The sequence below is a fragment of the Haliotis rufescens genome, unplaced genomic scaffold (assembly GCF_023055435.1).
Source record: "Haliotis rufescens isolate VD_foot unplaced genomic scaffold, xgHalRufe1.0.p SCAF_11, whole genome shotgun sequence".
NCBI classification, from domain to species: domain Eukaryota; kingdom Metazoa; phylum Mollusca; class Gastropoda; order Lepetellida; family Haliotidae; genus Haliotis; species Haliotis rufescens.
The window spans coordinates 39848509-39959724 of record NW_025963791.1 but is presented as its reverse complement, the minus strand read 5'-3'; the positions used below and the strand labels follow the sequence as shown (position 1 = coordinate 39959724).

Genomic DNA, 111216 nt, shown 5'->3' with positions numbered 1-111216 from the left:
CAGCAGTGGGATAAAGTGGTGGTGCTCATACTACCCAAGTTACGAGGACGCAGTTAACATGTAATCATGAACAAAATGAGGGGTCCTCTTGATCTGCCAGTGGTCCGAGCACTGGGGAGGCCATATGTATTCACAGGTGATGAAGGAATGAAGTGTATATGAACCCATGAAGTATTGGCGATGGCTTGGCATTGTTTCACATTGTTACACGTTGTTTTGAGGCAGTTTCTGTTTGCCCCAGCAATGTACTCGCACTTATCCTCTATCTATTGTGTCGTGTCACCTGTTTTTCTTCATGCTTCATCATGGGATGGATATGTATCGTGGAGTGACTGACCAATCAAAAGTGTTGTTGTGTTTTGCGTTATTCGGAAGGGCAGTGATGGGCCTACTTCAGTTGTTCTAGTTTAGCAAACCCTACCTGTTTGTGTGCTGGTTAGATGGGATAGGCTTATGGTAAGAATGGTGAAGTCATGAGACGTAATCTATGGCCCCTCACAAAAAGTATTATGGTTCTGGTCATTTAGTTTGGCCTGAAATGAAGATTTTTCTTCTTTTTTTTTTCTAGAAAAGCTCAATTGCATGACATTACCAATCTCCATGTTTAGTAGGAAATACGTACTTGCCCTTTTCACTGCGATTCATAAAAGTTCAGTAAAGTGATGTCTGAACTGAACTCGACAAGCCTAAGAGGACTTACAATCTTTCACACACACACAACCTGCACAGAAACAACACACACACAACCTGCACAGAAACAACACACATCGTGCTTCAAGTACTGTTTGTAGGTTCCTTTTTGGGAAAGCAGGTTAGAGTTACCTGCCCTTGGTAAAAAATCAGGACACGGGCGGGGACCAGAAACATAATACTCTTTGGTGGTGTTGTGTGTGTGTGTAGTGTGTGTGTGTGTGTGTGTGTGTGTGTGTGTGTGTGTGTGTGTGTGTGTGTGTGTGTGTGTGTGTGTGTGTGTGTGTGTGTGTGTGTGTGTGTGTGTGTGTGTGTGTGTGTGTGTGTGTGGCTTATGACTATGGTACTATCAAGTCCAACATATCTGGATGTAATTTTTGTTGTTGTGTAATAGAGAGAAGATTCTGTGTTTCAACAACTATTTGAATGTATTATCATTTTTTTTAATAAAGTATTTCTGTGATAATGCAATGTGACGTCTTGTGTGTTAATATTCATTTATTACAAGATTTTTTAAATAAGGTTAATTCTACATAGACTTGAGGAATGTAGTTCTAAGGGTTCTACGGTCACTGTTAATTGTTATTAGTTGTGAGGACATTAGCTTACTTATGTTTCCTTCAACTTTTGAAATCTATAGAAGTGGGCGTTTGTCTAGTAAAGTCCCTGTTATCAACTGATCAAAGTGTTTGCTCATGCACTTATCCACTGGGTGCCTTCAACTTGACTGGTGCTGGGAGAATCTGTGTCATGTACATTTTGTACCTTCCCATAGTATACCAGTGGAAAAAAGTAACGGTGCTTCATATAAAGTGGTAGAAATATTATGATTTGGTCCTTTGTTGTCAAATTCATTAACAAAACCCATATTGCTATTACAGGAGACAGATGCACATGCCCTAAACGAGGGGTTGTTTTACAGCTTAATAGACAGTGTCAGTACTGGGTGTGACCACCATATGCGTTGATACAGGTGACGCAGTGGCGGCCCATTGAAGACACAGAACTTGTTGTTTAAAAACAGCCTCCTGGGGATGTTCCAAATGTCAACCAAAGATTGGCCCAACTGAGCTTGTGTTACTGGCTGGTTCTGGTCCTGTCGTAGGCTTTGTTTCATCACATCCCAGACATGTTCTGTGATGGAGAGATCAAAAGAAACAGACGGCTATGGCAGTACAGCAATGTTATGCTGCCATTAAAAGTCTGTTGCAACACGTGCAACATGTGGATGGACATTATCCTGTTGCAATGTGATGTTGCGTTCTCCCATGACATCACACATGGATGACCAGCCTGTGGCAAGTCATGAGTGAGTGAGTGAGTGAGTGAGTTTGGTTTAACGACGCTTTTAACAGTATTCCAGTTATATCACGGCGTGTCAGCTTAACGTGGGAGGAAAGCCCAAAGTGATGCAGGTCTCAGACGTTTACCACTTCGGTGAAACCCACGAGCACGGGTATGGTGCTGACAAACCTAGAAACATAATCGGGGCGAACCGGGATTCGAACCAAAAATCATAGGTTTCTGGCGTGCCCAAGGGATGCAACTCTGCATAGCGAATTGAGGCGCCTTAGACGACTGGGCCACCCTTGCCCCCGTGGTAAGTCATGAGAGTTGCCCTGCTGTAGATAATGTCTTCAAAAATATGATACATGAATTACATTTGAACATTAAAATGTCTGGCACTCTTGTTTAGGGCCATTCCTGTTTGCACAATACCCATGTGCAAGTTGTGAATCAAGATGTCTTGATGTTTATGTATTGAAAGATGCATCACTTTCATTTCAGAATAAATTAATATTTATTGAACTTTATATGAAGCACATTTACTTTTTTTCTGTTTTATACATGTTTAGAAATCATCTAATTTCCCACTTATGGTAACGGGTGATCAGATGGACACAATGGCTGTCTAGTGTGGCTGGCTGTGTTTTACTATGAAGCCCACCAGCAGTTTTTACCTGCAGGAAAGACTGCTAAACCAAATGATTAGGAATTCTGGCCAGAGTGGTTGAGGACCGAGACGAGTCCACATGAAAATGTGAACTACATTTATTTTAAACTCTGATGTTGGAACGCATTCTGGTGATCAAGCGAGTGAGTGATCTTGTTTTGTGCCCCAGGCCTACAACACAGCAGTCTATGGTAAAGTGAGTGAGTGAGTGAGTTTGGTTTTATGCCGCTTTTAGCAATATTCCAGCAATATCACGGCGGGGGACACCAGAAATGGGCTTCACACATTGTACCCATGTCGGGAATCGAACCCGGGTCTTCGGCGTGACGAGCGAACGCTTTAACCACTAGGCTAGGCCCTATGGTAAAGTGAGCTAATGTTGTTTTCTGACACAGGTGTCAATATTACTGTGTCATCATATCATACTGTGGCCCCTGTTAGAATAGGTCTTCAGCAACCCATGCCTGCCGTAAGAGGCGACTAATGGGATCAGGTTGTCAGACTCGCCGAGTTGGTTGATGCATGTCATCATATCCCAATTGCGTGGATTGATGCTCATGATGTCAATCACAGGGTGGTTTGGTCCAGACTTGATTTTTTAAAGACCGCCATCATAAAGCTGAAATCATGCGGCGTTCAAACAACAAACAAACAAACAAACAAACAAACAAACACATGCTCACAGGTTTCTGCTCCGGCCCAACTTAGCAGCTGTGATGTTGCAAAGATATTGCCAACTACAACATTGTTACACACAGTACTCTTGACAATCACAGAGTGACCTGTGTGCTCCCTGTTTAAGAACACAATCAACATGTGTTGCCCATGTCAATAAATTGTCCCTTCAGACATGAATAAAATATGATAAACAGAATCTAAAAATGATCACAGTTTAATTATCTTTTGGTAAACATGGTAAAAGGCAGTCCATAAATACATGAAAAGAATGTACTCTCACTTGGGGCAATCTCATTAAAATCAGAGACGCCTGGGGCGACCATTATCATGTACAACGAAACCTTGTCCCCCAAACCTTGTAAGTCCAGAAACCTTGCCTTCATGGTTACTGTCCAAACATCTGTTCAATATCAAAAGGATAAAACTGTATTCAGGATTTGTCAATATGGAAATTTGGGAATTTCTCAAAAAGGGAATTCCATTGTAACTTATGATGTCATATGTTACTTGATGGCTTCCAGTCTTTAGGAATCCATTGATGGCTTCCTTTAATCCAGGCAATTCGAAAAGGAACAGGACCTTGAGGATTAACAGGGTTTTGCTGCATACAATACTGATAGAAGGGACTGTAAAATCTCAATAAATGACTCAACAAATCACGGAGGTATAGGCAATGTCTTGTGTATGGATAGATATTAAATATCATTTTGATGATAAAACATTAGAAAGAGGAAACAGACTTTGACTGGAATGCCATATATGTTTAGCTTACTTTGTAATTTTGCTTTGTTTTACCACTAATCAATTGTCAGTGAGAACTCTAAACTGAGGTGGGGATACATGGCTACACGACTATTGACATACCGTATAGGTGGCAGCACCTCTAACAAACATGCAAGCAGTCAGAAATATTTGGTAACAGACAAGGAAATTCATCCACCATGGCAGCCATATTGGAAATGTTTTTTCTGCCACTACTCAACCATTTCTGAAAATATGTATCATGACATAGACACACAGTGTGTGGTATGGATAACGACATATAATATGGTTCTTTCTTGCATATTTTGATTTTCTTTACCAAGCTATGACCCTTTACCAGCATTTGGCCACACGTTTATCAATTTTGTCTGCAGAAGACATAATCTAATTTTGTTTTATCCCACAAGTCAACCATTGCCATAGTCATCCCTGTGAAACTTGATGTGCAGGAAGTATTGGGTCTACTCAATAGCATTTCTGGTGAGGTATGAAACTTGACAAAACATTGGCCTTTTACCCTGTTGTATCACTGAGGCTGTTGGACCTGAGCCTCTTGTTCAGTTCTGTTATAATATATATATACTCAGCATCATTATTGAAGGGTATGTAGGCTGTCAAACATGAGTGAGTGTGAGTGAGTTTTGGTTTGACACAGCTTTTAACAGTATTCCAGTTATATCACGGCCTATTATGTGGAAGGATACGTTTTCCACTTTGGTGAAATTCACGAGCACGGATATGGTGCTGACAAACCTTGAAACATAATAGGGGCAAACCAGGATTTAAATACACAAATCATAGATTTCTGGCATGCCCAAGGGATACATCTCTGCACAGTGAATAGACTCTGCACAAATGGCCTTAGACGACTGGGCCAGTCAAACATGAACATATACCAACAAGCCTCAATACATCTGAGTATGTTGACAATGTGATTACCATGTTGTTCATGCATACGCCACACTGACTGGATGCTTTCATGAAACTGGAAAAATGGACAATGACCTTTAAAAACAATGAAAAGTACAAGATTGAAGGTGATGGAAAAAGCTACCCAAAACACAGGCCAGAACACAACCAGTGATTTAGCCCATGCAGTGCAATGCATGACAAGTAACAGTCAATGTGGGTATAAAATGGTTCATTCCAGAACTGAACTGCTCTCTTGGAAGTTGAAAATGTAATATATTTTTTTAAACATTTATCGCTCATTATTTATGTGCCCCATCAATAATGAGCCTGAGTATACAATGTATTAATGCTGCCACCTCAGAACCTAGTTTTGTTCTGAAACCCAAACCATTATTCATTAAATTCTGGATAACATATTCTTGGTTGTCCTTCACCGCCCGATTCTTCAACCAATGACTGTACATCTCACAGTCATTGGTTTGTCTCACTGGTCACTGTCAGTTGGCCAGGATGCCGCCATCGATAGGAAGCAGACTCCCGTTTATCATGGCAGCCTTGTCACTGAGCAGGAACAGCACGGCATTGACGACATCCTCAATTTCTGCAACAACAAGACCGAGGAACATTGTGACCATTGCTGGGAGAAGGGAAACAACTGATCGTATAACTATTGTTGAGGCGAAACAAACTTAAGAAATTGTGTGAATATCATGTATTGGGAAAGTCGGCATTTTGCATACAATTCAAAAATCCATTTCCACTGATGCAGAACAAACTGGCGGAGAGCCAGAGGAGCGGAGTGCGGATCTCATGAAGTAGATCTCGCGCAGTAGATTTCCCTGTGGATTTATTTGTCACACTAAACTGCAATTGTTTAAATGAGGGTCTGAAGAGTTTAGTCAGGGCCTGCAGATTCTAAACTCTGATGGCACTTTGGTGATAGATTTCATTTCAAACACGGTGTGGTGGTGGAGCAGGGGTGCACACACCTCTAATGGACACCTTACATGTTAATTGCGCATTTGGCCAAGTCACTTTGTGACTTCGGTATAATGCGGACATACACTTTGTCAAATTCGTACAGGTATAAAACCCTCCTTCCTGCTTTTGTTGTGGAGTCCACGAGTTCATTTGTCAGGTCGTGACTTTTCTTAACTCTCTTTAGACCCGTGAGGATCCGGGGTAGAACAGATCTTCAGCAACCCATGCTTGCCGTAAAAGGCGACTATGCTTGTCGTAAAAGGCGACTAACGGGATCGGGTGGTCAGGCTCATTTACTTGGTTGATGCATGTCATCGTATCCCAATTGCGTGGATCGATGCTCATGATGTCAATCACTGGATTGTCTGGTCCAGACTCGATTATTTACAGACCGCCGTCATATAGCTGGAATATTGCTGAGTGTGGCGTTAAACAACAAACAAACAAACAAACAAACAAACAAACAAACAAACAAACAAACAAACAAACAAATTAACTCTTTAGCTGAGGAAACACTAACAGTTCAGGGCCCAGCCATGTGTCATGGAGTAAGTCTAGGAGAATCAGGGAACAGAACCAAAATACAGACTGAGGGTGAAGGTCGTGTGAAAAGAGCTCACTCAAATCTAGAAGTTCCTGGTTAATGTTTGTGTTTCTCTAATGATAACATGAGTTGCATGTTTCTGTAGCACGGGGTAAAGGAATTAATGGGCTGAATGGGTGAGTACACCACACGAACCAAGGTGGAAGGTGTACAAGAAAACTAGTCACATACGGAACACATTAAATAAGGAGTTCACAAGCTGCACATTCATTATTTCAGAGAAACTTTTGTGCGTGTGACAATTAGATCTTGTAATTACCATAGTATGGTAACTCCTTCTAAGTGTGATTAGGTGAGGTGAAAAGTTGTGTAATGTTGTACGTGTTCACGATCATTGCACTTCTATATATATAGTGTGTGCGCATGTGCATGTGGGTGTGCATGTGGGTGTGAGTGTGGGTGTGAATGTGGGTGTGAGTGTGGGTGTGGCTGCTTGTACTAGTCCGGACTAAAGCTGGTTTTATAGTGGAAGCCCATAGAGATACCATGTCACAGTTTAACATTGATACCGTATACACGTATACGGATTCCGAGCCGACCAGTTCTTTCATCCCTTTAATACCCAACGACAGGGCAACAAGTAATGTAACGTCTTTTGGCATGATGTGGCTGGGGATTGAACCACCAGCCTTCTGCTCTCAGGGCAGCAACCCTATCCACTCAACCACAGAGGCAGTCCAAAGTATGACCAGGGTCAAATGTCATAAGTAAGTCATGTAACATTAAGCACGATGATGTCATGAATTCACTCCGTGTCTGGGAACTGATTTGATAATACAAGATTGCAACTAGTCAATCACATGAATATCTCAAATATGATGACTCAGGTAAATTCTGCATGAGAAAGAATCAAAATACCTTAAAATAGATCCATTACATGTAAAGAATAAAAAGCCATCCCCATTTTCAATCACATCAGTCCATGAAAAAGACACATGAAGACACACATCAATTTGATTTTTGTTTGTTTATTTGTTTGTGTGTTGTTTAACGCCACACTCAGCAATATTTCAGAGCTATATGACAGCAGTCTGTAAATAATTGAGTCTGGACCAGACAATCCAGTGATTGACATAATGAGCATCGATCCATGCAATTGGGATACGATGATATGCATAAACCAAGTCAGCGAGCCTGACCACCCAATCCTGTTAGTCGCCTCTTACGGCAAGCATTCAGGTAGTCATCTTTTACAGCAAGCATGGGTTGCTGAAGACCTATTCTAACCCGGATCTTCACAGGTCCACATCACTTTGATCTTAACAATCTCAGGTTTAATCCCCAAGATCAAATAGCTGATGTCATCAAGATATTTCACTCACCAGGTTCATAGGATGACATTTCTAGATGGCTTTTCGGTAAAAGAGTAAAATCTGTACCCTTAAAAATCTATACTTCCAAATACTAGGGTTTAAGCTTGGCAATGTCATTTGGTTCGTACTGACAGCATTACAACCATTGATGACCTAAACAAGGCTTCTACAAACTACAGCACTAAAGTGAATAATTCTCCATGGTATAGAGGAGATACTAGTAAACTATACATCAGATCATTATATTGTCCCGTGATCTTTGGATCTCTCCTGTGCTGCCTGACTAAAGTTGGGAATCCATTTATCTTCTTTTGGACGCACTTTTTTTTACCTTCTTTTCAGAATTTTTCCAGTAAAATAACTTTTGGTAGGTGAAAAAAAAGAACGCCTCATGTGTCTACCTATCACCTGTGTTTGTTCACTTTGTGACTTGGATGTGAACACCCACCTTTCCTCAGACACCTCTACCCATCACCTGTATTTTCTTCAGCCTCTGTGCGTGCGTGGGTGCGTGCATGTTATCCCTGTTCACCCCCATTATGTTTCTAGGTCTGTCAGCACCATACCCATACTCATGGGTTGCACCAAAGTGAAACGTCTCAGACCTGCATCTCTTCGGGCTTTCCTCCCACATAAAGTTGACACACTGGTATAACATGAGGACTGTTTGTTGTTAAACCCACCTCACTCACTCTACCTATCCCATGTTAGTGTTCTCGTTGTTACATGTATATAGTGTGTCTCCTGGCTCCGCCTTCACTCGTTCACCATCACAACCATAAGTCCGTGTCAAGCAGCCACTCAAGGAGAAAATGCCATGTTCCTCACAACCACTGACAGTGAATCTTATGACACTGAAGATTAGCCTGAGGCGTTCTGTCAGATTACAAAACAGGGACAAGTTTTGCCATGTTGTGGAAGCAAGAGAGGATTACAGCTTGTGGAGGCTAGAAGCTGGGAATCAATAGGGAACAACGATGTCACAACACTGATGTCACAAAACCGATGTTCAACACCGATATTAACCCCAAATAAGGAAATGAGGGGCACGCAGATGATCCTGTCTAACAGTGATTGCATGCAAATTGCTGTCACTACTTTCTATTGATGTTTGTAATTCTTCATGCTCTGCTGCTCTGCGCAATCAGGTCCCCGCGAAACATGCTTATTACAGACAGACTGACTGCTGGACAAGGTGATCACATTACCAGGCTTTAGAGAAGCACTTAGTTTCTACTGACTGACGATTTTCATACATTCAGGTCTTCATATTTCTGTTTTGTGAAAACATAGATCATTTATTAGAAAATCGGATGGAATACATGTAGAGGAAAACCCCTGAGGACGAAATAAAATGTATGAAGTAGTTTTGTTTGAATTATGAAACTTGGCAATTTACTCAAACAATTTTATTTGTTAATACCAGTTATGAAATACGATGAAATAGTGTATAACCTAGGAAGGAAATATGACAAGGGCAGAACCCATTGTTTTCCTGTTTAGTCAAGCCACCCAAAATAAACCAAAACAGAAATCCTTTTTTGTTTCGATAAAGCAATTACATCAATACTTCAAGAGTTTTTTTGCTCTATATTTCTTATTTTACATGATACCACTTGACATTTTGACCAAGAAAACCCACTAAACAAGAAATTAATTTGACCTAATTCGTAAAAAAATACCTGTAAAAAAAATATAAAAAATATATAAACCTGCTACAGCAACCAACAGTTGAATCAGTACTACATGTACATAGTGGGTACAATGTGTGAAGCCCATTTCTGGTGTTCCCTGCGTTAATATTGCAGGAATATTGCTAAAAACAGTGTTAAAAACATACTCACTCACTCTCTAAAATATGCATTGTACATGCATAACTTCATAAACATATTATGTTGTATGTTCAGAGCAACAGTAAATAACAACAGCATGTTCAAAATGTAATTGACAGATATAGAACATAAACATTACACAAAATACACTCTCCCTTTGTTGGAAACAGATTAACAGTACACATTGTAGCCAGTGTTGTTTGTTAAGATTCAGTTTGCAAAAAAATCCCGGAATGCAGATAACAAGCATCCGCAGTCATGAGTCACAAGACCAGACTGTTGTGACGCTGTCAGTGTGGCGCCATCGACTACAGAATACCTATCTGCCATGTTTGTTTGATGCTGTGAACACAGCCGCATACGACAGTGTGACTATTTTTACCATAAGGCGATGAAGCTCAAAATAAGCAGAACAAATGACTCCGCTTCAATTTGTACGATGTAATATTATTAAACCTCAAAATTATATATCAAAGCAATTCATAAACATGAAAAACTGGACATCAACATGGAACTATTCCTCGAAAATAGAAGTTCCATAACTGCGTGCGGCAACCTCATCAGTGACATCCTTCAGAGCCACATGTTGTATTTTGTATTAAATTTGGAGACTACTAGAACTACTTATGATAGCATCTGTTTCATGTTGTTGTGTGTGGGGAAAGCCCCTAGACCCCTTTTTCTTTTACAAGGCACTAAAAATGGCAGCAAAAAAAACTTAGAAACCGTTACCAAGGAACTCATAGCTAGATAATAAATATATTATACTACTTTATCATACAAATATGATGGAAAATATCCAGTATTGCTGTATTCTAGTTGAAACATATATGGTTCAAACTAGCTATTCTTTTTCATTTTAAAAATGGAAAACCCATCTTTGTTGAAAAACTGAAACCCCATAACGCTCGAAGACACGGAGATCATGGACAACATTGGGTGTACATTGTTTGAGACAGCATACCGTTGGAGTCAATGGTGGCGATGAGGATGCTTCTGGTACAATCAGCTAATATGGTTACTAGTTAGACAGTACAGTCTGACCTTGCTACACATGATGGATCACATTCCCTAAATAGTTAGATGAATTTATTTCTGACTTAAAAATCACCAAGTAACATAGTGCGAAGTTAAGTGTCTGTAAACAGCTTTCCAGGGCATGGAGCTCTGGACTGAAAGGGCTCCGCAATATTTACAACAAGATCAAACTACTTTATCTGTGAGTGGGTGGATGTACTGTCAACACATGAAAACAGTTTTGTACCATGATTTGCATGAAACTCCACACAGACCAACTGGGACTAATGACTTGGGGGATCACTGGCTTAATGTGATAAGGAAATGGTGCTGAATTACTCCCAAGTTAGCTATAGACAAGCACAAATATTTCCAAAAGTGTTCATCAGTCGTTTACACCAGTAAAGACTTTAGAACCATTCCAATACAGGACAGACATGTGAAAGACGACGTGTTTGTTACGATGGTAAATGTTCTCTAGGCAGGAAGGTGACCCAGTGAAATTACTGGCGTGCTGTGATTCCTAGGAGGGAGAGGGATGCAGTGTTAGGTATACAGTAACAATCAAGTGGCCCCTATTGGCAGACGACTAGAGCCGATGTGGAATCTGGGTACAGTGACACCAGTAGATGGCAAGAGCCGATGTGGAATCTGGGTACAGTGACACCAGTAGATGGCAAGAGCCGATGTGGAATCTGGGTACAGTGACACCAGTAGATGGCAAGAGCCGATGTGGAATCTGGGTACAGTGACACCAGTAGATGGCAAGAGCCGATGTGGAATCTGGGTACAGTGACACCAGTAGATGGCAAGAGCCGATGTGGAATCTGGGTACAGTGACACCAGTAGATGGCAAGAGCCGATGTGGAATCTGGGTACAGTGACACCAGTAGATGGCAAGAGCCGATGTGGAATCTGGGTACAGTGACACCAGTAGATGGCAAGAACAGATGTGTATCATGGTAGACACATCAGTAGACAGAAAGGGGAATCTTGGAACAAAGACACCATCAAACAGAAAAAACAGACATGAAAGCTGGGTACAGAGACACCATCAAACAGAAAAAACAGACATGAAAGCTGGGTACAGAGACACCAGCAGATGAAAAGAGCATATGTAGACACCAGCAGATGGAAAGAACAGATGTAGACACCAGCAGATGGAAAGAGCAGACATAGACACCAGCAGATGGTATACAGACACCAGCAGATGGAACAGAGACACCAGCAGATGGAAAGAGCAGATGTAGACACCAGAAGATGGTACAGAGATGCCAGCAGACGGAAAGAGCAGACATAGACACCAGCAGATGGTCTACAGACACCAGCAGATGGAACAGAGACACCAGTAGATGGAAAGAGCAGATGTAGACACCAGCAGATGGTACAGAGACACCAGCAGATGGAAAGAGCAGACATAGACACCAGCAGATGGTATACAGACACCAGCAGATGGAAAGTGCAGATGTAGACACCAGCAGATGATACAGAGACACCAGCAGATGGAAAGAGCAGATGGTATACAGACACCAGCAGATGGAACAGAGACACCAGCAGATGGAAAGAGCAGACATAGACACCGACAGACACAAGCGGACACCAGATAGGCAGAATATTTACAGCAGTATCCCACTTGCCTTTAATTGGCAGTGTATTGTAAAATGTAATGATACAAGTCACCACGCCTGACTAAATGATCTGATTCAGTTGCATCTTTGCATGAGTAATACAGTGCCGGGGACCTGTTCTAACACTAGTCCTCAACAGGTTTGACCTAGTCAGCATGGTCCTAATCTTACAATACATAACTTTGTTGAAGTTTGTTGTAGAGGTATTTTGTTAACTTACTCTTTTACTTTTCTTTACAGAACAGCCCTCGATGTAAGTTCTGATTATCCGTACTGACAGAACATTATGTAATCCATAACAAGGATACATCTCTTCCTTCAGAGAATTTTTCTCGTTATCTTAGGTTTGACCTAATCTACTGTGAAAGGCTGTTTTTTCTCTATAGTGTTGCAGCTAAATCCAGCAATATTGCATGTATGGCACATCTGCAAAGTGCCATGCCCCAGGGGCCTGTTCCACAAAATGCTTTCAGCCCTGTCATAACATCCATAAGAAAACGTACAACTTTGTGGATAAGTTCTGCTTTATTGCATATAGCGATGTTTTGATGTAGATTCTTCCACCTTTATCAAGCTGGAGTGACAACAACCAAGTGAAGTCCTTACTTCAACACAGACTTATGACACTTCTAGCACTTGTGAAACATGGCCCTGGTCTAACATGCACCACTGCAACAGTTGGACAAAAATAGATTTGCCCTAGTCATATTTCCACATTAAACTGACGGAATGTGACGGAAAGCCACCAGAGCCTGACTCTTCCAATCATTTGTTCTTCATTGTTTTATGGATAATAACTTCTTTATTGTTTGGAACAACCCTTCAGGGCCCACTTGCACAAAGCGATCTTAGCGCTAAGACTATTGTAAGCCTATGTTAAAGTATGGGAGTTACGATCATCTTAGCACTAAGATCGCTTTGTGCAAGTGGGCCCAGGGCTATTTCTTGTGCCTTCATCACAAACAAAAAAGAAGTTGTTGTCCATAAAATTGTCTTGTCTTAATGTTCTTCCAACTTCTAATTGCCTATAAAAGATATCAATGCGATAAATCGCAAAGAGCGTATATTGTACAACATTATTTTTGTGAGGGAAGTGTCTAGTGAGTTGCTCCCCATGGATGCAGCTGGACAGCACAGATGAACACAACAATCACATCCAAAAGTGGGAAAGATATGACAATTGGGAGAAAAGGTACAGATAATCAACGTGAGGATTGTGAGAATATGTGGGAAATACCAAGCTTAACCCACCTTTCGAAAAATGGACTTGTCCGACATTGCTGAGATAGAATTCTATTCAGGGAGTCATCATTATTTAGATTAAGGTAACTATTTTTAAATCTTGCACATTTTACTAACAACCTTAAAGAGGCTTATCATAATGTTGATCTCTCATATAAGAAATAAACAACTCATGGTCATTGTTTATCTCACATTAAGACACTGCAGGGAGAATAAACCACAAGGGGCAGTTTATTCTCCCTGCAGCGTTTTATTGTACGATAAACAACATCCACAAGTCGTTTATTCCTTAAATCAAAGACTATTCATTGTTATTGTCTCTGTGTTCAGCCATAGCTAATAATTACTGAATATGTAAACAATGATCGATCATTATTTGCCATTTGAAGTCATTATCATTTCAGCACTATGGTTTTTACTGTTACATACACATGTTCGAAAAATCTTCTAATCCTGATAAACAAACTGCATCCAAGCTACATCACACTTGTTTGCTCCTTCACACCAAATCATAACTTTGCATCAGTCTCACATAAATCTAATCAATGTAGATTTCTTAATAGTAAAAAAATACTTGTATTTTATTCTCAAAGTGTTAAATCTACTTTCAGGGCATCTACAACCCCAGTTTTACCAGATGTCATAAGATGTTTTTTTTTTTTTTTTTGTTGTTTAATGCCAAACTCAGCAATATTCCAGCTATATGAAAGCAGTCTGTAAATAATCAAGTCTGGACCAGACAATCCAGTGATTGACATCATAAGCATCAATCTACAGGTTTCGGATACAATGACATGCATCAACCAAGTCAGCGAGCCTGACCACCCGATCCCATTAGTCACCTCTTACGAGCATAGTCGCCTGTTATAACAAAGCTGAAGACCTATTCTATCCCGGATCTTCACGGGTGTCACATAATGCATCCTTTAGGCACACAAATCGTGATAGGACACAAATAATTTAAACTGTGAGACACAAGAAAGTATGACTATTTGAATCATTAAACTTATCAAAGTTGTATGTCACATATAACTGACATGTGTTTTTTCTGGTAAAAAATATATTCTGACTTACTTCAAGTTAATATTAGAATCCCCATCTATAACAGGCTTAAGGTTCCTGAGCATGAGCAATGACACCACACAAACAGAACCTTGGAAATTAAGGGAAGAACTATCAGTGCCGCACATCGCAGCCTTGGACCCTCATATTTAGGCCTGGCACCCCCAAATTTATTTTTGAATGTCCTTTACACTTGAAATGGACAGACCCAGGTTAACCCCTGGGGGTCATTATATCTGGTTTAGTACACAGTTACACAGACAAGGGCAGGTAACTCTGAAATGCACAGAATTACGTCATTAAAGATAATCTAAATGACTGCTGGTATAAAGCAGTAAAAGAAATGGGCTGAACACACACATATACAAGACACGTCAAGCTCATTAAAGACACTGACTTCAAGTTTCCTGTTACTGGGCTGTACTCCGTTTACCTTAATTAAACAAGGTGAGAGGTGTGCCGGCTCCACTCCTTCGTCTATCCAGTTACCAACCCAACTTGGCATGTTCTCTGTGTTATTTTGAGAGCTTTAATATCTGCTTCTAGCATCAATTCAACATGAAGCTTTGTTAAGCATTAGAAGAACAGGAATAATTTTCTCATTTGCTGATTAAATGTACGAACTTCATGGCAGTAGTGCCAAAGACAAAGCTAATCTTTAGATGTGGATAAAATGTTAATTGCATGTGTGTCAGCCATTGGAGATTGTGTTTTGGGTTGTATATGTTTGTGAAGGAAATGGGGTTAAGAGGGATGGGGTTTTAATGGAGTTGGGTGAGAGGGGTTGTAGAGGACATGGAATACAGGAGAATGTCAGAGCTATAGATAAGCTTTTGGTTATTTGGGTATTTTACCCTGGGGTTTAATTTTGATTGGGTATCCACAAGTTTTAGAGGGTATTCAGATTGTATTTACGCACATGTTACTTTAAACCTATCGGCATCTATCAGTATGTTTGTTGCAGAAGCTTTTCCGAATGTAACTGTCGGTAAGTGAATTTGGCGATCGTCTGAAACACCATCATTTTATCTAATAGTTTTAATATACTCATTAATTTTATTTCAATAATGTATTTATAGTTTTTTGTTGCGTGATTGATACACTAGGATTTGACGTCTGCACATTTCAGTTTATTTAATGCATATATTACGCAAATACGCAGCTTATCTCGAGCTCTGGAATGTTAAACAGTCCTGAAGGCATTTCCCCTCTCTTAAGGTTCGTCTTTGATTTAAAGCTGTCATTTTCACCAGGAAATAAAAGTATTACCTTCATTCCAGCTGAAATATAATTCCTATGATCCATTTAATAATAAGTTTGGGGATAGGGTGTTTTTTTTTAGAGACAGATGATTTGTTTAGTCAGGCCTTCAGGACATCATGTATATTTCTGAAAGGAAGAGGCAAATACCCTAAGTTTTTTTAACCAAAATACATTTTCTCAGGACATTTAGTGAACAAATTATTTGATTTCCTAAAAAATTGAGACCATTATTTTATGGAACAAATTTTTTTTGGAAACATTAAGGATGTAAAGGTTCACGACCAATAATAAAGTGTTGGTTGGCTTACATAAGACCTGAGGGTGGGAGGGGGGGGATACGTGAAAAAGTACGACGGAGGACTGACAGGCCTGACTCAGGTCCGCCTGAGGTGTTACTTTTCTGCCTATCCCCCAAGGATTTACTGCTTTCACAAGAACTCCTTCCAGGTTGTAAACCGACTAATAAACTGACATCTTCTTACACTGATGCTCACATTGAAGCACTTGTATTTGATACCTATACCCTTGTTGAAAATGGGATCATCGAACACTTATTAATACGCCAGCACTTGCAGCATCGGCACTGCACGTGCACCAAATGTTGGGCAGGACACGCTGTCAGGAACCATGTGCTCAGCAACTGCAAGCTCATCACCTGCCCCGTTGGCTCTGTTGGAAAACACTGGTTGCAGGTTTGATTTACGACATGGAATGTCTATGTGAAAAAATCGTGACCATTAACGAATCCAAAATTAATTCACAAGGCACTGGTCTTATTCATGATTCAAGGTATAACCATAGGTCCTCCTTGAAAGAAGTAAAACTGCAGGGGTAGTCACTGTAGCTATTTTGTAGCTATATCACTGCAGGGGTTGTCACTGTAGCTATTTTGTAGCTATATCACTGCAGGGGTAGTCACTGTAGCTATTTTGTAGCTATATCACTGCAGGGGTAGTCACTGTAGCTATTTTGTAGCTATATCACTGCAGGGGTAGTCACTGTAGCTATTTTGTAGCTATATCACTGCAGGGGTAGTCACTGTAGCTATTTTGTAGCTATATCACTGCAGGGGTTGTCACTGTAGCTACATTGTAGCTATATCACTGCAGGGGTTTTCACTGTAGCTACATTGTAGCTATAGCATTGCAGGGGTTGTCACTGTAGCTACATTGTAGCTATAGCACTGCAGGGCTTGTCACTGTAGCTACATTGTAGCTATAGCACTGCAGGGATTGTCACTGTAGCTATAGCACTGCAGGGGTTGTCAATGTAGGTATTTTGTAGCTATATCACTGCAGGGGTTGTCACTGTAGCTACACTGTAGCTATAGCACTGCAGGGCTTGTCACTGTAGCTATATCACTGCAGGGGTTGTCAATGTAGCTATTTTGTAGCTATATCACTGCAGGGGTTGTCACTGTAGCTACATTGTAGCTATAGCATTGCAGGGCTTGTCACTGTAACTACATTGTAGATATAGCATTGCAGGGGTTGTCACTGTAGCTACATTGTAGCTATAGCATTGCAGGGCTTGTCACTGTAACTACATTGTAGATATAGCATTGCAGGGGTTGTCACTGTAGCTACATTGTGGCTATAGCACTGCAGGGGTTGTTACTGTAGCTACATTGTAGCTATATCACTGCAGGGATTGTCACTGTAACAACATTGTAGATATAGCATTGCAGGGGTTGTCACTGTAGCTATTTTGTAGCTATATCATTGCAAGGGTTGTCACTGTAGCTACATTGTAGCTATAGCATTGCAGGGCTTGTCACTGTAGCTACACTGTAGCCATATCCCTGCAGGGGTTGTCACTGTAGATACATTGTAGCTATATCACTGCAGGGATTGTCACTGTAGATACATTGTATCTATAGCATTGCAGGGGTTGTCACTGTAGCTAATTGTAGCTATAGCATTGCAGGGTTGTCACTGTAGCTACACTGTAGCTATATCACTGCAGGGATTGTAACTGTAACTACATTGTAGCTATAGCATTGCAGGGGTTGTCACTGTAGCTACATTGTAGATATAGCATTGCAGGGGTTGTTACTGTAGCTATTTTGTAGCTATATCATTGCAAGGGTTGTCACTGTAGCTACATTGTAGCTATAGCATTGCAGGGGTTGTCACTGTAGCTAATTGTAGCCATATCCCTGCAGGGGTTGTCACTGTAGCTACACTGTAGCTATATCACTGCAGGGGTTGTCACTGTAGCTACACTGTAGCTTTATCACTGCAGGGATTGTAAATATAGCATTGCAAGGGTTGTCACTGTAGCTATTTTGTAGCTATATCATTGCAAGGGTTGTCACTGTAGCTACATTGTAGCTATTGCATTGCAGGGGTTGTCACTGTAGCTATTTTGTAGCTATAGCATTGCAGGGATTGTCAATGTTGCGACATTGTAGATATATCACTGCAGGGGTTGTCACTGTAGCTACACTGTAGCTTTATCACTGCAGGGATTGTAAATATAGCATTGCAGGGGTTGTCACTGTAGTTATTCTTTAGCTATATCATTGCAAGGGTTGTCACTGTAGCTACATTGTAGCTATATCATTGCAGGGGTTGTCACTGTAGCTATTTTGTAGCTATAGTATTGCAGGGTTGTCACTGTAGCTACATTGCAGCTATATCACAGCAGGGGTTGTCAGTGTAGATACACTGTAGCTATATCACTGCAGGGATTGTAACTGTAACTACATTGTAGCTATAGCATTGCAGGGGTTGTCACTGTAGCTACATTGTAGCTATATCACTGTAGGGGTTGCCACAGTAGCTACATTGTAGCTATAGCATTGCAGGGGTTGTCACTGTAGCTAATTGTAGCTATAGCATTGCAGGGATTGTCACTGTAGCTATAGCATTGCAGGGGTTGTCACTGTAGCTACACTGTAGCTATAGCACTGCAGGGGTTTTCACTGTAGCTACATTGTAGCTATAGCATTGCAGGGGTTGTCACTGTAGCTAATTGTAGCTATAGCATTGCAGGGTTGTCACTGTAGCTACACTGTAGCTATATCACTGCATGGATTGTAACTGTAGCTACATTGTAGCTATATCACTGCAGGGATTGTAACTGTAACTACATTGTAGCTATAGCATTGCAGGGGTTGTCACTGTAGCTATTTTGTAGCTATAGCATTGCAAGGGTTGTCACTGTAGCTAATTGTAGCTATAGCATTGTAGGGTTGTCACTGTAGCTACACTGTAGCTATATCACTGCATGGATTGTAACTGTAGCTACATTGTAGCTATATCACTGCAGGGATTGTAACTGTAACTACATTGTAGCTATAGCATTGCAGGGGTTGTCACTGTAGCTACATTGTAGCTATAGCATTGCAGGGGTTGTCACTGTAGCTAATTGTAGCTATAGCATTGCAGGGTTGTCACTAGCTACACTGTAGCTATATCACTGCAGGGATTGTAACTGTTACTACCGCCTTGCTGGCATGACTGTTGTAAAATTGATTCACTGAACACTCGGGTACCGAACATGTGCTAGCATGGATAGTGTTGTTGAATTCTGAAACATTACCATTTCTTACCTACAAATTTGCCAAGTGGTATCCTTGCCAACATGGGCCCGGACTTTTGGGGGTCACTCCAGGCGTACTTGCCCATGTCTGTCATGACGACAGTTGGGTTCACTGCATTCACACGGACCTGAAATATCAGGAGAAGAAAAAATAATTTCATGAACAATTCAGCAATTATTTTCTTTCACTAATTCCAGATCAGACTTGTGCTGCTCAAAACTTTACAGCTGAAATTCATAATGCCTTAGCGAAGGATTAAGCTTCCATTCTATGGCAGTTCACAGACTAATACCTTCAGTGCAGCAGGTTTTTCACTTTCATATAATATGACAGAAACTCAATACGTTGATGCTCAAAACATGTGAAGGTGTAATTAAAAAACATGAGTATTTTCTTTCCCCAACCATGTAATTTGTGTCTTGGTGCTGTGACATCATGTTTCATGGTGTCTATCGGCTGAGAGGACAAAATCAATATAAAATTTCCCTGTAACCTCTGTCATCCCATTTTCCATAGAGATTGCGTTTAAAAAAGATAGCTGTGGTTTTAGCTTCATAAATATTCTTGCGTATTAAATTACTTCAACGCAGAATTTTGTGTGACTATTTCTTCACTACAAGATTAATATCACGTTGATTCAGTGCATGGATACACACAATGTTAAGGATAAAACACGACTCCAAGGTTTTGCTTAAACATGTAAAAACGCATTGAAGGGAAACCCCAATGGATGTCGGCCTGAGCACTTTTCCCAAGCTCAAGGTTTTACATTTTCAACCATAAGTCTGCAAGAGAAAGGACAATGTGCAGCACGCACACAACTGTAGTCATTACATGTAAGAGCGAACAACATGTTATCACCTGCTCCGGGGACTCGTCGGAAAAACAGTGGGTTACAAAACTTAACATGTGAGGTTGCAGGTACGATTCACGTCATCGAATTTCAATGTAAAAAAATAATTGTGACTTTTAACCAATCAAAATTCAACATTATATTCATATCAAAAGGCCAGTTTATTAAACTTCAATTGTAAAATCAAATCAAACATAAAATGTAAAACCTCTCACAAGGTTACAATGAGATAGGACGACACCTCCAATACAATAGGCAATAGTGGCAGTAGGCTTATAACAACACATCTCAGTGAGTGGCTACACCTGTATTGGTGGCTCATGGTTAAATACATACTTTTACACATAATGCCTGATCACTTTCAGTCATAATTAATGAAATTCCTAGGGCATCGGGCCCAGATTTATGGCCAATGTCAGTTACTAACCCCAAATTTCATAATTCATGGCCATGTTTTAGTTTTCTAAATGTGACATAATACATAGTGTTACACCTATTGCATTGAATGCAATGCTAAAATACCTATGAAATTTAGAACAAAGTTTGAAACAAATATTTTTTCCTCAATGTGCCTGCCATGGGAACTTAACTGAAAATACTAGACACATCGTCGCACTCTGTCTGGCCATATGCCACAATGCAAGAGGCCCGAATACAGTCATTAGAATTGTCTCCTGTGACAAGGCAAAGTAACCTACGATAACATGATTGTGACTTTTTTGTTAATTACATGGCTACTTGTTTCATCTTCCTAGAGCCATCTCCCGGACATGATGTTAAAACAAACGGCTAACGTTTCAGAATTTGAAATAAGCACACATTAAGTCAAACACAGTATTTATTCTTTCTGTTATGACATTAAGTGACCCCTAATATGTGCATCTCTCTGAAATAAATTTCATACAATTTCCGAATTATCAATCATCTCTGTGATGGACTCAACTGCTAATTCAAATCAATTTGGAAGACTTCTTGGACCAAACCATACCGAAACTCACATCTTCACGACCAAACAACAAAGATCACAGCAAACGTAAAAAATCCTTTATCAAATTTATCTAATTACTAATATTGTAACATTCCACTCAAAGTTTCTCTTATGTTGACCCTGTTCTCTGCTACCCATCAATACAGCCGCGATCTATGATTGAAAATATCTTCCAAACCTACTTCCATGTACTGCAGCCTAACAAAACATGGCTGCGACGCTCGCGATAGCACGCAACCACGAGCTTCCACTCTCAAAGATAATAGCCATAATCACAAGTTCTTACACACAGACTTTGTCTACATCACAGAGTTGCCTCCAACACATACCCATGCCTGTCTGTAGATGGGTTTCAAATATTACCAGGGTTTTTTAATATATCTTGCAATGTTATGTGGACTGTTCTTCATAAGTCTCATTTAGTGAGCTTGATCTTTTATGGTGAAATGTGATGAAATATTGACCACTGGCTTGTTCATAGACGATGACTAGGAAGAAGAAAAAATACACCCAATTAATCAACTCCAGAATTTGAATCAATATATGTTCCACTCAAACAATTCGCAGAGATAACATCAAAGTTTTCATTTGTTAGCGAATCACTTCGTTTGCTCTTGTCTAATGCAAGAAATTATTAAAAATGTTACATCTTAGCCTACTTTTTTGGTATGCTCTTCAACTTTCATTAACTATCTCTATAATTTCATAAATGCGTTGAAGCAAACAAATATATTTATTGAGTTGTAAATCCAACCGAAACAGTAACATTGACTGCCAAAATCATTTACAACACAGCAAGACTGACAGCCACAATCATTTCCAACACATCAAGATTAACAGCCACAATCAAGTCCAAAACAGCAAGATTGACAGCCACAATCATTTCCAACACATCAAGATTGACAGCCACAATCAAGTCCAAAACAGCAAGACTGACAGCCACAATCATTTCCAATACAGCAAGATTGACAGCCACAATCAGGCCCAAAACAGCAAGACTGACAGCCACAATCATTTCGAAAACAGCAAGATTGACAGCCAAAAGCATTTCGAAAACAGCAAGATTGACAGGCACAATCATTTCGAAAACAGCATGATTGACAGCCACAATCATTTTGAAAACAGCAAGATTGACAACCACAATCATTTCGAAAACAGCAAGATTGACGACCACAATCATTTCGAAAACAGCAAGATTGACAACAACAATCATTTCGAAAACAGCAAGATTGACAACAACAATCAAGTCCAGCACAGCAAGATTGACAGCCTCACAAAATTAAACACAATGATGAAGTCCAGTTAGCTTGCAATACGTCCAAACAGCAATGATCAAAATAAAAGTGAAGAATGAGTCAAAACAGCCAGATGGAGAACAGTAAATACATTTCTAGCAGCAACAGAAAACAGCAATACTCAAGTCATGTTGGCAGTAAGATCAAAGTTCCAGTTTGACAGCGACCAATCCGAATGAACAAAGAAGCTTTGAATGAGTGATACAAACAAAAAGATTGAGAGCATCATCCAGTCTAAACAATGAGTGAGTGGGTTCTGTTCATGTCGGTCACTTCATGCCATGTCAAATTACTGTGGGAGAAGGCTCATGAAGCATGACGTCAAGATGTCCATACCCACCAGTCACCATACTAGTGAGGGTTTTTAGTAACTTTTTACAAGACTGTAACTGGTCAGCAACAATGCTAGAACAACAACAACAACAACAATGGGTTTCACTTGGCAGTGCTTCCTGGGAGAAGTCCCATTCGCTGTCTGGGCTACGTGTAGAGGGGGCAAAAGGCCCTGAGGTGATGATGACTGTGACAGGATCACAATAAAACCTCTTCGCTGCATTTTTTATTTTAATCTAAATAATAATAATAATAATAATAATAATCCAGGTAAGCTACAGGTGAGGTCCAGGTAAGCTACAGGTATGGTCCAGGTAAGCTACAGGTGTGGTCTAGGTAAGCTGCTGGTGAGGTATAGGTAAGCTTCAGGTGTCGTCCCAGTAAGCTACAGGTGAGGTATGTGTAAGCTACATGTGTGGTCCAGGTAAGCTGCAGGTGTGGTACAGGTAAGCTAGAGGTGTCTTCCCAGTAAGCTACAGGTGAGGTATGTGTAAGCTACAGGTGTGGTCCAGGTAAGCTACAGGTGTGGTCCATGTAAGCTACAGTACTGGTACAGGTAAGCTACAGATGTGGTACAGGTAAGCTACAGGTGTGGTCCAGGTAAGCTACAGGTGTGGCCCAGGTAAGCTACAGGTGTGGTCCAGGTGTGGTACAGGTAAGCTACAGCTGTGGTACAGGTAAGCTACAGGTGTGGCCCTGCCAGGTAAGCTACAGGAACGGTAAGGTAAGCTACAGGTGTGGTACAGGTAAGCTACAGGTGTGGTCCTGCCAGGTAAGCTACAGGTGAGCTACAGGTGTGGTACAGGTAAGCTACAGGTGTGGTACAGGTAAGCTACATGTGTGGTCCAGCCAGGTAAGCTACAGGTAAGCTACAGGTGTGGTCCAGCCAGGTAAGCTACAGGTGAGCTACAGGTGTGGTCCAGGTAAGCTACAGGTGTGGTACAGGTAAGCTACATGTGTGGTCCAGCCAGGTAAGCTACAGGTAAGCTACAGGTGTGGTCCAGCCAGGTAAGCTACAGGTGAGCTACAGGTGTGGTCCAGGTAAGCTACAGGTGTGGTACAGGTAAGCTACAGGTGTGGTACAGGTAAGCTACAGATGAGCTACAGGTGTGTTCCAGCCAGGTAAGCTACAGGTGTGGTACAGGTAAGCTACAGGTGTGGTACAGGTAAGCTACAGGTGTGGTCCAGCCAGGTAAGCTACAGGTAAGCTACAGGTGTGGTCCAGGTAAGCTACAGGTGTGGTACAGGTAAGCTACAGTCATGGTCCCACTGAGATATGAATGGAATCCATCACAGCAGTATGTTCTAGCTGTACCAGCTTTCACCATAAGCTACTGGCAATCAGTGCAGATGAGGGAACTCTGTGGGTCTACTGACCCAACAACATTCCGACAGAGCTCCCTCTCCCCATCAATTAACATCTGAGCATTTCTAATCCAATAAATTCTTTTTCATTGATAAACCATGAACTGTATAGAAAGCGCTGAATGAGATGTAATCATGGCGAGGAGCTGTGATCGCAGCCACTCGGAGTCTGACAGAAGAGAGGTCACAATCACGGATCAAATCACAGCCCAGATTCAGATGAATTTGACAAGGGCCTGATTGAAGTCATTAATAAACCCTATCCCTAAATCAGCCCCCTATAGCAACTGCAGCTCAAATTTCGCAACATTGGCCAAAATTAGTTAAATAATTTGTGGCATTCAAATTGCACTTCGGTCCACAGGCAAATGTAGTTCCAATGAAAAATGATTTAACCATTTTGATGTTTTTGAAAGTGTAATCTAATTGCCCAGTTGATCTGGCCTTCTGTTGATCAATAGTTCAAATGGACGACACAGACATTCTTCAGACATGATGGTCATCTCAAGTAAGGGTCATCTTTGTAACTTCTGCCATGACAAACAGTCTAGGGTTGGGTTTATTTATAGAGAATTAAACCAAAACTACTTTTTAGGGTGGGCCAGTACAAGAAATACAAACCAAGTAAAAAGTAATTACCAAGATATTGTTAATCTGTTTGCACTAAAAACTTTCAATTTAAAAATACAAACATTTCACAAGTTCATCTTACAGCCTCTTTACATTGGTACAATGTTGAGAGCCTGACTGACAGAGTGTGATGGTTTTAATGCTGCTTTAAACAGAATTTCAGTTATATTCAGCGTGTCAGCTTAATGTGGAGGGAAGCACACAGTGATGCAGACCTCTGCCACCTTAAACAAACCCATGAGCACATGGTGTTTTGTTTGTTTGTGTGTTGCTTAACACAGCACTCAGCAATATTCCAGCATTATATGACCTCTGTAAATAATCGGGTCTAGGCCAGACAATCCAGTGACTGACATCATGAGCATTGATCTACAGAATTGGGATACAATGCCATGCATCAAGCAAGTCAGCGAGCCTGACCACCCGATCCCATTAGTCGCCTTTTATGGCAAGCATGGGTTGCCGAAGACCTATTTTACCCCGGATCTCACGGGTACGTAAGGTAATGCATGAGGTAATGTGTAAGGTAATGCATAAGGTAATGCGTAAGGTAATGTGTAAGGTAATGCGTAAGGTAATGTGTAAGGTAATGCGTAAGGTACGGTAATGTGTAAGGTAATGCGTAAGGTAAGGTAATGTGTAAGGTAATGCGTAAGGTAAGGTAATGTGTAAGGTAATGTGTAAGGTAATGCGTAAGGTACTGTAATGCGTAAGGTAATGTGTAAGGTAATGCGTAAGGTAATGCGTAAGGTAATGTGTTAGGTAATGCGTAAGGTAATGCGTAAGGTAATGTGTAAGGTAACGCGTAAGGTAATGTGTAAGGTAATGCGTAAGGTAATGCGTAAGGTAATATGTAAGGTAATGTGTAAGGTAATGTGTAAGGTAATAGATGATAGACCAAGGTTCATAATGGAGCCAAATCTGGGATTAAAACCTATGATATGCAGATCCTGACATTGCCAAGGGATGTAACTCTGCACAATAATGTTACCTTAACCGTCTGGGCCCCCTGAATAGATCCTCAACTATCTTGTATAATCATCTCACAGAGTGAGTGAGGGAGTTGGGTTTTACTCAGCTTGTAGCAATACTCCAGGAATGGCATGGTGGAGGACACCAGAAATGGGCTTGTATTCACTTGGGGAATCAAATTCGGGCCTTCAGTGCTATGAGCGAACACTTTAACCACTTGGCTATCCTCCCACATCACACAGACATCTCACAACTCGTGGCAAACTTTGCATGATCCCAGAAGTGAAGAGAAACTGTAAACAGCCTCCATTAAAATATTTTAAAAATACATCTCTCTTTACCTTCATGAATACCTTGCAAACTACAAAACAACACCCTGAATCTATCAAACCAATGTCTATTTGATCATTTGGAAAAATTCAAAACGGGCAAATGAGCCAAACGGACTGGGACATCCTCAAACACACAATTTAATTATGCTCATGTGGTATGGAAAGTTTATGTTTTGCACTGACATTTACACACAGTGTGACACATGACAGCTCATGACTGGCATCTATCAATGAATATTCCACTGAGATTTATGCAACGGCTGCCATGCTTATAGGCATGCTGCCAAGGGTTTACCTAATTAGATTAGGTACGCATCTCTCAAGGCAATGAAATGGACAGCCTACGACAAAAATATATATTTTTAACGTTACCCATAATTAAATATTTTGGTTGAGTGAGATTCCCCATTGGCAGACTGCACTTCATCTTGACGAGTGTGTGAGGCCAGTGACGCGTTGTACAGAAGACAGGACCTTTGAAACTCAAATACAAAAAACTTGAAGCTGTTCTGATACGATCTCAGACAAGAAGAACATGTGCCATTTCCCCCCTATTCGTGGCACTGCCTATATATATAATGTCTGCTGTACAAACAGGGATCATGGCCGGCACTAGCATAAGTGCTTACATCACACTATTTATCTCTGAGCCCTGTAACCGATCTGTTTTTTCTTGACGTACCTGTTATTTTGGTGAAGCAATAATAAATTGTCTACATGTATGATATATAAGATACATAAGGGATAAAGCATGTCAGCATCATATATGGAGATGATTGAGTTCTAAGTGTACACTAGTGAAATCTTATGTGGACATCACATGCATACGGGATTACTTTTGGTATCCGATGGTCATTCAGCTGGGGCGTCGGTAACACTCTGCATCTGTACTCTACTCCTGATAGACACTAGCAATGCATCTCAAAACTGTATTATCAACACGTTTTACTTGATTATGTGAAGGCAGTGTGTTTTTGCAGTTGCCTTTGATCTAGCACCTAACTGGTGAACAAATCCGTTTGATAAAGAGTGTGCAGGCTCTCACTGTTGTATTGTATCTGTGCCAGCATTGTGGCATTATAAAGGTTCAGAGCATCACTAAGAAACAAAGGATTTGGTCAAAATCATCATAGCATTCATCACTATGTCTACTTATGACCTTGTGAATAATTGAGACAGGACCAGACGATCCAGTGATTGATATTAAGATGCCATTGGGGTATGATGACGCACAATCATCCAAGTCACCCAATCACCAGACCACCCAATGTATTGAGTCGCCTCTTACGGCCGGCGCAGGTTACTGGGGAACTGTAACGAACATTGGGATGAATATTGAAGTGAAAGCACAACCAGATTACCCCAATCAACTTTAGAAAACAAAAATCATCATGTAGTATTCAGTGCTCTCTATCAACCCTTCTAGGTGTTCAGGCGGTGGGTTAGCCTAGTGGTAAAACTGGGGTGAAGACCAATCAACCAAATCACTGAGCCTTACCACCCACGGGTAGCTGGGGACCGATTCTAACCCGGAGTTTGCCTGTGTCGACATCAAGCTGGAACAATGAGTCACTTCACGAACTTAAATAACAGTTAATTACCGCCTTGCTAAAATCGGTCAAGAAAATATGTGGGATCTATGAAAACAGTAAAAGACAAAAAGTCAATTTTAAAAAACATTTTCATTAGACCGCAATCAGAATAGAAAGCAGGAACCTTTTGCCATCTGCTTTTCTTCATTGAGCAAAGCGGACGGGACTGAGATAAATCATATGAAATCTTTCATGTCATAATATGGATTTCTGAAGTCTTGAATGTTGAACAGATAAAAGCCATCGGATGCCACTATGAAAAAAGTCTGTGATCACATGACACAATCTCTTCCCATGATGCATGTGGCACTCATTCTGATTACATCGTAACATCCACATTGGAAATCAATAAGAGGGAAGCTACATCACCTAGCGTGTTCCCATGTCTAAATCACTGCTACCTTCACTCTTTATGGCTCAACTCTGCAATAACATGTCAATATACTCCTTTATCACACACTGGATTAAAATCTTTCTTCTTATTTACATTTTTCTTGAGTAATTACATATTAGCTGTAAAATGGAATAAATCTTCCATTTAAATTCCCCTGAATTCCACCTTTCATTTGACCACATCTCTTATATAACACTCTTTATTTGACCACATCTCTTATATTCCACCTTTCATTGGACCACATCGCCTATATAACACTCTTTATTTGACCACATCTCTTATATTCCACCTTTCATTGGACCGCATCGCCTATATAACACTCTTTATTTGACCACATTGCTTATATTCCACCTTTCACTGGACCACATCTCATATATAACACTCTTTATTTGACCACATTGCTTATATTCCACCTTTCACTAGACCACATCTCCTATATTTCACCTTTTATTGGACCTCATCTCCTATATTCCACCTTTCATTGGACCACATCTCCTATATTCCACCTTTCATTGGACCTCATCTCCTATATTCCACCTTTTATTGGACCTCATCTCCTATATTCCACCTTTCATTGGACCACATCTTCTATATTCCACCTTTTATTGGACCTCATCTCCTATATTCCACCTTTTATTGGACCTCATCTCCTATATTTCACCTTTCATTGGACCTCATCTCCTATACTCCTGCTTTCATTAGACCATATCTACACTCAACCTTTCATTGGACCACATCTCCAATATTCCACCTTTTGTTGGATCACATCTCCTATACTTCACCTTTCATTAGACCATATCTACACTCAACCTTTCATTGGACCACATCTATATTTCCCCTTTCATTAGACAACATATCCTATATTCCACCATTCATTGGACCTCATCTCCTATACTCCATCTTTCATTGGACCACATCTCCAACATTCCACCTTTCGTTGGACCACATCTCATATACAGTTACTCCACCTTTCATTGGACCACATCTATACTCCACCTTTCATGACACCACATCTACACTCCACCTTTCATTGGACCACATCTATACTCCACCTTTCATGACACCACATCTACACTCCACCTTTCATTGGACCACATCTATACTCAACCTTTCATGACACCACATCTACACTCCACCTTTCATTGGACCACATCTATACTCCACCTTTCATGACACCACATCTCCTATAAGCCACCTTTCATTGGATCACATCTATACTCCATCTTTTATTGGACCACATCCCCTATACTCTGCCTTTCATGACACCACATCTACACTCCACCTTTCATTGGATCACATCTATACTCCATCTTTCATTGGACCACATCTCCTATACTCCACCTTTCATTGGATCACATCTACACTCCACCTTTCATTGGACCACATCTCCTATACTCCACCTTTCATGACACCACATCTACACTCCACCTTTCATTGGACCTCATCTCCTATACTCCACCTTTCATGACACCACATCTACACTCCACCTTTCATTGGACCACATCTATACTCCACCTTTCATGACACCACATCTACACTCCACCTTTCATTGGACCACATCTCCTATACTCCACCTTTCATGACACCACATCTACACTCCACCTTTCATTGGACCTCATCTCCTATACTCCACCTTTCATGACACCACATCTACACTCCACCTTTCATTGGATCACATCTACACTCCACCTTTCATTGGACCTCATCTCCTATACTCCACCTTTCATGACACCACATCTACACTCCACCTTTCATTGGACCTCATCTCCTATACTCCACCTTTCATGACACCACATCTACACTCCACCTTTCATTGGATCACATCTACACTCCACCTTTCATTGGACATCATCTCCTATACTCCACCTTTCATGACACCACATCTACACTCCACCTTTCATTGGACCTCATCTCCTATACTCCACCTTTCATGACACCACATCTACACTCCACCTTTCATTGGACCTCATCTCCTATACTCCACCTTTCATGACACCACATCTACACTCCACCTTTCATTGGACCACATCTCCTATACTCCACCTTTCATGACACCACATCTACACTCCACCTTTCATTGGACCACATCTCCTATACTCCACCTTTCATGACACCACATCTACACTCCACCTTTCATTGGACCTCATCTCCTATACTCCACCTTTCATTGGACCACATCTCCTATACTCCACCTTTCATGACACCACATCTACACTCCACCTTTCATTGGACCACATCTCCTATACTCCACCTTTCATGACACCACATCTACACTCCACCTTTCATTGGACCTCATCTCCTATACTCCACCTTTCATTGGACCTCATCTTCTATACTCCACCTTTCATGACACCACATCTACACTCCACCTTTCATTGGACCTCATCTCCTATACTCCACCTTTCATGACACCACATCTACACTCCACCTTTCATTGGACCACATCTCCTATACTCCACCTTTCATGACACCACATCTACACTCCACCTTTCATTGGACCACATCTCCTATACTCCACCTTTCATGACACCACATCTACACTCCACCTTTCATTGGATCACATCTACACTCCACCTTTCATGACACCACATCTCCTATAAGCCACCTTTCATTGGATCACATCTATACTCCATCTTTTATTGGACCACATCCCCTATACTCTGCCTTTCACTGGACCAGATTTCCTTTATTCCACCTTTCATTAGACCATATCTATACTCCATCTTTTATTTGACCACATCCCCTATACTCTGCCTTTCACTGGACCAGATTTCCTTTATTCCACCTATCATTGGTTACTCCACCTTTCATTAGACCATATCTATACCACTACTTTAATGTGTACATTCCATCTCGTCAAAGTCTGGCTGTCCCAACATCACTCGACAGAGCCCAGTGTTGGCAATCAATGTGTCTGAATTGTCTAGATTTGGCTATTTCAGTGACTGTTTTTCACACATGTTGAAAAATGACAGGCAAACCTTTGACCCAACCCCTATTGGTTTTAAGAAATATTGCCTCGTTCAAATACTAGATATAAACAATTCCTCTTTGAACTGGCTGTATTGGGTTTGTTTTCCAACATTGCCTAGAGCAATACAAACACAACAGCTGGTGTTACACACCCCTACAGCATTTCATGGAGGGAATCAGCAGACTCAAACCACAGGGAGGCCGGCAATCGTAGGTAATCTACTGATAATTCTAACTTTGTAATGCTAACAAAAAAATCTTTACAGCATCAAGCGTTTACACCTATGTAAAAATTCTCAGTCCGATCATAGCGGCGAGGGTAATGGAGAGACTTTGATGTTAGAACTCTATTACAGGATTATTTCGAAAATGAGTTTTTCCGGGTCCCAATGTTGCTGATGGCAACTGCAGCTGCCGTAACACGAGGATGATGTGTGTAATCTCCGACTTCAACACGCAGGGGACATCGTCAACTCTATAGTTGTCAAGATGTGCTGTACGACCCTGGTATGGATTACCTGATTTGTACAGCAGGGATATAAGACATTGGCTCGACTCCCCATTGCCTAACCAGCAGTTGCTTAATATCAATGGAATTGATCATACAAGTTTTTAACATTAACTTTTTACCATCTTGAGGTGAATGAACAGACGCAATTTCGAACTATTCATCTGCACCAACCTATTCCCCCCACTACACATAATCGGCTGTTCCATGTAGTAAGGGTGAGTCTATGTTCGAGGAGAAGAAGGGGTGTTGTTGTGTGTCTCAGTCAGGCAGTAGTGTGCGGACCGGCAGTATGGTGGAATGCCATGCTGTTGCATAGGCCCTCACTGTATCTGCGTGCAGGTAAGATAATCCTTATTGGTCAGTTTAACACTAACAGCATACAGGCTAAAGATTATATAATGGGACTGGGGAGGCATTATATTGCTATACACCAAAACTGACCAGTTGACGTTTACACAATGTTTACTGTGAGATTGTGAGTTCATATTTCTGTGCATATTGGAACTGAGGTATTATTTTTCTCACAACTGCCTTTGTGATTTCATGTATGGCATCTCCAGCTGTGTGGTCATATCAGTACATTCTTACGAACTTTGATCCACATAGGTAAATGGAAGTTGTATTTTCAACAAATCTCTAACAGAACAAAATTTTCCTTATTAATTTTGAAACTATAACATTTGTGATTTCTTTCACCATTTGAGAAACTTTAGAACTTGCTTATCACCAGAATTATTTGACCACAGTGAATTGTTTGTACATCAACTGGTTGGCTACACTTAGTTTCAGGTTACTTGAGTAGGGCTCAGAGAATTTCACCTTTAATTTGCAATCACAGATTTCTTTTACAGGCAATGTGGGTGTGGCAAACTATTGACTAGGAAGTCGTCAGAATCTAGACATGGTGCTTTCACTTTCTGTTAGCGATTCCAACATTAATGATCAAACAATTTACCCGTCATCATTTTCCCGGACACAATGCTTAAGGATGTGGATTACGAACGGAAACTCTTTAAATAAATTGGATAATTTTTAACAAAATATTTTGAGTGAGTGAGTCAAAGAAAAATCTTTTTTCTTAAATATCACTTTGATATTTTTTAGTTATTTCCAAAAAATTAGATTTTAAGATTTAAAAGATTCAACAGTTCAAATGTTTTAACACGCTTTTATCATTTCTATCCTATTCAATAGCCGCATGGAGGAGAGTCGCCCTGTTATCCTAATATGGGTTATATAACAAATATATTGATAGATTCTAGCAGGTAGGCAGCCTGAAGGTCTCAGCTTGACAACAAGCAGATTCAATATATACCACCACCAAGCAGACAAAGACTGTCAGTTAATATAAAACTTTCAAATCCTTTAGTCAATAATTCAATGCACTTGGTGTGGTTTATGCATTGTGTGCTTATGAAATAATCTTTCAAGCCATTAGCATTTCATCGGTGTTAGTTCAAACTGCCTATATGTTGTGCTCCTGGATCAATTCCTAAGACGTGTCATTTTATTTTCCTTAAACCATAAGGTTTAATTACAAAAAAGATTGTGGCATAAGTTTCAATTTGAGATCAACTATGTCGTGTCCCTGGATCAATTCGTAAATGTGCCATCTTATTTCCCTCAAATCGTTAGGGTTTAATTACTGAAATATTTGCGGCATGTATTACAGTTTGGACCACCAACAAAAACTGATTCTATCAAGGGAATACATCTCCTATAGTTCCATACAGGTCTGCATAGCTGGCATGTGTTTTGACAGACACTAATTCCTCCCTATTATTCAATATAATTACGTTCCCTACCCCTACTCTCACATCCTGCCATGCAGTGCATGTTAAACAGGGGAAGAATGTTTACCAGATATCTCGGAGCACTTGTCTGTGCCTGCAGGAAACTAGGCCCACAAACACTCCTGTTTCACGCAGCACGCTCTGACTGATGATGGGTGGTTTGAAACTAAGAAGGTAGATAGAAATAAAGGATCTTCTCTTTTGAAAGTTTAATTGGTTTTCTTGACAACAATTTGCAGGTGTCCAAAATCAAAAAAGCTCGACAAAATGAAGGCATTATGAGGTTACTGGAATCAAATATATATATATATAAACTCCAGTTTAGTGTCCCTATGGTCTCACTCAAAGCATTCGGCAACAGAACATTTGCTCACACTGCATCTGTGCTCTGGAATTCCCTTCCAGTGGAAATTAGGCAATCTCCAACTCTGGACACTCTCAAGACAAAACTAAAGACTTATCTCTTTAGATGTGTCTATGACCCTGTGTGAGGCGCTATGAGCGACTACGTAGACAGACTTTATTATTATAATTAAACAAATACATAATATATACACCTATATATATAGATAGACATATTGTTTGATTGTTTGTCAAGAATAATCAGTTCCACAAGGAACAAATATTGCCTGTGTTAAAGTAGCATGGAAATATATTCACAGCAAGAAATGTGCCCTGGGAATAATTCCCCAAGATAAAAATACTACAAAGCAACAATTTGACTACAGGAACAGATACTCTTTGACCACAGGAACAGATACTCTTTGACCACAGGAACAGATACTCTTTGACCACAGGAACAGATACTCTTTGACTACAGGACGGATACTCTTTGACTACAGGAACAGATATTCTTTGACAACAGGAACAGATACTCTTTGACTACAGGAACAGATATTCTTTGACTACAGGAACAGATACTCTTTGACCACAGGAACAGATACTCTTTGACCACAGGAACAGATACTCTTTGACTACAGGAACAGATACTCTTTGACTACAGGACAGATACCCTTTGACTACAGGACAGATACCCTTTGACAACAGGAACAGATACTCTTTGACTACAGGACGGATACCCTTTGACAACAGGAACAGATACTCTTTGACCACAGGAACAGATACTCTTTGACTACAGGACAGATACCCTTTGACAACAGGAACAGATACTCTTTGACAACAGGAACAGATACTCTTTGACAACAGGAACAGATACTCTTTGACAACAGGAACAGATACTCTTTGACTACAGGAACAGATACTCTTTGACTACAGGACAGATACCCTTTGACAACAGGAACAGATACTCTTTGACAACAGGAACAGATACTCTTTGACTACAGGACGGATACTCTTTGACAACAGGAACAGATACTCTTTGACCACAGGAACAGATATTCTTTGACTACAGGACGGATACTCTTTGACAACAGGAACAGATACTCTTTGACAACAGGAACAGATACTCTTTGACAACAGGAACAGATACTCTTTGACAACAGGAATAAATGCTATTTGACCACAGGAACAGATACTCTTTGACCACAGGAACAGATACTCTTTGACCACAGGAACAGATACTCTTTGACTACAGGAACAGATACTCTTTGACGACAGGATCAGATACTCTTCGACAACAGGAATAAATGCTATTTGACCACAGGAACAGATACTCTTTGACCACAGGAACAGATACTCTTTGACCACAGGAACAGATACTCTTTGACAACAGGAACAGATACTCTTTGACAACAGGAACAGTTACGCTTTAGCTGTATCATGTAAACCATTCTGACTCCCATGACATATGTATAAAACATAGTGTATGCGGAATATGGTGTACAAGCAAGAATCATACAGTTGTGGATGTGACCCCAGTACTCCTAGAAGACTGCCCTGTGGGGATTCTGGGTTGGAATCGGTCCCCAGCAACCTATGCTGGTCATAACAGGCAACTTAATGAATCAGATGGTCATGCTTGGTGACTTGATTGTGTGTTATTGTACCCTGACGGCTTGGATCGTTGTTCATAATATCAATCACTGGATTATATGGTCCAGATTTGATTACAGTAAACTATGGTTCTAACAAACTCAAAGGGGCTACTAATTTTAGATCGTTGTAACCGCAGTTCGTTCAAGCATTTCGACAGTCAGATTATCGGAATTGTTTGCCCTGTACATTGTTTTATTATTGTTAATTGAGGGTGCAATTGAAGACAAGGTGTTAGTACTTAATCAAGTTAATCACTTGCCTTCAATTGTTATTGCCACTTGGAACAGCTGTCATGTGACCGTGGATGTTTTGATAGGCTGGTTGGCGATATGTGAGCAGCTCAGAGACTAACGGTTTATCATAAACATTGTCCTTGACGGGGTACACACTGGACCACAAAGTGACTTCGCTATAGCCATTATTCTGTTACAAACATGTTCGTTATATCCATCAATTCTACATGATAAAAATAAGGTAAATGGCCGAGATAAAAACATCAGTTTGTTGTATCCGGCAGTTCGTTGTAAGCGTGTTCATTATAAGTGTAGTTTACGGTATTCACAAGCCAAAGTAATAATCTTACAATATTGCTGTGTTATTTATTTAACCAACAACCCAAACATGATAGCCGTGTCTGACTTCAGGAACAGGTTGGAAGCACGGAATGTGTTTCGGTATGGTAAGGCTTAAAGCTCAGTTTAAAATCATCCATATATTAAATTAACACTAAAACCTACTGAAAAATATGCCAAAAGTTTTGCGAGTAGTCATAGACAAGTGGGACAAGGAGCTGACTTCTGACACAAGGTGCCATGTGTAGCCAGATGTCTGCTGGAAGTGGAAATGTCTACCCTCATACAGGAAGCCAGGAAACCATGTGACCCACCACTTCAGGGTTAGTCCAAGACATTTTTCAACTTTACTGTAGCATTAACCTTATTTAAACAATGACACATAAAATATTACCTACAGAACCAGCTTCATTTCAGACATATAGTTGCAGAAAATGTTTTCACTGGAATATATTGGGAAATGGATGCGAAATGCACAGGGTATTGTTGTCATACAGGAATGATTTGCCAAGATCCATACACGAGGATGAGACTTATTTTTGCATCTCTAATGGATTTTCATATCAAGTCTATAGCTTTGCTTCAAATGAAGCTGACATTAATGGAATACAAAGAAATCAAATTGTCGGTATTTGGAAAGTCAGGAATATCAGATGACAATGTTATTGTCTTGAAGAATTACTGGACAATCTTGTTCCATTGTAAGGCTTACAGATGTGATAATGCTTGGCATACACCAATACCGCAAGTCTGTCAAACAAATACACGTATATACAATACAGCCCACACAATTCTATAAAATACTCTGCTAAAAAGGAAATGCAAAAGTGATTTAGATGTATATTTTACATATCAGATGGCAATCGATTGTTCAAAATTGGCACACATCATTGTCATTGACCCAGGATCCATATGGCACACATGAAAGAGTAGATTTTCAAGGTGAAGGTCATCTGTTCTCCATATCTTGTAGAGCCACCATTAGAGTCTAAAATTGACTCGCATTGTTGTTCTATGGAAGCAATCATATCCTGAATTGTGGCCTTGGGAATGTTCACCCATTCTGCCTGTCGGAGGTTCTGTGGTTGTTGCTGACTTGCTCGCAGTCATTGATCCAGTGCATCCTATAAATGTTCGACTGTGTATAAATCTGGAGACCTAGAGGGCCATGGCAGGACCTGGATGTTGTTATTCCTGAAAAATGTTGTTGTTAGTTCTACCATTTGAGATCGGGTGTTGTCTGGTTGGAAAATGATGTTCGCTTGTTGTATAATGGGAAGGACATGTGGCTGAAGAATCTTATCAGTTAAATTCCCCAGAACTTGCACCAAGTCTGTTCTACCAGCGTAGGAGATGGCTGCCCACATCATCACACTACCACCACCAAATCACTCCACTTCCTGTATGCTGTTTTGCGCATAATGTTCCCCGTGACACCTGTAAACACAATGTCTACCATCCACACGGCGAAGCATAAAACGTGACTCCTCACTAGACCCAACTTGTCTCCATCGCCGTTGTGGCCATACTCTGTGACCTTGGTGTAATACAATTCTGCCAAAATGACACCTCGAACTGGTCGTCTAGCGCAAATACCCACAGCATGTAATAGGTTCCTCATTCTCTGGGCTGGTATCCTGATATTGCTGTAGTTGTAGAGATGGCTGTCGAGGTACTTTTATGTAAGTGAGGTAGCCATGACTCTGTGCTGTGCTCTGGTAGTGATATCTGGTCGACCGTATCTGGGAAGGTCATGTGTTGTACCATGTGCCATAATGGTTTCAGTCTTGTATTTTTGGTGCTTGGTGCTACGTGGAAAAACCCAGTGTTGGGCTTCCGTCAGTAACATCATGTTTTCGCTGTTCACTTGCTTTAAGCTTGTGGTGGCATGCAAATGAAAACTCAACGCTTATATAGCCCAAAAACTGATGCTGCACATGCATGTCATGTTGTTGTGTTTTGGCACCAGGCTCTCACGTGGTTGTGTTTTTGTGAGTTTTCCATCTTTTCACTAAATTTCTGCAGAACCTCATTCTTTCCACACAAATCAATCCCAATCCATGCAGAAATGACCCATTCATTTTTGGCAACACTCTGTCAGATATTTACGATTTTGCTACATTTGCGTTTCTTTTTTTGCAGAGTCTAGATTATTGCTTTTTTATGAAAATGAAGAAAGTCTCTGGGCTCCTTTTTATTACATTTTATGAAGATAACTTAAAGACTGTTTTCTTCTGTAAATATTATGTCAGTCTAACTCACTCCTACAGAACCACTGGGCTTATATGGAATTTTTCTCTAAAGGCCAGATGTGCATGTCCGCTGGTTGGTAATTTTGTATAATTATTATTTCGACTGAACTTGTTGGAATGGTAAAAGAAAACCACTTCATATTAAACATGTACCTAAAATGATACCAAAGTAAGTTGAAATGATTTTCATCTAAAATACCTCCGGTCAACATTAATCACTTTTTCTCACTCCTGTGTCTTCCTGTATTGATCTCAAATGCAAAAGATAAAACTTAATTGATCAGTCATGGAGAAAACAAAAATATTATCAGACAAAAAGCTTCTAAACAAAACCAACATCCCTGTATGTCATGTAACCAGAAACAATATCCACCAAAGTCTTTGATAGGCATTTAGAAGTTGGGGGAACATGAATACATGACACTTTTTATGAGCCTCGTACTTCTTGCTCCTTCATCAGGAGAATGATAAGTAAGTTTATAAAGTTAATATACATATGAATCATGATCTGTTTACACAAGGTGAGATGAATGTTCAAAGATGACAATATGACAAAGGCCAATGAGGAAAATTATATGTTTTTCTATTTCCATTTCCAATCAGAAAAAAACATAAATGAAAATAACCCGATAATATTGTGTCTTTAATCAATATGACTGTGTGTGACTACTACACACCCCTGTAGCCGAGCTACATGCCAATATGACTGTATGTGACTGTGAAACACCCTTGTAGCCAAGCTACATGCCAATATGACTGTGTGTGAATGCGACACACTCTTGTAGCCGAGCTACATGCCAATATGACTGTGTGACTACTACACACACCTGTAGTCAAGCTACATGCCAATATGACTGTGTGTGACTGCGAAACACCTTTGTAGCCGAGCTACATGCCAATATGACTGTGTGTGAATGCGACACACCCTTGTAGCCGAGCTACATGCCAATATGACTGTGTGTGACTGCTACACACCCTTGTAGCCGAGCTACATGCCAATATGACTGTGTGTGACTGCTACACACCCCTGTAGTCAAGCTACATGCCAATATGACTGTGTGTGACTGCGACACACCCTTGTAGCCAAGCTACATGCCAATATGACTGTATGTGACTACTACACACCCATGTAGCCAAGCTACATGCCAACATGACTGTATGTGACTACTTCACACCCCTGTAGTTGAGCTACATGCCAATATGACTGTGTGTGACTACTACACACCCCTGTAGTCAAGCTACATGCCAATATGACTGTGTGTGACTGCGACACACCCTTGTAGCCAAGCTACATGCCAATATGACTGTATGTGACTACTACACACCCATGTAGTCAAGCTACATGCCAATATGACTGTATGTGACTACTTCACACCCCTGTAGTTGAGCTACATGCCAATATGACTGTGTGTGACTACTACACACCCCTGTAGTCAAGCTACATGCCAATATGACTGTGTGTGACTACAACACACCCCTGTAGCCAAGCTACATGCCAATATGACTGTGTGTGACTGCTACACACCCCTGTAGTCAAGCAACATGCCAATATGACTGTGTGTGACTACTACACACCCCTGTAGTCGAGCTACATGCCAATATGACTGTGTGTGACTGCTACACACCCCTGTAGCTAAGCTACATACCAATATGACTGTGTGTGACTACTACACACCCCTGTAGCCAAGCTACATGCCAATATGACTGTGTGTGACTGCTACACACCCCTGTAGCCAAGCTACATACCAATATGACTGTGTGTGACTACTACACACCCCTGTAGCCAAGCTACATGCCAATATGACTGTATGTGACTGCTACACACCCATGTAGTCAAGCTACATGCCAATATGACTGTGTGTGACTGCGACACACCCTTGTAGCCAAGCTACATGCCAATATGACTGTATGTGACTACTACACACCCATGTAGCCAAGCTACATGCCAACATGACTGTATGTGACTACTTCACACCCCTGTAGTTGAGCTACATGCCAATATGACTGTGTGTGACTACTACACACCCCTGTAGTCAAGCTACATGCCAATATGACTGTGTGTGACTGCGACACACCCTTGTAGCCGAGCTACATGCCAATATGACTGTATGTGACTACTACACACCCATGTAGCTAAGCTACATGCCAACATGACTGTATGTGACTACTTCACACCCCTGTAGTTGAGCTACATGCCAATATGACTGTGTGTGACTACTACACACCCCTGTAGTCAAGCTACATGCCAATATGACTGTGTGTGACTACAACACACCCCTGTAGCCAAGCTACATGCCAATATGACTGTGTGTGACTGCTACACACCCCTGTAGTCAAGCAACATGCCAATATGACTGTGTGTGACTACTACACACCCCTGTAGTCGAGCTACATGCCAATATGACTGTGTGTGACTGCTACACACCCCTGTAGTTGAGCTACATGCCAATATGACTGTGTGTGACTACTACACACCCCTGTAGTCGAGCTACATGCCAATATGACTGTGTGTGACTACTACACACCCCTGTAGTCGAGCTACATGCCAATATGACTGTGTGTGACTACTACACACCCCTGTAGTTGAGCTACATGCCAATATGACTGTGTGTGACTACTACACACCCCTGTAGTCAAGCTACATGCCAATATGACTGTGTGTGACTACAACACACCCCTGTAGCCAAGCTACATGCCAATATGACTGTGTGTGACTGCTACACACCCCTGTAGTCAAGCAACATGCCAATATGACTGTGTGTGACTACTACACACCCCTGTAGTCGAGCTACATGCCAATATGACTGTGTGTGACTGCTACACACCCCTGTAGCTAAGCTACATACCAATATGACTGTGTGACTACTACACACCCCTGTAGCCAAGCTACATGACAATATGACTGTGTGTGACTGCTACACACCCCTGTAGCCAAGCTACATACCAATATGACTGTGTGTGACTACTACACACCCCTGTAGCCAAGCTACATGCCAATATGACTGTGTGTGACTGCTACACACCCCTGTAGCCAAGCTACATGCTTGTTCAGCGACCACCTGATTCCCACACGGAGGTTCATTACAGAAGCCGATGCTGCCAATCTCGGGGAGATCTAAGCCTCCAGACACACAGTGATTATTCTCCCTCCACTCAGATACAGTCAATTGTCGTACAATACTAGCAGGGATTTCTGGGTGTCAGCTGGCCTTCAAAAACTACACACGGAACCTGGTGAATGTTCGTAGTTAAGATCCTAGATTCAAAGATACCAGATATAATATACTTTCAGTACAGCAGATTCATAAGGTGCCTCCAAGAACAACTTCAGTACTAGGAATGGTTCTTGTTTATTGGATTGTGTGGTTAGGGAGAAGTCCCATCCAATTCTTATTAAATGATATATAATGTATATATTTATTTTTCTAACGAGAATACAAACAGTTCTTTTGTATTCTTAAGGCAAACAGTGTAAAGGATTGAATATTTAAAACACAAAGTCTACATCTAAGAGAATACTATTTCTGTGTGTTTGCAGTTCTGTTCCACTAAAACAAACACAGGAATTAATTTAACTACAGCTTTTGGATTGGTTATTTTATATCTTCCAACTGCAAAGTTCCTAGTTATTAACAGTAGATGAGTTGAAATGTCCAGTGAGTGAGTGAGTGAGTGGTTTTATGCTGCTTTTAGCAATATTCCAGCAATATCACTGCGGGGGACACCAGAAATGGGCTTCACACATTGTACCCATGTCGGGAATCAACCCGGGTGTTAGGCGTGACAAGCGAACGCTTTAACCACTAGGCTACTTGACTGACCCTGAAAAGTCTAATTCACTGGTGCAACACAATGTGTATAAAATATAATATTTTGAAAACTTAATATCAAATAAGTGAACGTAAACCATATGCCAATCAAACTGACAAAGACTAATCTCGGTCATCTCTAAATACAGTACAAATCTCAGTAATAAAACTAAATCAATGACAATATATTTCCTAACATTATTGATAACATACTTGAAACTTAAGTTACCAATTATGCCATGACAGGCACACTGCTTCATATTGATTTGGATGTATGTGGGTCAAGTGATCTATTGTCTGTGGACCAGGGCACCCATACTGGATCCCGGTGCTGATTTTAGACCACATGATGATCATAGTGCCAATATAGGACCATAGTGCTGATATAAGACCATTGTGCCGATATAAGACCATAGTGCCGATATAAGACCATAGTGCCAATATAAGACCATAGTGCCGATATAAGACCATCGTGCCGATATAAGACCATAGTGCCGATATAAGACCATAGTGCCAATATAAGACCATAGTGCTTATATAAGACCATTGTGCCGATATAAGACCATAGTGCCGATATAAGACCATAGTGCCAATATAAGACCATAGTGCCGATATAAGACCATAGTGCCAATATAAGACTATAGTGCCGATATAAGATCATAGTGCCAATATAAGACCATAGTGCCAATATAAGACCATAGTGCCAATATAAGAGTATAATGCTGAAATAAGACCACAGTGCCAATATAAGACCATAGTGCCGATATAAGACCACAGTGCCGATATAAGACCATAGTGCCAATATAAGGCCATAGTGAGTGAGTTAAAGTTTAACGACACATCAGCAATATTTATATAAGACCATAGTGCTAATATAAGACCATAGTGCTAATATAAGACCATAGTGCTAATATAAGACCATAGTACCGATATAAGACCACAGTGCTAATATAAGACCATAGTGCTAACATAAGACCATAGTGCTAATATACGACCATAGTGCTTATATAAGACTATAGTGAGTGAGTTAAAGTTTAACGTCACCTCAACAAGTTTATATAAGACCATAGTGCTAATATAAGACCAGAGTGCTAGTATAAGACCAGAGTGCTAATATAAGACCATAGTGCTAATATAAGACCATAATGCTGATATAAGCCCATAGTGCTAATATAAGACCATAGTGCTAATATAAGACCATAGTGCTTATATAAGACCATAGTGCTAATATAAGACCATAGTGCTAATATAAGACCATAGTGCTGATATAAGAGCATAGTGCTAATATAAGACCAAAGTGCTAATATAAGACCATAGTGCTTATATAAGACCATAGTGCTAATATAAGACCATAGTGCTAATATTAGACCATAGTGCTTATATAAGACCATAGTGCTAATATAAGACCATAGTGCTAATATAAGTGCTAATATAAGACCATAGTGCTAATATAAGACCATAGTGCTAATATAAGACCATAGTGCTGATATTAGACCATATATTTCTGATCAGGATTCTACTGGGTTGATAAGGCTGCATAAAAATCAATCAAGTTTTGAAGAGTTCTAAAGAGGAAAGTGTAACTCAAAACCAGCCTCCACAATATTTCCTCTCCCTGCATTTCACTGCACCAGGTAGCCGACCTCACCCTTCCAGGAATGTGAGGAACCAGCTCCCTCCTACCTCTCATCAGTAACAGGAATACAGGACGTTTTTATATCTCCCTTTATTTAGCTGCCCTGCATCCTGGGATGCTGACTAGTGTGTCCGGGAGAAAGCTGCAGCCAACTGCTGTTGCCAACAGAGAACAAGGATTCATTACAATACTTGCTGTGCTGGTGATGACTGGCGGTATTCTAGGGCAGAATTATAGGGGTCCCTAACAATACTTGCTGTGCTGGTGATGACTGGCGGTATTCTAGGGCAGAATTATAGGGGTCCCTAACAATACTTGCTGTCTTGGTGATCACTTGGGGTACTTTGGGGCAGAATTATAGGTCCTTAACAATACTTGCTGTCTTGGTGATCACTTGGGGTACTTTGGGGCAGAATTATAGGTCCTTAACAATACTTGGTCTGTTGGTGATCACTTAGGGTACTTTGGGGCAGAATTATAGGGCCCTAACAATACTTGCTGTCTTGGTGATCACTTAGGGTACTTTGGGGCAGAATTATAGGGCCCTAACAATACTTGCTGTGCTGGTGATCACTTGGGGTACTTTGGGGCAGAATTATAGGGCCCTAACAATACTTGCTGTCTTGGTGATCACTTGGGATATTTTGGGGCAGAATTATAGGTCCTTAACAATACTTGGTCTGTTGGTGATCACTTGGGGTATTTTGGGGCAGAATTATAGGTCCTTAACAATACTTGGTCTGTTGGTGATCACTTGGGGTATTTTGGGGCAGAATTATAGGTCCTTAACAATACTTGGTCTGTTGGTGATCACTTGGGGTATTTTGGGGCAGAATTATAGGTCCTTAACAATACTTGGTCTGTTGGTGATCACTTGGGGTATTTTGGGGCAGAATTATAGGTCCTTAACAATACTAGTTCCTGATCACTGGGGATATTCTGGGGCACAATATGTCCCCAATACTTATGACAGACCAAAACAGCTCATAATAAACTTAATTCTGAGATTCAAACCCAGATTCTAAAGAAGATATATATATATTTACATATGAATATGATCCTAACCTCAGTATTGTTCACTTCTCACAGTTTAAGCTCATGTCAACATTTGGCACAGATGGCCCAAGAGTGCTTTTATAGGTGACATTATTGCAATTGACATATCCTGTTTATAATTTCACTACCTTAGCACCTTCTGAATGCTCATTCTGAGTTAAGTCAAATCACAAAATATTTTCACCCAAATGTTGACAGACTCAAAGGAAATGATTAATCAATCATGTATTGATATTATTTTAATCCCAGTTAGAACTACAGAAAAAATATAGGTTTCAGTCAGGTTGGCGAGAATGTCCATATTAAAGTTTATCACTGGGAAGAGATTCTTGTATGTCACCGGTCATGAGACTGGAGTTACAACCAGAGGGTATGTGTGTGGCTTCCTCTTCCACACAAATGCTCCCGAAATCTCATGGCACAAAACAGGAGAAGGGAGAGAGCCCCGAGGCTCATTCCGACTGTGACAGTGAATGTTTCAACCCGGTCTCCCACATGCTTTAGGCTAGTCGGTAATCATAGTGATTGCGTGAAACCCTGCATTTATACTGCCACCACTGCCGTCACGATTAGAGTACAAGGTTATTTCCATGCCATTTAATGCTGCTGCCTGTCAGGGTTGTCGGTGTGTTTGGGTCCTGATGTTGCAAACTCCAGGCGCTGAAACACCACATAGTGTCACTTCGAGTGTCAGCAGGTGACGTGGAGGAATGGGATGATGATGGAGTAACTGCAGGAGGCTGTCACAGGGACGCTAACCTTCATACCAACATCATTTCAAGCAACACAAACTCAAAACAGGCATGGCATATTTCCTGGAAATCTAGTATTATGTTTGACAGAACCATTTTAAAAACTATTTAATGAAAGTTGAAACTAAATAATATTGATGGCAGCAAAGTAACTGTAAATTATGACATCAGTGTCACTGTCAAGGTCATCCAGAAACCGCAGAAACTTGTCAAAAATGGAATAAAGTATTTGATATATTACTCATTATTTTCCAGCATCCAGTCTCCTCCTATACCAAATTTGGCCTATACATAATGTCTATCAAATTTGACCTTGACTTTCATGACAGACAGTCTACAAACCAAATTTGATACAATGCATTATATTTGACTAGATAATCGGGATTTCATTGCCTGTCTGCAAAGAAGAACTTAAACAGCTTATGAACAAATGGCTAAGGTGACTTAGAAAATTATGGATGAAAAAATCTTTCATTTCCTGCATTGGAACCTTCAAATATTCAGCCATTAGACCTGGGACCTTTACAAAGTCAGCCATCATGCCCAGGACCTTCACATAGTCAGCCATTAGTCCGGAACCTTCAAATAGCCATCAGGCCCAGAACCTTCACACAGTCAGCCATCAGGCTTGGGACCTTCACACAGTCAGCCATCAGGCTTGGAACCTTCACATAGTTAGCCATCAGGCTTGGGACCTTCACACAGTCAGCCATCAGGCTTGGGACCTTCAAATAGTCAGCGTTCTTGCCCAGAACCTTCAAATAGCCATCAGGCTTGGGACCTTCACACAGTCAGCCATCAGGCTTGGGACCTTCACATAGTCAGCCATCAGGCCGGGACCTTCACACAGTCAGCCATCAGGCTTGGGACCTTCACATAGTCAGCCATCAGGCTTGGGACCTTCACATAGTCAGCCATCAGGCTTGGGACCTTCACACAGTCAGCCATCAGGCTTGGGACCTTCAAATAGTCAGCGTTCTTGCCCAGAACCTTCAAATAGCCATCAGGCTTCGGACCTTCACACAGTCAGCCATCAGGCCGGGACCTTCACACAGTCAGCCATCAGGCTTGGGACCTTCACACAGTAAGCCATCAGGCTCCGGACCTTCACATAGTCAGCCATCAGGCTCCGGACCTTCACATAGTCAGCCATCAGGCTTGGGACCTTCACACAGTAAGCCATCAGGCTTGGGACCTTCAAATAGTCAGCCTTCTTGCCCAGAACCTTCAAATAGCCATCAGGCTTGGGACCTTCACATAGTCAGCCAACAGGCCCAGAACCTTCACATAGTCAGCCATCAGGCTCCGGACCTTCACATAGTCAGCCATCAGGCTTGGGACCTTCACATTGTAAACCATCAGGCCTGGTATCTACAAATAGTCAACCAACAGGGTTGGTATCTACAAATAGTCAACCAACAGGCCTGTTATCCACAAATAGTCAACCAACAGGCCCAGAACCTTCACACGGTCAGCCATCAGGCCTGGGACCTTCAAATTGTCAACCAACAGGCTTGGTATCTACAAATAGTCAACCAACAGGCTTGGTATCTACAAATAGTCAACCAACAGGCCCAGAACCTTCAAACAGTCAGCATCAGGCCTGGTATCTTTAAATAGTCAACCAACAGGTCTGGTATCTACAAATAGTCAATCTATAGGCCTGGAACCTTCAAATAGTCAACTACCAGACCTGGAACCTTCACACAGTCAGCCATCAGGCAATCTGGCCATCTTTATTGTCTTTGATGGGATGAGATGAAAAACATTTGCATTTTGGAATTGAGACTTTAATCAGTTTCAAACTTGATTGAAAATGAGAGCCAGTAATATACCTAAAACAGACATAGTATAGATTGCAAAAACAATCACTCTTATTAAAATAGGCTGTCATCATTTTCTTGCTGATGTCCGATTGCATAACAATTTAACGTCTGCAATTGAAATGAAGGGTTGTTTGAACATAATTGTATTGTTTGAGCGAATAATGCTCTAATATTGTAAGATATATATAGCGTTTCAGGATATTATAACCTGTGTTTGTCTCTCAGCTGATCACATAAGTTTGTTTTAGGTGTTTCACCCAGATTTCAAGTCTCACTGGTCCATGGTTCCTTAAAAATATCCACAGAGTTAGAAAACAATGAGTAACCAATGAATGTATTATTGGTTATTCCTTTGAACTACCGTATTCGACCCAATAAGCGCCCATGTCCCCCCCCCCCGGTTCCGGAAATTTATATACCATATTCGACGTAATAAGTGCCCCACTCTAATAAGCGCCCACGGCGATAATTGCTCATATATTGGCTAGTGAACAATTCCAATTAGCACCCCTTCCGATTGATCAATGTACACAAGACTTATTTATTCGCTTATAATACGCATTTCGTGTGTTATATGCACCCTTAATTATGGGCAATTAAATTCTGAAAAAACATATCTGTCGTATATAAACATTTCAGGCTGTCAGCATAAACCACGAAATTAATCTTTCAACTCTGTTTTTTCCACCAAAATAATATTCTAATAAGAGCCCCCTATTTCTAATTTTGAGAGCGCCCTGGGCACTTATTATGTCGAATACGGTAGTTATTATTTCGTTTTAAATGAAAATTGTCCGTGAACCGAGGTTTCCGGATATTTGAAGTCCGTATAAGGGGGGCATGACTGTATTCTGTTTATTTTAGATATTTGTGACTTAAGGCTTACTGATGAATTTACGCCAATTTGACTCTGAATTGGTCCCAATAAGCGCCCACCCCTTCTTTCTTTATTTTAAGCGCCCTGGGTGCTTATTGGGTCGAATATGGTAAGTATGTTGTTTTCACATCGGCACTCCAAGCCCAGATATGGCTGTATTCTATCTGCTTTAGTAAACTTATATATATATAAAAACATACTTTTGACAAATCCACTGTGCAAGATAACAGTGATTAATCAATCAACATATTATCAGTTAATCCTTTGATTGATGTTTTTTGCAACTCTCTATATGCCGGGGGGGATAAAAATTGATAAATGTGACCCTGACAGATCAGGATAATTGTTTACTTGTTGAAAACTTCAAATGTATAAGACAAATCACATACCAATAGGCATGCTTCAATTTACAAACATTTCCAAACTGAGACTATCCAGTAACAGCCTGAAGACAAGAACTGTTGCTGCAATGCAACCTGACTCAGCTGTTTGCGATGAGCCCGCGAAGATGCTGTCAGGCATAGAGTCTGGTGAAATGGGCAGAAGAAACCCCAGTTAACATTAGGGAAAAGGCAATTATTAAACATCTCTCCAAAACCTTCTTCACCAGGTCACCGTGCCACAGAGACAGAGAGATGTATAGAACTACCGCACTGACAAATGGGTAGCAGACACGAATAGTCCCTTTGCAGTTTTCTTCATGACTTAAACATTTTATACTCTGCTGCTCCCAATAAAATCTAGCGATGAACTCACACACAAGTCTGTCATTATTGACTGTGACCAATGTGACTGTCCCCAGCATCTGCAGCACATCCAATATCACCTGAATATCTTTTCAGTAACATTTTAAGAGGATAGGTTCCTCATTGATTATAATTCATAAGGTTTTGAGTTCACTAAATATCGGGAATTGAAAATAAAAGTTAGACACTCCTGATTAATTGGAAAGGAAAGAAGAAATTGTGTCCCAAGTTGGTTATTAACACATTTACGTCATATTGAAATCTTGAAGAAGCTGGTAGCAATGAATAAATATCTGGGCAGAGAAACATAAAGATTCACAGTATTATCGTACACACAATTTAAGTATGGTAAGGCCCCTGCAAGCAATGCATATATATGTGATCTGATGAGCTACAACAATATATTTAGTGCTCAAGATTAAAGGTCAATTATTAGTTGTAGGGAAGGTAGATTTAAATTTTTTTACAATTACAAAGATAAATGACTTTCATTCACAAAAATATAATGCAATTTTCTTGAAAATCTAGTGCATGCAGGGATTGTAAGATTGCACCAAAATCACAAGATTATAAAAAATAATAAATTATTTATTATTGCAAACATAAGATACATGTTTCTTGCAAACTTACCATTACGTGATTTTCTGATTCAATGACTTTAAATCCTTTGAATTAGTTGTAAGGGTATAGCATTACAAACAAATTTCCTGCTTACGTTAAGAAAGGTGAGATATAACCAACACTGCCTTAAGGTCTTGAACTCAATCTTCCCACCTAAACATGCATAGTGTTAGATAAGAAGGAACAGCAGAAGTCGGCTGGTCATTGATTTGGGGGAAACTGCAGTCGCAGGGAGGGCTACAGGGAATGTTCCATTACATTTAAATAATGCATTTCATGGTAATCTCTTGATGCCGTGATGGCCTAGTGCTTGACAGAACAGGATTGAAGTCACTGCCAGACTTTAGATACACAGCCTTGTTGAGAAGGTTGAATGTGGATGGCCTAGTGCTTGAAAGAACAGGATTGAAGTCACTGCCAGACTTTAGATACACAGCCTTGTTGAGAAGGTTGAGTGTGGATGGCCTAGTGCTTGACAGAACAGGATTGAAGTCACTGCCAGACTTTAGATACACAGCCTTGTTGAGAAGGTTGAGTGTGGATGGCCTAGTGCTTGACAGAACAGGATTGAAGTCACCTAGAGACTTCAGATACACAGCCTTGTTGAGAAGGTTGAGTGTTGATGGCCTAGTGCTTGACAGAACAGGATTGAAGTCACCGCGAGACTTTCGATACACAGCCTTATTGAGAAGGTTGAGTGTTGATGGCCTAGTGCTTGACAGAACAGGATTGAAGTCACCGCCAAACTTTAGATACACAGCCTTATTGAGAAGGTTGAGTGTTGATGGCCTAGTGCTTGACAGAACAGGATTGAAGTCACCTAGAGACTTTAGATACACAGCCTTATTGAGAAGGTTGAGTGTTGATGGCCTAGTGCTTGACAGAACAGGATTGAAGTCACCGCCAGACTCCAGATACACAGCCTTGTTGAGAAGGTTGAGTGTTGATGGCCTAGTACTTGACAGAACAGGATTGAAGTCACCACAAGACTTCAGATACACAGCCTTGTTGAGAAGGTTGAGTGTTGATGGCCTAGTGCTTGACAGAACAGGATTGAAGTCACCGCGAGACTTCAGATACACAGCCTTGTTGAGAAGGTTGAGTGTTGATGGCCTAGTGCTTGACAGAACAGGATTGAAGTCACCTAGAGACTTCAGATACACAGCCTTATTGAGAAGGTTGAGTGTTGATGGCCTAGTGCTTGACAGAACAGGATTGAAGTCACCACGAGACTTTAGATTCACAGCCTTATTGAGAAGGGTAAGTGTTGATGGCCTAGTACTTGACAGTACAGGATTGAAGTCACCTAGAGACTTCAGATACACAGCCTTGTTGAGAAGGTTGAGTGTTGATGGCCTAGTGCTTGACAGAACAGGATTGAAGTCACCGCGAGACTTTAGATACACAGCCTTGTTGAGAAGGTTGAGTGTTGATGGCCTAGTGCTTGACAGAACAGGATTGAAGTCACCTCCAGACTTTAGATACACAGCCTTGTTGAGAAGGTTGAGTGTTGATGGCCTAGTGCTTGACAGAACAGGATTGAAGTCACCACAAGACTTCAGATACACAGCCTTGTTGAGAAGGTTGAGTGTTGATGGCCTAGTGCTTGACAGAACAGGATTGAAGTCACCTAGAGACTTTAGATACACAGCCTTATTGAGAAGGTTGAGTGTTGATGGCCTAGTGCTTGACAGAACAGGATTGAAGTCACCGCGAGACTTCAGATACCCAGCCTTGTGGAGAAGGTTGAGTGTTGATGGCCTAGTGCTTGACAGAACAGGATTGAAGTCACCTAGAGACTTTAGATACACAGCCTTATTGAGAAGGTTGAGTGTTGATGGCCTAGTGCTTGACAGAACAGGATTGAAGTCACCGCCAGACTCCAGATACACAGCCTTGTGGAGAAGGTTGAGTGTTGATGGCCTAGTACTTGACAGAACAGGATTGAAGTCACCACAAGACTTCAGATACACAGCCTTGTTGAGAAGGTTGAGTGTTGATGGCCCAGTGCTTGACAGAACAGGATTGGAGTCACCTAGAGACTTCAGATACACAGCCTTGTTGAGAAGGTTGAGTGTTGATGGCCTAGTGCTTGACAGAACAGGATTGAAGTCACCACAAGACTTTAGATTCACAGCCTTATTGAGAAGGGTAAGTGTTGATGGCCTAGTACTTGACAGTACAGGATTGAAGTCACCTAGAGACTTCAGATACACAGCCTTATTGAGAAGGTTGAGTGTTGATGGCCTAGTGCTTGACAGAACAGGATTGAAGTCACCGCCAGACTTTAGATACACAGCCTTATTGAGAAGGTTGAGTGTTGATGGCCTAGTGCTTGACAGAACAGGATTGAAGTCACCTAGAGACTTCAGATACACAGCCTTGTGGAGAAGGTTGAGTGTTGATGGCCTAGTGCTTGACAGAACAGGATTGAAGTCACCTCCAGACTTTAGATACACAGCCTTGTTGAGAAGGTTGAGTGTTGATGGCCTAGTGCTTGACAGAACAGGATTGAAGTCACCACAAGACTTCAGATACACAGCCTTGTTGAGAAAGTTGAGTGTTGATGGCCTAGTGCTTGACAGAACAGGATTGAAGTCACCGCGAGACTTCAGATACACAGCCTTGTGGAGAAGGTTGAGTGTTGATGGCCTAGTGCTTGACAGAACAGGATTGAAGTCACCTAGAGACTTTAGATACACAGCCTTATTGAGAAGGTTGAGTGTTGATGGCCTAGTGCTTGACAGAACAGGATTGAAGTCACCGCCAGACTCCAGATACACAGCCTTGTGGAGAAGGTTGAGTGTTGATGGCCTAGTACTTGACAGAACAGGATTGAAGTCACCACAAGACTTCAGATACACAGCCTTGTTGAGAAGGTTGAGTGTTGATGGCCCAGTGCTTGACAGAACAGGATTGGAGTCACCTAGAGACTTCAGATACACAGCCTTGTTGAGAAGGTTGAGTGTTGATGGCCTAGTGCTTGACAGAACAGGATTGAAGTCACCACAAGACTTTAGATTCACAGCCTTATTGAGAAGGGTAAGTGTTGATGGCCTAGTACTTGACAGTACAGGATTGAAGTCACCTAGAGACTTCAGATACACAGCCTTGTTGAGAAGGTTGAGTGTTGATGGCCTAGTGCTTGACAGAACAGGATTGAAGTCACCGCCAGACTTTAGATACACAGCCTTATTGAGAAGGGTGAGTGTTGATGGCCTAGTGCTTGACAGATCAGGATTGAAGTCACTGCGAGACTTTAGATACAGAAGGTTGAGAGTTAAATATGAAAATAATACTTTTTTGATCAATGCCACTATTATGAGTATTTTAGTCATATCACGGCACATCCGCTTAATGTGGGAAGGATACATGCTTCTGGTTATATTGTGTCCCTGGTTGGTGAGAGACAAGACCACCAACCTAGCATCATTATCAGGCTAAAATCTTGGATTTGAACCAACAGAACCTGGCATAGCAAAGGGGCTAAACTGTTAGCAACTGCTTAGGTCACTGGACCACCTCATGTTGACTTTGGAGACATGAAGGTGGAGAGAGTGAGTGAGTGAGTGTGAAGGGTTTGAACCTGTGTTGATCAACACTGCAGCATTAGTGAGTGAGTGAGTGAGTATGGTGTAACGCCGCTTTTAGCAATATTTCACCAATATCACGGCGGGGGACACCAGAAATGGGCTTCACACATTGTACCCATGTCGGGAATCGAACCCAGGTCTTCGGCGTGACGAGCGAACGCTTTAACCACTAGGCTACCCGACCGCCCCCACTGCAGCATTATCAGCATCAGGCACAAACAACTGGCGTCACCAGTTGCAGTTGTAGCAGGGCCTGGAGTCATTCAACAATTTACATCCTTACCATGTCAGCTTGCTGACGAGTTTAATGTATAATGGTCCGAATCCATCATGGGATATTTCTGTTGTATTTTTCTGTTAGAACAGTATTTCTAAGTGTTCACTTCAGACACTGTGACACATCATAACTTATCCATGCTACTGCACTCAAGTACAAGGAACTTCAAACAGGATTGAAGTCACCACAAGACTTCAGATACACAGCCTTATTGAGAAGGGTAAGTGTTGATGGCCCAGTGCTTGACAGAACAGGATTGAAGTCACCTAGAGACTTTAGATACACAGCCTTATTGAGAAGGTTGAGTGTTGATGGCCTAGTGCTTGACAGAACAGGATTGAAGTCACCGCGAGACTTCAGATACACAGCCTTGTGGAGAAGGTTGAGTGTTGATGGCCTAGTGCTTGACAGAACAGGATTGAAGTCACCTAGAGACTTTAGATACACAGCCTTATTGAGAAGGTTGAGTGTTGATGGCCTAGTGCTTGACAGAACAGGATTGAAGTCACCTAGAGACTTCAGATACACAGCCTTGTGGAGAAGGTTGAGTGTTGATGGCCTAGTGCTTGACAGAACAGGATTGAAGTCACCGCCAGACTTTAGATACACAGCCTTATTGAGAAGGTTGAGTGTTGATGGCCTAGTGCTTGACAGAACAGGATTGAAGTCACCTAGAGACTTCAGATACACAGCCTTGTGGAGAAGGTTGAGTGTTGATGGCCTAGTGCTTGACAGAACAGGATTGAAGTCACGGCCAGACTTTAGATACACAGCCTTATTGAGAAGGTTGAGTGTTGATGGCCTAGTGCTTGACAGAACAGGATTGAAGTCACCACAAGACTTCAGATACACAGCCTTATTGAGAAGGGTAAGTGTTGATGGCCTAGTGCTTGACAGAACAGGATTAAAGTCACCTAGAGACTTTAGATACACAGCCTTGTTGAGAAGGTTGAGTGTTGATGGCCTAGTGCTTGACAGAACAGGATTGAAGTCACCGCCAGACTTTAGATACACAGCCTTATTGAGAAGGGTGAGTGTTGATGGCCTAGTGCTTGACAGATCAGGATTGAAGTCACTGCGAGACTTTAGATACAGAAGGTTGAGAGTTAAATATGAAAATAATACTTTTTTGATCAATGCCACTATTATGAGTATTTTAGTCATATCACGGCACATCCGCTTAATGTGGGAAGGATACATGCTTCTGGTTATATTGTGTCCCTGGTTGGTGAGAGACAAGACCACCAACCTAGCATCATTATCAGGCTAAAATCTTGGATTTGAACCAACAGAACCTGGCATAGCAAAGGGGCTAAACTGTTAGCAACTGCTTAGGTCACTGGACCACCTCATGTTGACTTTGGAGACATGAAGGTGGAGAGAGTGAGTGAGTGAGTGTGAAGGGTTTGAACCTGTGTTGATCAACACTGCAGCATTAGTGAGTGAGTGAGTGAGTATGGTGTAACGCCGCTTTTAGCAATATTTCACCAATATCACGGCGGGGGACACCAGAAATGGGCTTCACACATTGTACCCATGTCGGGAATCGAACCCAGGTCTTCGGCGTGACGAGCGAACGCTTTAACCACTAGGCTACCCGACCGCCCCCACTGCAGCATTATCAGCATCAGGCACAAACAACTGGCGTCACCAGTTGCAGTTGTAGCAGGGCCTGGAGTCATTCAACAATTTACATCCTTACCATGTCAGCTTGCTGACGAGTTTAATGTATAATGGTCCGAATCCATCATGGGATATTTCTGTTGTATTTTTCTGTTAGAACAGTATTTCTAAGTGTTCACTTCAGACACTGTGACACATCATAACTTATCCATGCTACTGCACTCAAGTACAAGGAACTTCAAACCGTCCATTTTTACACTTATTTTAAGCAAACTGCAGGGACTAAGGATAGTATACACTTGAAAAATGGATTTGAAATTGCGACCCCAATGCCATGTCCCATCATTTGCACATCAACTGTTGTGAGATACTGACATAATGTATGTAATATCACCTATGATACCTAGATCAAATACATCACCATCAAATAACCATTTCTGGTGCGTTTCATTTGTAGCCACCATCATCCATGAGTGTATACTTTCTTTTGCCTGGCAGTATATATTTGATGAGTTATTAGATCTTTGATTAAAGGCCAAAATTCATCTCAAAGGGTGAAGAAAAATATTATTCATATAAATTTTCTCAAATCCAATCTTAGATCCAATAACTTTTTTTAAAAGTCTGTCTGCAGCCAGAATGTTCTCAAATTAAAACATTACTTAAAATAGCATGCTAAAGGCGCTGCTCTTTACTTGTTGAAAAAAATCAGAAGCATTCTAAATAACGTATGAACCAAATCCTGCATTGGTGAAATCTCCACATGCAGTCGAGATATTAACTGATGCCCGGAGGATGTTACCTTGACCTTGGCCCACAGAGCCTCATTTCCATATCATGCAGTGGTTCACCATAAAAATCTCATAACATACTGCCAACGTTTTAGTATTTCTATTTCTGGTCAACATTTTCCCTCATGTTCTCTTTGTTGTGCTTGTCAAAAATCCATTTGTGCACTTAATTAATGTCTCAGAAAAACCATTCATCATAAACCAGTCCAATAATTCAATACTAAACGTACTTCATACGTCACACGGGGCATTAATGGCAGAGCAGTAGATCAGAGGTTTCCAAAACAATTCTGTCAGATATCAACTATTAATTTATCATATTTACTTTGCTTGTCAGATCCTTGCAACTGCTGTCATAAGTAATGAATTATTTCCTTATTCTTATTTCTTCAGAGAGTTTTAGTTTGAATCTGCATTTAAGTAAAAACAAGATATATTTCTGTTACAAAATGACAAGACAACTTACCAAGCTTGACAATGTATTGATTGTATTTTCTTTGAGTAGATCTTAAGCATCTCATCAATTGACATGAGGAAGTAAACTGTTAAAATGTTGTAAACATGGATCAGAAGCTAAAAGAAATATTACAAGGTAGATGAAACCTCTGCATGGATATTCGGGAAGAGGCAACGATGAACATATGATTGCAGTGATTCAATATTTATGTTTAAACTACTGTAACTGCAGTAAACTACGGGATTACAGAGTTTAATTTGTTATAACCGTAGTTCAATACAAGCATATATGCAGGATATTTGCAGCAAATGCCCAGGACCAAAAATCAGTATGTATATCCATCCATCCATCAGTTTATAAGCGTGTTCGTTATAAACATAGTTTACTGTATCTTCAAATACTTATGATAGGTAATACAATAATACAATCTATTCCCTTAATCAACACAGTTGGTTTTCAGGCCCCCATTTATTTGAAACTATTTGGCCATGTCACCATCCATGTCCTGCACCATGACTGGAATATATTTATTTCATGAGAAAAAATAATAATCTATAAACGCATACAAAAGCAAGTCTAGCCAGCTCTAACTAGCTCTATTCCAAAAATCAGCATAGGGAAGATTATTTTTTTTATTTTTGAGTCAAGAAGGGTATTGTGTAATATAAGATTTCATAGACAAGATGTTAGTCTAGCATCCATAGCACACCCAGTTATACAGCCTGAAGCAACAACTGTAGCAATGAAAGTAACAGTGGACATACTGACCCCTTTAACATGGACGGCATGAAGAAAAGATACGGGAGTAGATGAACTGGTGTCTAGTGTGTGCCCCTGAACAAACTTGGACAGCTTTTTAATCAGTATTGAGACGCTTTACTGTGAAACTCAGTAACAGTTTTTTTCCAAACACATTTCAGGCAAGGCTGGCAACGTATGCAGGTGAATAAGTTTGAGGGTGTTGCAAAACTGAAATTCCCCAGAACTTCTGCTTGGGGATTAATGCCAGTTAATTAAAAACAAACACATACAAAGTCCAGGAAATTAGGAAACTTCAGTGCATACATACTCCAAACAAACTGCACGAGAAGATCCTGCATACCAAGCTTTTCATGGTTATATGTTTATATTTTCAGCAAGAACCTAGGTTTTTTTTAAACAAAAATGGCATATGTTTGGGTACTTAGTTTAAAAAAATATAATATAATCTATTTAAACACGTTAATTAGTGCCGAGTTGCAGGTAGGCTTAGCTCATGGGTGCTATTACATTATCATTGCCCCCATCAATGGATCAGTACATGTGTACTCTAGTTTCATTATCACCTGGGGACCATACAACCAGGGTGAGGTGAAATTGGGTTTTATCGTCGTGTCCAAGATTATTGCACTTATATAGTGACGTGCGAGCACGTGCGTGTGTGTGTGGCTGCTTGTACAAGTCCGGACTGATGCTGATTTATAGTCCTAGCTCACTGAGATACCATTCCGCAGTTTAACATGAATACCCCACTCAGACACAGTATACTGACTCTGAGCTGACCAGTCCTTGTTTTAGCCCCTTAAATGCCGAGCATCAGACAGGGTAACAACAAGTACCATCTTTTAACGTCTTTTGGTATGACGCGGCCGGGGATTGACCATACAATCAAAGCTGCCTGTTGGGTGCTAGAAGGTTACCAGCCACATTACCACCTCATCCTACCGGGTACCCATTTACTACTAGGTGAACAGACACACATTTCCAATGAAGTCACTTGCCTAAGTAGACATGTGCTACATGTGCTTCAGTGTGGGGCAGGACCAAACCCTAGAAACTCTCAGGAGCCAAGCTGCCGAACACAGTCACCGATCCAACAACTCTCCGCAATCAATGTTGTTAAATTTACCTAATTTGTGACCTGTTCGAACATGCTTGATTTTACAAATATGACAAACATATTTACATTGTTTGACACAATGCTAACTACGAAGAATATCCAGGAGTTGATTCTTTTTGTTTGTTTGTTGTTTAACGGGCTGACTAAGCAATATTCCAGCTACATGATGGCGGACTGTAAATAATCGAGTATGTACCAGACAATCCAGTGATTGACATCATGAGCATCGATCTACACAATTGGGATACGATGACATGCATCATCAACCAAGTCAGCGAGCCTGACCACCCAATCCTGTTAGTCCCCTCTTACGACAAGCATAGTCGCCTTTTTATGGCAAGCATGGGTTGCTGAACACCTATTCTACCCCGGATCTTGATGGGTCAGGTAGGCATAAGAACGATCATGTTTCGATTTCACCAATAATATGACTGACATACTACCAAAAAAAGTAAGAGAACACCCCAATTCTTTCACATTACTATAGTTAATATTAAAGAATCGGGTGTTCCTTAACTTCTTTTGAGTGGTGAGTCTTACATTACTCAGATCATGGACCTTTAGCGACACTTTAAGTGTTTAATATGAAGAAAGTAATATGCCCTACTCATCAGTGTTGTCAGTATTAGCACTGACACAGATCTTATGTAATAACTCTATGGAATCCTAGGATATAGAGTATCAGTGTTGTCAGTATTAGCACTGACACAGCTCTTATGTAATAACTCTATGGAATCCTAGGATATAGTGTATCTGTGTTGTTAATATTAGCATTGACACAGATCTTATATAATAACTCTATGGAATCCTAGGATATAGAGTATCAGTGTTGTCAGTATTAGCACTGACACAGATCTTATGTAATAACTCTATGGAATCCTAGGATATAGTGTATCTGTGTTGTTAATATTAGCACTGACACAGATCTTATGTAATAACTCTATGGAATCCTAGGATATAGTGTATCTGTGTTGTTAATATTAGCATTGACACAGCTCTTATGTAATAACTCTATGGAATCCTAGGATATAGAGTATCTGTGTTGTCAATATTAGCATTGACACAGATCTTATGTAATAACTCTATGGAATCCTAGGATATAGAGTATCAGTGTTGTCAGTATTAGCACTGACACAGCTCTTATGTAATAACTCTATGGAATCCTAGGATATAGTGTATCTGTGTTGTTAATATTAGCATTGACACAGATCTTTTTAATAACTCTTTGGAATCCTAGGATATAGAGTATCAGTGTTGTCAGTATTAGCACTGACACAGATCTCATGTAATAACTCTATGGAATCCTAGGATATAGAGTATCAGTGTTGTCAGTATTAGCACTGACACAGATCTCATGTAATAACTCTATGGAATCCTAGGATATAGAGTATCAGTGTTGTCAGTATTAGCACTGACACAGATCTTATGTAATAACTCTATGGAATCCTAGGATATAGAGTATCTGTGTTGTCAATATTAGCACAGACACATATCTTATGTAATAACTCTATGGAATCCTAGGATATAGAGTATCAGTGTTGTCAGTATTAGCACTGACACAGATCTTATGTAATAACTCTTTGGAATCCTAGGATATAGAGTATCAGTGTTGTCAGTATTAGCACTGACACAGATCTTATGTAATAACTCTATGGAATCCTAGGATATAGAGTATCAGTGTTGTCAGTATTAGCATTGACACAGATCTTATGTAATAACTCTATGGAATCCTAGGATATAGAGTATCAGTGTTGTCAGTATTAGCATTGACACAGATCTTATGTAATAACTCTGTGGAATCCTAGGATATAGAGTATCAGTGTTGTCAGTATTAGCACTGACACAGATCTTATGTAATAACTCTGTGGAATCCTAGGATATAGAGTATCAGTGTTGTCAGTATTAGCACTGACACAGATCTTATGTAATAACTCTATGGAATCCTAGGATATAGAGTATCAGTGTTGTCAGTATTAGCACTGACACAGATCTTATGTAATAACTCTGTGGAATCCTAGGATATAGAGTATCAGTGTTGTCAGTATTAGCACTGACACAGATCTTATGTAATAACTCTATGGAATCCTAGGATATAGAGTATCAGTGTTGTCAGTATTAGCACTGACACAGCTCTTATGTAATAACTCTATGGAATCCTAGGATATAGTGTATCTGTGTTGTTAATATTAGCATTGACACAGATCTTTTTAATAACTCTTTGGAATCCTAGGATATAGAGTATCAGTGTTGTCAGTATTAGCACTGACACAGATCTTATGTAATAACTCTATGGAATCCTAGGATATAGAGTATCAGTGTTATCAGTATTAGCACTGACACAGATCTTAGGTAACAACTCTATGGAATCCTATGATATAGAGTATCTGTGTTGTCAATATTAGCACTGACACAGATCTTATATAATAACTCTATGGAATCCTAGGATACAGATATCAGTGTTGTCAGTATTAGCACTGACACAGATCTTATGTAATAACTCTATGGAATCCTATGATATAGAGTATCTGTGTTGTCAATATTAGCACTGACACAGATCTCATGTAATAACTCTATGGAATCCTAGGATACAGAGTATCAGTGTTGTCAGTATTAGCACTGACACAGATCTTATGTAATAACTCTATGGAATCCTAGGATATAGAGTATCTGTGTTGTCAATATTAGCACTGACACAGATCTTATGTAATAACTCTATGGAATCCTAGGATATAGAGTATCAGTGTTGTCGGTACAGTCACTCCTGCAGGTATAGATATAAATACTCACAGACCAAAGAAATGCAAATACCATACATGTTGGTTAATATATGAAGAATTACTCATATTCAAGAGATTTTAGATTGGTCAAGCAACAATGAACATACTGGTATGTTGTGTGAACTGACACTTATGAACGCATCACATGTGACGTCAGAGATCCATGACTTGAGATGCAACATTTGTCTCAAGCAGGATTAGCATGTAAAGTTTGGAAATCACGTGCATCATATCGTGAGAATAGAGACACTCTGTAGCAACACTTTACTGTTTGGAAACATCTCTTCTTAACGTACATACTTCTCTATATGAATCGAAGGTTCGCGTTTCTTTTGATGGTGAGTATATATTTTTCAAGTGAGCAACATGATGCCAAACAGATGTGTCGGTGTGTCCACTGGAATTTGAGTGTGCCAATCAGACAAAAATACCTTTTATCCACCTCCGTACTTGGTGAATGTAATTTCACTGTGAGCTATACTGTAAACAGCTGCAATTTAGAAAATTTGACCTATTTCTTTTAATTTCTGTTGATAATACACTTTTCATTTCTGAATCCTCAGATTTTCATATTGATCATATTTTGCATGAAGTGTGTTCCTGTGCCCAGTTCAATGGGTTTGGCAACGACACCTGGACGGATGCATATTTATCACTGGCTTCATATTATAAACATCATCAGGCGGTATATTTGTAAAAAGAAATATGATTCCTAAGAGTGCTCTTCAGGCACTGGGACTTATTTTAACTATGCCATTATGTTTTAATCTGTGTCATTATGGTTTTAACTGTATCATTCGCACTCCATTATGAGGAATTTTCCTGTTTTGTATCTGAGTCCTGAGGTGAGGATAACAGTCATAGAAAACATGCTTCATTTTTGTTTGGTAAGTGAGGGTTCTCAGTTGAACTGACAGTAACTTTCGCATTTACATCTCATTTGAACATGCTAACTAACTTCATCAACAGTATCTCATTTGCGCAGTTCTCAGTCAGTGATGTGAGTTCTCTGAACGAGCTTGCAATCTTTCCTTTCACTAAATGTATTTTTAAACTTCATGGTATGGACATAGAAAGACACCAAATGTTATATTAAGAGAAGATATTATAGTGTACATAACATTCAAATTTTGTCCACATTATTAATCATGAAAATCCAAAAACATCATTGAAAATGGTAAAAAAAGTCTTTAAAAAATAACATGTTGATGAAAGAGTTCAGCTGACAAAACAAGGGATTATGATGTCAGAAAAAAAATATGCAAAACAAATATGACAACATGTAAAGAAAATGTTCAATCTGCTCATCCCATCACAGACAGCCATGTCCAGACAACACACGTCCATGGCGATATGGCCGTACCTATCCGGTACATTCACACAGCTTAGTGCATAACTTGTTTTGAAACCTTCTAAGCTCATAAAATGATCATAAATCAAGCAGTAATGCCACTGGAGAAAGGGTGAGACTCGGTCGGGGTCTTAGACATCAAAGAATCTGGGTCAGTGTGTCTATGTACATTCTGAGGGAAAACAACACTATTTAATATTTTTCTAGTGGCACCTACCTTCCTGAAAGTCTGGCATTACCATCAGATCAGGGGTTGTCTCAACAGTTTTTATGTGGTGGAGGAAGTGTAAGATCCTGTTTGTTTTCCTGAATTATTTATTTTATGAGAGATGTTTTTTTCGTTATCCTCTAGGGTTCTTTCAATGTGATTTGATAAGTAGAAACAAAACAGAGGGTGTGAGCAAGTCCCTGGTTTTGTTGCTGAACATTTTGCTCTGATAGCCAATAATTACGTATCAGCCACTGAATCGCTTACTTTGTGAGGTTTATGCTGCATTGAACAGAACAGAGTTTTAGTACTGAGTTGTGTTCTACACTGCACTGAACAGAACAGAGTTTAAGTACTGAGTTGTGTTCTACTCTGCATTGAACAGAACAGAGTTTAAGTACTGAGTTGTGTTCTACACTGCATTGAACAGAACAGAGTTTAAGTACTGAGTTGTGTTTTACACTGCATTGAACAGAACAGAGTTTAAGTACTGAGTTGTGTTCTACACTGCATTGAACAGAACAGAGTTTAAGTACTGAGTTGTGTTCTACACTGCATTGAACAGAACAGAGTTTAAGTACTGAGTTGTGTTCTACGCTGCATTGAACAGAACAGAGTTTAAGTACTAAGTTGTGTTCTACACTGCACTGAACAGAACAGAGTTTAAGTACTGAGTTGTGTTCTACACTGCATTGAACAGAACAGAGTTTAAGTATTGAGTTGTGTTCTACACTGCATTGAACAGAACAGAGTTTAAGTATTGAGTTGTGTTCTACGCTGCATTGAACAGAACAGAGTTTAAGTACTGAGTTGTGTTCTACACTGCATTGAACAGAACAGAGTTTAAGTACTGAGTTGTGTTCTACACTGCATTGAACAGAACAGAGTTTAAGTACTGAGTTGTGTTCTACACTGCATTGAACAGAACAGAGTTTTAGTACTGAGTTGTGTTCTACGCTGCATTGAACAGAACAGAGTTTAAGTACTGAGTTGTGTTCTACTCTGCATTGAACAGAACAGTTGTATTCTAAGCTGTGTGCGTGAGTGTGTGCGTGCACACGAGTGCGTGCATGTGTACCAGTACTTGTTTTAGCCCCTTAATGCCGCGCCAGACAGGGTAACAACAAGTACCATCTTCACATCTTTTGGTATGACGTGACACCTTGGGATTGAACCCCAGACCTCCCAATCTCCAGGTGGATGCTCTACCACAGAGGCGGTCAGAATACTTGAGGATGATACAGTATTTATCCTTACTAATTAGCAGGCATAATGTTAAGAACATTGTTACAACAACTAGACTTGAAAAAGGTGTTCTGTCCAATGTTTTATAAACAGAAAGCATATATTTGTAAGTACTTCAGTTCTATCAGACTTTCAATTCTTGCTCCACAGATATAGGAAGGTATACAATGGATTAAAATAGTCACATGCTATTTATGGCTAGGCTCCTTTTTTGTATAAAATAATGTAATCCATATAACCAAATATCAAGATAACTATCAAGGGCTTGAGTTAGTGAGGGAGTTTTGTCTTATACTGCTTTGGCTTAATGTGGGAGGAAAGCCGATGAGGTACATGCACAGCCATCAAGTGCAAGGATGACCGTAACTACCAACCTCTAACATAGAATTACAATAGTCGCAGGGCTAAGATAGTTTTATGCTAGTGGCCCTGGTCACAAATACTGCTGTTGTGCCAATGTAAAACCTTGAAAGTAAATTCTCCTCATCTAACACACAGGGACGGTTCACCACCCCTTGTACTTGTGACTTAAAAAGTAGTTTCGTGTTTGCAAAACCTTAAGAAATATAAACAAAAGTATAAAAAAATATTTAGGGTCATGAAAATTCTTCATCATACCTTTAGATATGGTTACATACAAAATTAACTTTATTAAAAAATATTCTTGAAAACTACTAGATAGCTGTTGGAAGCGAAAGATTCACGATCGTCAAGTAACAAAAATGTCTCTTTGTGAAATGAACAGTCTCCATTGACGAGTTAAATGAGAGAATTTACAGTTTATAACGAAACATTTTTGACAGCATAACAAACGGCAAGACGTGATAGTAACTCCATAAATGACCATTTGTGATCATTTTGCCTTGCCAATGTGGAACTAATGTAAAAGAGACGTCAACAGTTTGTGTACGGGTTAGACACTTATGATAAAGGGAGACAGTTTGAGGGGAGGTATGACAATACCCCATGCAGTTCCATCAAAGTGTTATTTTCACTGCAGTGAAATCTCAAGTATTATGTTCACTGCAGTGAAATATCAAGCGTTATGTTCACTGCAGTGAAACATCAAGTGTTATGTTTATTGCAATGAAAATATAACTTCAGAAAACTCAGTCTTTTTTTATGCTGATGTATATATTCGTTTATGACTGATATGACTTCTCCCTGAAGATAGAGCTGAAACATATCACATAGCCTTCCAAGTCATCAAACCAGACTTCCAGGTAATAAACAATATCAGTAACAGCAAGGTTTCTAGATATCTGAAGTCTGGATATGTAGGTTCTGTGATAGGAACTCTAAGAGAAACATGCCACCGCACATTGCACAATGTAATCCTGAACGCTTCCCCTGACAACTACTGCTGTCTATGAGGAGGTTTGAGCTGTCCCTGAAGACAGATGGAGCAAGAGCTCACGCCATCTGTTGAACCAGGAACTACAAACTCCTCACAGCACACTTCCTGTAAGCTCCATTCACTCAACACCACTTCAAGACAGTACTCGACATACCAACGAACTGTTTGGTTTGCTCAACATTTCTGATTGTTTGTGTGTTTGTTGTTTAATGCCACACTCAGTAATATTCCAGTTTTATAACGGCGGTCTGTAAATAATTGAGTCTGGACCAGACAATCCAGTGACTGATGATATCAGGAGCATTGATCCACGCAACTGGGATACGATGACATTCATCCACCAAGTCAGCTAGCCTGACCACCCGATCCCATTAGTCGCCTCTTACGACAACCATAGTCACCTTTTACGGCAAGCATGGGTTGCTGAATAGGTATTCTACCCCGGATCTTCACGGGTCTCAACATTTCTGAACTGGATTAGTATCATACTACATAGATATCATAAAGATATTTCCACACCAATACATCTGTAATCTGTTTATAGTTGAAGTTTTTACAAAACTATGTTCAATCAATATCTTGAGGAAATAGGATGCATCTTGTTAGGTCAAATACAGTTTCACATGTTGTGTCTACCAGGTTTGTTCAATTCTGAATTTTAAGATGTCAAGGGTGATAGTGCTTTTATACTCCATACTACCCTTGACTTCAGAAATACCAAAGGTTGTGTGGAGTAAATGAGTTGGATAATGTCGGAATCAGTATATTGGTAACAAGGGGCACCAGTGAATCAGGTGGATGGGTTCTGTCGTAAATTGTAAATTACTGAATTTGGAATGACCCCCTAAAAGTGGAGAAATAAAGTAAGTAGGCTTAAGAGAAACCCAATGAAAACATGTGCTGAGACAAAATAAAAGAAATGTAAGACAACCCTTTGGTGGCGAGTGGGAATGGTGGAGAGAAAACATCAAAGAAACATTTGCCGATTTCCTGCCATTTTGAGACTATTTCAGGAATGGCTTGTGGCATTCTTTGTAAATAGGTACTCAAGTCCTTAACCAATGACAAGGGTCATAGGAGTCACATGACCACACCGTAACACTTTACAACCAATAGGGGTGATTTGTGTTACCACTCGTTGTTTGTAATAAGGAAGGACTAACATACAGTCTAGCACTCTGTATAAAAGGTTTGCATATGCCATAAAGTTGCATGTCTGGTTCGGCAACAACCACAAAAAGATAAATAAGTTTATCTACTTAATACTTCTTTGTAAGTAGATTATTAAAACCTGCAGCTAGTATATGCTCATGTCCTGTCTGTGATTTCATAAAGACCAGATAGCCTGAATCTATGACTATGTCATTTCTATGACTTCACGAAGATCACATTATCAAAAACTCCAAGTAGTAACCATGTCCTTTCTAAGATTTCACCATGATCACATTATCAAAAACTCCAAGTAGTAACCATGTCCTTTCTAAGATTTCACCAAGATCACATTATCAAAAACTCCAACTTGTAACCATGTCCTTTCTAAGATTTCACCATGATCACATTATCAAAAACTCCAAGTAGTAACCATGTCCTTTCTAAGATTTCACCAAGATCACATTATCAAAAACTCCAACTTGTAACCATGTCCTTTCTAAGATTTCACCAAGATCACATTATCAAAAACTCCAAACAGTAACCATGTCCTTTCTAAGATTTCACCATGATCACATTATCAAAAACTCCAAGTAGTAACCATGTCCTTTCTAAGATTTCACCAAGATCATAGAACAAAAACTCCAACTTGTAACCATGTCCTTTCTAAGATTTCACCAAGATCACATCATCAAAAACTCCAAGCAGTAACCATGTCCTTTCTAAGATTTCACCAAGATCATATTATCAAAAACTCCAACTTGTAACCATGTCCTTTCTAAGATTTCACCATGATCACATTATCAAAAACTCCAAGTAGTAACCATGTCCTTTCTAAGATTTCACCAAGATCATGTTATCAAAAACTTCAACTAGTAAGATTGTAGGCAAACTTTTGATAATATCATCATGGTGAAATCTAAGAAAAGATTTCACCATGATAATATTTTCAAAACTTTCAACTAGTAACCATGTCCTTACTAAGATTTCACCATGACCACATTGCCCGTATCTCAAACCATGTCCCCCAAGACTGGTCCAGCAAGATGAACCCTGATTATTCCATCTCGTCACATCAATGTCTTTATCAAGCTGATGAGATTCAGTTTAGGAGTACTGCCACTGGCTCCTCGATCGGTGCAGGGGATCCTTCAGCCTGGCTAAACCAATGGATCAATGATAATTACAGGAATTAAATACGTGTTTCGGGTGATCATTTCATTACAGGGTCGGGGAAGAATCTGTCTATTACCCTCTCCCAGCTTGTCTTCACAGACTCTATACGCACGTATTTACCACATTTACCGGTCAATATAAGCACGTATTTACCAAGAACATATTCCTGTGATTGCTTAGGGAGAATCAATTATGGGATGGAACTGCCGGGAATACAACAATCACCTATGGTGCCGATCGACCAGGGATTGTTTATGTGGACTTGAACTGCAAGAACCTTTTGAACTCTGGAGTCTTTATCCGTAACATCGGTAACAAGCTACAGTTCCTGAATTAAATGGGCTAAACATTTACACTCAGCTGAGAGAAAACTTAGTTAAATACAAATCCTGACACCTTTGGATATCCTCACAGTAAAGAGAAGGAAAGGCCTCACATCACTCCCAGACTTCTTCTACAATTAGGCTTAATGCTGCGTAGCCACCCGGCTCTGTTCCACAAAGTGATCTTCCACAGTATTAAGTCACATGTCAATTGTTTTAGCACTAAAATCATGTTGTGGAAAGAGGACCTGGATTGGACTTTGTTGTTAATGATATAGTTAGAATCATTATGTGACAATGGAGTCAGCTTTTAGCAGAGATTTGTTTCGATTATGGAAAGTGTTTTGCCGCTTTTATTTACAGGAAGTATTGCAGTGCTCATCTAATTTAGATGCTTGGGTTATAGTCACCTGGCTACTGGATTGGCCAAACCCAAGTTTGACAAAAATGGGACATAATAATAGCAATTAAAAAAAATAAATAAGAAATAAAAATATAAAAAATAATGAAAACTACTACTACTACTACTACTACTACTACTACTACTACTACTACTACTACTACTACTACATTCATGCATTTATACCGAACAATTCATCAAATAAATATGCTCTGTGTGCTCTAGCAACTGTAAGATTGTTTAAACGGAAATGTCTTAAGCTGGGGTTTGAGAGAGGGAATAGTGAGAGCAGATCTCACACTTTTCAGCGGATTGTTCCACAGCCTCTGCAGCATATGAGGGGCCTTGTGTCAATGAAAAGCTAGTACAATGGTTTGATAAACAAACATGTTCATGGGTTCGAATCGCGGTTTGCCCCGATTAGGTTTCCAGGGTTGTCAGCACCATACACACGCTCGTGGGTTTCACCAAACAGGAAACAATCTAAGATTTACATCACTTATTATTCCTAAGGAACAATATGAAGAGAACTATATACTAAACATGCCACAGCTATTGGAGGAATTGATCCATGTACGTGTCCCACGTAGGAGACATTAAGACCATCAGGTATCAGCAGACCTTGTCAATATGACCTCGCATTCAGAGACATTAATATTGTGATGCTATTATTTCAAGTCAACTTGCTGGGTAGGTCATGACTGACCAGAATATATATTGTCATTTCATATCAAACTAACCATTTTCATTAACAACACAGCCACTTGCAGAGAAGGATGCTGCGTCCCTACTTCATGTCCAAGACTGACACAAGAACTACTTAAATTGACAAAATCACCAAAACCTCTCAGCTCTATAGACCTTGAATTCTTTTTTTTTCTAAATCAAATGGCGGTCTTCTAGCACCAGTCTCCTATCTACAATTTCTGATGGCTTGAACAAACTTGAAGCATGTGATGGCTAGGAACACCCAGGACAAGTTTCAGATGAATTCATCAAGCGGTTCTGACACTGACAGATGACCTCACACGCCAAAAGCTCCAGTGGGTCTTCGTAAAGAACTAACAAATTTATCTCGACCCTTAATGAGTTCTAATTTCTGACAGCTATGATCTGAACCAATGCTAACTCTACATAATTAGTTTAGGGGAAATGGGGTTGAACTGTGCAAACGTTCCGTTCAAACTTAATTTTCTGTCCAGTGAGTTATAATTTATAAACATTCCTCCTCCATCTAAAACAGAAAATAAAATATACCGGGTAAGACAAATTTCGCAACACAGTAATATCTCTTTTCTTCAGCTGTCACAGAAACCTGTTCGATATTGTTCATGCAGATTGTAGTTGGAACTTTGTTGAAACTTGAAATAATATTTCCTCTCTGCTACCAAACTTCTCTTTGTATTTGGTTGGTAGGGTAATAAAACTGGCTCCTTAAAAAACTGATATTGGCTAATAAAAAAAAGATCTCAGTGGCTCAGCTAACTCTACACAATCAAGTACGACTGCTCCCCCTGACACTCCTAACGCAACTTAATACCCACGAGGCAGGTGCTGCGTCCGTCTCTATTCCAGCATCTACAGCAATGTCAAAACAAACAAGTTGGCTAAATAGAACATATGGTCTTAAAACCAACTTTTCTCACAAATTTTTGTTGTAAGTTTCAAATACAAACATAATACAATGAGTAGTGCATTTTTTACGATACAGTAAACTATGATTATAACGAACACACTTATAATGAACTGGCAGATTAACAAAGTGTTTGTTTTTTGTCCAGGCCATTTGCTGTGTATATGCTCTGTATATGCTTATAACGAACAACGGTTATAACAAACTAAAAATAGAGGTCCCTTTGAGTTCGTTATAACCGTAGATTACTGTATTGTTTTCAACCAAAATAGTTTTTCTTGCTTAAAAGAAAAAAGTATGATAAACAATAGAATCATTATCTGGTACGTAGATCTCACCATCCTGAGGGAGACTGACTCTTAGTCATTGTATAAAATTAATCTTATAACCAGAGTTAGATTCACATCTAGTCTCTGAAATGAACATATTATACAGAAAAAACATCTTTAAAAATATCATATAAGGGAGCCAAGAGACTTTCTTCATTTCCTGAATCTTTTAGTAATCTAGACTTGCCAAATATTATAGACTTGCATGAGCTGTATTGGATATATTTGTTTCAGGGTCTGTATGACAGACTAAACCAGAGCAGTTCAAAAGTAAAGAGAGACAGAGTATACTTAAGTGAACAGGTTGTTTGCAACTGTGAACCTCCAGATGGGTTTGCACATATTTATTAAATGTTTTTCCTTTACTTATAAGCAGCAGAATCTCTGCACTTGTACACAGCAGACATAATTCAAAATCATCATATCGTTTTTTGGTTTGATCAAAATCAGTAAATGCTCTATCATGTGACTGGATGTCTGTTGATCATTTGATTGGCTGGTTTGTTTGTATGCCCCTGTCACATGGCAGGAGTACTGCTTTGATCTACTGTGGTGTCAGGCAACAAATGCATACCATATATTTTGAGGACCAGAAAAAAAGATTCTGTAGAAAGACAGTCTGCTTATGTATGGCTTACACTTTCAAAAAACTCTTTTTCTGTTGGTTAAAATAACTACATCTTATTGCTTCATTTGAATGAACAACCCTATAACAAACTGTGGCATTGAAAATGTAATATTTGCAATTAAACATCACTTAATACACAATAATTTACCATTTTGATTGTATTTCTTGTTATGCTAGGCATTGTTTTATATGCAGGGATAAAGATTACCTTGTGTATTGTCTCGTGAACTAAGCTGGAAACAGCAATCAGATGTACTTGTTTAGGCAAGTTGTGTGAGTGGCAGGTGCTATTGCAAACACCTGGTGTCATCACTTATTTTCAGTGAACCATTTATACAATTTTCTCCGCTATTTTGCTTATAACACCCAATGGAATCTGTTTTGGTGTTGACAGCGTATATTTTCATAATTTGTAAGGAATGTTCTATCGTTGTGTTCACCCATTCCACCTATATCACAGATGTGCCAGTAAATAAATAAGTCTTGGCCAGATAAACAAATATCAACCATTATTGTGATACGATATGCAATCAACAAGTCACATCCAGTCATGTAGCCTCTTATGGACATGAAAAAGAGTGCCAAGGGTATATTTATAGCTGGGTCGACAAGGCGATGACAATTTGTTCCAGCATGGGAATCAAACTGGGGTCTTCAATAAGATCAGCAAACACTGGACCACAGGGCTAAAATATTTCCTGAATTGACTTTATGAAGGTCCTACGATTATATTTGCCAGTTGTACATAAATTTATGAATCATGGGAGTGTAACAGTTGAGTTAAACCAGGCAAACAATATTCTGAAAATGAATCATCACAATCCAGTTGTTTATCTCCCGTGCACCGTCTACATGTTTTGCTGTGTGTTCCGTCTGCGTCTCCTCAATCACAGGACCCCCTGCAGACTCCTGCATTCCGAACATAAACACCAAACTTCGCTCACACCTTGACAAATATCACACCTTTTTCCAACCATTTATAATCAGGAGCAGCATGTGCTCAATCATCGCTGTCTCATACATTACTTACTTTTTACCTCAAAAATTCAAGAAACAAAAAAACAGAACTATCCGCCAGACAGCATAAATGAATCACGGGATTGACTAATGTAGCATCACGGCGCACGATCTGATGGAGATGCGGAGCTGGATGAGGAAGTGGCTTCATCTGCCACTTGCTCGAAGCAGCGTCTGCACTTCCGCCAGATGCAGAGAACTACAAGTCAGGGTCCCACAAACACTGGTTGTTTACTGTAAACAAGCAGACGCACTGCAGGTGCATAATATGTCAGAAAGCACAACACAGACGTGGATGAATATAGCTGGGACAAGTAGTCTCACTGTGAGCATCAGTGACTGCCATTCCATTGAAACTGGCCAGACAGAGGAAGGATTAGCCATGAAATCACTGAATATCGGTATAATTATACAGATTTATTCATGTCATTATATAGAAAAGACAGTTTCTGATTGGTTGAAATTCAAGATTGGCTCAATAAATGTCATGGAGGATTGGCATGATTTGTTTGTGAAGTCTTTTAGGCTGTCTGGTAGACTAACATTTAGCGCCAGAAAAACAGTTATCTTATTTAAAGATATACAGCTACAAAACAAAGAAATAATACCCAAATGGAGCCCAGAACAATGCCTAATTTTATTACCTAGAAATGAGGCACTCTAGACTTGCCAAATCATTCTGGTCTTTTCATTTATAATTTATTCTCTATGGACTAGCTGGGTTTTCGGTTATTATTGCTTTTCTGTGAGTGAGGTGATGATACTTCACTTTGATATTGTAAAAAAATACAGTTGGCGTATCTTATCCTGACAGACTTTTCAAATGTTGGGCCTTGTTCCATGCACAGCTGTTTGTTTATTTGTTGTTTAACGCGTCTGTCAGCAATAATCCAGCTATATGACTGTATTCTGTAAATAATCGAGTCTGGAACAGACAATCCAGTGACTGATATCATGAGCATCAATCCGAGCAACTGGGATAAGATGACATGCATCAACCAAGTCAGTGAGCCTTACCACCCAATCCAATTTGTCGCCTCTTAAGACAAGCATAGTCGCCTCTTGCGGCAAGCATGGGTTCCTGAAGACCTATTCTACCCCGGATCTTCTCGGGTCCTACACACAACTGTAACATGGGGGTATGACAGTAGTTGCACTGAGCTGTTTTTGTGGGGCAGGGGCCTGAAGTATCCATACATTGCTGATGCCATCATCAGTGATTACTCCTGGGGCCTGTGGTCATCAGAACATGAAGTAAAGTAAATCCTGGTTACTTATCTTGACTCAAGCTACACCAGAAACACAGCATGCGCTTGTTTCATCACCTCATCTTATCCTTTCCTGAGAATCCTTTTAAAAACATGTTAGACCCGTGAAGATTCCGGGGTAGAATAGGTCTTCAGCAACCCATACTTGCCGTAAAAGGCGACTATGCTTGTCATAAAAGGCGACTAATGGGATCAAGTGGTCAGGCTCACTGACTTGGTTGATGCATGTCATCGATCCCAACTGCGGGGGTCGATGCTCATGACATCAATCACTGGATTGTCTGGTCCAGACTCGATTAAATTACAGACCGCTGTCAAATAGCTCGAATATTGCTGAGTGCGGCGTTAACAAACAAACAAACAAACAAACAAACAAACAAACAAACAAAAACATGTTAATCCGGACAGAGCAGTTTAAGGTGAAAACATCCGGATTCACACATCTTCAGGTTGATGAATTATCGTTATGTTCATTCTTAGATGTTTGTAGATTATTTGTATATGTTAGTTGTCGAGAAAGTAGTGTTTCTCAGACAAGCAAGGCTTATGGGAGTTCAGTGTATTGTGTCTCCATCTGGTGACTGTCCACGAGATGGACCAGACGTTATGGCTAATATTGAATCAATGATCTATGGGTAATATCATTCAATATACTGGTAAGCACCAAATGTTTCACGCAACTGACATTGATCTATAGAAAGAACGACAGGGCTCTATTACCACAAAACAAACATCGTCTCACTTCAAATGGGATGTCTGTGCAGTTTTAGGACCTAGTTCATTATGTTCTGTAACGCCACTGTGTTCATCCATTCTCATACTCGGCAAGGCTTCATTCCTGTGGACAAAATCAAAGTGTCGTGAAATTACCGTGGCACTCCCCAGATATTATCACATCTGTGCTGGCAGCGCGAGGGTCAGTTTAGACATCACGCCAGACAAAGGGCAGTGAAAGTGATAATGGTTTGGCAAGTATCTAATGTTGCTTCAGACTGAGTTGTCGAGATACTCGTTCCATTTAAAGGTTTTCTTCAATTACTACCAGGACAACTTCTGCAGGTTATTTATTTTTGGAACCCTCCTATTAAATATTAGGATTGATGGCTCAGAAACAGTTGGAAATGAGTCAGAAGTAGAAATGTTGTTATATTTCTGTTCACATTGCTGTGCAACTGATTTTTTCACTCCATAAACTGCAAGCTTTAACATACAGCTCTTTCAACCAAGTCAGTGAGCCTTACCACCCAATCCAATTTGTCGCCTCTTAAGACAAGCATAGTCGCCTCTTGCGGCAAGCATGGGTTCCTGAAGACCTATTCTACCCCGGATCTTCTCGGGTCCTACACACAACTGTAACATGGGGGTATGACAGTAGTTGCACTGAGCTGTTTTTGTGGGGCAGGGGCCTGAAGTATCCATACATTGCTGATGCCATCATCAGTGATTACTCCTGGGGCCTGTGGTCATCAGAACATGAAGTAAAGTAAATCCTGGTTACTTATCTTGACTCAAGCTACACCAGAAACACAGCATGCGCTTGTTTCATCACCTCATCTTATCCTTTCCTGAGAATCCTTTTAAAAACATGTTAGACCCGTGAAGATTCCGGGGTAGAATAGGTCTTCAGCAACCCATACTTGCCGTAAAAGGCGACTATGCTTGTCATAAAAGGCGACTAACAGGATCCAGTGGTCAGGCTCACTGACTTGGTTGATGCATGTCATCGATCCCAACTGCGGGGGTCGATGCTCATGACATCAATCACTGGATTGTCTGGTCCAGACTCGATTAAATTACAGACCGCTGTCAAATAGCTCGAATATTGCTGAGTGCGGCGTTAACAAACAAACAAACAAACAAACACATGTTAATCCGGACAGAGCAGTTTAAGGTGAAAACATCCGGATTCACACATCTTCAGGTTGATGAATTATCGTTATGTTCATTCTTAGATGTTTGTAGATTATTTGTATATGTTAGTTGTCGAGAAAGTAGTGTTTCTCAGACAAGCAAGGCTTATGGGAGTTCAGTGTATTGTGTCTCCATCTGGTGACTGTCCACGAGATGGACCAGACGTTATGGCTAATATTGAATCAATGATCTATGGGTAATATCATTCAATATACTGGTAAGCACCAAATGTTTCACGCAACTGACATTGATCTATAGAAAGAACGACAGGGCTCTATTACCACAAAACAAACATCGTCTCACTTCAAATGGGATGTCTGTGCAGTTTTAGGACCTAGTTCATTATGTTCTGTAACGCCACTGTGTTCATCCATTCTCATACTCGGCAAGGCTTCATTCCTGTGGACAAAATCAAAGTGTCGTGAAATTACCGTGGCACTCCCCAGATATTATCACATCTGTGCTGGCAGCGCGAGGGTCAGTTTAGACATCACGCCAGACAAAGGGCAGTGAAAGTGATAATGGTTTGGCAAGTATCTAATGTTGCTTCAGACTGAGTTGTCGAGATACTCGTTCCATTTAAAGGTTTTCTTCAATTACTACCAGGACAACTTCTGCAGGTTATTTATTTTTGGAACCCTCCTATTAAATATTAGGATTGATGGCTCAGAAACAGTTGGAAATGAGTCAGAAGTAGAAATGTTGTTATATTTCTGTTCACATTGCTGTGCAACTGATTTTTTCACTCCATAAACTGCAAGCTTTAACATACAGCTCTTTCAACCAAGTCAGTGAGCCTTACCACCCAATCCAATTTGTCGCCTCTTAAGACAAGCATAGTCGCCTCTTGCGGCAAGCATGGGTTCCTGAAGACCTATTCTACCCCGGATCTTCTCGGGTCCTACACACAACTGTAACATGGGGGTATGACAGTAGTTGCACTGAGCTGTTTTTGTGGGGCAGGGGCCTGAAGTATCCATACATTGCTGATGCCATCATCAGTGATTACTCCTGGGGCCTGTGGTCATCAGAACATGAAGTAAAGTAAATCCTGGTTACTTATCTTGACTCAAGCTACACCAGAAACACAGCATGCGCTTGTTTCATCACCTCATCTTATCCTTTCCTGAGAATCCTTTTAAAAACATGTTAGACCCGTGAAGATTCCGGGGTAGAATAGGTCTTCAGCAACCCATACTTGCCGTAAAAGGCGACTATGCTTGTCATAAAAGGCGACTAACAGGATCCAGTGGTCAGGCTCACTGACTTGGTTGATGCATGTCATCGATCCCAACTGCGGGGGTCGATGCTCATGACATCAATCACTGGATTGTCTGGTCCAGACTCGATTAAATTACAGACCGCTGTCAAATAGCTCGAATATTGCTGAGTGCGGCGTTAACAAACAAACAAACAAACAAACACATGTTAATCCGGACAGAGCAGTTTAAGGTGAAAACATCCGGATTCACACATCTTCAGGTTGATGAATTATCGTTATGTTCATTCTTAGATGTTTGTAGATTATTTGTATATGTTAGTTGTCGAGAAAGTAGTGTTTCTCAGACAAGCAAGGCTTATGGGAGTTCAGTGTATTGTGTCTCCATCTGGTGACTGTCCACGAGATGGACCAGACGTTATGGCTAATATTGAATCAATGATCTATGGGTAATATCATTCAATATACTGGTAAGCACCAAATGTTTCACGCAACTGACATTGATCTATAGAAAGAACGACAGGGCTCTATTACCACAAAACAAACATCGTCTCACTTCAAATGGGATGTCTGTGCAGTTTTAGGACCTAGTTCATTATGTTCTGTAACGCCACTGTGTTCATCCATTCTCATACTCGGCAAGGCTTCATTCCTGTGGACAAAATCAAAGTGTCGTGAAATTACCGTGGCACTCCCCAGATATTATCACATCTGTGCTGGCAGCGCGAGGGTCAGTTTAGACATCACGCCAGACAAAGGGCAGTGAAAGTGATAATGGTTTGGCAAGTATCTAATGTTGCTTCAGACTGAGTTGTCGAGATACTCGTTCCATTTAAAGGTTTTCTTCAATTACTACCAGGACAACTTCTGCAGGTTATTTATTTTTGGAACCCTCCTATTAAATATTAGGATTGATGGCTCAGAAACAGTTGGAAATGAGTCAGAAGTAGAAATGTTGTTATATTTCTGTTCACATTGCTGTGCAACTGATTTTTTCACTCCATAAACTGCAAGCTTTAACATACAGCTCTTTCTTCTTTGGCACAGCTTCATTAAATTTTGTGTCAAGTTTAGGTTAACCAAAGTGAAGCTGTCTCGGTACAATCTTCAATGAAGACTTGTTCACAACAATTTTATCCAAAGCCAATATATGACATTTTGGAGCAGCCCAAAGATACGTACTGATTCACCAGTTTACTTCTTCATTTATAGTGGCAGCTGTGTGCAGGAGCAGACGTCATCATTCAAAGGGCTGTAACTCTTAGTTCCTTGTTTTTGTCTTAATCTGTACTTTTCGAATATTTCCAGTATAATTTCTTTTGGGAAGATAAAATTAAACAAACTATATATACAAAGGTATTTTCATAGGTTCAGATGATAAGATCACGTCGTCTCTAAAATCTGACATGACAAAATACATGGCACTATTTTTCAACATTATTAAATTGTATCATGATTTATCAGTAGTGATAAAATCACATCTTTTATCTGATACATTACCTTTCTGTGTGAAAACCTGCTGTCTCCATAGAAGCAACACCATGTGAACCCTGATCAAGCTTGGAGTCAGTTTTGTAAAATGATTTGGCTGAATGTCTTTACAACCATGATTGTGAAATTTGATTATAACAAAACTAACCAAACACACAGAACACACCTTCTGGGAGTAGCTGCCATGGCACTCAGAAATGACAGGATGTATAATAACCCCACAACAATATAAAGGTGCCACCTTTATCATTTCCATTCGGAACAGGCCGATAAACTTTGTTTTTGAGATACAGAAATGAGATATTCTGGTCTGAATGTTTCACTCCATGTACCCAGAATTAAAACCCTTGAGACTGATTTGGAAGTTCCTCTAACACAACCTCCTTTTGAGGTGTTGTCAGAACTTCATGCAGAAAGGTAAAGTCTGATTTTATAAAAGACTTGTCACATAAAACATAGTTGTGATTCTTGAAAGCAAAATGAGAAATTTACATTGGTTACTGTAAATCTTGAAATTAACGTGCGCATGAATTAAATGTGAAAAATGTGAGTGGTCTTTGTTCGCATTAATGAAACATCGCATTTGTCTCCAAAATGACTATATCAATAAATTCTCTTCCATATGTGTATCACTTCTAAATGCCATTCAAAGATTTATATCGATAACAACCACATAAGAAGTTCAATTAAAGAATAGGAATTACACGATAGGCATCTGGTGAGTTATCACTGCTTGGGTCAAGACTTTTACCCACTCGTGTTAAACTTGGCATCATTGACCACTCCAATCAGTGAACTGTTGTTGGTTCAATCATTTTATTGCCTTTGAACTTCCTTAATGCCAGTCAGCAGAATAAACGTATTAACTGTGTGTTGTTTTTAGGAAAACACTGTTTATTGTTATTACAGAAGTGTTTTACTCTGTGCTAATAAGTTGTTCTATTTGTTGTCTGATTGGATTAAGGTAAGGATAGGTATCATTCCACTGGGGATGGGGTGGGAGGAGTAGCATTGATACTGAGTCACATTTTTGGCTAGGGGTCAGCAGTCGTATTAATTTGGAGACGCATTAATTTCAAGATTTACAGCATTGGTTTGATGGCTTGGTAACAAGATCCATAAAGAATGCTTTCACACTTTCTTAAAAAGACACTCACATTTGTGAGAAGCATGAAATGCTCCAAGTAACAGGAAAAAACGTCTTTTGTGCGCTTTTATTTAAAAATAACATGGCCAATTAAACTTGGCATACTAATTAAATCAGGAGAGCTGAAATAGTTTGTCTACTTGAAAGTGCCTATCAGACACTTGTCACTGAGTCATGTGACTGAACCTTCAAAATTAATAGAGAACACCAGGCTACTCATATGGTCCAAAGGCCAGAACAACTTCACTGTGAGGCCAGTCATCCATAAACCTTTCACATTTCCTACATTTTCTTTGAAACCATGAGCCCAATCAAGCTGGAAGTCTTCACTGGTGGGAAGAAGTTTGTTCACTTCCTCTCCAACTTTAGAAAAGTTGGATCTCCATGGCAACCACATTGATAAGGCTAATTGGGACTATTGGTTCTCCATTTGTGCAGATAATTTCATGAAATTTGACATGTTCCTCATATGTGGCAGGTTTCTAAAAGAAAGTTTTTCCCCGGAATGATTGTACCAGATTGTATTTATTGTGAAAAGAACAAAAGTCCATGGGACTATTTCTTTAAATCACAGCGCTGAGGTTATGCATAATTCACAGCGGTATATTTAATACTTTGTTGAAATGAAAACTACACAATAAGGATAAAAATTCTTCCTAGCATTAAATAATCTACATATCTTAGTTCCCAACAATGAGAATAAGGTTGACCAATAGGCATAGGGACTAATATGGACAGTTGTGGTTTGAAAGTACAACATTGTCGTGAAGGCATCAGGCCATGAATTACACATACCTATGATACTGAATGAATACTGGATTCTTGTTGTTGACATGCCATGACTTTCTCTTTCTGAGTTATCCCCCTTATCTTCCTGCACTTCTTTTAGCTACATGCAACTATGAGAGCTATCCCCCCTGGTCTTTCTACCCTTATGTTGGATAGATGTCATTTTCAGAGTTATCTCTCAAGTCTTTCTGCCCTCCTGTTGCCTGTCAGAGATATCCCCTTGTCTTCCAGCCATCCTGTTGACCATGTCTCTATCAGAGTAATCCCCCTTGTCTTCCAGCCATCCTGTTGGCCATATGTCTCTCTCAGAGTAATCCCCCTTGTGTTCCTGCCGCAGTGTTGGCCATGTCTTTATCAGAGTAATCCCCCTTGTCTTCCAGCCATCCTGTTGGCCATATGTCTCTCTCAGAGTAATCCCCCTTGTGTTCCTGCCGCAGTGTTGGCCATGTCTTTATCAGAGTTATCCCCCTTGTGTTCAAGCCGTCCTGTTGGCCATATGCTTCTCTCAGAGTTATCCCCCTTGTGTTCCAGCCGTCCTGTTGGCCATATGTGTGGTGGTGCTGTTCAACTTCCACATCCTCAGCTCATCCAGCAACGCCACCTCAGAATCCAATGACCCTCTGAACTCTGGCCTGGTCCCGATCATCAACCAGCTGAACGGCGTCCCGCTCCAGCGCCGCCTGACTAATGTGCAGGAGAACCTGGCCTTCATTCCCAGGAACATCCACCTCCTGGACCTGAAGCAGAGCCTGGTGGTGCCAGACTTCAAATGTGTGTTGTCTCAGACTGATCCCAGCTTCCCAATCTGTGTGTATCCCCCTGAGCAGGACAAGTTCATCTCCGGGGCGCTGCTGCACAGTGGTGTGTGGGAGCCCTACATCACCAAGGTCTTCAAGAAGGCTCTGCAGAAACACCCCAATGCTGTGGTACTGGACGTGGGGGCAAACATAGGTGAGTGAGTGAGTGAGTGAGTGAGTGAGTGAGTGAGTGAGTGAGTGAGTGAGTGAGTGATGAACGTATATGAGATATGATTAACTTTGACATATATTTCATAAAGTATATTGCTGAAAAATCACACAGCTTTTAATTAAGCAACTATGAACAAAAATTGAACTTGGGATATACATTTGTATATAAGTTAAATATCAACACATTTAGAAAGTGGTCAAATTCAACAAGTGTTATATCTGGGTAAAACTTTCTCAGTAAAGTACAGATTATAGTACTTTTTGGGGTTGAGTCACATCTGGGATTCAAACCCACACTATCACTACTAAATATAGTAAGTTTATTACAAGATACCTACATATATATATTCTCAAACACATATCCCCCATTACTATTATTACATCCTCTATGGGAGAAAGGTCTAATTACAATAATTCTGTAAAACAAACTATTTGTCATATTACAATATCATGATAATGTAGCAGGGCGTGGAGTCATCCCACAGATGACATCCTTACCTTGTCAGCTTGCTTAACGGGGTTAACCTCTTTGGTCATGTGGACAAGGCGTCCGACCTCTGATCAGAAGGTCTGTGGTTCGAATCCCATCCCAGGACTCAGAAATTTTATGGGCGCTACAATAAGGTGAACTGAAATCGTTCTAGGGCCTAGACGGCGGCTTGGGTTGTATATTCCCCAGGAGCTGATAGTCTAATTCAAGTTCAAATTGCTGTAAGCCGAGAGCTGCGGTGGGGTCCTACAGTCAAGAGATGACCCTACAGGGCGGCTCTCGGCTCGACTGATCCGTGAATCCCAGGATCCACTCATCCATAGTAAATACTATGTTGTGTGCTTCTATTAATATTTGTCATATAAGTCAGTGATGCTTTGTTCCTCCCAGGTTACTACAGTTTCCTGGCTGCGAAGATGGGCCACATGGTTGTTGCGATTGAACCAGCTGAGGAGAACGTGTGGCGGTTTCACAAAGGCGCCCAACTTGGTCGCCTCACTGATGTCATATACCTGCTTCAGAACGCCATGTCTGACAAACATCAAAACATCACACTGATCACCAACAAGGACAATCAGGGCGGAATCCGAGTCACTGAGGGCGCTGATCAAGGGGAGACAATTGGCACAGTTACCATGGACGACCTCCTGTATTTAATGAGACCGGCGGAAGTTATCATAAAAATTGACATAGGTAATCTCTCTGAATTATGCTCGCTTTGCCTTGTTTTAATTATATTGATGTTTGTCTTTTTGATTTACAAAATCAAAAAACATTTTTTACCTGCCAAGTAATCATCTAGCTCGCACCTGGTGTAACAACTAATCTTCTGATTCATTACTCAGTCACCTATCCTCAAGTGCCTACTCTTTCTGACCTAAACCTAAGTGGTGACATAGAGGGGTTGGAGTACGTCCCCAGCAACCTATGCTGGCTGTATAAGGTGACCAAATGGATCGGGTGCTCAGACTTGGTGGCTTGACTGACCAGTGTCATCCCACCCCGAAGGTGCACAAAATTACCCTATTTTTAGCATTTTGCAGGCCAGGGCAGAGAAAACAAAGAATAGAATATGATAATAGTTCTTGCTGTGATTAGTTTAGATCTGATAAGATCTGAGGGCAAGAGACCAATTTGAGCCAGATCCATCACTTGGGTCTTACAAAAATAGAAAACATAACAAGTTACCTCCTTTTAAACTTTTCATAAAAAAACAGGTTTTCTTATACTTTCAGAGGGCTATGAGTGCAAAGCGATGGCCAAGTCTGCCCAATTGTTCCAGCAGGTTCATGTGCCTTACATCTTCATGGAATGGCAGCAGATGTTCAAACGGCGCATGTCCGACACTGCCTGCCCACCATACGCCATGCAACAGCTCACGGACATGCTTACACAGCGAGGCTACAGTGCACATGAAGTTCGGACAGGCATCACGATGAGTCCAGAGGAGAGCACAATCAGATGGAGAGTTGGAGACATCTACTGGAGACATCAGACACAACCACTGTTGTTCCCGCCACTTTGAGGAGCAGCCATATTGGAGCGTCTGCTCCTGCCTGATTCTCGATGGTCACCAAGGGGCACTGTTGGTGTTTTGAGGTTTAGAGCTGGGTCCTTGGATGTCAAGTCCACTGATTTGTATTCAGAGGTTATTGCTGGACCTATGGTTCTTTGATTTGAGAACAAGATCAAACAGAACGAAAGTTGTATTGACCTCCCACAGGTGGCTATAATAGCCTGTGCTGACGGCTTCATAACAGCTATTTGCATAAATGAGGAAACGTAATGTTCAAATTTCTAAGCTTGAACAGGTGCACAGAACAATTGTATGGAGGCCTTTCATTTAGCAATCTGATTTACAGATTATTTACACCCAAATCACTAAGCACCGTTATGTTGTCGGACAAAATAAGATTAACATGAAATATTGAAAACATAAAAAAATATTCTTGATCAGCATGATCATGGGAAATCTTTTTTTTTAAAACCCCAACATTTTGGGTAAATACCATTTCCTTTTAACTCACTTTGAACATGCTAAATTTTTAATCGTTACTGAAATATGTTAATTTACTGAAATAAGTTAATTTACTCCTCAAAATTTGGATTTTATTCCTGGATTATTTACCATGTTACCAAACTGGCAAGAGTAATACTTCAACATAGAGCAATATTTCACTATACAGTACATATATATAGACATGCATGTAATATGTGTAACACCCATATACATGAAATACCACTTGAGAAGAAGCATCTCTTTGAACATATGCTTGCATACTTTGTCTCATGTGAGATTGAGAATTCCATTTGACAAAACAAATTATATGCCTTCATCAATTTAGTCAGCACAAAGTGTATTTTTGACTCATAAACACTGCTCCAGCTTCAGTTGTCGGAGATGCTCATGATGCTGATCGTGGTAGACGTGTACTTCTGGATTTCCTAGGGTAGTTTGTTTTCAAGTGATCATATATACTTGACAATATTTATTTTTTAAATCATCAGCATACTGGATAAGATTGTTACGGCTTCATGGGATCTTTAACTGATATAACTGAATGTGACAACTTTTTAATTAAGATTGGTTTAGTACCATTTTTATATTGTTGTTAATATAATTATATTTTGTGCAACCTATAAATCATTTTACATTATGGTTTAAAATATAAAATAGTAAGGGGCTCAGAGAATGTCTTAATTTTCAAACTGATATTGATGAAATATAGATTTGCCAATGCATTGTTTACTTGCTTGGGTATTTTTTTACTTTTTGGATATCACAAACTCATGCAGTGAAGGCACTGCTAAAACAGCATGCATTTGTGCTCATGCTCTCAACCGTTGGTTTGTCTGAGCCAGATTTGATCATCTATACCGTCTGCTGGGATAAGTATGAAATATTTCTGGATAATAAAAAAAATAAAAAATCATTCACTCATCCACTTGAAATAATTGTCTTTTTAACAACATGAAAATAAAGTTTTAATAAAGTTTTTAAGAGGATATTTTCAGTTTGACCATGTTGATATACCTATCCTGTTTCTTGTACAGATGGCATTAGTTTCCAGGAATAGCTTCTTGTGAGATCTGTACGACGTATTGCTGTCACCTGACCACACAAAATGATTATCATGTTTATGGATCTGCAAACTCCGAAGTTTGTGAAAGTTTGAAAAAAATATTTTTCCTATTTATTTCTTATTTCATTATTTAGCTTCTTGGCATGTCAGAAAATCCATAAACTGATCTGTTTTTTTAGTTTCATGAAGACATGTCAAGCACTGGAATTCTTCTCCTTAGTTAATGTCACAACTTTTCCCAATATTTTATCAATTTGTGTAACTGACACATTTAAGATGTATGGACTGGTGATATGAAGAGAGACATTATCACTCATGAATGAAGCCATATATTTCATGTTCTTTATACTGCATGTTGGACCTTGTGTCCAATGATAAATAATACTACATATATTCCCAGTCACAAGCAATGACAAGAAGGACTGATTGAACGTAAAAATGAAAAGGTAAATTCTAATTTGCAGATAAAAGATTCCATTTTTCTTTCACCTTCTAAAACCTCTGGGGAAAACACAAATTTGAGTACCGGTACTTTGGATTTCTTTCTTTGATGATTATGCCAACTTGTGTTGAGAGATTTCACTAAAGGTATTTCATGAACAAACATTTGTCACTGCAAATACTATTATTCAGAAATGACTCCTTGGAACAAAAGTGTTAGTTTTACTTTACACTCAATACCTTGAGCCCGTAAGCCTGACAAAGGTTTCTTCCACATCCCAGAAAACAAGCTTCAACAGGACATTATAACCAACAAAATAATTTTTTTTTTTTTCAAATGACTCCTCCTTTAGCATGTTTAGGTCACAAGATATTTTTCTTAGGATTCTTTTCCCAATATTTTATCAATTTGTGTAACTGACACATTTAAGATGTATGGACTGGTGATATGGAGAGAGACATTATCACTCATGAATGAAGCAATATATTTCATGTTCTTTATTCTGCATGTTGGCCCTTGAGTCCAATGATAAATAATACTTCATATATCCCCAAGAAGGACTGATTGAACGTAAAACAGCGAGAACACAAATTATCCTGTATTGACAAAGGGAATTCTTTTCCTGTATGAACCTGATTAGGGCTGGGACGAGTCAAAATTTACTACCCGGGTACCCACCCCACTATTACCCGACCCTACCCAGGTACCCAGGGCTCAAGAGATTGGGAATAGTTTGACCTTGTCCTTGGGAAAATGTATTCAGATACTCGTAGAAAACGATCTGGTCATGCATTCACATAAGTTGACTGAAGTTTTATCTCTATTCAAACATATAAAGTCAGAAGGAATGCGAGCACAGTCAGAAAGAAATGTGAACATTAGTCACTTATAGTGTAACCGTGGAAGTTCTAGATAATTTTTGTCATTAAACAATATATCACGTGACTAACCACGGGTCCGGGTAGTCCTGTGGGTATCCAGGTCCTACTCAGGAACCGCCCGACCCGAGTACCCGAGTTACCCGTGCCAGCCATACTTATGATAGCAGCTACCTTGTAAACAAGAAGCAAATCTAACGTGTGTTATAAATAGACAATGCCTTTCAGAAAGTGGTCAAATGTAACATATATTGGGATTACACTTGGTTAGTGAAACTGGTACACATTCCCGCAATGTCCCACGAGGGCCACAAAGTCAGCAACCTTTACTAAGAAAGTGTAATGACAAATAACATGTTACATTTGACCACCTACCACGACTGTCTTTTCAAGCTTTTGGCCATGGGAGCAGTGCCAATTTACACATATCCGAGGGGTACACAAAGTACGTGATCTAGACTACCAGTTGTTGGTCTTCCATGTTGTGACTGCTGAGTCTGTGTGTTGGCAATTAGGTGCCTCACTCTGAAAGTGTGGGGTCAAATCACGGATATATAAACTCTGACCACTTTCTAAAAGGTATTGTCTATTCAAAGAATGAAATCATTCTCATTTTACAACATCTACAAATATCAAATATTAACCAGCTTCATACTTAATTGTTATATCTTAGCCTTTTCAATATTCAGATTATTTGAAGAACATCAAAATTTACACACAACTCCGGTGACATGATGCACCACATTTACCTCCCTTACCCATGACAGGATAAGTTTGTCATTCTGTCCCAGATTTGCCCCATTATGACCCATGGTCTGTCAATAATATTACTGAAGCGATAATGAATATTTATTTGTTGTTTCCCTATTATATGTCTGTTTAAACTCCCAATTGGTAAGGGTATATTCTGCCCTGCAATATTATCAACAGAGAGCTCTATGTTAAACGCACAATGTGGTTAAATGCATATCTTGAGCTGATATCATATTCTACATGACAGTTGTCCTGGCTCAGTAATCCTTGGCAGACAATTCCTCATAAAATGAGGAAGGTCAAAGATTTACTTTTTCTTTCACCTTCTAAAATCTCTGAGGAAAACAAAAATTCATATACTTTGGATTTCTTTCTTTGACGATTATGACAAGCAGCGTTGTGAAATTTCACGTAAGGTACTTCATGAACAAACATTTGTCACTGCAAATACTATTATTCAGAAATGACACCTGGAACAAAGTGTTAGTTTTACTTTACACTTAATACCTTGAGCCCGTAAGCCTGACAATGGTTTCTTCCACTTCCCAGAAACAAGCTTCAACAGGACATTATAACCAACAAAATAATTTATTTTTTCTCTAACGACTCCTCCTTTATGTCACAAGATATATTTCTTGGGATTCTTATGAACCTTACTTAAGTTTTGCAAACTTCCAAACCTAAGTGACGTCTTTGATTGAAAATATGCTTATGCTGAACACATGATGAACACGTGATGAACAAATATTTGTTTGTATTCTGGCTTAAGCTTTTTAATTCAAGGTTATTCAGAAAATATTTTTTTATTTTGGCATCATCTTGCATACTGACTAAAAAAATCTGTACAACAAGACGTGGACTGATCTGGTTTTAGTGATAAAACACAAAAGTAATAAAAACATTCATGCCAACACATTCAGTTGTAGAAAATCTACCCTCGCTACCCTCCAGGGTACAGCCAACAATGTAGAATAAGTTGTCATCTCACAGTACCAGTTGTACACAAGCAGTATATTGCCTGCATGTGTGCAATAGTTAAGTGCCTTAGTAATCCAGCTTTCTTTTTTTGCAGTTTGTCGTTTATGTGTTACCTCTTTGTTTCCCAGTTTATAACTATGTGTTGTTTAAGTTGGTTAGAATTCAGTTTGCATTGTGAAATTTTTGTTTTCTTGTCCAGTTCTATATACTGACTAGTTTGTTACGATTTGTAAATTAGATCCAAAATGTGTACAGTTTATCAGTAAATTCATGATTAGAAAATCTAAATTTGTCATTGTTGTCATTTGACGATTGTGTCAGGATCGTCCGACTCTGAAGCAATATATCACCTCGTTCATCTGGTTCTTCTTCAAATATATATAGGGAGAAGAGACGTCATATCAGTCATATATAGAGGATATTATATGAGTGTTCATGTCATACTACGTTTACCACACTCGTGCCTAAATTCCAGTATTTCCCCGAGTGAGAGGCACAAGTGTTGTAAACATAGTATGACATGAACACGAATTTAATGTTCTATTTATTACCAAAGATGTCTACAGACAGAGACAAATTTTAGTGTAAGCCTATAAGGACAGCAAGTCACAGCGAAACCACAATTTGTCGAATGACGTCAGCTATAACGTCTTTTCTTGTGTGACATCATTCCAACATCACGTCACAATAAGATTCGAATGACATCAACAATGCCATCCGGATAACGGAAACAATACACTGTTGTCTCGTGACGTGATCTGACCCTAGGGCACATATGACTTTTATGAACCCCAAAATGTTTGCCCTCGTAAGTAATAAACAATAATTATTAGGACTGCACAGTATCACCAGTATACTGCAATACGTTTTTCAAACGATATGCATTGCAATATTATTTCTGTGTTCCGGAATATTGGGGAAAACGAATTCAACAACTTTCATTAATATTTGTATTGATCATAAGATCAACATAACATATGTAATGTATCCCTTGGTTATTTATCAAATATGTTCGTATAGTCTTGAACACAATATACAAACATCATATCCTAACAGCATGTATTGACACAAAACCGTATGTCAAACCTACACTGGCTTGATTATGCCTGTAGATACCATCAGAAAAAAGTGTTTTGAAGTAATCTTCATTTACTGTAAAATGCCTTTTTAATAATTGTTTGTTTGTTGTTTAACACCGCATTCAGCAATATTCCAGCAGCCTGTAAATAATAGAAACTAGACCAGACAATACAGTGATTGATATCATGAGCATTTATCCCTTAATGCCGAGCGCGAGACAGGGTAACAACAAGTACTATCTTTTAACTTCTTTTGGTATGACGCAGCCGGGGATCGAATCCGTACCTTCTGCCCAAGCAACTGGAATACAATGACGTGCATCAACCAAGTCAGTGAGCCTGACCACCTGAGCCCATTAGTCGCCTCTTACGACAAGCATATAATAGTCGCCTTTTACGGCAAGAATGGGTTGTTGAAGTCCTATTCTACCCTGGAACTTCAAGGGTCCCGTACTTAATGGTATGTACAGTACTTAACTATAGTTGACTTACATCTTCTAATTGAATTCCGTTCACCAAACACATCCCTTAGGAGGATTCCAGGTTACAACAGGTTCCCAGCAACCTCTGCTGATTAAGAGGCTAGTAAATGGATAGCGGAGGCAGGTCCAGTGACTGCTCATAATATCAATCACATGTCTGTCTGGTTCAAACTTGATTATTTACAGGCCGATGTCATACAGCAGGACTATTGCTGAATGTGGCATGTTAAACAAACCATGTTTTGACTGGGCATCAATTCCATTGCCCTCATTTGGAATCATCAGTCATACTCCACACATGAAGGTAGTCATTGAGGGTATACTATTGGCTGGAAGACCTAAGGTAACACATGGCCTGAATATGTCAGCATGGAATTATCTCTCTGTAAAGCTTCTGCATTACAACATTTCAACATATCTAGAACAAAAATCAATTTATTCTGGTAAACAGTCAGTCATGCCTTGTGTTTTGTTACACAAAGCATAGATCCATGTCGTTTATGAAATGGACACTTGATGACGATGAGAGACCAACTGAATCTTGGACAAAAGAGGCAGGCAGAGAAGACACTCCCTGACCAGACCAACAGCACCAACTGCGAATCTCCTGACTAAACATAATTTTCATCATGTGCACAGCTGACTGAAATTAAAAAGCTATTTCCAGTCCACTGAAACGAAAGTCCACTCGATCTTGTAAACAACTGCCTCAACTCAATGAGAGCAAACAAGAATGATAAGTAGTGTGCCTTTGAGTTGAGGTTAAATGTGGTGTAAAGTTGCTATCAAGATTATTGCACTTATATAGTCACATGCTTGCACATGTGTGTGAGTTTGTGTTCGGCTGCAAGTATTAGTCCCAACTCAAGACCATTGAGATAACACGAGTGAGTGAGTGAGTGAATTGGGTTTAACGCTGCTTTTAACAGTATTCCAGTTATATCACGGCGTGTCAGCTTAATGTGGGAGGAAAGCCCGAAGTGATGCAGGTCTCAGACGTTTACCACTTCGGTGAAACCCACGAGCATTGGTATGGTGCTGACAAACCTAGAAACATAATCGGGTCGAACCGGGATTCGAACCCACTATCATAGTTTTCTGCACTCTGCACAGCGAATCGCGGCGCCTTAGACGACTAAGCCACCTGTTCTCCCTGATAACACAAATATCTCACTCAGACACAGAATATGGAATCCTGGTTTTATCCCCTTAATGAGTAGCACCAGGCAGGGTAACAACAAGTATCATCTTTCAGGGCCTCAGTGTGTTTGAGAGAGTGTAAGATGCAACTACAAAAGAACTTGGTCTCCAAACATTCCAAATCTCTTTGGCATACTACGTACAAATCACTTGAATGTTAAAAGTGTGTTTTGATTGTGTCATGAAGAGCAAATGGCAAGCAGATCACCAAACAGAGGATCGAAAACCTATTGGGCAAAATCAGTACATATATACAGTACAGCTATACAAATCATAACTCATGCACTCATTAGTATGTTTAAACTTTTCCTTAGCTGGCATGTAGATACTAGGGAGTATTGCAATAACTACAGAGTTCGGGATGGTGGAGATTCATTGGATAGGCACACTCTATGAACATAAGTCACCACTCGCTCCTATGAGAAGCCTGCACGAAGACTCGTCCCCCTACTGGTGAATGTTATGAGCGAAAAAACAACAAACCAATCAGAATACATGTATCATATTCAATGTAATAAGCGCCCAGGGCGCTCTCAAAATTAGAAATAGGGGTCTCTTTTTAGAATATAATTTTGATGAAAGAGTTGAAAGATCGTTAATTTTGTGGTTTATGCTGACAGCCTGAAATGATACAAAAGAAAAGTCTGAGCGTATTATACACGACAGATAAATTTTTCCAGAATTTAATTGCCCGTAATTAAGGGTGCATATAACACACGATTGCTTATTATACACGAATAAATAAGTCTTGTGTACATTGATCAATCAGAAGGGTGCTAATTGGGATTGTTCACTAACCAATATATTAGCAAATATCGCTGTGGGCCCTTCTTAGAGCTGGGCGCTTATTACATCGAATATGGTATTACGTAAAGTTTGGTCAAAGAAGTCCTAATTTTTGTTTTGTACATGTCTTGAATCCAATAATATATCAAAGATACAGTCATGTGTGTTCAATTATACTGAATAATACCGAAAGTCCCCATGTGTTTGAATAGCATCTGGAATACTTATGATATATGGGGAAATATATGTGAATCATTACGCAACGAGTTGACAATTCTTTTAGCTATGCCCGTTTACACTTAGACGGAATCCAATCACAAAAATGTCCACGAGTGGGGCACAAGTCGCTATTCAGCACAGAATAACATGAGTTGTCACGAATGTCTCTGAAGTGATACCGCCAGCTCCTCAGCAAACATTGGCGAGGTGAGGTGAAATTGGGTTTAACGTCGTGTCCAAGATTATTGCACTTATATACAACGTGTATGCGCGTGTTTGCGTGGCTGCTGTACTATTCTGGACTGATTTATAGTGCTAGCTCACTGAGATACCATGCCGCAGTTTAACATGAATACCCCACTCAGACACAGTATACTGACTCCGAGCTGACCAGTCCTTGTTTTAGCCCCTTTATGCCGAACGCCAGACATGGTAACAACAGGTACCATCTTTTAACGTCTTTTGGTATGACACGGCCGGGGATCGAACCCCGGACCTTCCGCTCTCCGGGCGGATGCTCTACCACAAGACCATGGAGGCAGCCCAGCAAACGTTGAACAGCATGGATGACACTCACTGACACAAGTACTCACCTTCTTTGGTCCCAGCTCCAGGGCCATCACCTTGGTGAGCATGTCGACAGCACCTTTAGACGAGCAGTACACAGTATGGTTCTGCAGAGCCACCTGGGATGCCACGCTCGACACATTGACAATTGCACCTCCCTTGCCACTGTCTACCATTCCTTTAGCAAACACCTGAAATTATCAACCACAAATACACTGAAAACTATCCTTGGACCGTCGATTGCATGTGATCCATCCTTTCAAGACAAGCGGAGTACCGATATTAGACTATAGCAGATAAGGTTTAAATCTCATTAAAGTCAGATGTTTACTCAGTTACACCAAGTCTCTGCATAAAGATCTGATAAACCTTGACCGTCCAATCTCAGTGAAGAAGGGGTAGGTTCTGGAGCCAATCAGATGCCAGCTTTCTAAATTCGAATCAGCTTCTTTTCCTTACCAGCTCCTGTATTTGGAAAGTTTAATACAGAAAACCACGTCAGCTTCAATAGCATACCTTCAAGGGAGTAGGTGCCATGACACTCAGAAACAAGAAAGTGTACAAAATATCCACAACATAACAGTGTAACCTTTATTATTTGCATTCAGAACTGTTTGTTTTCAAGATACAGCAATCAGTTATGCTACCCTAAAATGCTTTGTCCAATTGTACCAAGAGTCTAGAAGTAAAAAAGGTGATTGGCTGATTCGAAGGTTAACCTGACACAACCTCCTATGGAGGGTTGATCAGATCAAATTGGAGTAAAAGATCTGATTGGATAAGGATTCTGCTCGGATAATATCATTATACTTGAGTGGTGCTAGAATCACACAAAATGAAATAAACATGGTTTCATGGAACTTCAGTGAGACAGAAGATTCTAAAGTCAAAAGAATACAAAGAATACAAAAAGATCCAAATCATTGCCCAATAACAAACTGTTGTAAAGCTATTAGAGATAACATAAAGGTAAGTAGACAAAAGCAGTAATCATGGTAACTGATATAAAAACAGCAACATAAAACATTTAATTCCTTGGCTGGAATATTATGAGTTCTGCTCTGGAAATCAAATTTATTATCTAGTTTAGGTCATCTTTTTCTTACAGAAATGGAAAATAGTTAATGAAATTGTTTTTGTTAGTACTCTTTGAAAATAACGCTTATTCAGTTTGGATATTGGTATGTTTCATCTTCTTTCAAACAGATAAGTCCCAGATTGCTAAAATAAACATTTTCAAATGAGATGTTTGCAAGTTATTGTGGTGTCTGCAAACCTTGAATTTAATCAAGACAACTTTGTAAGACCCAACAATTATCCAGTTGTACAGTAAACTATGGTTATAACGACCTATAAGGGACCACTAATTTTAGTACAAGGCACATACACAGCCTAGATACAGAAAATTGACGGGAGCCAAAGACAGTTCGTAATATCAGTCAGTTCGGTATAAGCGTGTTCGTTATAAACATAGTTTACTGTACATGTGAAAGTGTAACAGTGGCTAACAATGAATTGTGCAACCATGTTTAATACTGTAACCCCAAAGGCGACCTTGATATATATGCCACTAAAGATTTTTGTGGTAGAATTTGTAAAGAACCGTGCAAATATAAATCTCATGACCTTGACCTTTGACCTCATAGCATGTGACAAAACTATTCCCTCAGTCAATGTGAAATAAATCCATTGTAGGATATCCACTTATGTAAGTGATCTTTGTTCCATATTCAAAAGAATGCATAGTACATCTACTATTACTGCAAAGGTGACCTTGACCTTTGAAATAAAGGGGGATACGGTAGAATTAAAGAAATATGTACAAGTAAAGGTTCCATGTCTGCAGAGGAAACCATGTCCTGGAACCTGACAACGATATATCCATGTTTACAAAAACCTGAACTCTGATCTTGACCTTTGATTAATCTTAACCAAAACCTTTTGAAAACTGGGCCAATCCTAGAGAAGGTATACATCAAGATTATATACTTTTTGAGGATATGTAACGTCAAACATTTTTGTGGTTATTTTCTACCTTGACATCTGACCTCTTCATGACATTGGCCTAAAGAACTTCAAAGGGCAATTCGAAAGAAATCCATGGAAGAATAATACCTAATGTCAACAATCTTTGTGTCATAATTTTTAGAAAAATCACTTGGTCAAATTTCCAACAAAACCTAAATCAGTCCCGTTTCACAGGGAAGCTAATAACAACAGACACCACTTTCATGTGAAAGGTTGGGGGTTTGGGGGGCATAAACTGAAAAGAATTACCGTGGTAGATCACACCGAGTGGCAGTCTACCTTGTCCTGATTGGCTGATAATAGGGTGGGTGGGGGCTTGGAGTGCATTATTGGAATGAACGATGTCACTGAGTTTGTATCGTCTACAGCTTTTTGTTAATGAATAAATACACATTTGGGAATTTATTATTGTTCACATGTTTACTAATAACAAGCGTATAGTTGACAAAGTCATCTATATCCCCCGCCCATTTTAACACGTTATTGTCCCAAACCAGGTAACTGACCCAACATTTCTCTCAGCCCATGTCAAAATAGCTGCAATGGAAATTCTAAAATAAACATTTCTAAACTCCTTAATATCAAATGGCACTTGTTCAGTATGCGCTTTATATATAGACATGCAATGTTTGGCAAGGAAATATTTAACAGTTTATTTGTTATACTCCCTAAGTAAACCAATCCTATATTAAAACTTAAATCCAACTTGTCATGAAACGTAAACAATAAAAAATTCTAAAAGTGCTATATATCAAAAGGCACCAGTTCAGCATGTGCCTGGTAGACATGCAAAGTTTTGTAAGAAAGTATTTAACGGTTTTTGAGTTACGCTCCGGAAACGAACACCACCCCTGTAGATCCTAAGTCCAACTTATTGCCATGGAAACGTGAAAAATAAAAATTTCTAAAATTCCTAAATAGCAAGGGGCACCAGTCCAGTATGTGTCTGGTAAACATGCAAAGTTTTTGTTGGAAAGTATTGAATTGGTTTTGAGTTATGCACCGGAAACAAACTCTACCCTATAGAACCTAAGTCCAACTTGTTGCAATGGAAACGTAAAAAATGAAAATTTATAAAATTCCTAAATAGCAAAAGGCACCAGTTCAGTATGTGCCTAGTAGACATGCACAGTTTTGTAAGAAAGTATTTAACAGTTTTTGAGTTATGCTCCGGAAACGAACAGCACCCTTATAGAACCTAAGTCCAACTTGTTGCCATGGAAACATAAAAAATAAAAATTTATAAAATTCCTAAATAGCAAAAGGCATCAGTTCAGGCATGAGTTTGATAGACATGCAAAGTTTCGTAGAGAAATATATAACGGTTTCTGAGTTATGCTCCGGAAACAATTTCGGAACGCACACACGCACACACACACGCACGCACACACTGACGGAACCCATTTCTATATCCCCCGCCAACTTCGTTGGGGCGGGGGATAATAACTGACTCAAGTATGCTTTCGTGTTTACATGTTTTATGATTATACTTCCATAAACGCAAAAATTACTTAAGTCAATTCATAAATATATTTGATCCATCAAAAACTATGTACAAACACCTACCTGGGATACATTGATGACTGACTTGATGTTGACATCATACACACTGGAACAGAAGGCCAGCATTCAAATACACTGACATGACAAACACAAGTAACACGTCCAGCTGGGCAGACTTAAGAAATAAACAACTTGTGGTCATTGTTTATATATTGGAGAAAACACGCTCACGAGGTTTTGGTAGACAGAACATGCCCTGGGGAGAGGGAAAAACCAAGTGGGCCCCCACGGTTTTTCCCGACCCCCAGGGCATGCTCTGTCTACCAAAACCGAGGGAAAGTGTTTTTCCATGCTTATAAACCGAAAAAAGAAACTTAAAACAACATTTATCAACATTTTTATGTTTCGAACATACTTTCCATGAACCTTAGGAAACGCGCGTAAAATATCTGTTGCTGGCGTACGGATCTTGAGAGGACATTCTAAAAACCAGTGAGGCTTATCAACACCTCTGTAGCCTCGTGGTACACTCACTGGGCTACAGATATGAAGGTTGCGAGTTCGATCCTCGGGAATATAAAGAAAACATTTGTCATTTGATTTTACATTTCATTACATGTTACAATCTGGACGGAAGTTGTATTAATAAAATACCCAGGACATTATATAATACAACGTCCCTGTTTATGAGATTTAAGCCGACTGGAAAATAAAACCTCACAATAGGTTTTAATGCCTATAGAAAGAAGTCTCTTACTTAATGGCGATCCCAATGAATAGGTTTATAATGTACATTAAAACACAGCAGGGAGAATACACCATGAGGGGCGCACACAGAGTGGTTTATTCTCCAGGCTGTGTTTTTTTGTACAATGACCACGAGTCGTTCGTTTCTTATATGAGATATCACCATTTTGCCCCACCTCTTTTATAATGTTAATAATATGTAAAAGCTTTCATGAAATATTTACCTGTATTTAAATATTGATGACTCCCTTGGATACAATCTGATCTCAGCAATGTCGGACAAGTCTATTTTATGAACAGAGGGTTAAGTTTGATATTTCCTGGATATTCTCAAAATTTTCACGTCGATTATCTGTACCTCATCTCCCATTATCGATCGTCATATCTCTCCCACTTTTGAAAAAGATTGTTCAGCCATTGCGTTCATCTGCATTGCCCAGCTACATCTATGGGGAACAACTCACTAGACACTTCCCTCTCAAAAATAACGTTGACATCATCAAGTTGCAAGCGCATGTTCCAATCTCCAGAAATGACATCATGATTCTTCATTGTTCTTTGTAATCGCGTAGCTATATTATATTACGGAATTGTTCTAAGCTGATGTCAGAGAGTAGGAGGTACGGTGAGGCTATTTTATGTGTTAAATTAGTACTAAGGAATGGAATATTGACAACTTTGAAACATATTGGTTGTTGGTCACTTTGTTAATCTTTGTAATGGAGTGAATTAAAATTTATGGTCACATCAGTAATATTGCAGCCATATAGTGAGTCTGTCATGGAGTACTGTGGCTCATTCTGTGAGCATGTAAACATACTGAAAACTGATACAAGAAGATAAAGGTTGTCTGAATGTTGATGATGAGGTCATTTTCAGAAGTAAGATGAACAATTATCTGTATTGAACAAATGAAACTTAAGGGAACACAATATATTACAATTGCATGAGAAGGATCACAAAACATTTGACTGGGATAAACCTCTTATTTCATGACACAACAAGGAAATTACTTAATATATGCAAATGTAAAAATAAAATTTCAATCTCAGGCAGAATATACACAGATACAAATAAAAAAAACTTGGAGTAAGTTTATCCTTTCGCAATCACTCTCAGCTCCAACAAGCCTCTTCAGGCTATACATAAAAACAAATAATGTATTGCTGTGTTTGTCACGCTTGGAGCTATAAGCCAGAAAGGAAGGGTCAAAGCAAGTTATCTCAAGTTTATGACTATTTCATTATTAAGGCAACAAGCTGTTGGGATGTAGACTTACAAGTCACAATCATCCTTGGTGACCTCAAAGAAGGGCCCAGTTCTAGAAACACCTGCATTGTTGACAAGGAGATCCACATGCCCAACAGTCTCCAAGATCTTCCTCGACCCATCCCAGTCGCTCAGGTCAGCCTGGACTGTTTGTATACTTGGAATCTGCGGATGTTTTTACATGTGATGTTGTATGTGAAATGGCAAATATCATTACATGTGTGAGAACCTGCAAATATCACAACATTTGTCATGTTTCTAAGAACAGGAAAGTATCATTACTGCAAATATTAAATGTCATTAGATACATTTAGGATCTTCAAATATAAATTTGCTAAAATCAAATATTTTACGAGTGCTTCATTCAGATAATTCTGTAGAAATGCAGTTGCAAATGAATGTGAGAGGTACAGGACACGTACACCAGCTGCATTTGGACATAATGACCTTGACAAGGAAACCATGTTATAAATGTAAACCAACAACTGCATATTTTGTAGGAGAAATATATAATCATGTACTGTTTATTGCAAACTTGCAAAAACATGTAACTTGTAACAAACACTAGTAATGACAAAAGTGATTGTGCCATCAGCAGTACATAAGGACCCCTGCACACATTTGGCAGTTTATCTATTTATCCATGACAGCAACAATCTTAACACATTTAAATAGTTACACTTTCCTCACGCTGGATAATCATGAGTATCCAAGTGTTAGAAAAAATCGCAGACCATTCCACAGAAGGTTTTATGGCTAGTGATAATGGTAATTCTTAACAATTACTTGCAGTGGTTGGTAATAAGGACATAGGAAATTATTATAACTACAATTTAGTTTTTTTATCTATTTAAAACAGAGTTTGAATACTAAAAAATGTACTTTCTTTCTCGTAATATTGTTCTTGAGGTTAATGAAATCCCCAGTATGTTAGCCTGCTACAACGTGATGTGCATACCTCCTTCTTTAGACTGTCTAGATCCTCTTGAGTACGGGAAACAGCCACAGTATCAGCTCCGCATCTCACCAGGGCTTTGGCAATATCCCGTCCAATTCCTGTGAGAGATAAGGTACTGTAAATCCTGAAATTAATGCGTCTCCAAAAGAATTTGACCACTGGCCCCTAGCCAAAAATAATAATTTAGCCCTAGTCCCTATTCTTTAGCCCTCAATAAAATGTAACCAGTAATGGAAGGTTATGACAAAAAGCATATATATCATCTAGTTTTCTTATAAATTAAATTGATGGGTTGTACTTAATTTGTTTTGTTTTGCATTTTTCCTCTTCTTTTCCTCAATATTTCTTTTGATTCTCCAATGTCTAAATTTTCATATATCCATAATTGCTAAACTGTTAAAAATTAAATACATTTCAATAATGTGTTTCTAGGTCATGTCACTGAGATAAGACATTGACAGCGGCCGCTTTACAGATAATATAACCTCTCCACATAACCACTATCCTACTAACCTATATTTGATAATGCGTTCCACCCCGGCCCAGTGAAAATGTCAATTTTATTACAAAAGAAACACTGTCAATCAAAAACATATGAATATCCCGGAGTTGCAATGAAATATGTATCGAATGAAAAAAATTACCTTTGCCAGCCCCTGTTACAAGAGCTCGTTTACCGTTAAAAATTATCTCCATAGCTGATTTCAGATATTTTTTATCTTAACTCTTGTATGATTTGAGGAAGAAAAGTATCAGAATGATATTAGGGGGACGAAAATTGTATTTAATTTGTGGGAGGTAACGATTGTAAAACGATGGAAGTTTTTTTTAATCACCACATTAGTTTCAGCTTTAACAAACTATATTAAGTGCTTTTTTGTTAATTAAAAATATGTCTATTCACATGATTGTTTGGTACTGAAGTGGCAGTCAGTTCTAAGAAATGGACTAATCTTAACAGCTTTGAGGAAAGTATTATACAGCAGGTAGCGCCGCCTACCTGAAAACAAGTTCTCGGTCATGACGACGCAACCAACAAATGCTTGACTGTATAACTTAAGTTGATAGAACTTCATTTCGTAGTATTTTAAAAGGAAAACGTTTAACTTGGACATGTGTAAGTAGAAGATCAACATATATGACTTTGACTACTTCCACAGCACCAAAAATCAATATTTGGAATCACAGTTAGGAATGCTGAAACCGGTAGTAAAACTTGAGCTTTGCAATATTTTTTTGGGTCTCGGCTAATTGATTAACATGTAAGACATTTGCAGATCGGTTACTCTCGCTGTCCAGTTAGAGCCCAGTTAGATAGCTTAGAACATAAACTGACCGTTCAATACATAGGTCAATTGGCACATTGAACGAGTGTGCTGATCAGCTGTTGGTGACTGAAGTGTCCCTACAATACCATCCCGTCACCTGTTTCCGTGGGAACCGTAGCTATCTTCGTGGTATTTTGAGATCTCACACTATAAAAGCTTTACAGAGCCATTTGCGAGGATTTATCATGTTATCGAATGTAAAAGTTCCAGTTTCAGTGATCTCAAATCAGTTAGTGTATCAATGCAAATTTAAGTGATGACCGGGATAATCTAGACCTGCTGAGAATCCAATATTCGACCTAAAGTCTGCAACAAATGTCAGTTAACATTCCCAAATTGGACATAAATATGTCCAACTCATAATGTTCGACTGATATGATCACTAAGTATAGGTGACCTTTATTACTTGACAACTCATGGTATGTGCTGTTTGTCTTGTTTTACATTGTTTACATCTTTGCATTGAATACAATAGGCCAATTAAAAATATCTCTAGTTTCAGAAAAAAAGAATTTAAGAAGAAACCCATATTTTAAACAAGTATTTATGGGACACATAGTTTGATATCCTAGAAAAATCCATTGATGATTGAACAGGTGAATATTTTAGCATCATATTTCTTAACACAGAAACTGATTATAAGGGGATGTGCCCAGATTATGCCTTGAGTATGATAATAAACATGATAAATAATTGTTTTTTCAGTTCGTCCCTGTCCATGATAATGATACACAACAAAAGTTACATTAATATGATTAGGATAACTATTGACCGCAATCACTGACATCAGTAGTTGGTTATGTTTGTTGTGATCAGCATGATCTGTTGTAGTTTGATCATTATATGTTATTAACAATAATATCAATACCAACAGATTCAATAGACATCACTTATATGGCTGAGACACTGCCGATGTGATGTTAACATTAACTCACTCACTCAATATGCATGATGTTATACTTGTAGACATGAATTGTGAAGTTGATAATGAAGGATTACCTAAATGTATACCGTGAATGTTCCATGTATTAGAGTAGTACAAGTAGCACAAATTAAAACACAATGAGAAGACTAGTCATTAGCTGTACAGTTGTTTTACCAGGATCATAATTACATGTACCAGCACAGATTATATTAAATCCCAGTACAACTGGGTTATGATATTGTGCAATTCCACTCTATCCATGTAATGATAGATTCCTTAATTAGTGTTTGAAATTCAGCATGAATGTCAAGTTCAATAGGGAAAGACTTCAAGGACCGAACTACATGTATTATTTTTAACACCAATAATAATAACTGTGGTTACATAGTGTTTCTGTTTGTTATATTTTAGAGCTCTAATAATGCCAGTTCCTTTCACAATATTTCTGTTGTCTTTTTCAGATGTGAAAGATGGCTGTTCTGAATTACCTGTACCCTAGTCCACTGCGAGATGCGCTGATGTTTTTATTTGACTTGGCATGGCACCAACTTCACACTCTTGCATTTGTCACATTCACAAGTTCCTTGTTTATACCTGAAAACTAACAGATGTTTTAGAATCAGCACAGAACTCATGTCTGAAGTAGTGCCTTTCGGTGTTAGTAGCTATACTGATCTAGCTACAAATCTGTCGTCAGCGTTGATGTTTCTCTTTGAGTTTGCTTGGAGGATTCGTTTTCGCTTACCTAGTTTGATCACAGTCACCTTCCTTGCACTTGACATCAGGGTTAGAGTTGAAATTGAACTACAGAACATGCCATAATATGTAGGGTGTTGCCACAGTCTAGCATTCAAGATGAGTCGTGGTGTTAGAGACCTAAGAGACCTTATTTGTGTGTCCCGTTTGACGGTCCGTGAGAGCGATGAGGAGATTATTAGTGATGAAGAACTGAACAACTTTGATTCTTTATCAATCAGCAGCGATAGTGGATCTGATAACAAACATGGCCTGACTAATTCTCAAGGACTCATTCAGGGTGGCATTTCACCTGATTCAGGTTTCGTGACAAATGGTTCACCATCGGAAGTTGTGGCCACAGCTAATGTAGAAACTCAAATTTCAAAATCCCAGAAAAGGGCGGCTAAAAGGAGACGTAAAAAGAAGGAATTAGAGACTTTTCCCTCTCGCCATGACCTCCCCAAACCACCACCCCTTCCTCCAGTGCAAGGTGGTTCGGAAGACTTCTCACAGGAATCAGTGCAGCCTGACTCTGAATCAAGCCGAGTTGGAAATTCATCTGCCCAAATGAAATCAAGAGCATACAAGAAAAGTGGTAACTATGACGATATGTTGTGCTTCATGGATGCTACACTTGTGTCGGGTTGGCTTACTCAGGCCAATGATGCAGTCGGAGCCCTATGCAAGTTTTGTCACGCAGGCGACAATTATGTTCAGTTTGCTCACTTTTGGCTCAGCAGCTTTTCAGATGTGCAAAAGCATGAAATATTTGAAATGGAGTATGAAATTCTCATTGAAGAGATGTGTTTAGCATTTTCCGTTGGTAGGGAACAGAGGAAAGTTCTGAGATCCGACATTACAAATCTTGCCTCAGCTCTTTTGGTTGAATACCCCTCAAAGTTGATGAGTTCCAAGGGCAATCATTTATTCCTGGATTACCTTGATATTCTGTCATCTGAGAAGAAAGAGCAGTACAAGCACCTGTTGTCCAATGTTCGTTGTTCCACCAAGAACAGACAGTATGCCCAGTGGTTGCTGGCCACAAGGTCGTTTGCCCTTGTCAGTATGTGGAGTGCAATAACAAACTTTTACCAGAACTTGACAGGGATTGGGAACCATTCCGGGCTGCCCCTGCCGTCCAGTGTCTCATGTCTTGATGCAAGCTACCAGAGGATGTATCAGGCAATTAGGTATGTGATGCAGTTTACTCTGTCAGGGTATGTAATTGGATTGTGGAGCACCACTACCCATTCAATGTGTACTGGTGTGGAAGATTGGTGAATATTTTATTCTTTTTGTCATGTTTATTATAACAGCTTACAGAAAAAATTGTGCTATTGTCAGTGATATTAACATGATTTTGCTTTGGCTAAATATGATTAAAGAGGGGGACCAAATTTTAGGATGATCGAGTGGTGACAAGCTTATTACTCACTCACATATACCATGTATACTGTTTCAGTGTACCTGGATGGTTGCACATGGTATCGACCATTGGTTTGCCTGTATAAACTTGAATTTTAACTGGCTGCTTTTTAAAATATTCATTCGCTAAACCATACTTATGCACTTGGGAATGTCAGTATTATAACCATATGAACATTATTGATCTATTCTTGGTTGAACTGTAGACAATGTTGGTTAGATTTCTAGTGCAGTGTTAACTGAGTAAGTAATGTTCACTCTGTACCTGGTTGTTTTATCGTGCATATTGTGTATTGTTTGGCATGATTAGACATGTTAAATATTGTCGCATTCTTGTAGCATACTAGTAGCAATGTTCTGCTTGTTGCTTCTTCCAGATTAGGGTATGTGGATGTACTGCACTACCTGCTCGTAGGAGGCCATGTCAAGCCACATCACCTTGATTCCCACCAGAGAAGTCTCATCTTCACTGCTGTTATGCACAACCAGGAAAAAGTTCTGCACTACTTACTGACAAGGGTGGGTTAAAGTTGAAAGTGTATTTCTTGCAGATATGTAAACATAGTAAGTTATAAATAATGATATGTGTTGAGAGAATTATGTCGTGGCCTTGGTGTAATAGTTTTATTATTATCATGATTATGCCAGTTGTTTACATGTTGAAGTAATAATGATAATCAATGATAGATGAGATGGTAATGTGGCTGTTAACCTTCTAGCGCCTCACAGGCAGCTTGTGTTGTATACTCCCCAGGGAGCTGAGAATGAAAATCGAGTGCTCACTGATCCATTGACCGGGGTAATAATAGTGTAGCGCTATGAGCATCCAATCGGTGAATGGAATCTGGCGCATTATAAATGCACTTATTATTATTATTATTATAATGAGTTGGTTATATTTATAACCATGAGGATAGCTCTGAATCAAAGGAGAGTGGTCTAAGTTGCCATGGTTTGTCGTGCAGTGTTATGTCCCTTAGTTCTGACAAGATCAGCTGACCATAGGTGCCAATACAAGAATGACCCCCAGTTATGACCCGTGGTTGGTCATCAGCTGAGTTCATGGTTCAACCCAACTTGCCCAAGGATGAAAATGTCTTTGACCTGTGTCCCATTAGGCTTTCCTCACTCATAAGGAACCCCTGCGTGATTTAATTGTTGGAGCTTCTGCCCAGAAAGTGGAGGTCGGCAGTTCAATGCCAGTCACATCATTCCCAAAAAATTGTACTTGGTTTTACCCTGGTTGACCATTGGCATTAAGGGAATGAAACAAGGACTGGTTGGCTCAGAGTCAGTGTACTGTGTCTGAGTGGGGAAACTATGTAGAACTGCAGCATGGTATCTCAGTCGGCTAACTCTATAAAACTGGTGTTAATCTAGACAAGAACAAGCACATGTGCATGCACATCGCTATGTAAATGCAATAACCTTGAATGTGACATAACCCCCATATTCACCATGTTCACTTAACACATAACATGCATAAGATTACATGGCCTATGACAAGCGAAATACTTCTCAATGCCCATACCACTCACTAAACATAAGTAAAGTAAACATGCAGATGCATTGTGTATTTGAAAAACAGAAACATACCTTCACATGATTACGTTTCCTTTTCCTTCATTCCATGGCGTTACTATATAATCTGGAATGCAATTTTATACCCTATTTCACCTCACCTCACCTTTGTTCCATTGACCAAGTGTTTAATGCATGTTTTCATTTTCATAACAGTGTTCCTGTTTACCGGTAATTACCAGTTTTTGACTGGTATAATTAGGCTTGGGCCGGTAATTGTTGTGACTGTCAGTCCCTGTAGACTGGCAAATAAGGTATCTTGTAAATCTCTTGTTGAACAAAACATTGTCGATAGTAAAAAGAGTGTATGTTTGAGGTCAGCTTGTCTGTTATCATCAGGGTTTACTGTTGGCAAGGAAATAATATATCGCATTGCTTCGAGGTTAAATATTATTTTGTAATGACTTAGTCTTGAATCAAAGTGAAATATTCCGAAAAAAAAGAGAAAATAGTGATTTAACTTTGTGTGAATAACGTGTAGATCTAAATAAATTTCTTCAGAAGTGATGTCACTGAATTTGTCAGCCATTAAACTACACTGCATTGAAATTGATGTTGAAAGAATTAAAACCAGGTAATTTTCATACCATTTTTATTTGTTCAAAGTTGGGACTGACAAAAGTTGGGTGGGACTGGTAATTTTGATAGTTGCCAGGCAAGCAGGAACATCTGATCCTGTCATGAGATTGAGAGGTGCGCTTCACTGACTGTCTACAGTACACTATACCCATGCTGCATTTTACACAGAGGCATCCTCTATTTTATGAATGATGGTGTTAGCATAGTTATTGTTATCAGAGACCATAGTTATCACTGCTGTTGTCTATGAATAGGATGATATATGTTGCAGGTTCATCCAGCAATAAACCCGAACCAGCCGGCTGACACAGGCAACACCCCTCTCCATGCTGCTGCCAACAGCGGCAATCTCAGTCTGGTGGTGGAGCTCCTCAAGTGTCCCTACGTTCAAGTCAGTGCTACCAACCCACAGTGTGAACATGCTACTCCACTACACCTTGCTGTCATGCATGGTAAGCATGTTTTCACATCTCTGTCTCGCTTGGTTACAGAGCTTTAGTGCTGTGGCTCATTGATCCAGTGTACTTTATCAGGACTGATTTTCTAATTAACAGCTGAATCTGATCATTTTGTAATGCAGCAGTACAAGTTGTGGAATTTTGTTTTCTTTTCAGCTCAACTGGTCAGTTTTCTGTATAATTTAAGACAGTCTAACCTTACCAACTTGTCAGAATTCGTACTGGTATTTCCTCCCACATTAATGTGCTGCCATCAAGTGGTCAGATATACGGCATTTGTATAGGTTTTGTTGTGACTTCATAAAGAGGCCTGTTGTAATTCAATCAAATTTATTTCTCTAAGCATGCTAGGATTTGGTTTATTGACAGATTGACACAATGTCATTCATATAGTACAAGTTAAATTGATTTAGGTATGTTTTGTATGGATATTAAAGCATTTGACATGTTGAAACGTGATGATAATGTATCTATTGTCATGATTTGATCTTTCTTGCAAACTGGGGAAATTACCATGTTGCCTTCGCCTGGTATGTAAGTGTATCAAATCACAAAGTAAATGGGATGTTCTAATAGTTGTGAGGTATGCACCATATGAGTGTTTCATGTTGATGGTAATATCATGGTAACACTGATCTCCCCTCAGGTCATGAGAAGGTGGTAGAGGTGCTTGTGGGGGCCAAGGCTGACCTCGATGCCAAGATGGGGGACCTCACGCCATCAGACATTGCGCGAGACTTTGGGAAGCCAGACCTCCAGAAGCTGTTGACAAGCTAGTATTGACTATAGTGTAGTTGCAGGGAAACTACTATGCTAGTATACTACTCCCCTGAGAAATACTAGGGAAATGGCAGTAGTCTGAAATTATATGTATGATTTGTACTGCTGTGTATGGAAATATTTTTGGGATATTAATTATATATTTTTATGATATAGAGTTATGAATATAGACCAGATGACTCGATCAAACTCACTTATGTGACCATAAGTGAATTATTAACTGTATCTCACACTTTGAGATGTGAATAAAAATGCGCCATTGGTGTCATGAAATAGTATATATTTTAACCTTTTAGCCAAAAGTTAACCTGAAAAGTTGTATGTTAACTTTCATTCCAAACGGAAGAGTATTTGATAACTACATAACCTCTCCTTGGATTCATCGTTTTTAACATGAAATCAATAATGTTTGCATTCCATTGAAGATTTTATTTGATATTAAATAGGAAATCAGTGCTTAGGAAAATGATTTCCTAAACAAGGAAAACAATATTTGTGATGCAAAACCAAGTTAGACAACTGTATTCGCGTGCTAGTGAGTCATGCTATTGTACATTTACTGAAGTCTGAGAATGATAGGAATCTTCCTGTTGTCAGTCAGGACCTTCTTGTGTTGGATCATGCATCCACTCGGAGACTGTTATGTGCATATTTATCAGACATACATGTCTTTCACTGGAACTACAAAACATTTGTGTGATTCAGCTAATGTGATTTGCTTCCCTCTCCTGTTAAATTGTTTTATTTAACAATCTTAGATATGAAGATTGGTATCTGAATCAGTTTATTCCTCACATTTTAAATGAAAAAATGTTATTTTAGTTGATTGTAACAAATGCTTTTGTTCAGCTGCCTGCCATTAATTAGTATTAGTCAGCTGCCAAATCTATTTACTGGGATTATGTTATAGGATGTTTGTGTCTACTTCATTTGATGCTACTCAAAAGAAGGTAAGTAACGTCTGACGCTCTCATATTGCTATATGTGATCTGTATAATATGAATGAATCAGGTTTTCTTTAACTACTTTTGAGAAGTATATTTACTGTGGGGTAATAATTGAATTAATTGTTTCTTCTAGATGTGCATTAGGAAGAAAGGAAGATAACCCCCTAGCAATAGTACATTTGTCACCGCATACTATTTAACCCCATGTCATTATGAAGTATGACCTCCCGATTCTTTCATATTACTGTAGTTAATCTATCATGGTATGAAAGAATGGGAGGTCCTTGACTTCTTTTGACTAGTATGAAATAGGATTAACATGGAGAGGATGGTTTGATTAGCTTGTTTGTGAAGTCGGTAGATGTTTGTATGTGAAATGTGTCCATGTTTCAGTGGCTTTGAGAAATAACCCTGTAAGCATGGTAAGAACAGACGTTATTTGAGAAACAGGGAGACAACTCTGTACTGACTACAGATTGTAGCTGTAGATTGGTCCAAGGTGAAAAGCTAAATCCAAGGTTTCTAGCTATACAACTTAGGCATCCTTGCTATGAGAACTGAATCTCATGCTGTTGCTGTGTTAGTCCTAGAATTTGCCATGGTTGTAAAAAATTAAATATATCTATATATTTACCTTAGTCATTTGGATCACAGATAAATTTTGTGATATTTCAGTGCTGTGTGTTTATTAGGCAAAAATGGATTCAGTGTCCTGCTACAATATATAAACTGTTAGATGTAGTAATTATCTTTCAGACGCTGCTGTGGTAGAAGACAAATTATCATTGTAGATTTACTGGTAATAATGGTCTTTCCAGGTATTCTGAATTCTGCCTGCAGTGGTTGGTCCATTCATAAAGAATTGGCCGTGTGGTGTTACAGAAATGAAGGCAAATACTCTCCATGTTAATGTTTATTTTTTATAATTGCACTGTCCGTGTTACTGATATAAGTACATGAAATTAATCAATCTGAAAGACTGTATGGTTCCCAGTCAAGTATTCTCAGAAAGGTGACATGGTTAAGATTTTTAAATTTTCTTTGATTGTGTTGTTAACTGTATGATAATAAACTTGCTCAATTTTATTTTTAATGGTGACCTCTGACATTCTCTGTGTGTACAGTAATTTATTCTTCATGCGACTCATGTATATAACATGTACATTCTGAAAGGTTATTTATGTGAGACTTGTCTGAAATATTGTTGATGCAGTTTTGAATAAGGAATCTATTTTTTATGAACCCACATTCTTTTGAATGGAGTGCAAAGCTGGAGTTAAATCATTAAACGGAAAAAACAATATTTTTACATGTTCACCATATCATATGATGTACAGATAATGTTTACCTAGAAGAACATTCATCACTACATGGCTTCAATATTGCCCATGCTGTGTAAAGTTTTAATTCGCTCACTTCAAGATTATTATATGATATCCATTCTTCATGAGCATGGTCCAGTCACACAGTGTACCCCTGTGGGGAAGCTGGGTTAGAACTGGTCCCCAAGAACTTATGCTGGACCTAAGAGGCGACTCAATGGATAGGATGGTCCTGGTACCCCGATGGAAGAGATTGTTGCTTACAATATCAATCAATGGATTGTCTGATCCTGATTTGATTAGAGGCTGTTGTCATATAGCTGGAATATTGCCGAGTGCAACATTAAGAAACAGACAAGCTGCACCACAGACAGAGTGTATATTTGCATCTGTGTCACATAATGTAATATATTTGTACTGTGTCCGTGGGGATATTGGGGTTGGCTACGACCAGTCCTGGAAGCTGGAGAAGATTTAACATCACCTCACTGGAAACACTTCAGAGTGGTAGTGGTGTTTGTGAAGTGTGTTTCTGTTTGATTGCACAACCTTCCTTCATCATGAGGCAACAATACTTGTCCAAACTGTAAATGTCACATGTCACAAGTGTCACTAGTCAAACTCATCCTAACTGATGTTATATTAACTGAACATACTTTGCACTGGTGGAACCAGAGGTGGTGTTGGTGGTCATGTATATATATTCGCTTTAAAATCCATGCAAAACCTGCTGTTTATTTGTGTTCCTGCAGAATCCCTGCAATATTTCACTGTCGATCTGCCTGTCTTCTCTCTGAAGTCACCATCCTTGTGTTCACCAAGGAGCAGTATATAGTTATGTCATGTTATTCATTGCTGTGTACGTGATTCCCAACATTTCAGCATTATTTGTTTATGATTTCAATAGTTTCAACAGTGTTGCCAAAATTTGAAGGTGGATAACATAAGCACACATATCCACATAAAGATGTGATCATCTGGGAGAAATTATTATCTTGGCTCTTGTGCAGTGTCTGTTATTTTACTGAAACATCGATTTTAAGAAATAAATAATTTCACATCTATTTGAATTCTTCATTTGTTGGAGACGACAGGACACTGACAAGACTGGATCCCACAGTTCTTGATTCTGCTTTTTTACATCCTCCATTCTATTGCAGTGCCACTGTGGTCTAGTGGATAGAGCTTCTGCCTGGAGAGGTAAGGGGAAAGTTGGTGGTTCAATTCCTGGCACTATCAAAGTGGCATTAGTCTGGACTATACTACTGCTGAGGATCACCAAGGATTTGTTGAAATAACCAAAGACTATATTGTGTGAAGACATTATCAATGAACAAAAGTTTGTTGTCTTCTGCCACACAATGGCAACAAACAACATGTGACTAATACTCAGTCTGATCACCCATCAAAATGAGTATCTCACCAAAACTGAAAAGTAAAAATATCATGAAAACAAATTCATTGTAAAACAAAAACAACTCTCAGTAGCGTGTATGTTATCCACCTGATACGATCATAGCCTGGAACCGTTGTCGCATGCTCCCAATAAGTGGATGGTTGCCAAAGGAAGATTGGACCACTCTTCAGGGAGAGTATTGCCGAGTTACTGTAGAGTTGCCGGAAGGGCGGGGCGTCGAGAGTGGAGAGCTGCAGCATCTACATGTGTTCGATAGGGTTGAGGTCTCAGCTGGCCACTACATGCAGACAATCGTCTCCATCTCAAAGTGGGCATCAACGACCGTGGCACAATGAGGTGCGTTATCGTGCATACGGATGAAGTCCGTTCCGATTGCAGGGATATACGATCTAGCGTTCACATTCAGAATGTCATCTCTGTAGCGCCCACCTGTCATCGTGCCGCTGTCGGACAAGGAGATTGCTTTTGATCCCTCCCCAAATCACGAAGGAGTTTTTTACGCATACGTTGGTATCCTGAAATCTTTCTCCTGGGTATATGAACTATTTATTATTCATCAAATTCAAAATGTCACTCTTCTTAATAGCATTTTCTGTTTCTCTCTTATTCTCAAAAATACATATTTCGAAAACAAGTATATAGTTAAATATATCTATCAATATGCAGCACATGATCTTTGCTAGTGTGCAGGGACTAGGAAGGAACAAGGGGGTTCTACAACAGATCACAGGCGTTCAGCAAGAGAACACGTGTTGTCCGAAATAGAACATTCGTGTTCTGTGGCAGAACACGTGGACGCGTCCAGTGTCCAATATTAGAACCCATAATTTTAGAGTGTAGTGAAGAATGACAGTAGATGTTATGACGTCCCCGATCTTGAAGGCCGATTGGGGTAAGATGGTAAATTACAAAGTTGACAATTGTTTGTCATTAGTGCTAAATACCGTCACTAATAACCCCCCCCCCCCCCCCCCCCCCCCCCACCCCCACCCCGAGAATTCTTTTTGATAATTTGGACCCCTCCCTTTAAAAAAATGATGCCTTTGAATTGTGAAACATTCATGCACTCGACGGGGCACACTGCGTTTGGGTCTCCCATGCAATGGCGATTTTAGGGAGTCGGTCCCACTCTTTCTGCAACACCTTGCAAAGTTCAGCCAGCGGGGTCGCCGGCCTATGACGTTGTCTAACACGTCTCCCTATCATATGTCTCAGACGTGTTCAGTGGGGGAAGGTCTGGGCTCATTGCTGGCCATGGCTTTCTGTGCATGTTGTGCTGCTGGGGGTGAGCGTTGCCGATTCGTGCATGGTGACCACGGGAGTTGCCCTGAAAGGGAAAACGTCGACCCACACGACTTGCAAACGGGACAACAAAGGGTGTCAGTATATTGTCCCGACAGTACTGTCCAGTGACCCTTCCTTGTACAATATGGGGTGGGTTTCGGTCGGTCATAGTAATGCCATCCCCCACCTAATCCAATCCACCGCCAAGTCTGTCATGAGGTCTCAGGTTGACATTGACAGACACGACCACGCCTATCAAGAAAGTGTAAAGTGAATCGGGACTCATCTGAAAACATGGCACTTGGC

At 39.7% G+C, this 111216-nt stretch overlaps 3 protein-coding genes across 4 annotated transcripts; 2 read left to right on the top strand and 1 right to left on the bottom strand.

The window, feature by feature from the left end:
• Positions 1 to 4855: 4855 nt before the first annotated feature.
• On the bottom strand, positions 4856 to 98876 carry LOC125378033 (L-xylulose reductase-like). The gene is made up of 7 exons (XM_048392724.1): positions 98771 to 98876; positions 98127 to 98224; positions 97179 to 97333; positions 95216 to 95258; positions 91648 to 91812; positions 19495 to 19612; positions 4856 to 5597 (listed from the first exon to the last, which is right to left on the bottom strand). Exons 1-7 carry the CDS (start codon positions 98820 to 98822, stop codon positions 5494 to 5496), a joined length of 735 nt encoding a protein of 244 aa, XP_048248681.1. The 5' UTR covers positions 98823 to 98876; the 3' UTR covers positions 4856 to 5493.
• Positions 31564 to 85579, top strand: LOC125378032. Its single transcript, XM_048392723.1, has 4 exons — positions 31564 to 32062; positions 80228 to 80647; positions 81545 to 81847; positions 82390 to 85579. Exons 1-4 carry the CDS (start codon positions 32026 to 32028, stop codon positions 82677 to 82679), a joined length of 1050 nt encoding a protein of 349 aa, XP_048248680.1. The 5' UTR covers positions 31564 to 32025; the 3' UTR covers positions 82680 to 85579.
• A 230-nt stretch (positions 98877 to 99106) lies between the features above and the next one.
• Positions 99107 to 109271, top strand: LOC125378031. 2 transcript variants are annotated; one of them, XM_048392722.1, is made up of 5 exons: positions 99107 to 99243; positions 100841 to 102307; positions 102920 to 103061; positions 104974 to 105154; positions 105807 to 109271. In XM_048392722.1, the coding sequence occupies exons 2-5, from the start codon at positions 101235 to 101237 to the stop codon at positions 105935 to 105937; spliced, it is 1527 nt and encodes a 508-aa protein (XP_048248679.1). In that variant the 5' UTR covers positions 99107 to 99243; positions 100841 to 101234; the 3' UTR covers positions 105938 to 109271. The 2 variants fall into 2 exon arrangements, with proteins under 2 accessions (XP_048248679.1, XP_048248678.1); XM_048392721.1 differs by having other exon boundaries at positions 99123 to 99332.
• The last annotated feature ends 1945 nt before the right edge of the window (positions 109272 to 111216 follow it).

What these genes read in the sequence shown, in the direction of transcription:
- LOC125378033 (XM_048392724.1), bottom strand. Translation starts at nt 98,822, where the DNA reads ATGGAGATAATTTTTAACGGTAAACGAGCTCTTGTAACAGGGGCTGGC. An exon ending in TAGACAGTCTAAAGAAGGAG is followed by an intron (nt 97,334 to 98,126) that starts GTATGCACATCA and finishes AAACATCCGCAG; the next exon opens with ATTCCAAGTATACAAACAGT. An exon ending in ACCAAGGATGATTGTGACTT is followed by an intron (nt 95,259 to 97,178) that starts GTAAGTCTACAT and finishes CTTCTGTTCCAG; the next exon opens with TGTGTATGATGTCAACATCA.
- LOC125378032 (XM_048392723.1), top strand. Translation starts at nt 32,026, where the DNA reads ATGCTGTTGCATAGGCCCTCACTGTATCTGCGTGCAG. An exon ending in GGACGTGGGGGCAAACATAG is followed by an intron (nt 80,648 to 81,544) that starts GTGAGTGAGTGA and finishes TGTTCCTCCCAG; the next exon opens with GTTACTACAGTTTCCTGGCT. An exon ending in TATCATAAAAATTGACATAG is followed by an intron (nt 81,848 to 82,389) that starts GTAATCTCTCTG and finishes TTATACTTTCAG; the next exon opens with AGGGCTATGAGTGCAAAGCG.
- LOC125378031 (XM_048392722.1), top strand. Translation starts at nt 101,235, where the DNA reads ATGAGTCGTGGTGTTAGAGACCTAAGAGACCTTATTTGTGTGTCCCGT. An exon ending in AGGATGTATCAGGCAATTAG is followed by an intron (nt 102,308 to 102,919) that starts GTATGTGATGCA and finishes TGCTTCTTCCAG; the next exon opens with ATTAGGGTATGTGGATGTAC. An exon ending in ACACCTTGCTGTCATGCATG is followed by an intron (nt 105,155 to 105,806) that starts GTAAGCATGTTT and finishes ATCTCCCCTCAG; the next exon opens with GTCATGAGAAGGTGGTAGAG.